This window comes from Heteronotia binoei, chromosome 9 (assembly GCF_032191835.1).
Source record: "Heteronotia binoei isolate CCM8104 ecotype False Entrance Well chromosome 9, APGP_CSIRO_Hbin_v1, whole genome shotgun sequence".
NCBI classification, from domain to species: Eukaryota; Metazoa; Chordata; class Lepidosauria; order Squamata; family Gekkonidae; genus Heteronotia; species Heteronotia binoei.
This window is the reverse complement of record NC_083231.1, coordinates 27,405,793-27,549,971: the sequence shown is the minus strand read 5'-3', so window position 1 is coordinate 27,549,971 and position 144,179 is coordinate 27,405,793. Positions and strand designations below refer to the sequence as shown.

General features: G+C 44.4%; 1 protein-coding gene, 1 long non-coding RNA gene and 2 other non-coding genes across 4 annotated transcripts; 1 reads left to right on the top strand and 3 right to left on the bottom strand.

Annotated features, from left to right (window-relative positions):
- Positions 1-14,049: 14,049 nt before the first annotated feature.
- LOC132576991 (uncharacterized) lies at positions 14,050-20,348 on the bottom strand. The gene is made up of 3 exons (XR_009555786.1): positions 20,329-20,348; positions 19,106-19,234; positions 14,050-15,575 (listed from the first exon to the last, which is right to left on the bottom strand). It is a non-coding gene; the product is annotated as an uncharacterized LOC132576991 (long non-coding RNA).
- On the bottom strand, positions 17,568-17,687 carry LOC132577697 (small nucleolar RNA SNORA26). Its single transcript, XR_009555851.1, has one exon. It is a non-coding gene; the product is annotated as a small nucleolar RNA SNORA26 (small nucleolar RNA).
- LOC132577698 (small nucleolar RNA SNORA26) lies at positions 19,981-20,103 on the bottom strand. The gene has a single exon (XR_009555852.1). It is a non-coding gene; the product is annotated as a small nucleolar RNA SNORA26 (small nucleolar RNA).
- Positions 20,349-42,106: 21,758 nt separating the features above from the next.
- USP46 (ubiquitin specific peptidase 46) lies at positions 42,107-79,836 on the top strand. The gene is made up of 9 exons (XM_060246350.1): positions 42,107-42,245; positions 63,466-63,546; positions 65,902-66,115; positions 67,118-67,347; positions 70,214-70,290; positions 72,998-73,081; positions 74,412-74,609; positions 75,857-75,935; positions 78,952-79,836. Exons 1-9 carry the CDS (start codon positions 42,210-42,212, stop codon positions 79,051-79,053), a joined length of 1,101 nt encoding a protein of 366 aa, XP_060102333.1. The 5' UTR covers positions 42,107-42,209; the 3' UTR covers positions 79,054-79,836.
- Positions 79,837-144,179: the final 64,343 nt, after the last annotated feature.

Below are 144,179 nucleotides of genomic sequence, written 5' to 3'. Positions count from 1 at the left end.
GAGGATGGGGGCAACCAAAAAAGGGCCTTTGAAGATGAGTGTGCGTAGGCTCATATGGGACAGGGCAGTCCTTAAGGTTTGTTAGTCTTGGGCCATACAGAGCTACAAAGGTCAATATCAGTACCTTGAACTCAGCCCAGAAGCCAGGGAAGATGGAACAAGACTGGAGTGATTTGCTTCCTAAGACCTGGCTGCAATGTTCTATACCAACTATAGCTTCTGGACAGTCTTCAAGGGCAGTTCCATGTAGACTGCTTTACATGCATGCATGGGAGTTATCTTTTGAAGGAACAGGGAAATTTACCTGCTTAAGAACACCATCCATACATGAGGGTTTGAACTCGGAGCAAGGCAAGGATTCCAAAGCATTTTGTATGATGAAATTTGTACATTTTTAACGATGTTTGGGACAGCCTTGACTATGCACACACAATGCCTGTCTGCAATTTGTATTATATAACAGGTTTCCCACCATACATACTAGCACACTTTCCACAGTGCCTGTACCCAGTGGCACATTTAAATTGGTACGCTAGTAAACAAGAAAGTGGCAGCAAATGTTTTGTCTGTATGCTCACTGGCAAGGTGGATAGTACTGTGTTTACTATAGAAAGTGCACATCTGCAACCACACATCTGGAGCTACCTAAGTATTAATAATGATCCACAGTTGCTGATTTTATAGCCATGAAGCTGGCCTGGAAAACCCCCATGTGACATATTACCCCCAAACAATATAAGGATTTTTGTCATTCCTCAAATATCCCCTTTTAATTTCTTCTGCAGTTTAAATGAACAGTGACTCAGTGCCAATTTTCTCAGACCATCTGTTGAATTTTTTTTTTGTTTCTTTCTAATGAGAAATTTGACACAGCATAATAAATACTTCTGTACTTCTCTGAACATCCTGGAATTGCTGTGTTCAGTTCTCCTAGAAAACGCTGGCCTATATAAATTGAGCAATACTTGGTAGTTTTGGAGTGTAACAGCACATAACGTACTGTTTTATATGGTGGCATTTAAATTAGGCCATCTGCTAAGCATGGGGTTATAGCTGAATTCACATCTGGAATGTCTATCCAGGGGCTTGGCATGAATCTCACAGCCTACTCTTAAATCCTGTGATAAGACCCTATGGCTGCAAAGTTCTTGAAATGTGGCATGCTTTGCTGGTTTTTACCACAGCTTCACTGAAATGCCAAGCCTTGTGCAGGGACAGAAAACTTAATATGCTTTCTTAAAAAGCGACATGAGTCTGGCTGACAAAATATACCAAAAGAGAAGAAAAACTTGTTCTTCCAGTTAAATTTCCCCAACTAAGATCAAGTGAACAGAAAGTCAACAAAACAAGGAAAGCATGCCTCTCTCATGTAAGCCCTCTCAGATCCTATAAGGATGCCAGCCTCCAGGTGGGACCTGGGGATCTCATGGAATTACAGTTCATTCCCAGACTGATAATTCTCCTGGAGAAAATGGATGCTTTGGAGCAGGGGTGGCCAAACTTGCTTAATGTAAGAGCCACGTAGATGTTTGAGAGCCACAAGACAGGCAAACAGGCACCAAATAGATGGGGGGAGAGGTGGAAAGAAAGCAACTTTAACTTTAAATGCATTCTCCAAGCTGCCAGCTGGCTTAGCTTGAAGAAGTAATTTAAAGAGACAAATGCCTTCTCCAAGCCATTTGATGGGGCGGTGGGGGCTTCAAGAGCCACACAATATGTATGGAAGAGCCACATGTGGCTCCCGAGCCACAGTTTGGCCACCCCTGCTTTGGAAGGTGGATTGTATGGCATTGTACCGCACTGAAGTCCCCATCTCCCCCAGTGTTAAATACCGGGTTTGATGCATAGATGTTCAAACAGGAACATGCTTTATTGATAATTCTGGAACAAGACAACATGTCAGGGTCGCGGTCCCGCTTATACGCATGCACAGAAACACCCTCCCCCCTAGACCCCCATATTGAATCACAACAGTTGAGCTTCATGCTAAACCTGCTGATTGGCCCTCGAAGAGTCCAGGTCTAATTTGTATTGAGAATCTCTGTGCCCTGCTTAGCTGGGCGTGCACGAACGTTCTGTTAAACATGAAGTCCAATACACGACACCCAGGCTCCACCCCCAGATCTCCCAGAGTTTCCCAACATGCATCTGGCTTCCCCCATCCCCTACAAGGGGGATTGGCAACTGTACAGGAAGACATTGGATTTATATTCCGCCCTCCACCCCGAAACTCAGAGTCTCAGAGCGGCTCACAGCAGACTCCCCCACAGCAGACACCCCGTGAGGTATGGAGAACCACAGCATTATGACATCATAATACATGGTATTATTCTAAGGGTGAACTGAGAATTTGCCACAAAACCAAGGTTTCTGTTTCCTTTTCTCCCAACCCATGGTGCTCAGAATCAGCAACAGAAGGAAATAAACAAATAAAATGAGAAGTGTCTTTGGCGATACCACGCGTTAGCCTCCAAACTGAGATTAGATGCTGTCAAAGGGTGAACGACTTCTGAAATGACTTGGGCATCAAGGGTTTAACGTTACAAAAAATTGGAAAAGAACAGCCTAATGTTTAAAGGACCTGGCCTAACGAAAACAATTCTGGTCATATAATCATCTGCGAAGATACAGGAAAGATAAATGTAGTAACCGAAGTAGACTTTCCAGGCTTTCTGACTTGGGGGAAGGGAGCGAACTGGATGTGACAGCAGCAGACCAAATGGGGTGGGGGCTCCCATTGCCACTTGCTCCCTCCTAAACCCTTTGGAAGCCTGTTCTTTCCCAACTATCCATGTAGCTGGACAGCTTTGTAGGGAGTTGGGATGCCGTGGGTTGCATCCTGCCACCATCACATCACATCATAGCACTCTGGTATCGTTCCCCCTCCCCTCTCATCATAGCCGCTCTCTGGTTTAATTCATGATGGAATGCATAAATGTGTCAACAGTTCAGTCATCTTCCTTGTTTCTCAGTGATGCTGAGTTATGTCAGACATTGGCCAGAGCACCGCAGGTGACAAAAAACCAAGCCGCAGGGTCTGAGTGTTATGCACCACAAGTTTTCAGAACCAAGACGGTCTTGGGGTTTGGTGTTGCTACAGTTGAAAGAACTGGACATGCATGGTTCCTGTATACCAGAGGTGACCAAACTTGCTTAACGTAAAAGCCACAACAGAATAAATGTTGGATGTTTGAGAGCCACAAGACATGAACATCAGATGTTTGAGAGTCGCAAGGCTTGATTGTCAGATGTTTGAGAGCTGCAGGACAGGAAGGAAGGAAGGAAAATAGATGAGGAGAGAGAGATGAAAAAAAGCAACTTTAACTTTAAATGCCTTCTCCAAGCAACCATCTGGCTTGGCATGGAGAAGTGATTTAAAGAAGGAAATGCCCTTTTCAAACCAGCCGATGGGGTAGTGGGGGCATCAAGAGCCACACAATATGTGTGAAAGAGCCACATGTGGCTCTCGAGCTACAGTTTGGCCACCCCTGCTATACACGGAAAGAGTTTTACTTGGAGTTCCTCCCACGCATTCTGAGGGAGTCCAAATCAGCTCTTTTAAATCTCATTTATTGCATTTATTTATTTTAAGTAGACTGTTTCTCAAAGCTGTTTACCAAAAAATGATACAATTAATCCCTCCTCCCAAAAACAGCTTTTAAAAACAGCACAAAGACCTCTGAATAATCTCTGATCTTGACAACAAAATAGTTAATAAAAATAGTTAATAAAAAATAGTTAATAAAAATTTGGCACCTGGGTAAATATTTAAGTGTATCAATGTCTGGTCATTTAAGACTCAGCCAAGTAACTTAACAACTGCCATGTGGCTTTTGGTGCAGCAGACAGTTTGGTGAAGCGGTTAAGTGTACGGACTCTTATCTGGGAGAACCGGGTTTTATTCCCCACTCCTCCACTTGCAGTTGCTGGAATGGCCTTGGGTCAGCCATAGCTGCCCTTGTCTGAAGTCATGAAGGATGAAGCCTTTACCTAGGGAATCCATCTTGACCATGTGTCAAGGGACTATGGGAGAAGTCCCAGCTCTAAAAACCAAGGTCATGGAACTTTTTTAAGGTCTTGTACCTCCAAGGAAAAAGTGCCTCTCCTTAGTAGCAACAAGTTTAGAACAGGGTTAGAAAGACTGTGTTTACTGTTTATTCACCTTTTCTTTTAATCTTTGCTCTGCCCTGCTGCAGAGAGAAATTGTGTACAGAATTCTATGGAATGATAAAAGTGTGTGAGATGACATACCTTCCAAACCTGCATTGCTTACAGATGTGGAATAGGGCTAATGTTGAAGGCAGGGCTTTTTTTTGTAGCAGGAACTCCTTTGCATATTAGGCCACACATCCCTGATGTGGCTAATCCTCCAAGAGCTGACAGGGCTCTTCTTACAGGGCCTACTGTAACCTCCAGGAGGATTGGCTATATTGGGGTGTGTGGCCTAATATGCAAAGGAGTTCCTGCTGCAAGAAAAAAAAGCCCTGCTCAGCCCCATCTACCTCACAGGGTGTCTGTTGTGGGAAGAGGAAGGGAAGGAGATTGTAAGCCACTCTGAGAGCCTGAGTGTTTGAGAAGAATAAGTCCACTGAGCACTTGGAATTATTTTACAGTTCTGGAGATCCTGCAGAAGAGAGCTGCAGGTAACTCCACTCCTGGTGGTTTCCTATTTTGAAGAAGATATTGGATTTATATCCCGCCCTATACTCTGAATCTCAGAGCAGTCACAATCTCCTTTACTTCACCCCCCCGCCCCACAACAGACACCCTGTGAGTTAGGTGGGGCTAAGAGAGCTCTTACAACAGCTGTCCTTTCAATAGGGGGGAACCTCCCCCTATGTCGCCAACATGATGATGTCACCCGGAACTGACATCATCGCATTGGTAATGGCATTCAGCGACTGCTCTAGGCATTTCCGGAAAAACTCTATGGTTTTCCTGGATGCTCTGACCATTTGGGAGGGAAAACTCTATGATACAATGGAAACGCCTAGAGCAGCTATGCACAGCATCGCCAGTGCAATGACATCACTTCTGGGTGATGTCATTGTGTTGCCCGCTCGGGGCTAAGGGGACTTGGCAACCCTACCTTTCAAGGACAACTCCTATGAAAGCTATGGCTGACCCAAGGCCATTCCAGCACGTGCAAGTGGAAGAGTGGGGAATCGAACCGGTTCTCCCAGATAAGAGTCCATGCACTTAACCACTACACCAAACTGAAATAAATGGATTCAGGAGGGACATCTGTCATTCTTGTAGTTAGCAGCAGAGCACCAGACTAACATTTTTCAGACTTCTTGAAGGAGATGGCAGCACAAAACACTCTTCTAAAACCTTATTTCAATATCTAAAACTATTTGAGAAACTGTGCAGAAGGTGTTTGCCATAGAGAATTTGAAAGCAGGTTTATGAGAAATCAAGCATAGCATTAAGGGATGGTTTCCTCAAGATTTTGAAAACATTTCATAATTAAATCTCATTCTTGTCTGACAAGTACTTTCGCTGTTCCCCTCTTCTAGACAATGGGGCAGACATTCTGCGGCTTATTTTGTTTTCCAGCAAGAATGCAGTAACTACATTCCTCCATACCCAATTATATGCAACAATTTTTCTGGCAACCCAAGTGGTAAATCTAATCTCAAGATAATAAAAGCATGGATAACTAATTTCAGGGTCTGGCAGAGACCCAGAGGAAGGTAGCTCTCTCACTGCAGCTGTAGGTCCTCAAAAAATGCTCAAATTATAAATGACAAAAGTCCTCGCCAACATTCAGGTTGCTTGAATAGTGAATCACCTAAATAATAACATTCGGTTAACAGAAGAAAATGGTAGAATTGAATAAGTAAGATAGGATAAGCATTCTGTAGGATAGCTTCAGGGTATTATAATTGTTGTAAGTCTAAATTTGTCACAGCTGGGAAACTGATTAGATCAAGGGAGTCATCCAGTCACATACTGCAGTATACAAATGTGACATTGTTCACAACCTTGAAAAGCATCAGAATTTCCTCTTTGATTTTAAACAAACACTTTTTTTGCGCATTAAGTGATGATATAACCAAAGGCAGTGCAAAAACAGAAGCTCCAAGTAAAATGTGACATCCTGTTATTACTGAAAAAGTACCAGCAAGTGCTCAAGGCCACTGCTTTAAATGCAGTTGGGTGGAGCCTAGTGAAAACAAATATAGTTTGTTTTTATAGAAATGTTTATAGCCTGCACCTCTCTCCAACGATGATCCAAAACAACTTACAACACCATTCTTCCTCCTGCATTTTATCCGCCCAACAACAACTCCATGAGGTAGGTTAGGCAGAGAGTGACTAGCCCAAGGTCATCCAATAAACCTACATGTCAGAGTTGGGATTCAAACCTGGGTGTCTCAGATCCTGGCCTGACACTCTAAATCCTATAGCGCTCTGGGTTGCTAGAGAAGAATACCCAGAAAAACCGAATCCAAGCTTGATGGTGAATGCAGAAATCCAACTTTATTAAAATTTTTGTGAGATTATACCATGTAATTTCAAGTAACTTTCAAGTACCTCAACATTCAGTCAAAAAGACATTTTTCCCATGGGACTACATTGCACTGTTTCTATACTATTACACAATGGCCCTTCTTCACTGTCTCTAGGATGTCTTACCACCTGCCTCTGGGACTCGGTGTGGAGAATAATATCGTGGACTTTTCTCCAAGCCTCTCTTGTCCCAAGTTTCTTGAACGTCACACATCCACCTGCCTCAGTAGAGATGAATACAGCAGTTGGCTTTGGCTGGCAGAGTGATTAGAGTATTAAACTAGGACTGGAAGAACAGGATTCAAATACCTGCTTGCCTTGAAACTTACTGGGAGAGACTGGGCCAGTTACTCAACAGCCTACTTGAAAGGGTCATTGTGAGAATAAATTGGAAGAGAGAACAGTATGTGCTGCTCTGACTTCCTTGGATGAAGGATGGGATAAAAATGCACCCCATCGATCCACTGTGAGTCTCATTGAGAAAGCCAGATGACAAATTATTTAAAGGAAATAAACACAAATAAATCGTTCTAAAGTTTTGAAGCTCAAAACCCTCAGCTTGGTAGAAAACCTATTTTCTCTTCCTCCCCCTGTGGCCACAGGGGCTTTTTTTAACAGGAATGCACAGGAACACAGTTCCGGCTTGCTTGGCACCAGGGGGTCTGATTTAGTATAAGGCAGTTTCATATGTTCATATGTTCAGGGGTATGGCCTAATATGCAAATGAGTTACTGCTGGACTTTTTCTACAAAAAGCCCTATGTAAAACCATGGTGGTGTCAGGGGGTGTGGCTTAATATGCAAATGAGTTCCTGCTGGACTTTTTCTGCCCAAAAAACCCTGGGTGGCTGTGTTAACCTGTCTGTAGCAGTAGAAAAGAACAAGAGTTCAGTAGCACCTTAAATTCTAACAAAATTTGTTTCCAGCAAGACTGTCACAAATTTTATTTTATTTATATATATTCTATTTTAGACTGCTCAGGGTGGTGTACAACATAAAAATACAATATAATCATAATACAATTAAAACCATAAAAATCAGTAACTGCTAAAAGATGGCAATAAAAAGCCCAGGAAAGCAAACTGCTCCGGGGGGGGGGGGGCGCAAAGGAAATGGGACTACCAGAGGAGACAGCTTTAGTCTTTCAGGTGTTAATGAACTCCTGCTCTTTAACCTTGTCCAGCTGCTGGAAACATACTGAGCTCTTCCTTCTATGGGTGACTTTCTTCTTTCAAAATTAATTTTATTTACTTCATTTATATCCTGCAGTGGGAACCCAATGCATTTTATTCTATGCTTTTTTATCCTCATAATAGGCTAGGCCAAAAGTCTGACTGGTCCAAACTCACTCAGTAAGTTTCCATGGCAGAGGGGAGATCTGAACCCAGATTCTAGTCTGACACTCCAACCATTACAGCACACTGGCTTATTTGCATGACAAATTACATTAATTCAACATGTGACACAGGGTAATTTATAATAAGAATCATCAAACAACAGTGTGTGGTATAGGCAGATCCAGCGATTGTCTGGCAGCCTTAAATTCTAGCTCTTTTAGCATTATGCGCCACCAGGTGGCGAGATAGATTCCATGACACAGGGTATAGGTACTTCTCTATATATTTTCACTTCCTTGGTTGGGGGGGGGGCACATATTTTGTGTTTGTGCGGATACATTCCTGGAAGACATGGTTGACATCTTGCGACCCGTACTGGGGCTTGGATGTTTCAGAGAGGTGGTTCTATTGCCTGCCTCTACATCCCAGCCCTGGTATTCCTTGGAGATCTCCCATCCAAGTACTTGCCAGCGCCAGCCCTGCTTAGCTTCCAAGATCTGACAAGGCTCAGGGCCTTTCACTTCCTCTTTGTGGCACACCAAGGCCAATATTGTATAGGTTGTTGTGAGAGAGATGTTGCAGCCTTTGTCACACGCACCAATACTTCTGATGACTACCGTTTGCTAGCAAAAAGGAGTCATTCAAGCCTGTATAACTTTTCAATGCCTCCTTCTTGTCAAGTTGAATAGATGAATCATGTTGAAAGAGCCAACCGATGTTATTAAATGAGTTCAAATCTCAAGCCTCTCTTCAGAGTAACTGTGAATGTATGTGCAGTTTTCTTTACCCTGTTCTCCTGCATAAGAATTTCTGATGCCATCAAGCTTCACTAGTACACGTGCACTCTTTTTAAAAAGTAGACAGATGTCATTCGCACCATAGATTACAATAGAGAAAACAGCCTTGCATTTGCACCTTCTCTGCCATACATTTCTGATTTATTCATAAAGCTGTAAGCAATTGCTTTCTTGTATGCAACAGAAGATGCCCTTGAGAAGGGACTCAAAATAACTTCTGGTCTTTCTATCTATGAAGCATTCATACCAATATAATTGGTTAATATCTCTTTAACTTAAACCTGCTCCAGAACCTAACAAACAAAAAAATGGCAATAGCTTATCCCCAAATAGCACTGACACTTAAAAAAACAAACAAAAGGACACCTCAGTTACCTGGATCATTTCCTTTCCATGTATTCTATCCTTCCTCCAACAAGCTGAATGACCCCGCTAATGCCTGGTACTAAAATCTGCACAATGGAGCAGCTGTGTTGTGCACTGTTTAAGTGGGAACAATGCTGTCAACAGGTGTTGCTGCTGGGCAGCATATCACACAAGCTCAGTTCAGTTCATTTGTTGTAATTAGCCATTGGCTGTTACAAGTCTGCAAGAATCTCAAGGAAAAGGAAAGTAAACTAGAAGTTAATGAATGTATAAGTTTATCATGTACACCAAAAGGGTATAACAACAAATGCAATACAAAAGCAATGACAATAGGGGAGCAATTTGGGGAGGGACGGTGGCTCAGTGGTAGAGCATCTGCTTGGGAAGCAGAAGGTCCCAGGTTCAATCCCTGGCATCTCCAAGAAAGGGTCCAGGCAAATAGGTGTGAAAAACCTCAGCTTGAGACCCTGGAGAGCCGCTGCCAGTCTGAGTAGACAATACTGACTTTGATTGGCCAAGGGTCTGATGCAGTATAAGGCAGCTTCATATGTCCAATAGAGGCATACACATAAATCTACAAATCATTCCTTCGCATTGCCATCTTGGCACATATTTTCTTTGCTGCAAGAGCAAAGACTGAAACGTTCTGGGAGATGTAAGCATCAGCGTCAGAGAAAAGAAATACTATTTTTTCCTCATCTGAATGAGCACTTAGGCCTGACAGAGTTCCAGATCACACAAGCACACTCATTAAAATCATGGGCCAGTGTCCATGCTCATTCAGTGGCCTCCAGGAAATGGTGCTCATCAGCCTTGTCAGCCATAGCATAGGGGGAGGGGCACTGCCTGTCATGGTTCCAAACTGGATGCAGCCCACACTTCCCTGGGAATGAAGGGCTGGATGGATCCTCCCCCAATTCCCACTGCAGCCCACTGGTCTCCAAAAAATGCTTTTCCTGGGGGACAGCAGATCCTGAATAGCATGAAGGGAATCTGCAAGCAGGAAGAAGTGACTAGTAGAAATTTGATTTCGTTTGGATCCAACCCTTAAGTTCTGAAAATGGAGCTCCCAGTCTTCATCTGCTTGACAAGACGGGTGGGCAGCTGGAGGCCTCAAAGGTTTTGCAATTTTTGAATTGGGCCTGTGTGTCACATGAACCCTCCTCCCAGTTACATCAATATATGTGATATAATAAAAATGATTCCTCTTCCCACCTTTGTTCCATGTTACTTGCCGTCTTGAGAGTTCACATCACAGTGATGGGAAACTGAGTTTCTTCGTCAGTGGGGTGGCAAGCCCAGCGTCACATCAAGTTCTACACCAAGATATCTGAAATGACTCATATCTCAAATATAGTGTATGGCTTTTCTATGGCCAACCAACTCTAAATTTTTTACCTGCCTTGACCTAGATGGCCCAGACTAGCCCAATCTTGTCAAATCTTTGAAGCTAAACAGGATTGGACCTGATTATTAAGTACTTGGATGAGAGACTACCAAGGAAGTCCAGAGTCACATTGCAGTTAGGCGATGGCAAATCACCTTTATTCATCTCGTGCCCTTAAAACCCTATGGAGTCACCGTAAGTCAACTGTCTTGAGGGCACTTTGTACTGCTAGCACTCCACCATGTACTCTTTGATGACCACAAAATAGCTAGATCTGTCTCACTCAGTCCTTTTTCAGTCTCTTTTAGGACTGAACTGCTTTGGTCATGCTGCTTGATGACATGCAAGGGAAGATACAGGAAGTGCAGCAGTGTTAATGCCCCTGCATCTGTCAGTAGCTTCCAGTACAACAGACTGTGGCATATTTCTAGGTCACCTGTTCAGGTTGGATACTGCAGGCTCCATGCTGGTCCTAATCCGGCATCAAAAGTACTTATGATGCTACTGATGATGACCACCACACAATGCTTCTGAGCTGTTGCTGCCTCCCAAGCTGCTCAATATCTACTTAGAACCACTGGGTACTTGCTCAGATTGCATTCTTTTCTGGTTGCTTTAATTATTAAAAATCCTCAGAGATTCATCTACTACCATACCAAAAAAAACCTATTACAATTTGTTATTCTTTGCAGCTAAACACAGCTGCCCATTATTTAACATCTCTACTCACACCTTTTTATGTGTTAGAAATGTATTAGAACCCTCGAAGAGCTTTCTTGGTAGGCTGTAAGCATCTTTAAGGACTCCTTATGGTCATCTATTTCTAGTTAGACTTTCTAGCTTGGAGGGAATGTCAGATCCAGTTAGTAGTATAGTTTAATACAGTCAAAGACCAATTATAGAAACAGAGTTGGAATGGACCTCCAGGATCATCTAGTCCAACCCACTGCACAATGCAAGAAATTCACAAATTTTTGTTGTTTAGTCGCACAGTCAAGTCTGACTCTTTGCATCCCCATGGACAAAGTCATGCCATGGACAAATTCACAAATACTTCCCCCTAAATTCATAGGAGCAGCATTGCCGTCAGGTAGCCATCTAGCCTCTGTTCAAAAATCTCCAAAGGAGGAGAGCCCATCACCTCCTGAGGAAGTTTGTTTCACTGAGGAACTACTCTAATTGTCAGGAAGTTCTTCCTTATATTGAGCCGGAAACTCTTTCTGATTTTATTTCAACTTCTTGGTTCTGGCCCTACCTTCTGGGGCAACAGAAATCAATTCCACACCATCCTCTATATGACAGCCCTTCAAGTACTTGAAGATGGTGATATCATCTCTCAGCTGCCTCCTTTCCAGGCTAACCTTGCCCAGCTCCTTCAATCTTTCTTCAACGGACTTGGGTCTCCAGACCCCTCATCATCTTCATTGCTCTCCTCTGGACCCATTTCAGCTTGTCCATATCCTTAAAATGTGGTGCTCAAAACAACACAGGACTCCAGGTGAGGTCGTACCAGAACAGAGTAAAGCGATACCATCACTTCATGTAATCTGGACACTATACTTCTGTTTAAATACAGTCCAAAATTGCATTTGCCTTTTTAGCCACATCACACTGTTGACTCATGTTCAGCACATGGTCCACTAAGACCCCTAGATCCTTTTTGCACAGAATACACATTCTAGATTAAAAATATATTCAGAACAGAACATCTAAGAGATCCAGTTAGCTCCCCGCCCCCACAATTCAATCTCACCTAAATCCCCTCCTCATTACAGTCCCTATCCAATATTGCTTTTGGTTCCAATACAGACATTTCCTGAAACATAAAAACTCTCTCTGAAAAATAAGTTTAGCTTTTTAGTCAACTGAATCCAAAATAATAAACAGGAAAGAATGCTCCCTCCTCAAAGTTTCTGCTGCCTTTATACTTGTGCAATCGTTCCTAGAAATCAGGAAAAAAAAATATTCAATATGTCATCATCTGATTCAATTTGGCATGGGATTATAACTAAAGGCTCAGACCTCTCTACACACCAAGGAAATAACTCCTGGCATTTGACTCAGCATCAGTTAAGCATGGAACTGGGAACACTTTCTGGAAGTACAGTGGAGAATGAGGGCCCTATTAGGAGGAATAGGTACATAATGAATACAGCACAGTGCTTCTCGAATACATTAACAGCTTTGCAGTCAAAAAATATCAACCAATTAAAAAGTTTGTTTATTGTGCCCAAAATAGCTGCTCAGTAGTGAGACCAGAAATTACCATCTTAAGAACTCATTACCACGCTGTCAAGAGTATGTCCATTGTACTTTAAGAGTTATTTTCGTAAATACTGAAGTCAAAAGTAGTTATCTGGGGAGAGGAGCTAGTCAGGACACCAGCGGCATCTTGCCATTTGTCCAGGGCCTGCCCCTGCAACAAGGGTAGGAATCCATCAATTAACTGGAAAAGAGCACATGTGCCACAAGCCCAAGCGGCTGCTACAGAAAAAGCCCTCTTCCTTGTACACTCAGCTACTCAGAAATTAAAAAAAAGAGGTAAAGGTAGTCCCCTGTGCAAGCACTAGTCGTTTTAGACTCTGGGGTGATGTTGCTTTCACAGCCTTTTTGCAGGGTGGTTTGCCATTGCATTGTAAGAGCCCCGCGGCAGTGTTAAAGCTGTAGTACTGCAGTCCTAAGTTCTGCTCACAACCTGAGTTCGATCCCTGGTGGAAGCTGGGTTTTCAGGTAGCCAGCTCAAGGTTGACTCAGACTTCCATCCTTCTGAGGTTGGTAAAATGAGTACCCAGCTTGCTGTGTGTGTGTGGGGGGGGGAATGTAGATGACTGGGGAAGGCAATGACAAACCACCCTGTAAAAAGTCTTCCGTGAAAACGTGAAAGCAATATCACCCCAGAAACAACAGGGGACCTTTCCTTTCCTTCCCCAGTCATCTACATTTCCCCCCCAGCAAACTGGGTACTTATTTTATCGACCTCGGAAGGATGGAAGGTTGAGTCAACCCGGAGCTGGCTATCTGAACCAGCTTCTGCTGGGATTGAACCCCAAAAGTTAGGTAGTTTCTCTCAAAGAAAATTGGTCAAATAGAATGCATCTGTATAAGGCAATTCATCAAGCCAGGTAAGGAATTCTGAGGCAGGAAGCTGCCCGACAGGGAGAATAGCACTCATCTGACCTGGATCATACCGTATCTTCTTCAAGCACTGGGCACAGTATGGAGCTAACCCAGGAGGAGCTTTTACCTAGTTGTCCTGCACCCCCACCCCCCCAGCACTGGCTGCTGTACCATCTGCAGATGTTAAAGGTAGTCCTCTGTGCAAGCACCAGTCATTTCTGACTCTGGGGTGATGTTGCTTTCATGTTTTCACAGCAGACTTTTTACAGGGTGGTTTGCCATTGCCTTCCCCAGTCATCTACACTTCCCCGCCCCCCCCCAAGCAAGCTGGGTACTTATTTTACCGACTTCAGAAGGATGGAAGACTGACTCCACATGGAGCTGGCTACCTGAACCAGCTTCCGCTGGGATTGAACTCAGGTCGTGAGCAGAGGGCTCTGACTGCAGTACTGCAGCTTTACCACTCTGCGCCACGGGGCTTTTAGACGATGTGAAACAGTAGATATAACCACTTTCAATAAAATGCAAAGTCGTTGTAACCATTATTTTATTCATCTGCATAACAAACCTATGAGGTAGGTATTCATATTATTTTACAGAGGAAAGACTAGCAGAGTAACTGATACAAAGTGGCCTGCCTTCCTTCTATTCCAACACTGTTGCTTCTAGTGGCTGCTACAGTAAAAGCCCTCTTCCTTGTACACTCAGCTACCCAGAAATGCTATGTTCCCCAAATGTTAGGTAGTTTCTCTCACAGAAAATTGGTCAAATAGAATGCAACTGTATAAGGCATTCACAGCTAAAATTCCAGATTGGAAACAAGACCCCCCTCATATTTCTAGGTATTTTCAACCCTGTTTATTAGCAGCCATTAACATGGTAGACTGCACTGTGTAGAAAGTTATTTTGTCATTCAACATCCCAGCCAATTCCCAAGAACCACATTTTAAAAGGTGGTTTCCATAGAAACACTGTAGTCAGGTGGATTCTAAATCTCTGCTTTGCTCGCGTAAGTTGAGTCTGCAAACAAAACTCACTCCCCGCTCCCTATATGTAGGACTGCTAATTCCATTCCATACTACTGTCTGATGAAGTGTGCTTTTAGCACACGAAAACTCACATTTTGAATAAAACTTTGCTCTTAAAGGTGCCACTGGGCTGTGTTCTACTGAGGCGTCACACATTCTTTTCATTAGCACTCCTCTCAATTCCTTCTAAAACTTTGTCAGCTTCTTTCACTCTTATAATATTTTGACAGTTGACTCTTTTGCCACTATGTCCTCTTAGTATTATCAATCTCTTCTTAAAAAACTTTTAATGCCTTTCACAGCACTAAATGGGTTTCTAACCAGAAGAGTGCGGTTTCAAGCTCTATGGACTGTTTGACCATAGCAGACACTCAAAACTGCTGCCACTCTGCTGAGTTAACCACTGACTGACTTCTCTCCTCCCACAACCTTCAGTCACCAGCCAATCACTTCACTCATTTATCCCCCTTTCATCCCCTTTCTCTGCTGCAACTTACCAACAATTAAAGCAGGGATGGCCAAACTGTGACTCAGGAGTCACACGTGGCTCTTTCATACATATTGTGTGGCTCTTGAAGCCCCCACTGCCTGGCTTGGAGAAGGCATCTGTCTCTTTAAATCACTTCTCCAAGCCTAGCCAACTGGCAGCACTTAAAGGTGCATGCATTTAAAGTTGGTTTCTTACTATCTCCCCCATCTATTTCCTTCCTTCTTTCCTGCAGTTCTCAAGCATCTGATGTTTATGTCTTGCGGCTCTCAAACATGTTTATGTCTTGTGGCTCTTATGTTAATCAAGGTTGGCCACCCCTGAATTAAAGGAACACACATATATAGGTTTAACTCATTACAGCCCTGCTCCGTCAGAGCTAAAAATGTGTGCAATGGTGCAGTTTAGTGGGAACACTGCTTCCACTAAACCCCTTCACTGCATAACATAGGTGAAAAAGCTTCAGTGTTTTCTTCCAGATTCGTCTGTTACATCAACATAGTTCCTGATGAACCTGCAACAAGCCAATTTCTGTTGTTGCCTGTGTGGGAGAGAACAGAAATTTGATTCAGTTGTTTCTCAATGAAAACACATTTTCTAGTACAAATTGCAATGATCAAAATTAGTCAAGGGGTTTCTTCCACAGATCAGGCTATGATCTACTGTGGCAGTCTGCTGTATGAACATCTTATCTCAGTCACTGGAGTTATGTTAATAAACAAAAGGCCTGCTCTATGTCAACACCATCAAATGCTAAAACTAGACATTTCAATACATACACGGTCACTGCCAAAAGCAGCAGCTCTACTTTTTCCCCCTTGCAATGTTTGGGGATTCATTCATAATACATGAGAGGACATCATCACACTAACATTCTCCACTAGCAATAGCAGCTAAGAAAAATCTCACTGTGAGGTGTGTTTAGCCATTACATCAGGAGTCCCCAGCATGGTGTCTGTGGGTACCACAGCGCCCGCCAAGTGTTTTGAGAAAGTAGGTGGTGTTTCTGCCCAGCAAGGCTTCTATTTGGCCACTGGAGATTTGACTGGCTTACATTTTTTTTTAAAAAAAAAATGTTGCTTTGGATGTAACTGCCACCACAGCACATGGATCTTCGCTGCCATCTTTTGGCAGCCATTTTGTGGCTATGCCCACCATGCTGTGTCAGAATTCCAAAGGTAGCCACACACTCAAAAAGGTTGGGGACCCTGTATTACATATTCCAAGGAGTTCACGATGGCATATAATGTTCTCCCTATTTTATTTTATCCTGACAGCTAACCTCTGAAGCAGGTTTGACCCATAGAGAATGACTGGCCCAAGGCCACCCTGTGAACTTCACAGCTAAGCAGGCATTTGAACCCAGGTCCACCCAGTCCTAACTCAACAGTCTAACCACTAGCCCTCATGTTGTTTCATGGAGGAAACAAAGAGACATGGGATAAGTCCAAGTGGCACAGTGAACACAGAAGGGGCTGGGCGGGAGCATGAATTCTTGGCTCTGAGGCATTCAGAGGAGCTCCAAATGCCTCTGAGGCGAGCAGGCTGGCACAAGTGGGGAAAGGGAGGGGGCACCTGCCCCCCAGCCCGCAACCAGGTGGCACCCTAGGCAGCCACCTACCTGACATACTCCTATGTGCCAGCCTTGGATATGGGCTGCCAAGTCGTGCATGTTGTAACATCTTGTTTAGCCAATAGTTTGCATGTACTTTGATACAGAAACTGTCGCCCATTTTCAGAATGGGAACTCGCTGTAGCTGAGCTTCCATTATAAATTTCTGCATACACCAAAATCATCTGGTGTAGAATCTTCCATTTTACTAAAACGCTCATTGTGAATTTTTTCCCTGGTTGACTGATTTGCAGGCAGGTTTTTGAGCAGGCTAATGTTAAAAATGTCACCAGTGACATTTCCTGAGATCTTTTCCTGCAATTTTTGTAGGCTTTCAATACCCTCACTCCCACTTGTTCCAGCTGAAATAGATGTTCATACCACCTTCATTGCCTAAAATAAGTTGTGACTGAAGCCAATTATGCAATAAATGGCTTTGAAACTATTTTCCTATGAACCTTTTAGAACTTACTAGCAAAACCTTCCCCCCATTTCCTATGGAATCCATAAGTTACTGGAGACAACTAGCTTGGCTTTGAGCAGCAAATTACTATATTCAATTCATCACCAAGTAAGGAAAAGCAGGGGTCAGAAAGGTCAGGAGGGTGACCAAATTTCTTTTCCGTCTTAACATCTGCTGCATGCAGAACTATCCATCGTCTATTCACTTGCTATTTATAGAACTTCTGCAGTTGCTTGGTTTGTGGAAAATAGGCTGCCACGTGCGCTTCTAAAAGCTCCTGATTAAAATCCAGGCATCCATCTTATCTGGTACCAATAAAACCTCAATTCCTGGGAACTACAAAACGTCGTTGACAGGAATTTTTAAAGCAATAAAATTGCATGATATGCTATTACACAATGCATTTAACATACCACTGGCAACAGCAATCGGACCATCATAGCTTGAAGTTAGACAAGACATGTTTCTCCCAACAAGCTCCAGGGAAGGATCTTCATCCTCCCCTTGGTGTTTAAGAGAATACTGCTCTACCCTTCAGTGTTGGCCCCTTAAAGCACCACCCAGCCTTAAGAGGGCAAAGCTAAGAAGGGGAAAGGTTGCCAGATGCCATTCCATCCATATTCCATCCCATCTCCCATTCATGTGGCTATTTGTTTACGTGCCATCTTTTAATATATTCAGGAGTGGAATTCTAGCAGGAGCTCCTTTGCATATTAGGCCACACGCCCCTGATGTGGCCAATCCTCCAAGAGCTTACAAAAATAGCCTTTGTAAGCTCTTGGAGGATTGGCTACATCAGGGTGTGTGGCCTAATATGCAAAGGAGCTCCTGCTAGAATTCCACCCCTGAATATATTTATATGCATTTTAAAATCTTGCATTAGTGTTTATTGTTCGCTGCCTTGGGGACCCTAAGTTGGGTGGAAAGTTGGCTTAAGGTTTTACATAAAACATTCAAAGAGTCTTGATACTGGACAACTGGGCCATGGTTCAATGGTAGAGCATCTGCTTGCCATGCAGAAGATCCCAGGTTCTCAGTCCCTGGCATCTCCAATAAAAGGACCAGGCAGTAAGTCATGCAAAAGCTGAGACCTTGGAGAGCTGTCAGGGTGAGTGAACAATATAGATCCATGAAGGACCAAGGGTCTGATTCAGGATAAGGCAACTTCATGTATTCATGTGAGTTGGTTCATATACTCATGTCTATCATTTTGGTGACCACATCTGTTGACATCTTATGTGCATGAATCTAAGATCTACCTTCACAGAGGCTATACTCTTACCTATTGTTCTACCACCTCACCTCTTATTTTCCTGGAAATAAGAATCTGCAAGACTCTGAGTTTGGCAAAAGGGAATGATGTCAACACAATGGAACTTTAAGGGACATGACAGTGAGGCTCAAATGCAACAGTGACGGAGAAGTTTTATTTACAAAATTTGTACCTTGTCTTTCAGCCCTCATCAGGGCCACCAAGGCAACTAACAAATTTAAAATATACATCATAAAGATACATCTCAAAAACCATTAAAACAGCTTTAAAACTGAAAGGATAAAGGGGGGTTGTGCTTAAAGTAAGCAGGGATGAAAGTACAGCTGAGCTGACTGCTGCTGTAATACCAAGCAGCAGATTTTGGCTGTGGAATTCTGAGAACCTCAGATGAACAAAAACCAGACAGAAGATGGTTACGAGGAAATATCAGTGCTCTGAACTGATATGTATTACATTGTGGGTCTGGGAAAGAGGAAAGAAAGGCTTTTCATATCACTGTAAACAAGTGTTCCCTCTAAGCTGAGTTAGTGTGAGCAAACTTAACAGTTTTTTAGCCTCCGGTTTACATTTTGTCTTAGCCCAGGAAGGATGGCCCAAGAGTAAACTAATTTATGCAGTAGCTCACGAAGTAGAATTTTATGCAGTAGCTCACAAAGTAGAATTTTTGCTCACAAGACTCCACAGCTTAGAGGGAATATTGCTGTAAAGTGCATTAATTCTTACCTTTTCACAAGAAAAATAACTACTCAGCTGCTATTTTATTCATGCAATCACCTACAGCATCTTTTTTTCAGAAGGCCACACCTATAAGCTGGCAAACAATTGTTCATGATTCGGCCAGTCCTTCCTAAACTGGAAAAAAAGAGCAAAATTAACACTTCACCAGCTAACTTTGCTATGACTGCTCATATAAACCAGCTCCAGAACCAAAGAAATTCAGCCTGCGTGAGTTAAACAAATGGCAATCATTTGCCCAATATGTATCAAAGACAGAGAAGAAAAAAACACACTTTGTAACATTGAGTTTAATAGTTGCAATCCACAGCCTTAGTGTACTAATTTCCTCTGCCACTCTACACATGGCTTCTTCCACTCAGTGCTACTGGGAAGCTTTTTCTCCCCTTTCCCCACAGCTTTTGTGAACATGCTGCATTTTGGATGCAGCAAGGACAGCTACCATTTGAGAGGTCCAGATGTTCATGGGCTCACACACTGCCTGCATTTCCCCTGACCCAGTTCTCATGGTAACTAAACACCCCCTGCCACGGGGGTGTGTATGTGCGATTTTTTAAAAAAATACCCATTGGCATGCTGCTACACTGGTCTATTAATTAGCCATTTAGAAACCTCAGGAAGACCCCCATGGCACAAGGGGGGGGGCGAGAAACACGTGGGGGAAAGGGTCACCGCTGTGCAAGACCGGCAGCCACAGCAACACCCGAGAAACCCTGAAATCCACTGCCACGTGGAGCAGCAGACCCTCACCGGGAGGGCCAGGGCGTCTTGCAAGACGCCTGGGGGCAAGAGAAAGTAGTCCGCCTGGCCAAAGCGCGACCAGCAACGGAGCGTCCCTATAAGGCCTAAGAGAGCAGCAACCAACGTGTCTCCCACGACAGGATCCGAAAGCAGAGAGCAACGACCCTGCCCCAGGTTTCAGTGAGAGGAATGCTCTTCCCTCCTGTGTTGCCACCCGAAAGCACGGATTCGCTTGGGATGGGCACAGTTGGAAGGGATCGCGAGGAAATCCGGGTTGAAGAAACAGGGCGACGGGGGAGAGGAGGCTTCGACCTCTTTTCCTGCCTCCTGACCGCTGTCGCCCCCGCCACAACCCTCCAGGGTCGCAAACCACGTGGAGATCCGCTCCTCCGGCCCCCTCCCTTGAGACCTCCCTGCTGCCCACAGCCTCGCCTTAAAGCTCCCAGAACTTCTTGAACAGCCTCACTCACCACTAAGCAGATCACGAAAGGACGAACTAGCCCCGGTCGTGCATTTATATAGAAGGGGGGGGAGCACGATCCCGCGAGACTGGGTAGACTGGCGCATGCGTATAATCCTTCAGGCAGCCCCCCCCCCTCCCCGTGCAGGAGCTAGGAAGAGGGGAGGTTTGTAGCATGCGCTTAGTCCGGATGCGCAGCTTTTTGGTGTGCAGAAAGAAAGCGAGGGTAGGAGGAAGCGAGCGGTCATTTGGTATTTTGTTTTTTAGCTGCGTCCGGAATCTGTGCTTCCTGCCCCTTTGAATGCAGAAATTCTTGGTATTTCAAACTGCAGGCGTTTGGTACATATAAATTGCATGCCTAAATTTGCATAAATTAAATTTACATAAGTAGATATAAATTACATGCCTACCAACTTCTTTTCAGTTTGACCCCGAGAGAACTCCAGTTTTCTGGGTTACACCTCTGAGAATGCCCGTTACAGTTGCTGGTGAAACGTCAGGTCTCACAATGCCAAGACCATGGCCACACAGCCCGGAAAAGCTACAACAGCCAATTCATAAAAAATGTTCTGCCAAGGTAATAAAAGGATCTTCCCAGCCCCCTGCACTGAAGTTCAGGGTGGGAATTCTGATGTGGGAAGACTGTCGAAATGTGTAGGGAAGATACTCAAACAGGGATACTGGTTGTTTATCCCATTACATATATTGAACCCATCTCCCGCTATATTTTAATGCATTTTCTCCTAATGACAAACTATATGTATGTTGCATGTTAAAAGGTAAATTAGTTGGATGGAAAAACTTCTGAGATAGAAATTCCCTTCTTTTGGCCCAGGTTTGTAACAATAGTGTCATTAACAGACACTCACATTTTGACATACTACTGTTTTGTTGCTTTCGCATGCTCATGTACTCAGATCAATGGTTTGCTCAATTTGTTAATTTTACTATTCTGTCATTGGATCTTATATTTGTACCCTTTTTCATTCTAAACCAGGGGTGGTCGATGGTAGCTCTCCAGATGTTTTTTACCTACAACTCCCATCAGTCCCAGCCATTGGCCATGCTGGCTGGGGCTGATGGGAGTTGAAGGCAAAAAAACATCTGGAGAGCTACCATTGGCCACCCCTGTTCTAAACCACTGCCTACCAGATAATTTTATTATTCTGTCATTGGATCTTAAATCTGTACCATTTTACATTCTGAGCTATTGCCTACCAGCTATGTGTGGCTCTGCTCACGAAAGCTTACGTTCTGAATAAAACTAAATTGGTCTTAAAGGTGCTATTGACTCCTATTGTGTAGGGAAGAGGAAGGGGAGCTGAAGCCCAAAAAAAGATGGCATTTTTTTTTTTGTGATTACCTTGGACGTTAAATCCTCTTGACTAACCTCATACCTGCCCAGTGTAGTGTTGGACTAGAAACTTGGAGGCCCAGGTTTCGATTTATCTCCACTTTGCCATGGTAGCCTGCTGGGTAACCTTAGGCAAGCCACCCACTCGTTCAGCTTTGCCTACCTCACCTGAGGAGAAAATGGAGGAGTGGAGAACAAGGACACAATGGCTTGAAAAGATGCTTTAATAAAGGGAACGGCAGTGTGGAACAGTATACTACTGTGTATTGCCTGGACCTGGCTGACCCAGGCTAGCCTGATCACATCACATCTCTGAAGCTAAACTGGGTCAGCCCTGCTTAGGATATGCGACCATCAAGGAAGCTGCTACACGGAGGCGGGCAATGGCAAACCATCTCTGAGTGTCTCTTGCCCTGAAAACACAAAGTCAGCTGTGAATGGATGGCAAAAAATAAAATAATAGTATGTATTATCAGTTGCTACCTGCATTATCTTGTTCTCACTGCACTGTATTTCTACTAATGGAATACCATTTTCTGCACCGTTTGACATGTCCTGTTTAAAACTTGTGCTTGTTTCAGATTCCTGCTTTGTACTGATGGCACTGACTTCCCTTGTATAATCTGCCTTGAGTCCCAGGGAGAAAGGCAAACTATAAAGAATGTGAATAAAATTAGAGATCAGGAAGGAGAAGTGACTGACTGGTTTCCAACAACCGTATCAAGTTCAGGGCTTTTTTTTTTGTAGCAGGAGCTCCTTTGCATATGAGGCCACACACCCCTGATGTAGCCAATCCTCCAAGAGCTTGCAGCGTTCTTAGTACAGGGCCTACTGTAAGCTCCAGGAAGATTGGCTACATCAGGGGTGTGTGGCTAATGTGCAAAGGAGTTCCTGCTACAAAAAAAGCCCTGAGTGTAGTGGAAAATACCATCAGGCTGCAGCTGACTTAGGGTGACCCCGTAGTGCTTTCAACGCAAGAGATTTTCAGAGGTGCTTTGCCATTGCTTGCCTCTGTGTCATGACCCTGGGATTCCCTGGAGGTCTCCCATCCAAATACTATCTTCTGAGCTTCTAAGATCTGATGAGACCATGTTAGCTTGGGCCATCCAGATCAGGGCCCTATCAAGTAGTATGTTCTTAAATTATATACTTATAATATATGAGGATATGGTTTGTGTTAAGGTTTTTGTATTATGATTTCCCCATTTCTCAGAGAAGTGAGAGAATTCACCTATTGCTCACTTGGATGCAGTTGTGCTCCAGCCCATTGCATGCCTCTTGTCATTCTTTTCAGTAACCAGTGGAGATATCCAGACTAAAAGCAGTGGGGGGGGGGGGGTGTGAGTATTATCTGTCACGTTGATAAGAAATCAGGTCCACAGTTATTGTTGCTGATCAGTGGTGTGCAAAGCAGGAGTGTAGCAGATTCTCAATGTCATTACGAAGTTCCCATTTCATTTATTATCCACAGCAGAGGCTCTGTACTTTTGCTAATGCTTGGCAGGCAAGAAATCAAGAAGTGCATGTTTTATTCTTGCATGGTGATGAAGTGATTGGAAAGCTGCTGCTGTGAATTTTGCCTGTTGAGCTACCCTGTTAAAGACAGAGCTTCTCTCATGGAAGAAAAAGCCACAACATTACCACATAACATGCAGTAAAGGAAGGTTTTATATGTTTGACCAGATAAAGCTAGTTTGACCAGATAAAGCTAATTAAAATACTTGGAAGAGGCCAGCGCTTCTTCCCTAATTGCTTTTCTGAGTATTTTGTAAGAACTTTTAGATGTTTAAAGCTGGCATGCTTTGTACTTTGATTATCTGAGGACAGAATGTATCCGCTATCCAGCTAATGCTGGACAGCTCCATTGATGACATGAAAATGGCCACTGACAGTGAAGTACAAGACGCAAGGGTGGCCAAACTTGCTTAACATAAGAGCCACACAGAATAAACATCAGATGTTTGAGAGCCGCAAGACAGGAAGGGAGGGAGGGAGGGAGGAAGAAAATAGATGGGGAGGGGAGAGAGGTGGAAAGAAAGCAACTTTAAATGCATTTTTGAAGCTGTTGGCTGGCTTGGAAAATGATTTAAAGGGACAAACGCCTTCTCCAAGCTGGCCAACCGGGTGGTGGGGGCTTTGAGAGCCACACAATATGTGTGAAAGAGCCACATGTGGCTCCTGAGCTGCAGTTTGGCCACCCCTGTACAAGAATGTTCTCTAAGTCTTTTCTGGAATGAAGCTGACTTTGAGTTCAGTTTGAACCCTGGACTTCGACTGTCTTGTGGTTTAGGTTTATGAAGATCAGAGGTTTGGACTTATACAGGGCAGGACATAGCTCAGATCTCAGCGCGATCTGATCAGATCTCAGAAGCTGTGCAGGATCGACTGTGGCAAGTACTTGACCTCCTTGGAATACCAGGAATCAGGAGGTGGGGGCAAGCTTTATTCAGCTACTTCCTTGAATATTCTCCAGGCCCTCAGTAGGGGTCAGTTACCAGAAGTCATCATGGCTTCCAGGTGCATACACCCATACATGCGTGTGCACACACACACATGCACAAAATAAAAATACAAAAATACCCTCCCCTCCAAAAAAAGAAAGAAAAGGCCACGAGAACAGCTGCTAGAAATGAAAGATAAGCCTTATAGTAAGGAATAGTGAGTAAAATCATGGACTATCACATAGTTTCTGTTCAGTTTAGTCAGGGCTTTTTTTTTGTAGCAGGAACTCCTTTGCATATTAGGCTCTACCCCCCTGATGTAATCCTCCAAGAACTTACAGTAGGTCCTGTAATAAGAACCCTGTAAGCTCTTGAAAGATTGGTTACATCAGGGGGTGGAGCCTAATATGCAAGGGAGTTCCTGCTACAAAAAAAGCCTTGAGTTTATCATATACGTTTAGTTGTAAAAATTAAAATGTAGTAAATAAATATGTCATTTATACCCCACCTTTCTCTGCAATGGAGACTCAAAGCAGTTTATAGTGTTTTCCTTTCCTCCATTTTATTCTCTTTCCCAGGAACCCTGTGAGGTAGGTTAGGCTGACTGAGTGGGGATTTGGATGTCCCAGATCCTAATCCATCACTCTATCCACTACTCTACACTGGCATGATGAGAGAGAGAGAGAGAGAGAGAGAGAGAGTTAGGAAGAGAGAGTGCATTGTTGTAAAAGGTTAACCATTGCTAGCATTGATTCCAGCAGTACAATTGCTGTAAATAGATATATATTTGCTCAGTGGTGATTCCTCCCCCCCCTCCCCCATTTTGTAATGACGAACTAGCAGCACCAGCATTGATGGACTTAGAAGGGCATTCGTCTGCTTAGGATGCCACTGAAAGTAAAAGATTTCCAATCTATATGGATGTGTGGTCTTTTCAAAACCCAGGGTTCACCTCTGGTGGTCTGCCCCAACAATGCAGATGAAAGCAGGAATAAATAACAAACAAACTTGATTCTTTAGACTTTTCTTAATATTCATCTTAAATGGGGGGGGGGGGGTGAGAGGCAAAGCTTGAAGAGGAAAAAAACTAACAATTCTTCAAGAGATGGTTTATATTGCATTTGTGCCTGTTCTTCTGTCGTGTTGGGAAAAAATAAAACTTCCCTCAGGTCTGGTATCTATAACACCTTGCCCAGGTTGCTGTTTTTCTTACCTGGATAAAAAGAGGCATGCCTATACAACCAGTTTTACCGCAGTGATATTTGGGAATAATCATTTAAACTTTTGGTCAAGTACTGGAATTTCTCAGAAACCCAGCTCCTAGATAGGCTATACTTCTGGATTCAATTTTATTTTGTATTTGTTATATTTTTAAAAAAATGCAGTGTAAAAACGCACCGCTCCCATTAGAATCATAGAATTGGAAGGGATCTCCAGGGTCATGAAGCTGAACCCCCAGCACAATGCCACCCGCAGCCTTTAAACACACATCAGATAAACAAGACAGAGTCATTCACCAAGGGACCAAAATGCAGTGCCAGAAGAAAGGCTGAAACTTGAACTGCAGCAAGCCAAAATATTACTAAATAACAGCTTGCACATGTCTAGCTGCTGTTACAGTTAAAAGCTAGTCAGTCGCGCTTGACTCCCTCTTATGCCTCCATGTCTCTGGCTTAAACAATGGACAAATTTACATTCTCGCTGTTAATAAAAGCACATCACAGTGTGATAAAGGAGAGAGATTTGTGGTCTTGTCACTGCCATCTGTGCTCTCATAAAAAAGTAGTTTAAGACTGACAGTTCAAGTGGCCTGTAGACATCCCCAAGTATATATTCAACTATGATGAGACTGCTGACAAAGTTTCTAAAGGCATAGATGCAGGGCTGGCCCTTGACTGTCTGACACCCTAGGCAAGACTAACTTCTGGTGCCCCCCCCCCCACTGCACTGATATCATCAAGTCATGTAGGGAGCGCCCAATCTGGCACCCCCAGAAGGCTGGCACCCTAGGCAATTGCCTAGTTTGCCTAGAGGCTGGGCCAGCCCTGCATTGATGCAATTAGAATGCAAGTTTTTAGGAAACAGTTTTATTCCTGTTGGTCGTAATAGTGTAAAAATCTGCCTCAATTCCACTATATGGACAGACTGTATGCGTTCTCAGCGAAGCCTGTAGCATGGTCATATGCATACTTAATCAGAACTACATCCCACTGAGTTGGGGGGTGAGTCTTCTTCCTAAGTAAGGGTGTCTAGAATTGCGGCTTTGAAATTTGGTGGGTTAGAAGGGCTTTGCTCTGCTTAGCACGGCGCTGGTAGAGTGGTATACATTCAGGTACTGCCCTGCTTAAGACCTGCTTAGTTTGGTGTTCGCATGAGGTCATGAGCCCTGATGAGGAGGAACTGGAAGGGTTAACAGACCTGGAAGAGTTGCCAGCCAGTTCCTCTGCTGAACAAAGCAGCTGGCCCATCAATCACTCTCCAGGCACCAGTGTCAGCTGTTGACGATCAATCTCCTCCAAGCTCTCCTCCCATCTCAAGAGTTCGAAGCAGGCTCTGGAAAGAACTTTCAGAGCGAAGACATGAGGCACGCCGATGCTTCAGGTCTCTCAGCCCTGAGTTCTAGCAGAGTGACTGCCACCCAGTGAGCAGGCTGATTGAGACTCCCATATAGCTCCCACGCAGTACCTGGTAACCTTGTGGAAGCAACAAGTCTATCCACGCTCCTTCCTGATCCTGACCTGCTTGATTTCCTTGGCACCCTGACTTTGTAGCTTTTGGACATTGACTTCTGATTCCTGTTTGTGATTCTGCATTGGTGACTTGGCTCCTGCTTGACTTCCTGGACTTTGACCTTGGAATGCCTTTGGACTCCTGCCTGCCTGCCTGCACCCTGCACCAATCTGGCACTGTCTGTTTGAAAGCAATCAGAGCCAGAATGATGAGTAAGCAGAGGACTGGACAAGGAACACCAATGTGCTAAGTTGGATTTGGACATGCGGCTTGCTGGGTGGTGCTGGCCAAGTCTCTCTCCACCTCTCTCCCCTATCTGATACATGGACACAGTAGGGTTGCCAATCCCCAGGTGGGGGCAGGGGATCCCCTGGTTTGGAGGCCCTCCCCCCGCTTCAGAGTCATCAGAAAGTGGGGGGAGGGAAGGGGAATGTCTGCTGGGAAATCTATTCTTCCATATGGAGGCTTATTCCCATAGGAAATAATGGAGAATTGATCCGTGGGTATCTGGGGCTTGGGGGGGGCTGTTTTTTGAAGTAGAGGCACCAAATTTTCGGTATAGCATCCAGTGCCTCTCCCCAAAATACTCCCCAAGTTTCAAAATGATTGGACCAGGGGGTCCAATTCTTTGAACCCCCAAAGAAGGTGCCCCTATCCATTATTTTCTATGGAAGGAAGGTATTTTAAAAGGTGTGTAGTCCCCTTAAATGTGATGGCCAGAACTCCCTTTCAGTTCAATTATGCTTGTCACACCCTTGCTCCTGACGCCACCCTCAATGACTCCTGGCTCCATCCCCAAAGTCTCCTGGCTCCACCCCCAAAGTCCCCAGATATAGGGGTGAGGGGGTCTGCCTTACAATGGCTCTCCTCCTTCCTCGAAGATCGGGGACAAAGGGTGGCAATTGGTGGCGAGCGGTCCCGGAGGCGCACACTGGATTGTGGAGTGCCTCAAGGGACAGTTCTCTCACCAATGTTATTTAATATCTATATGCGCCCTCTTGCCCAGATTGCCAGGAGATATGGACTTGGGTGCCATCAATATGCAGATGACACCCAACTCTACCTGCTGATGGACGGCCAGCTTGACTGCGTCCCTGAAAATTTAGACCGGGCCTTGCAGGATATGGCAATGTGGTTGAAGGGGAGCGGGCTGAAACTGAATCCAGCGAAGACAGAAGTCCTTTGTCTGGGTCGGGGCGCCCGGAAAGGGGAAATACCTCTCCCGGTCTTCGACGGGGCGCCGCTGAAAGCGGCGCACCGGGTTAGGAGTCTGGGAGTTTTACTGGAGCCTTCATTATCAATGGAGGCCCAGATTGCAGCCACTGCCAAGTCAGCCTTTTTCCATCTGAGGCGGGCAAAGCAGTTGGCTCCTTTCCTAGAGCGCCAAGATCTGGCAATGGTACTTCACGCAACGGTCACCTCGAGACTGGATTACTGTAATGCCCTCTACATGGGGCTGCCTCTGTACCGAACCCGGAAGCTGCAGCTGGTGCAGAACGCAGCGGCCAGACTGTTGCTGGGGCTCCCTAAATGGGAGCACATACAGCCTGGACTGCACGAGCTGCACTGGCTGCCAGTTATATACCGGGTTCGTTACAAAGTGCTGGTCATTACCTTTAAAGCCCTATATGGTCAAGGACCTGTCTACCTTAGGGACCGTCTCTCCCCATATGAACCCCAGAGAGCACTGAGGTCAGCTGGAAAAAACTTGTTGACCACCCCCGGACCAAGAGAGGTGAAGCTGCAATGCACCCGGAATCGGGCCTTCTCCTCTGTAGCCCCGAACCTATGGAACCAACTTCCAGAGGAAATGCGGGCCCTGCGGGACCTTGAACAATTCTGCAGGGCCTGCAAGACCTTCCTCTTCCGACTGGCTTTCGCTGACGAAGAAAGAAATTGCTAATGATTACCGCCATCATAAAGAACAAATAGCATTAGCACTTTTATTAATTTAATTAATTAATTTTAAACTTATCAGAATTTTAATGTTAATGTTTAATGTTAAATGTAACTTTGTCTTTTGTATAATGGAAATTTGAATGATGTTGTTAGCCGCCCTGAGCCTGCTCCGGCGGGGAGGGCGGGATATAAATAAAATTATCTATCTATTATCTATCTATCTATATTTCTTGAATTCTACTTGGCAACTCTAGGATACAGTGGAAAAACAAAGTTTGAATCCAGTGGCACCTTTAAGACCAACAAAGTTTAATTCTGGGCAGCGGTCGTTTTGTAGGGGGGAAAGGTGCAGGAGCTCAGTAGCATATCTGATTTGCATATGCCCTGGAATCTGTGTGCAGCGGGGAGAGAACTCCCCACTAGAGGCAGACCCTGGCTGGAGGTTCAGGGTATAAGCTTTCTGGGTATAAGGTATAAGCCCTGGTTCTGGGTATAAGCTTTCATGTGGATGCATTCCTGTGCGCTCCTGCTTTAAAGAAAAGCCCTGCTCCAGTCTAAGCCCATTGAAATGAATGGTAACTGTGCATAGGCTTGTACTGGAAATGTTCTCAAACACCTGGACATATATGCTTTTAGTATATAACCCACAAACAACAGCCAACAGAACTACAATTTAGATCTGGTTGTTGCTAATGCCTGGATTTATTAGGAACCATATAAATACAGGCTTTACAAGATTTACACCGAAAATAAACCCTTGTTCAGCTGGAAGCCCACCTGCTATCACAGTAACCCACTGTTTGGCTTTTTACGGTGCCTGAGCCCTGCAATTATCACTTCAAGACTACCATATACAAATCCTGGAGGAGAAAAGAGCACACAGATGCAATGTGTATTTTACAAAGACAGAAGCGCCATTCAAAGCTTCCACGATATGTTATTTTTGTTTCAGACTTTCCCCACCCTGCAGAGCAGCTCCATTGAAGCTAATTGGATTATGAACATGACCATAAAATGAACCCGCAAATCCCGTTTCCTGTTTCCAGAAGCTGCTGGTCAGTTCTCCGCTGTACAGCATGAAGGCAGTGGAATGAACATCTTTGCCTCCAACCCCTGGGTCCGGAGGTACATACTTTCTGAACATGGGAGATCTGTTCACGATCTCTTCACTGAATGAGATACCCAGATGATAGGGTCACAGCTGTATTCTAGAAATATCCTCTATGAATTTGTCTGTAATCCCACCCCCGCCCAGATAATTTTGTTTCTGGAACACAGCATTTGAGAACAGCGTTCTTTTTGTTTAATTGTATTTTAGCAACATTTGTTCGAGGTGTGGGAAAAGATGCTCGCATACTAGTAGACTAGTATTTTACCAGCACAAGCCTAACAACACTGTCCTAAAAGCACTGTGGTAAGACCAGCTGAACAGACCTTAGTGGAATTCTGAGTAGACCTGTTTGAGAGTTGCACTGTTGTATTTCTCTGTTTAGGTGACTCTTAGACTAGTATAATTTGCAGCTTCTTCACTGAAGATGCCCAAATGATAAGGTCACAGCTGCAACCTTATATCCTACAGAAGGCAGGGGACATATTAAAGTGACACCTACGGTAAAGATATGTACACAAAGCTGGACTGCATATGGAAGACGTTTCATTGCTGCTGTCTCTATAAAGGTGATAATTTGCCTAGGGAATGCAGCTTTATGGAAAATAATTAGCAAGGTAGGAGAGGGAATGGCTGTATCATCAGATAATCACACTCTGGGGGTATTTATGGAGAATGGAACATATTGCAAAAGCTATTATGAATAATCTAGGTATGGATGGAAGTCCATAATGTACTGCCAGCAAAAAAAAAAAGTTAACCCAGTTTATGTATTCAGTGTGGCTTATTCTGTTTAATGAATCTGGACTGCAAGGCTGTCAACTGTCACATTCCTGGAGAAAAATCCCACAGCAGCGGCTCTTTCCCTGCGTAAAACCCACCCCCCACTAGTTTTAACCCTTCACTGTCATCTCCTTATGATTGAGAAGTGCACCGCGGATGTTCCAGATAACCTGAAGTAGCACGATTGTTATTTATCTGATTGTTTTAATATTGTTTTTGTTTACTGTCTATTTTATGCTGTTAGCCGCCTTGAGTCTGTATGAATTCGGTGGGATATAAATATAACATAAATTTTAAAAAAAAAACCTCTGGGGAAAGTGAGTGGATATAGGCAGGCAGGGCATTTTTTGGTAGAAAAAGCCCAGCAGGAACTCATTTGCATATTAGGCCACACACCCCTGACCCCAAGCCAGCCAGAACTGCATTCCTGCTCAAAAAAAGCCCTGTGGTCAGGCATTCCACTATGTGAGTGATGCATCTAATTTTTCCCCCTTTAATTATGTTTTCAGAATGCTGTCAAATGAGATGAAGACAATGCTGACTTTCTGGGGTGGGGTGAGCCCCAGAGCTTTTCTGGAGAACTTTGGAGGCAACAATACCCTGGGCAAGGGGGGACAAGCCTGTGGGCTTGGGCATAATTTGTGTTTAGTTTTGTTATTAATGTATAGCTTTATGTCTTGTTTTATATTGTTTTTGCATTGTTGTTTCCTTTCTGGAGTCCTGAAATGCCCAGGAAAAAGGTGAGAATAAAAATATTTTGAATAAGTAAATATTAAGGCTGTACAGGAGTATTGCCAGCATAACTACTATTGTCTGACCAGTGAAACTATGTATTTTTTAAAAAAAAAATCAGATGACCACACAAGCGTCTGAAATAGGCTGGCCAGGTCCTCTGTTATACTGGGAGACTTCCTTCCCCTGGACTCCCAGCTTACATTGCTGCTCAGTGGAACAGCAGGAACCAAATAAAGAAGAAAGTGGCATTGCAGCGGCACTGGTGGTTCTGTGCCCAAAAGTGATGTCACGGCAACACTCTAGGAATTTAGAACATTGCCATGACACTGTGTTGTCACTTCAGCTGACAACCCTAGTCTGAAAAGCCAGTCAAATCCATACTCGGCCAAGTTTTGCCCACCATTCTGTCACTCCCCACCCATCATTCAGTAGCCTCCACCCCAACCCAACAGCTTCTACTCCCGATAGGACCTGGAAATCCCCTGGAATTACAGTTCATCTTCAGTCTACAGAGATCAGTTTCCCTGGAGAAAATGAATGTGTTGGAGGGTGGACTCTATGGCATTGTATCTGACTGAGGTCCCTGTCCTACCCAGGCTCCATCCCCAAATCTCCAGGAGTTTCTCATCCTGGATCTGACAACTCTATCTTCTGCATCCTCTAATGGTGGCCAGAGGGTACCAGGCAACCTTAGCTCCAGAACTATTTCCTTCCTTATTCTCCAGGAAGATTAGATTCTTTGAGCCTACCTGGCTCTTCCCACTACATTTGAAACCAAAAGATGGTAATTCTGCCTATCATGAAATCTTAATTCTCTGTGAGTGGGGACAGGCTTCAGGGTCTGCCTAGAAAGTACATAGGTTCAAAGCACTGTTTAGCATATCCATCCACCCAGAAATGTTTAGCATGTCCATCCATACAGCCAAGTGGAAATTTTCTGGTAACGTGTGTTGGTAGTACTTGCAGCTAAACACCCAGCGAGCTTCTAAAAGGAAATGCAGGGGGTTCTTTGTAACCTTTGAACAAAATTATATAAGCACAGTTGTGTTATAAATAATTCTTCCCTCTCCCCCTTTGTCTCACCACAGAAAGAAAACACAGGGCTTCTTGTTTGTTACCAGGGGACACAATGGAAACAATTGTTCACGCCACATATCCTTCTGATACTGGTTTGAAAACTAGCATTTTATGTTTTGCTTCCCCAGCTTCTTTAGCTGTTAAAAAACAGGGTACATCTAAATTATTCATACTTCACCAATCTTGATTTTGCTCTTACCGTTTTCACTGAGGGGGTAAGGCTAGTCGACGGCAGCAACATAAACAAGGAGTCTTATGGCACCTTGAAGAACTGTGGATTTATTATGGAGTAAGTTTTTGTAAGCTGGAGTCCACGTTTGATCCAAAAATCTTTTTTAAAAATATAACTTGGCACCAGTAAAATCAATGAAAATCTTGGAGTTTGTTTTGTCTGGCGTCAAAGAAGCTATTTTTCTTGCCCCCAACAGCTGGACTGGGCAGAATAAAGCCAATAACATTTATAATACTTTCTAAACAGTAAAGGGGAAAATCTAGGAAACATTGGGTGTAGAAGTATGAGAAGAGGGTGGTTTCATATGTACCTGCTCCTCACTGGACAGTAAGATGTTGGTGGGCCTTCGCTGGCTGTGGATTGGGATGAGTTGCAACCTGCGTAGAACAGCAAAGCAAGCACAAAAGCAAAAGAACAGCAAACACAAAAACATGGAGGGGGAGGTCCTGTGGGAACTGTTCTGCTTCCTAAGGCTGAGTCTGGGTGCAGGATTATGGCCTTTTATTGGATGTCCTTTTCCACACATTTTTATACCATTGAGTGATATAGCTGCAGTACTGCAGTCCAAGCTCTGCTCACGACCTGAGTTCAATCCCGGCAGAAGCTGGGTTCAGATAGCTGGCTCAAGGTTGACTCAGCCTTCCATCCTTCCGAGGTTGGTAAAATGAGTACCCAGCTTGCTGGGGGGGAAAGTGTAGCTGACTGGGGAAGGCAATGGCAAACCACCCCATAAAAAGTCTTCCATAAAAACGTTGTGATGCGATGTCACCCAGAGTCAGAAACGGCTGGTGCTTGCACAGGGGACTACCTTTACCTTTTACCTTTTTTGGGAGGAAAACAGAGTTGCTTTTAACTGTAACTGTTGTTCATCGACATCTTCTGGGGAGCCAGTTTGGTGTAGTGGTTAAGTGAGCGGACTCTTATCTGGGAGAACCGGGTTTGATTCCCCACTCCTCCACTTGCACCTGCTGGAATGGCCTTGGGTCAGCCATAGCTCTGGCAGAGGTTGTCCTTGAAAGGGCAGCTGCTGTGAGAGCCCTCTCCAGCCCCACCCACCTCACAGGGTGTCTGTTGTGGGGGAGGAAGGTAAAGGAGATTGTGAGCTGCTCTGAGACTCTTCGGAGTGGAGGGCAGGATATAAATCCAATATCTTCTTCTTCTTCTTCTGTACAGACAGCACCTTTAAGACCATCAAAGTTTTATTCAGGGGGTGAGCTTTCAGGTGCACCCACACTTCCTCAGGCAAAATGGAATACAAACAGAAATGACAATCTTACATAGAGAAGGTAGGCAGTAAATTAGCATGCAGAATAATGAAAATGTTTTTGACAGATTAAAATAATAATAAGCTTAGTTATATGGCTATCAACTGGGGGAGCGGTACATCACAAGGACATAAACATGCCAGAATTGAAGATTGATCTGTCCTTGGTAGTGAGAGTCTGTCATTATGTTTCTTAATTGTAAAGAGTAAAGCAGGAAGACTGCTAATTTGCTCATTCTCCTGCCCAAGGTAACTGCTACCAGGAAAGCCACTTTTCTGGAGACTAAGGTCAGGAGATGCAAAGCCAAAGCTTCAAGGGTGCCTTCATTAACTGAGCCAGCACAAGAGAGTGGGAGACCACTGCAGAGCAATGTAAGGAATAAGGTTGCCAGGTCCAATTCAGAAAATACTTGGGGACTTTGGAGGTGGAGCCAAGGGACTTTCCCATTCCCTAAAAGAAATAAAAGTACAGCAGTACAGTTCCCCTGAATACAGTCTTCATTTCCTTTTCCCCCAGCAGCTGGCTACATTTTCACTAAATGAAAGTGAACACACACACACACTCACAAAGCAGCCAAAATAAACACAGTTTGCAAGCACACTTTTGTGATCTTATTGGCACAATTTACTCATGAGTTGCTGAATGTAAGTATCTGCTGTATTTCCACCAACTTCTGCAGATAACACAGGAAAATGAAAGATTCTAGTTTACCCTTTACTATGCAAATAACTTTTGAAAGGAATGTAAAACAAAGGGAGGGGCTGGGCTGGGCTGGGCTGGCTTCCTTTCCTTTCTCACAGCTTCACAGACTCTGGGAAAAGCCATGTGGCTCACACCATCCCCATTCAGCCTTGCTTCTACTGAAATTTAAGGGCACACACACATAAGCTTTCAGATTCCCAAGCTTATTCTAAGCCTTCCGAGGTGGAAAGACATCTAGTGGCTGTTGGGGCTGGGCTTCATCCTAGGGTTGCCAGGTCCTACCTTGGTCCTGGCAGGGGATGTTCCTCGTGTGTGCAGTACAGTGACGTCACCCAGAAGTGCTGTTACCTCGCCAGGCATGTTGCCGGGGGGGGGGGGGGATGCTCTATCACTTGGGGGAAAACTCTATGGTTATCATAGAGTTTTTCCCCAAGTGATAGAGCATCCCCCTGGCAACATGCCTGGCATGATAATGTCACTTCCGGGTGATGCAATCGTGCCAGGCATGGCACGGCACGCTGGCACTCTTCTGGGGTAGGGCACCCCCACCAGCCAGTTGCATGGCAGTGGGTTAGGGGCCCCCAAGTTGAAGGAAATCGTGCCTGAAGCAGGAGGCTGGGAACCGTACTTCCCCTGCCTGCCAGATGGCTAGCGACAGTGAGGAGCCTGCAAAACTGGGGGATTCCCGCACTGGGACCTGGGGACTCGCAAGCCTAGAAAAGAGTGGGGGGAAACACATTGAGAAAGTGATGGAATAGCTTATGGGCGAATAAAGACGAACCCCCTATGCCCTTGTGATATGCCAAAATGGATGGACCTTTACCTTTACAGTCAATCCTTTATGAGGCAGGGAAAGCAGGCATTCCAAGACTAAAGACAAGGGTCAAGTAAAGGGTGCCAACCCCCTGGACAGGGCTCAGGACTCAAACCAGAGCCTGCTTTTGTGGGGAGGGCACAATATAAATAAAATAAATAAATGTATTTATTTCCTGGCATATGAATATCTGTGGAGGACTTTCTAGCCTGGACTAAGATATCATGCTCCTCAGATGAGAACTGCAACTCTGCAACCATAAGGTGTAAGCAGGATACACTGTGGTGCAGAATAGGCCCCCTTATCAGTAAATCCAGGGCGGTGGGGGAGAGTGATGTGCTGTGGCCCCACAAGACATCTCGCATGTGTCAAAGAGATCTTAGGGGCAGTAGTGAGGTCGAATGGGAGCCCCAAGTATTGAAAGCTGTTGTGTATGTGGACTCTTTGGTTCATGTGTTCTATTAGTTCCTGCCTGGCTCATTGGAGCCTTTAGGATTGAATTTGGGGACTAGGAAACAATGGGAAGCAGAATCTGGGTTCAGATATGGGAAGCAGAATCCAAATCCCTGCTTCCCCTGGCCAATCATCAGCCCCCTGCTGGTTCAAATGACTCAGTGGCATCTCAGCGCAGGAACTTGACTGTGTATATATTTGGCCCCGTTGGCCCAGTTCAGCGGTCGAGTCAGCCATTACCATGCTGTTATCTCTGATAAAAGTGCTTTGATCACAACAACCTCGCCTCTCCATGCATTGAACCCACTATTTAATGAAAATGTTTTGAGCCTTGCCTGAAGTGAAGGTACTTTCTGTGTGAGGGATGAACTGCAATGTGAAAAGATTTAGAAGATCTAGAATGACAAACCAGGAGTTGGGAGTGAGAAACTCAATTACAGCAGGTGAAAGAAACTATTCTGAGCTTAGAAACCTTCAGAAACTTGTTTAATTTTCTCAAGTTAAGAATTGGCCCATGGCCATCTTTTTTATCTACAAGAAGGAACCTGTAAGTGTAAAACCCCTGAGTGCAGGCCCATGGGAACCCTCTCAACTGCGCCTTTCTGTAAAAGCTCATTCAGTTGAAGTAAGAATTCAGAATATGGGTTAACCATTGATGGGGGGAGACATGGGAGAAGTGAGGGGAACTCAAGGAAGCAACCATTATGGACAACACAGAACCCAACCATCAGAACAAATAGAACACTATGCACCATAAAAATGGGCTCATCTATCCCTGAAAATAGGACTATCTGAGGACAACTGAAGGGGTAGTCAGGATTTTGGCAACTGCTGACTCTGCTCCCTATGAAAAGGTTGCTGGCTTGCAGACCTAGGTCTCAGAGCACTCTTTCTCCTTTGGAAGGAGGATGCCTGATACTGATGCTGAGGATACTGGCAGGGTGCCTGTTGTTGACTAAAACATCCTAGATCAGGGGTGGGGAACCTCCATCCCGAGGGCCGTAAATCACTTGGTCCGGCCCTCAGGGTTTTCTGAGCTAAACCAAGCCACGTGGCGGCCTCCCTGGGGCCCGCCTGGCCGGCGAGGATCTTGGGCCCAGCTGCTGTATGCAGCAGCCTCCCGAGGCCCCAGCTGGTCAGCAGGGATCACGGGGACCAGACATGCTGGTCGGCGGCCTCCCTGGGGCCTGGCTGGCCAGCCATGATTGCTGTGGCGCCTGGAAAAGTCACTGTCACAATTCAGATAAGTTTCCCCCTCATTTCTTTATTTCCCTTTCTTTCTATTTCTTCCATTTCTTTGTTTCCCTTAATTCCCCTTTCTTCCCCCATTTCTTTATTTCCCTTTCTTTATTTTCCTTCATGACCCTTCCCCCCCCCCCATTTCTTTATTTCCCTCTTTCCATTTCTTCCCCACATTTCATTATTTCACCCCCATTTCTTTATTTCCCTTTCTTTCCATTTCTTCCACCATTTCTCTCTCTCTCTCTCCCTGGGAGCTGTAGTTTTCGCATGAAGTGAGGGAGGGAGGGGTGGGGGGTGGGAGCTAGCTACCACCAGTTCAATTTGCGCTTGATTATCCCAGATGATGTGGCCTAATATGCTAATGAGTGTGTGACCTAATATGCTAATATTACAGAATGTGGTCTAATATGTTAATGAGTTCCTGCTGGGCTTTTTCTACAAAAAGAAGCCCTGGACCTAGGCATTTGCCTAGGGCGGGGGGGGGTCAGGTGGAGGTGCATGCCAAATTAGGCTCTCCCCACATGACTTCAAATAGAAAAACAATTATTTACATTAATTTTGCCAGCCTGAATTGTTCTCTCTTGGAAGAGCACTGTTTTTTAAGCTGATAATTTTGTATGGCCCGCAAATGATATTATAAATATCCAAATGGCCCTTGGCAGAAAAAAGGTTCCCCACCCCAGTCCTAGATGCTGGACTGTGGATAATTATTTGCTCCATTGGGAGCCAGCATGTGCACTAAATGCTTGCACATGCTGTCTTCCAGCTGCTTTTCCCACACAGGATTCCTGATGTGAATCAAGCCCTGCTGCACATTCGCTCACAAGTTCCACCAGGAACTAGCAGCTATAACATAGCTGCAAGTCCCCATGTTGAAACCATGCAGTTTATAATATCTAGTTAGGCTACACCAGAGGTGGCCAAACTGTGGCACAGGAGCCACATGTGGCTCTTTTACACATATTGTGCAGCTCTTGAAGCCCCCAATGCCCCATTGGCTGGTTTGGAGAAGAAATCTGTGTCTTTAAGTGCATTCTCCAAGCAAAGTCAGCAGGTGGCTCGGAGAATGTATTTAAAGTTAAAGGTGCTTTCTTTCCACCCCTCCCTCCCTTCCAGCTCTCAAACATCTGCCATTCATGTCTTGCGGTTCTCAAATATCTGATGTTTATTCTAGGTGGTTCTTATGCTAAGCAAGTTTGGCCATCCCTGGGCTACACTATGGCTTCTTCCCAGGGATGATTCCTTGATTTTTTTTGATTAGCAAGGGCTTTGCAAACTTGTGGATGAATGAACGAACTTTGCTGCAGCGCTGGCCAAAGGCAAACTCATAATGTCGTCAACGGCTTTCACAGTCGAACATCAATTTGTTATTGTGGCACGATGGACTCTGTGCCTCAGTTTACACCCCTCTCTGCTGCTAACTCAGCAAAATAAGTAAGAAATATTTTAGAGCTAATAATGTAACATCTGTTCAGTACACTGAATAATACATTCTGAGCAAGGAACAGGGTGTTCCTCTAGATTTCAGCTGCAATATATTCAAGGCCGTAGCCAGGATTTTAAGTTTGATGGAGTATACAGCCAGAGTTTTTTCTTTGGAAGGGCCCGGAGGCCACCTGGCTTGATGGTCCTGACCAGGCTCTTGGCACTGGAAGGCAGGTGGTGAGAGAAAAGGGTTTCATTCAAAGAAGAATCAGAATTGGGGGCTTTGTTTAGACGCCGCCCTTTATGCCTGCCTTCTCTTCAGAGCTCATAGCCACTGAGGGGACAATGCGGTCAGGGGTGGAATTCTAGCAGGAGCTCCTTTGCATATTAGGCCACACACCTCTGATGTAGCCAATCCTCCAAGAGCTTACAAGGCTCTTTTTTGTAAGCTCTTGGAGGATTGACTACATCAGGGAGGTGTGGCCTAATATATAAAGGAGCTCCTGCTAGAATTCCACCCCTGAATGAAGTGCTGGTGATGAGGACTTGGGGTGGTATGTGGCAGGGCCAGGACCCTGGGCCCCCCACCATAGCTACGGGCCTGAAAATATTCCTTTCTTGTTTCTATGCCATCCTTCATGGGATGTTAAACCCTCAAAGATGAGTAGCCATGAAGATGGTGAGCGTGAATGAGAATGGATAACGGGATGAAATGTCCCTTCCTTCAGTGGAGAAAAGAGCAGCAATTTCATCCGCTCCCACACCACCCCCATGTCACCATGCGGGTGAGAAGTAATCTTTCCAGGGCTCCAGGAACAGCAAGGACAGTGGCAGAACTCTGTATTCCATGCACAAGTGGATTCAGGTTATGACTTCACAAATGCAAAAGGTATTGCTAACAAAAGATACTGCTAACTGGGCCTGGCTGGAGTCAGAAAAATGGGACTGCCAGACCAAGATCAAAAGTTCCTGCATACGTCCCACCCCTACCCCCGCTACTTATATCACTGCTTAAATATTTTGGACACTTCACTGCCCAAGGAAATGGCTTTCAATGAAAGACATCATGGCATGCTTTTAAATTATACTGACAAAATGAGGTCAGTTCCTAGCCCTTGCAAATCAACTCCACCTCTGCCCAGCTCTGACTTTTTCCACATTTCAGAACAAAATATGGTAGGAGAGAAAACTAGATGCTGCCAGTCAGATCCTATGTAGCCTCACCGTGTTTAATGGAACTTATCCACACACATGAATTTGAGAATTAGCTCTGTTAAACTCAGTGGGGCATACATCAGAGTAAACATCTAAAGAAAGTACTTCTTCACCCAAAGGGTAATTAACACATGGAATTCACTGCCACAGGATGTGGTGGTGGCTGCAAGCATAGCCAGCTTCAAGATGGGATTGGATAAGCATATGGAGCAGAGGTCCATCAGTGGCTATTAGCCACAGTGTATTGTTGGAACTCTCTGTCTGAATCAGTGATGCTCTGCATTCTTGGTGCTTGGGGGGGCAACAGTGGGAGGGCTTCTAGTGTCCTGGTCCCACTGATGGACCTCCTGATGGCACCTGGATTTTTTTGCCACTGTGTGACACAGAGTGTTGGACTGGATGGGCCATTGGCCTGATCCAACATGGCTTCTCTTATGTTCTTATGTTAGAACTGAGTTGCTCAGAACTTTCCCTAGTAATTTCTGTTCTTCATACCAGTGATTGCAGGATTGCCACTTCAGGATTCCTCAAATGTGTCTGCTGTGGTTTAAAAACAGTTTCTAACACACACATACACTGTCCACTGACGGCCCCCTCCGCTTCTGTTTACAAAATCCACCCTGTGCCCCCTATGAACTTTATGAGCTTCTACAAACAGAACTGACTGTTCTTGATAGCCTAAAGCAGCTTCATGATGCCACCTGGCAGTCTAGGAGAGGCACAACCCACAGGGGTGGCCAACAGTAGCTCTCCAGAGGTTTTTTGCCTACAACTCCCATCAGCCCCAGCCATTGGCCATGCTGGCTGGGGCTGATGGGATTTGTAGGCAAAAAACATCTGGAGAGCTACTGTTGGCCACCCCTGCAAAAGGAGATCCCGGAGGGAGCTAGAGTCCAAGACCAGCCCTGCTACTAGGCAAACTAGGTGATTGCCTAGGCGCCAGCCTTTTGAGGGTGCTGAATTGGCACCCCCTCCCCGGTGACTCAGTGGCGTTATCAGTGCAGGGGGGCACCAGAAGTTTGCCTTGCCAGACAGCCCCACCCCACTTATGCCTTTAAAATTCAGTGCCACAGAATATTTTTTTTGATAAATATTTTTTTTTACTGACAATGTAAACAACTTACAATAAATAGTGAAACATTAAAATGATATGGTAGGAAATACATACAATCCACACATATACAATAATACATGCAAAAGTACAGTTCAAACAAATTATGATAAAGAAAAATAGTCAACAAAGTCAGTCTTTAGCTGCTGTTAATAATACCATTATTAGCTCTCTATCCAGTTTTTGGATAAATTTAGATTCCCAAAGATTAACACGAATCAGAGTTGGAGAAAGTGGGATCAAAACCCTTGTGATTTTAAAAAATTCTCTAACAACCTGTTTCCATAAAATGGCAATCACTGCTAACCACTAAGTGTGAAAAAATCTGCCTTAGCTCCACCAGTGGCACAGATTAAGCCCTGGTTGTGTCTACTGGCACAAAACAGGGCAAACCAACTTAGGGCAAAGCCTGGTACTGCCAGATGACCAAGCATCCAATCAGGACTGTTGCATCCGTGGTGGTTCATTCACACGTGCACGTCACTTAGACGCTGCAGCCACCACGCAAGGAATATCCACGCCTGTGACAGGCTGCACTTCAGAGTGCCCAAGCGAAAAGCACTTCGGATCCAGGCACTTGCGTGAAGGAAAAAGGCCCAGCCGGCCGCCACCTGCAAGAGCAACTCAGTCCGGGACTTGGGTGCTGCTTAGATCCTTGAGGGCGGTCCCAAGGAGGCGGGTCCGCCTCTCCCCTTCCGCGCGTCGCCATTGGGCGCGCCGCGAGCCCCCGCCCCGGGTTGCGCTCCGGCGGTTGGTTGGCGGCCGTGCCACTCCTCGCAAGTGACCTTCCCTTTTCCCAGTCGCTGTCAAAGTTGATCACCGGGCGCTGCACTGCAATGGAGAGCAGGGAAGAGCAGCAGGAGCAGCAGCAGCGCCCGCCGCGGGGGAAGGAGGAGGAGGAGGAAGAGGAGGAAGGCGAGGAGGAGGGAGAAGAAGGGGGAGATTGAGATCAGTCCCGGCCTCTGGGAAAACAGACTGGCGCCGCTGTGATCCGTCCCCATCTCTTCGCCTGCGGAAACCCCAGCCGAGCAGTTGCAATGCTGCCGCGCTGCTGAGCGCATTGCCAGCCGGATCCCCCCTGGACGGGGACCGTAGATCCGCCGCCCCCCTTGCCTTCTGATCTTGCACAGCTTGGGGGCCGAAGAGCCGGCCTTGCGCCTGCCTGCCTTCCTCGGACCCCGAGCGCCTCCCCCTCTCCCCCCCCACCCCCAGTCCGCCTGGCCCTCCCCCAAGCCTCCAGCCATGACCGTTCCGGTTTTCACCTTATAAAGATGGCGGTGTGGGATCACTGCAACCTTTAGACTCATGACTGTCAGAAACATCGCCTCCATTTGTAATATGGTGAGTACTTGGCCTGTGCCTGACCTGCCTGCCTGCCTGGGGTTTGCAAGCGGAGGGGGAGGGGTGTGTGGGTTGGAGAGCGGGGCTTGCCCCACCCCCACAATGTGCGGGGTGGATCAGAAGAGAGGGGTCACCCTAGGGCGCGGCGGGGGTCGCCAAAGCTCCTTCCCGGGAGTCAGATGGAGCGGAAGCGGCCTTCAGCGACCAGACTTGTCGCCTGCAACGCTTGCTTGGAAGCTCTTGCTTCTGAGTAAACGGGAACCGGATCGGGCAGCACGTTTAGGGGAAGAAAGCTGCTAAAGTACGGGGGTATAGGAGGAGACCTCTTTTTCTTCAGTGGGCGGAGCCGCTGGGGGGGGGTAGCGCTGATAATCGGAAGGGTCATGGGGAGTTTACACGGTGTTGATTTACGCTGGAGTGCACTACTGTGGCTGAGCGAGGAGTGCGAGAAGCAGTTCTTGTTCAGTCTCCAGAGAGATAAACAGATGTAACCCGGTTCCTCGAGGAAGCAGATCACCTAGTCCAAATTATAGTTGTGATTAAAAGGTTGACAGCGAGAGAGGGAATATTCAGCCTTCGACCTGCCTTTCCTGTTTGCCAGCCAGGCAGTTATTTGGAACTTAAAGCTGGGCTTTGATCAAAGCTTGTTCGTCTTTGGGCCCCCTGAGAAGTTCTGAATTTTTTAGTTTCAAGACTCCTGTCCTGCTGTGTCAAGATTTGCCAGGATCTTTTTTTGCCTAAGAATTAGGCTCACAACAGCTGGGTGACAAAAAGCTTGTTAAAGGTTGGTAACAGTGGCTTGGAGGATGGGGGAAAGTTATTATATTGAAGTGCAAACTTCTACTGAGATGGGGTGGGGAGAAAATCCTGTAGTGGACTAATGAACACGGACAGGTCATGAGATACACGGCAGATTTGGTCACTCTTTGGGCCTATGGTGTAATTTTTGTCAATGTTCAGGGGTCATTTTGTAGGGAAAAAAGGTGGTGGAGCTCATTCAGGGATTGTTATGCAGCTGCACCTACTATTCAATGGACCGGGTGGGAAGGAGGAGGTGGAACTGTCAGAAAGGTTCAGGAGCTGTGCTCCTGTGAGCTCCCACTGAATCCAAGGCCTGTCAGTGTACATTGTAATTTGCTAACCCCAGATTTAGTATGGGACGTGACAGTGGCTCTGAGAACGCAATGTCATAAAACCTGGTGTGTCAGCACCCTTGCAAGTGGTGTCACAGATGTTTTGACACCACTCCCCATCACCTGGAGTGTGAAACTGCAATCCTTGAAGCTGTTTGCTCCACTGTAGGCCCATTGACATTGCAAGGGAATACCATAGTGTAAAAATAGTGAATTAGTGTAAGTCACCACCAATAGACCCAAGTTGATTTGTGTAGACAAACCTGGCCATGCCTTTAAGCGCTTAACAACAGTGTTTAGGTTTAAGTGACCCACTTCTGAAAATGGGAGCTTGAAATGCTATTTTGTTCCTACTTGGTCTAGAGCAGGGGCGTCAAACTCATTTGTTATGAGGGCCGGATATGACATAAATGAGACCTTGTCGGACCAGGCCATGTGTGTCAGAAAAGGTAATGCCAGGTAGAGGACATATAAACTGTATAAAGGGGGCGCAGACAAACACATATTTTTTTACTTAAAACATTAGCACTCTTGCAATATTTTGTTTTATAGTCTGATAAATGTCATCTCTTGCTATGAATTATTGCATCAAAAACTGCAGGCAATGTCTGTGCTGTACCAGTCTTGAATATGCTGTTTAAGTGTTGTTCAAGTGTGCACATCTGTAAGATGCAAACCTACTTTTGATTTATAGACATTCATTATAAAGATCTCATAGTCAATGCTTTGAGCCTCAGACCCAGAGGAAAACATGAAGCAGCTGGGCATTGTGAGCTTTTGTACATAGGTAGCTTCATGTGCTGGTCAAGATTATGTGAAGGCACCATGGCACAGACTGAGGGCTATGTGCTTGTCTACAATATAGTCTTCCCCCCCCCAAAAAAATAACTACAACTCCTATGTGGCAGTGCAAGAACAGAAGAAGAATTGCAGATTTATACCTCGCCCTGCTCTCTGAATCAGAAACTCAGAGCGGCTTACAGTCTCCTTTATCTTCTCCCCCCCGCAACAGACACCCTGTGAAGAGGTTGGGGCTGAGAGGGCTCTCGCAGCAGCTGCCCTTTCAAGGACAACTTCTGCCAGAGCTATGCTGACCCAAGGCCATTCCAGCAGGTGCAAGTGGAGGAGTGGGGAATCAAACCTGGTTCTCCCAGATAAGAGTCCGCACACTTAACCACTACACCAGAGAGACAGCCATGTACAGTGGTCAGTATCAGCATACTATCTGGGAAGTCTAAGTTCAAGATCACCAATCAAAGGAAAATGTGAAAGAAAAATCAAGGGAAATTTGTTAAGTAAACCTGGGCTGGACACACTCAGCCTAACCCTGGCTTTTGTTATTGCTCTTTTAAACAGTTCACATGCTTTCCTATTGATAAAGACTGGAGGGCATGAATATAGGAAAAAGAGGAGGGGAAACCAGTTGTACCCATAATAAGTCCTCTCTCAAACCAAACTCTCTCTCTCAGTAGCAAGGCAAAAAACTCATACCCTCAATGAAACATTGCTGGTCTTAAAAGTGCTTTCTTTGTATTTCTCCCGATGCTCTACAGGTAACAGTCCTCGATGGTGGGGACTGGGCAAAGGAAGCTCTAGCTCTTTCCTTCCTTCCTCCAGGGCACGAGAGGGAGGAGCCTCAGCCAGGAAGGAAGAGAGACTTGGCTCAGTAGCTCTGCAGGGTGATTAATTGAGTCTGGCAAACTTAATCACTCAGCAGAGCTATAGAACCAGGCTCTTTCATTGGCTAAGGCTCCTCCTCTCTCCTCTTCCCTTTGGAAAAAGGGAGGGGGAGAGAGAAGGAGCCAAGAAAGGCAGCTTTGCTGGCTGACTGATTGCTGGGAAGAAACACAAAATGGTGACCGAATACAGCAGGCAAGGTAAAATGAAGCAGACAACAGCCAGTTGCTGGAGGGCCTGATTGGAGCCCTCTGCAGGGTGCATCTGGCCCAGGGGCCGCATGTTTGACACCCCTTGTCTAGAGTCTTGGCTTTTGCAGCTGAGATTGCATACTGCCACACAGTAGCACTGACTTGTGGCCTCATTTCTGAGTTTTGTATATATATATATACACACACACATATATTGGCCACTGTGTGACACAGAGTGTTGGACTGGATGGGCCATTGGCCTGATCCAACATGGCTTCTCTTATGTTCTTACAGCTTAAAACTGTATTGGTCCAAAGTAAAACCCAAAATCAAGAAGAAGAAGCCACATAACATACACCAGAACTGGAGAATGCAGCCTTCCTATAGGATCAATAGCACAGGTACCGGTGTATTAAGCACAATATATCCTTCAAAACCTCACCGGCTGAATTATCACTCTCACACAAAAGGAGTGTAAACAAACATTTAGTGCACAGTTTATAATAAGTCCATACAGCAAAATAATAGAACGAACACCCACACTATGCTCCCCCAGACTGTTTTCTAAAGTCATGTCTCAGAGGCACTGCCTTCAGCAGCTTCTTGCTGTTCAGAATCTGTGTGGAGACAAGGGCATCGTTCTGCACAGCTTTTTACAAAGAGTTCAAAAGACCACATTTCCTATGGTTCCATTGGTTTCACCCTTTGTCGGTCTTCTCTCAGTGCTGTTTTAACTGAAGCCACAGTACAAAGAATTCAATCACGGATCAATGTGTACATGGCTCAAGTCTCTGCTACCGGCTCTCCTCAAGTCTCTGTTACCGGCTCTCCTCCAAGAGCTTACAAGGCTCTTTTTTGTAAGCTCCGGGGGGGGGGGGCCTAAAATGCAAAGGGGCTCCTGCTAGAATTCCACCCCTGCCCATGACACTCAGGAAGAACTCAACTGTGCCTTCTTAAACTGAAGGAAGGAACATTTTTGCCATCAAGTCACAGCTGATTTATGACAACTCCATGGGATTTTCAAGGCAAGAGACATTTAGAGGTGGTTTGCCATTGCGACCCTGGTATTCTTTGGTGGTCTCCCATCCAAATACTAACCAGGGCCAACCCTTCTTAGCTTCCAAATCTGACAAGCTCAGGCTAGCCTGGGCTATCCAACCAAAATGACACAAAGCAGTGTGCAAGTTTTTGAGTGCTCCAGAAGTCTTCACCAGGTTGGAGAACTCAAAAAGTGTATCATTTAGAGAAATCAAGATATTTAATAAAAGGCGAAACACTCAGTTTAATAATTCCTTGGCTCATTTTGTTGTTTTAGTTTATGCCCCAAGCCCCACCAATTGTCAGGTTCCGGAAGAGCAGTTACATGGAATTGCCATCTTCCCTCCAGGGGGCGACCCAGCATGCCTGTTGCTGGTGAAGTCACATCTACCATTCACCAGCACTGGAGAATGGGGCCTTCTTATAGGATCAGGCAGTGGTTCACATTACTCTACTGAGGTTACCAGCACTCTCCCCTTCGGGAACATTCGCCATTATTCCACTGGATTGGGTTTTCATTGCCCTACCAAGACATATGGCAAGATCCTCCCATGACACCCATGAAGACCTCAACTGTGCCTTCTTAAACTGAGTTACACCCATCTAAGCCCGATGACTTCAGCTGCTTAGGACTGAATAAGTCACATGAATGAGAAAGCTTGAGAATCTCTGCAATAAATCTTGGATCTGAAGCAGAATTTCTGCAGGTTCAAGAATTTCTACTCAGGAAGTGCTATTTTCTGCCTCTCTCTTCCCATAGCAGCCTAAAATGCCCTCCAAATACTGCTTGGGGAGCATTTCAAGCTACTGTGGAAAGGTCGAAGAGGTAAAGTTGAGTTCTGTGGACAGAAATCCTTGCACCTACAGAAATGCTGCTCTGGATCCAAGCTACTATCTGTGCTCCTTCCCCTATATTGTCTTTGTAGGGATGCCAGTCTCCAGGTGGGACCTGGAGACCACCAGAATTACAATTCATCGCTAGACTACAAGGATTATTTCCCTTGGAGAAAATGGATGTTTTGGAGGGTGGATTCTGTGGCATTCCACCCCACTGAAGTCCTCCCCAGGTTCCATCCCCAAATCTCCAGGAAGTTTCCAACCTGGAGCTGGCAACCCTATGTTCTTGATGCTTCTTGGTTTCCTAAAATTTCGTACTTCTTATTTTTATTTCTGGATTAGGAAGAAAGACACTTTTCCTTCAGTCCTTAAGAAACTGTATTGTAGCTGGGATAAAAAGTGGGCTGAACATTTTACAGGCAGATCTCCTGGTGAGCGGCGGCTGTGATCACCTGCGGAACACATGCTCAGACATTGCATGGAGACAAGCCAGAGTTGATTAGACCATCTGCATTAAAACAGGATTTAAAAAGGATTGGTGTATTCACACTACACTAAGTAATGCGTTTTACATCTGGATTTTTACTGTGTAAGAATAGCAAAAATCCAGATGTAAAATGCATTATTTAGTGCAGTGTGAACGTACCAAATGATGACCGCATATAACAAGAGCTCCTTTCATATCTCTCCATCTTTCTTTAATGACACTCATATGCCCATGTCTACATATCATGCTTCTTCCAACAGGAGCAGAGAAGAGGAGCTACTGAGAAACTTGCAAGGGACTAACTCTCCCACAGAACAATTATGTCTCATCAGGGCTTTTTTTTTTTTAGCAGGAACTCCTTTGCATATCAGTCTACAGCTTCCTGATGTAGCCAATCCTCCAAGAGCTTGCAGGGCTCTTATAACAGGGCCTACTGTAAGCTCTTGAAGGATTGGCTACATCAGGGGGGTGTAGCCTAATATGCAAAGGAGTTCCTGCTACAAAAAAAGCCCTGTGTCTCATTGTACCCCCTACGGTAAACCAACTTTCTCTTGAATCTGCACATTGTAGTAATGTGTTTGCTGAGCACAGGCCTCAGATTCAGTGGGAGCTCACAAAAACACAGCTCCTGAGCCTTCCTGAGAGTTCCACCTCCTTGTCCATTGCGTAGTATGTGCAGCTGCATAACAATCCCTGGATGAGCTCCACCACCTATTTTTCTTAAAAATGACCCCTGGTTGAGCATGACTAGTCCATGCTCCCTAGCAGAGGAATACGGGTGAAGAGAGATCTGCTGGGGAAGAGCCCTTGCTGTGTCCTTCAAAAATGTTACTTCTTCTGCCCCAGGGTTGGATGCGGAAAGAACTGGTTCAGTGAGGTTATTGCAGAAGCCTGCTGCGAACCAGCTTGCCCTTCCCACCCCAAAGCGGGAGCAGTCCTGAGAATCTTTTCAAATAGGTTTCAGTTTGCAAGAGCACAGTGAAGGCTGAATGTATCAATGGAGAGAGAAGCATGCAGGGGATGTTTCTGAAAAGGACAGGAAAAAATGCAGTTGGCATGCTGAAGCGTGGCGGGGGGTGGCGGGAGCTTGAGGGCTGAGCCGGCTTTGGACTTGACAAGATGTCTGTCTTCCATGCCAGCTGGAAATCTGGGAGGAAGCCAAGTTCATGTCACAAGTGCAGAACATGCTATGGACATGCACATCCTTCAGTAATGTTGCCAGCCTTTCTCCTAAGGCACTGGGAAGAATTCAAATGACCATAGCTTCTGCATGAACAGCTCTTCCATATGTAATAACCTGCAGCCAGCAAGTCAATCATGCACATGTGTAGTGAAATGTAGTACTAATAGGAAAATGTGGCTTATCAAATGCCCAGCATGTATGTGGAGCTGAGTTCATATTTTTCTTGGGGGGGGGGGGAGGGGGGACAATCTTGATTAGAAAAACAGGCTACAGTAAAGAATAAACTGGGGACCAAAAGAGCCTCAGGTCAGATCTTACTGCAGAAATTTATCTAATTCATCTGTCCCACCTTTCTCCCAGTGAAGACCAATGCTCCCTCTAAGCTGTGGAGTCTTGTGAGCAAAAAATTCTACTTCATGAGCTACTGGCATTAAAGTTGTGAGCTGCTGCATAAATTAGCTTGCTCTGGGGCCATCCTTCCTGAGCTAAGACAAAAATGGGTGAGCCGAAAAAAACTGTGAGCTAGCTCACACTAACTCAGCTTAGAGGGAACACTGGTGAAGACCCAAAGGGGCCTCCATTGTCCTCTCCTCCATTTTGTCCTCGCAACAGCCCTATGAGGTAAGTTAGGCTGAGGAAGTGTGTCTGGCCCAAGATCCCCCAGCAACAGGGGTGGAATTCTAGCAAGAACTCCTTTGATATTAGGCCGTACCCCCCTGATGTAGCCAATCCTCCAAGAGCTTACAAAAAAGAACCTTGTAAGCTCTTGGAGGATTGCCTACTTCAGAGGTGTGTGGCCTAATATGCAAAGGAGCTCCTGCTAGAATTCTACCCCTGCCCAGCAAGCTTCCATGGCACAAGCGTGGATCCAAACCTGGGTCTGTCCGATACTAGTCCGAAACTCGTAACCTCTGTACCGCACAAATATACTTGCCGATCGGCCTTAAGCAAGCAGCCACCTTTCTTAGCTTTTCTGTTCCTTTCTCCTCTTCACTGCCTGTAATATGGTAATGACAGAATGGCCTACCATGCAGAATTGTTGTACAGATGACCGAGAGACAGTGCTTTGAGTCCTGACAGAATGTGCTGTATAAATAAGAAGTGCTGTTCCTGTAAGCAGAGTTACACTTAGGATGGCATTCTTGGACAGCAATCTGAAGCAAGTTTATTTGAATGTAAGACCGATTTCCCACTATCCTTATGCCGCTCTCACGCTCCTCTTCTCTGTAGGGCTTCTGTCGGATTTCACACTATCTGCCCCAGGGCTGCAACTAGCTTTGCCTTTTTCACGCAGCAAACAGACACTGGGTTGTAGAGGTTTCTGTTTGCTGCGCGAAATAGGTGAAGCTAGTTGCAGCCCCGTGGCAGATAGTGTGAAATCTGACAGAAGCCCCGCAGAGAAGTGGAGCATGAGAGCAGCATAAGGCTACTGGGAAATTGGACTAAGTTCCATTTTATTCACTGGAGCTCGCTTCCAGGAAAGTGTTCTTAGGATGGCACCCTGACTGTCATATGCAATACTTAGCACCAGCTGCATGCTATTGCAGATAAGGATATGCTTTCCCAGGTAGGATTTTTCTGTCTCTGAAAAAGCTTGGAGAATCCAGTTGACTGGCTATATTGAGGAAGAAGAGAAATGATTTTTAAAACATGAGGGTGGAAGAGTGCAAGAAGCTCAAAAAGCTGTTGATACTGCTTGGAATATCTTCTTAGCAGACATTTAATTCAGTAGGGTGTGTAGAATCTTTCGGGCTCAAATGCCGTGTTCTACTGGAGAAAGTTTTTCTTCCAGACGTTTCATTCTCGGCTGCGAAGAACATCCTCAGTGGCGTTGCTGCAACGCCACTGAGGATGTTCTCTGCAGCCGAGAACAAAACGTCTGGAAGAAAAACTTTCTCCAGTAGAACACGGCACTTGAGCCCGAAAGATTCTACAAACCCTAATGATGTTACCAGCCGTGAAAACCTGAAATATTTAATTCAGTAATTGAAAGATGCTGCTGTTTTGATAGTCTCGGGCTAAATCTGGCACATGTACTCTAAATTAAATGCATAGTTTATTTTATTTTTTTGTCTGTTGAGAGAACTTTTTCATCAAGTTATTTTTGTTACTTATTGTAGTTTTACATTTTGGAGGAAAAGATCTATTTGCTTTGATGATTTTTTAAAAATGGATGTAATAATGTCTGTATACCAGCATAGGAAACCAGACGTCTTGGCATTCTCATGGACTTCTGTGGATTTTTTACTTTGCTTTGTTTGGAAACTTCTGTGTTGTGGTGTCTATTTGAACCAAGTATTGTAAACTGAGAATAAACAGTGTGAAATTAGCTGGATCTAATCAGGTTAGTCAGAGGAATAGGGATGCTATTTGCTTTGGTGTAATCAGCTGCCAGTGGGTGTAGTTTTTCCAGTCATGTATCCTGACTGAGGTGAGGATTTGGAACGTTCTTGAGGTCGTCGTGTCCAACTCAAGAAATATCTAGAGACTTTGGGGGTGGAGCCAGGAGCAAGGGTGTGACAAGCACGATTGAACTCCAAAGGGAGTCTGGCTATCACATTGAAAGGGACCGCACATCTTTTAAATGCCTCCTCTTCATTGGAAATAATGGAGGATAGGGGCATCTTCTTTGGGGGCTCATAGAATTGGACCCCCTGGTCCAATCTTTTTTAAACTGGGGGGGGGGTGAGGGAGGGCTTGAGGAGAGGCACTAGATGCTACACTGAATGTTTGTTGCATCTTCTGCAAAACAGCCCCCCCCCCACCCGGAATCCTAGATGTCCATGGATCAATTCTCCATCATACCTCGGGGACCAGTCTCCTTAGGTTATGATGGAGTGATCAGTGGGCATGTTCCCCTCCCCCACTTTCTGATAACCCTGAAGTGGTGGGAGGGCTTCCAAACCAGGGGATCCCCTGCCCCCAACTGGGGATTATAAGCAACTAAAAAAGTCCCACCGAGTAATGGAGTTAAGGAAAAAAACCCAAAAGGTTTCGTGTATAAATCAGCCTTCAAATAGCTTTCAACAATAAAGTCCACTTGAACTGTATGAACAAACAAACTCCAATTTATTTAAGAAAGCCATAAGCTTTAGAAAAGTGTGGATTGTACCGAATCTGCATGTAACTTTTCCACAGACAAAATTTCTTTTTTTTCTTCCTCTTCATCCATATGCATTTATTATTTACAGCAGATTAATCATACATGCAACAGGATTAATCGATTTAATTTTCCTGTTTCGTTTCCATGCTTTATCCCAGCCAAAGCTTATTTCATTTCAAAAGCAATCCTTATTCATTCTCTATTGCTTTACTCAGTGGACCCCTGAGGAGAGGAGAGTTTGGGGAGGGACTTCAGTGGGGTACATTCCACCTTCTAAAGCAGCCATTTTCTCCAAGAGAACTGATCTCTCTAGAGATCACGCGTAATTATGGGAGATCTTCAGCTACCACCTGGAGGTACTTTGCCAGCTCTTGCCACTGTGAATATTTTCATTTACACACACACACGCAACACTTTATAGTAATAATGTGAGAAAAGACAGTAGACTGGGTAAGTGTCACTATTGCTTTGGCAATCCCCATCGGAAAGGCTGATGTGTAATTATATTTACCAGTTCACAGTCTGATCCTAAGCGGAGGGAGACCCTTCAATAGACTTCTATTTATTTATTTAGAAAATGTATAGGCTGCTTCTCGCGGACACCTGCGATGGGAGAACATGAAACTCTGCAGGGGCCTGTAAGACAGAGATATTCTGCCAGGCTTTTGGTTGAGGACAGCGACGGTTTCCATCCTGTCTGGCACCCACCACTGTTCCTCATGTCTGCTTCCCCTTCCCCCACTGCCTGCAGAGTGGCTGGCAGTCTGTGATTTAGATACTTTAATAAGGAATTGTACTCACCATCTGTTTTTATAATGTCTATTGTTTTATCTGGTAAATGTTTTTAGCCTTATGGACATCGCTCCAAGCCCTGCAGTAGTAGCAGGGATTGGGTGATTCACAAACGTAATAATAATAATAATAATTATTATTAATAAATATAATTATTATTATTATCATCAACTTCTTCGCTTCTTCCTTCTATTACAATCCCCTTTTTGCTGCTGTTCTTCACTGACTTGATTCAAATATTGGGTCAAACTGAATCAGGCGTGTAATTCCCCCCCCCCCCCCCCCAGTGCTGTTTCAGCATGGGAAAACAGCTTTGAGGGACAGGAACCCCATGAAGGCATTCCAAGTCCAAACAAGCTCTCTTTTGATTTTTAAAAGCCCTTTCCCATAGCTGCTATGTGGCTCTGGGGAACCCGAGTTAGGTTTGAGGAATATGGACCGAACACTTTAAAAAAAACCAAACCTTTAGCTTGGCCAATAATATTATGTTATCAAGTGAGCCTTACTCCTTAGAACTTGCAGCCATAGTGAGTCACAGGCTCAAAGTAGAGGTGCATCTCTTGTGTGGCCTGAGTCTGCCTGGCCATCTCTTTTTCTAGACTGTGACCCTGTGGACATCTCCCCCATATGCTCTTCCAGCCATCTTTTCAGGGCTTTTTTTGTAGAAAAAGCCCAGCAGAAACTCATCTGCATATTAGGCCACACCCCCTGGTGCCAAGCCAGCCAGAACTGCCTTCCTGTGCTTTTCTGCTCAAAACAAACAAACAAACCCTACATCTTTCATGTTTGCCATGTCGTTGTTACCTTTTCAAGCCCAGTCTCGAGGTTGCCGTGGACTGCATGCATCACCTTCAAGGTTCTTGGGGGAAAACTCCCATTTGCACAACAGGTGGGCTAGCTTCACAGTTTCAAAACATTAGCTGCGGCCAGATGGGCAGAGAGATTTCCTATGTACTATCTAATCCCCTATTATATTAATTTTAAAATAAATGTACCCACAAAGGTGTATTGTGCTGAGTTAGGACACCTCCTATCAAAGTCAGTATTGTCTAATCTGACCCATAAGGTTCCCACAGCTAGGAATCCACTGAAAGGAACTTGGAGGAGGGACAGATGTACTGGCATTATGTTGGTGCGCGATGCCACTTCTGGTGCAAAACTGGAAGTGACGTCATTGTGTCTGAGCAACATTCTAGGATTTGCTGCAAACCCTATGGTTTAATATAGAATGCCGCTCCAACACAACATTGTTTCTGGTTTAGAGTCAGAAGCAACACCATGTGCTTGTGCAACAGTGATGGGCCCCTCTATTTTCCCCCTCCACTGCCCTGTGAAGTGCTAAATCAGGAGATGTGCCCCCCCCCCTCGGTTTGATTGGCAGTGGTCCTCCAGGGTCGCAAGCAGTATTTCAGATTTACCTCCCTCCCTCCCCAGACTTGGCCCCCTGAAAGCTCCCAGGGGTTGCCAGCCCAAGGCCTACATTTTGTTTCCAGAGTATATCTGAGAGAAAGGCAAATAGGCAAAGTGTGTACAACGTGATCCAACAGATACGCTGCCGTTTCCTGATTGCTACTGAAATTCTCTGCAGTGCAATTCTCTTTGTCTTTCATAATCTTCCAGCTCAGCTTCAGAGTTTTTGAGTTAAGTACTTGCTGCAGTTCAGGGTGGGGGAATCGTATTGCTGCCACTGATAATCTTCTCATTTTGTTGAAATCTGTTTTATGTTCCCTCCCTTCCCCCTCCCCGGGCCTCTGAATACTCAAATAATCTGAATTCATTGCCGTATTTTGCCATGCCATAATAGGGTCTGTTGGTGTCACACTCATCATGTAGTTATAGAGACTGCTGACTTGTTACTGTGCTTCTCATTCCTTGCAGTGAGAATCTCTAGTAAATCCTGACATGAATTTCATTTCTTGACTTAAACCAGAGGCTGCTTTCTGTATTGTTTTGTTTTTTTAAACAGTGGATCTTTGCTAAAGGCTGTATGATTGGTTTTATCTTGTGGAACACCTCCATACTTTTTCAGATTTCACCCAGCGTGGGTGGAGCGACAATTTTTGGGCCTCTGCTTTTGGATGTGTTTAACATCCAACTAGGGAAGTAAAAACAGCAGAATGTAGAAAAGGCCATGCATGTTAAGAAAAATTGTTGTGATTATCTACTGAAGGCTTTTTATTCCGCCCTTCCTCCAGGACAGGGGTGGGGAACTTTTTTTCTGCCAAGGGCCATATGGATATTTATAACATCATTTGCGGGCCATAAAAAATCATCAACTTAAAAAACAGTGCTCCGCCAAGGGAGAATGATTTAGGCTAGCAGAATTACTGCAAATAATTGTTTTTTGTATTTGAAGTCATGTGGGGAGAGCCTAATCTGGCACACACACAGCCCACCGCCCTAGGCACATGCATAGGAACTCAGTAGCATATTAGACCACATCCCCTAATATTAGCATATTAGGTCACACACTCATTAGCATATTAGGCCACACCATCTGGGATAATCAAGTGCAAACTGAACCGTGACAGTAACTTTTCCAGGCCCTTCAGCAATTCAGACCAGCCAGGCAGGCCCCAGAGAGGCTGCCGCACAGTACATCTAGGCCCTGTGATCCCTGCCTGGCCCTGGGGAGGCTGCTGCACAGCGCAGCTGGGCCCCACGATCCTCGCTGGCCAGCCAGGCCCCAGAGAGGCTGACACATGGCTCGGTTTGGCCCAGCAATCCCCGAGGGCCACACCAAGTGACCTCGAGGGCCGCATACGGCCCTCAAGACATAGGTTCCCCACCCCTGCTCCAGGACCTCAGGGCAGCTATGTAGGTCTCTCTTCCCTGTTTTATCCTTATAACCATACTGTGGAGAAGGTTAGGCTGAGGGCCAGCACTCACACTTCACAAAGTTCTTGTGTCCCCTGCATGGCCACCGCAGGACATTGGATCAAATATGCACTGATAGCTTGAAACTTAAACCCAAACTTAAATCTTTAAGTCCAGTGAGTGCTAACACTTTTTAAAAAATATATTTGTATTTGTGTTCTTTATAACATTTATATCTCTGCTACCTAATCTTAACTAGGTACACACATCGCCTGGCCTGACACGGCTCTGTCCAACCCAGCATGACCTGGCCCAACAAGGTCTCATTTATGTCAGATCTGGCCCTCATAACAAATGAGTTCGACACCCCTGGATTAGAGTAAAGCAACAAGAGATTTCCTCAAGATTCATGACACAAAAGGCCAGAGAGAGAATTCTGAGGTTAAAGTAAGAAACTGCTGAGAAAACAAAACTGGAAAACAAAACATTTGGATGGCTAGTATACACAGACTATATTCATTACCAAGGCTGTCAGCTCCAGATTGGGAAATTCCTGGAAATTTTGAGGATGGAATCTTTGGAGGGAAGGATATGGAGAGGACGGGTATAATGCCATAGACTCCACCCTCTGGAGCTTCCATTTTCTGCAGGAGAACTGATCTCTGTTATCTGGAAGTCAGTTGTAATACTGTGGGAACTGCAGGCCCTACCTGGCTGTCGGCAGCTGTACATATTCCAGAGAAAGAAAGAGGGGGAGGTTCTTACCTCAGAGAAAATGGGAACTTAGAACACAAATAGAGGCGGAACAGAAGCCAAATGACAATAGAGATAGCTGTAGGGAGAGCCAGACCTGCAGCTGCTTGGAATTTCAAGTGCAGCAGCAGGTTGGAAGGAAAGGAGGCTGACCTACATCTTTAAGCAAGTTAGTTCATGCCAGTGTGACATCAATGAAAGGCAGCGGGCATGTGATTGTGTGCTGGAATCTCAAGGCTCAGCTCTCAGGGCAGTGGTCCACTTGCTCCTTAATGCTGCCACCTGTACGTGTCCCAGGCCAGAGAAGGCTGGTTTAACTGTAGTGAGGAAGCAGAGAATGAGGCACTCCTTGGTCATTTGTTCCTGTCAGACAACATTAGATAAATGACCTGACTATTCAGTGGTGAGATCTGTCACCCCCATGTTGGTTAGTTGACACAGAGGGGAGAGTGATGTGAAGACAAAGAATACTGCAGATTTATACCCCGCCCTTCTCTCTGAATCAGAGACTCTGAGAGGCTTACAATCTCCTATATCTTCTCCCCCCCACAGCAAACACCCTGTGAGGTGGGTGGGGCTGAGAGGGCTCTCACAGCAGCTGCCCTTTCAAGGACAACTAGGGTTGCCAATCCCCAGGTGGGGGCAGGGCATCCCCCAGTTTGGAGGCCCTCCCCCCACTTCAGGGTCATCAGAAAGCAGGGGCGGGGAGGGAAATGTCTGCTGGGAACTCTATTATTCCCTATGGAGACTTGTTCCCATAGGAAATAGTGGAGAATTGATCCGTGGGTATCTGGGGCTCTGGGTGGGAGCTGTTTTTTGAGGTAGAAGCACCAGATTTTCAGAATAGCATCTGATGCCTCTCCCCAAAATACCTTCCAAGTTTCAAAAGGATTGGACCAGGGGGTCCAACTCTATGAGCCCCCTATCCTTCATTATTTCCTATGGAAGGAAGGCATTTAAAAGGTGTGTGGTCCCTTTCAATGTGATGGCCAGAAATCCCTTTGGAATTCAATTATGCTTGTCACACCCTTGCTCCTGGCTCCACCCCCAATGTCTCCTGGCTCCACCCCCAAAGTCCCCAGATATTTCTTGAATTGGACTTGGCATCCCTAAGGACAACTCCTGTGATAGCTGTGGCTAACCCAAGACCACTCCAGCAGCTGCAAGTGGAGGAGTGGGGAATCAAACCCGGTTCTCCCAGATAAGAGTCCGCACACTTAACCACTACACCAAACTGGCTCTCTGCTCTAAGTCTAGCCTCAGTTCAGATACAACAAAACAAGATTTTCCACTATGTTAGTGAACCTAGACGTGCTCACATGAGCTGCCTTACACTGAGTCAGACCCTATCGAGGCAGTACTGTCTGCTCTGACAAGCAGCAGGATTTCATGTTTTTCCTATCAACTTGTACCTGATCCTTTTGACTGAAGGCGCTGGCGATTAAATGGGGCCTTCTACGTGCAGAGCAGATGCTGTCTCACAGGCCTTCCTCAATGAATGCTGGCTTGACGGAAGGGCAGGATAAAAGACAAGAGGGTTTTGTTTTGTCAGGGATGTCAAGTGAAAAGACAGGAAAGGGGGCTACTCGAAAATTCCATTGGTAGGCCAAGCTGGTGGTGTGTTTTTGATGAACACTACAACAAAAACAGCTGTCCTGTAGGTGAGCAAATTTGGACAGGCTGGTGTCTTGTTGCTGGAGCTGGACCAGTTCATGCATGTGCTGTGGCTACCTCAGTCTTGACAAAGATTGGTGTTCTGTAAGCATCACATCATGTGCTTTTACATCATGTGGGTGGAAAACATTTCTCTCTGGTGCCAGCTGCATGGAACTCCTCATAAGGGAGGGGCGCGGTAGAACATGAAGCCTCTGCTCTAGGTCTAGCCTCAGTTCAGATACAACAAAATAAGATTTTCTGCTATGTTAGTGAAGAAATATCTGGGGACTTTGGGGGGTGGAACCAGGATACTTTGGGGGTGGAGCCAAGGACAAGGTTGTGACAAGCACGATTGAACTCCAAAGGGAGTTTTGGCCATCACATTTAAAGGGATCGCACACCTTTTAAATGTCTTCCCTTCATTAGAAATAATGAAGGATAGGGGTACCTTCTTTGGGGGCTCATAGAATTGGACCCCCTGGTCCAACCCTTTTGAAACTTGGAGGGTGTTTTGAGGAGAGGCATCGAATATGCTGCAAATTTGATGCCTCTACCTCAAAATATAGCCCCTCGAGCCTCTACCTGCTGATCAATTCTCCATTGTACCATAAGGGAATCTGTCTCCATAGGGAATAATGGAGTGCCCAGCAGATATTCTCCCCCACACACACACTTTCTGATGACCCTGAAGCAGGGGGAGGGCCTCCAAGCTGGGGGGTTCCCTTCCCCCACCAGGGGATTGGCAACCCTACCCTCCTGCCCCGCATGTGGCCAGCTAGTGAATGATTTCCATTTACTATGTCTGGATTGGCAATCTGAGGGTTTTTTTCCATGTGGATGTTTTGCTTTACTTTGGCCTTCTTACAGCTGCACTCTTTTGGGGAGCACCCACATGTGACTTCATCCTGCTTCTGTGTTTGGCTGCAGTTGTTACCAAGCCTGCACAGATACAATGTTTTGGGGAAGATCATAGTCAAAGCACATTTGGACACAGTTTGCATGGGAAGGTGTGCGTTTTTGCAGATCCTGCCCACATTGGCACTATTAGCTGTGTGTTAGCCCATCCCCTTACTGTTTGCCATCTACCATTAAGAGTTTTTCCTTTTTAAAAAAGATACTTGATAGATCACTGCAGTATAATATTATAATGATCTATTGTTACAGTATACTAGTTTCTCACTTTCACTCTCTCTTTCAATAGCCCTTTTTGGTGCCAAGTTATAAGGGGAAATGTGCTGACTGTTTCTTCCTCTTATAACTCTTGGTGCACTGTGGCAAGGAAAATGGTGTCACTGTGGATGGGACCCTTTAAAAATGAATCTACATTGTGTGCAAAGGCACTGTGACCTGAGATATTTACAAACCAGGTTTTGGAAAGATAGCATCTAAGATGGGGAGAACCTGAAGAGTGAGTGTTTAGGGCAGGAGTGGGGAACCTTTTTTCTGCCAAGGGCCACATGGATATCTATAACATCATTCACGAGCCATAAAAAATTATCAACTTAAAAAAACAGTGCTTCGCCAAGGGAGAACGATTCAGGCCAGCAAAATTAATACAAATAATTAGCTCCACCTACCTCACAGGATGTCTGTTGTGGGGAAGTGAAGTCATGTGGGGAAAGCCTAATCTGACACACACACACACACACACACACCTGGCTCGCTGCCCTAAGCAAATGCATAAGTCCAGGGGGTTTTTTGTAGAAAAAGCCTAGCAGGAACTCAGTAGCATATTAGACCACATCCCTAATATTAGCATATTAGGTCACACACTCATTAGCATATTAGGCCACACCATTTGGGATAATCATATGCAAACTGAACTGTGGCAGTAACATTTCCAGGCCCTACAGCAATTCTGGCCGGCCAGCCAGGCCCCAGGGAGGCTGCTGCACAGTACATCTGGGCCCTGTGATCCCTGCCTGGCCCTAGGGAGGCTGCTGCACAATGCGGCTGGGCCCCACGATCCTCACTGGTTAGCCATGCCCCAGAGAGGCTGCCACATGGTTCAGTTTGGCCCAGCAATCCTCGAGGGCCACACCAAGTGACCTTGAGGGCCATATACGGCCCTGGGGACAGAGGTTCCCCACCCCTGGTTTAGGGGACAACTCTGTGTGATTGTTCAAAAACTCCTCTTCCGGATTAGACATCAAACCAGATTAAAACTGTCTTCTGGAATCAATTTGTACGCTTATTTCTGTACAGAGGTATTGAAATACTTAATAAATAATATTGTCATTAAATTACTTAGAATACAGTCATGCAATAAATGTGACTAGCACTGAGATGTAATTAAATTATTAATGTGATTTATATTAAAAACACATCAGTAAGACTAGCAAAGCAAATAGAGATATTTGTTACAATGGCAGAAAATTCCATAAACTATGATTCATAGATGAAAACCCTTTTCTCCGTTTATCACCATTTTAAACTTGTGTTTTTAAGGAAAACTCCTCCTTATACGTTTGATCCTGTGCAGCATGAAAAGCATGCACAACAAAAAAATGTTTAATCATTCTTTCTAAATTTTGAAAAAGTGTTTCTCTAAAGAGCTTCTTGAGACAGAGAGTGTTGGGGCCATCACCAAAAAGTCCTTTTCATGCTTTCTTATATTGTAAGGTTCCTGCTGTATTCATGTAGCCTGCTGGAGGCTGAAGCTTCTATTTTAGAGCTACTCCTGTGCATGTGCTCAGTTTGGCCACTTTGTGTCACAGATGTGGCCTAGAAACATGAGGGCCAAACTAGACATGATGCTGGGAGTTCCATGAACCAAAGTCTTAGCTAATGTGAGTGCCCAATTCCATTTGTGACACTGGTGCAAGGAAAGGGAGGGAAGGAAAGCATAGTTTTCCTGACCTGAAGCAGCCCAGTGGTCTATTTGCCCCATTGGGAAAACATATACAGGCCAATAGCTATTCCCTGGCCCTGCCTTAGGTTGGAAATTATGGGAGGAGGAGCCTTAAAACACCACTCCCTTTAAGGGAGAGCCAGCATGGTGTAGTGGTGAAGTGCATGGACTCTTATCTGGGAGAACCCGTTTGATTCCCCAATTCTGGGTTTGGTTCCCCAGTTCTCCACAGGCACCTGCTGGAGTGATCTTGGGTCAGTCATAGCTATCTGAGAGCTGTTCTGCTCAAGAGCAGCTTCTGTCAGAGCTCTCTCACCCCCACCTACCTCACAGGGTGTCTGTTGTGGGGAAGTGAAGAGAAAGGAGATTGTAAGCTGCTCTGAGACTCCTTTGGATAGTGAACAGGGGGGTATAAATCCAGTCTCCTCCTTCTCCGTCTTCTTCTTTTTCTTCCTCTTCTTCCTCCTCCTCCTCCTCCTCTTCTTCTTGTTTCAATCAGGAACTGAGTCCCCAAATGACTAAAAACTGGATTAAAAAAAAAAAAAGACTGGATGCTCCCCAGTGTCACATCTGGTTTGGCCCTCAAAGCCTGAGATTTGATCCTTCTTCTGGTATAACAGAACTTCCCAGGAATGGCAAGTTAGCCACTGAGACTCTGCCAGGATTGGCAGGGCCTGAAATGTGTATTGGAGGTGGAAAAAACCTTCCCCACACATGGTCCTCTCACGGAAGTGAAGGATATAATTTGGAGTAGAGTTTCCTTGGAACAGAGTTTGTGGGGAACAAGAGGCAGCCACAAAAGATCATTGTTGCTGTGTGTGCTTCCCCCTTTGCCCTCTGTGTTCCGATAGGGCTCGGGTGGACTGGAGAGTGGAGACACTCTTGTTTTCTTCAGGACATTCAATACAGCCCTTTGTTTCCAAGGAGCTAATGTGGAGGCTGCTGGGATAGTAAATGTAAAACTTTTTGCAGCCTGAGTTTCAATAACAGGGAATGTGTTCTGACAGCAAACTGGTGCAGAGATGTATTGTAACTACTTGTAGCTCCGAACTACAAGCAAGGTGTTTTACTTTGCAATCCTGCAGGCTCACTGCAAGAGTCTTTCCCAGTCTGTATTCAGTTGTTCCAGTTGTTGAAAACTTTTACATCCTGAGAGAAAAAAGCTATTACTCTACAATTCTAGATTAGAAAAATATGTGCAGTGCGAGTCCTGACGGGAACACCGCCGATTGTGCATATTTGACCTGTACTGCACCAGCTGCACTGGCTTTCAGCAGAGAACTGAGTCAAGTTCAAGGTTTTGCTTTTGACTTTCAAGGCCTTGAGTGGTCTGGGACTAATGTATCTGTGGGAGCGCATCCTCTGGTATACCCCTGGGAGAGTGCTACACTCCTTAGATAACGACTTGCTGGTGATCCCCAGCCCCAGAGATATCTGGCTATCCTTGGCCAGGGCCTTTTCAGTCCTGGCCCCAACCTGGTGGAACTCTCTGCCAAATAACTTCAGGGCCCTGCAGGATCTTTTGCAATTCCATAGGTCCTGTAAGGCAGAGATGTTCCACCAGGCATTTGGTTGAAGGCAGTGACAGTTTACATCACGGATGGCACCTTTCCCTCGTCCCTTTGACTGATCCAGTTCCTCTCCCCCACATCCATGAGGCGCCCACAGGCTGGAAATGGGAGGGAATTGCAGATTTTGCCACTTAATTTTAAAGCAATGTACTATATGTTTTGATCCTAATTTTATGGTTTTATTGTTTTTATAGCACCGTACATCTCCTAGAGCCGCACAACTGTGGAGATTAGGTGACTTATAAATGTAATAAAATAAATAAAATAATAGTCCACCAAAGTGTTGCAAAAAAGATAAATAAGAGAAACAAGATGGAAATTTTCAATTAGATACTGGTTGGAGGGCCAGGCTAGGATCTGAGAGAGCCAGGTTCATACCCCTACTTTGCTACGGAAGCTCACAAAGTGACCTTGGGCTAGTGATTCTCTCTTAGCCTTGCCTACCTCACAGGATTGTTGTGAAGATAAAATAGAGGAGGGGAGACTGACATATGCCACCGTGAGCTGCTAGGAGGAAGGGTGGGATAAAAATGTCCTAAATAAAAGAAACAACACAGGGTAGCATCAGAAAGGCTCTGTTGACTCTATTTTGAAAACAGATTATGACATATCAATAGAAGATGTGGGATGGGGGGGGGAGAGAGAGAGATCAGTGGGAATTGTGTGTTTGTGTTCTAGTACCAGTTGGATGGCAGCCCTGCCCTAGTTTAGGTTAGATAACCCAGGTTTGGGAAAAGTGTCTCTCACAGCCTGGTGTCTCCAAGTGGATGGGAGTGGGGGGGGGGGGCGCTGTAAGGCCAAAACCAGATGTGAATAATATATCTGAGAGAAGCTGAAATGCGATTGCTATAAAGTCTTCCCAATCTATTTATACCAGAACCTGACCACTAAAGTGCCTTTAAAGCTGCCTTGCTGTTTTTAACATATGCACCTTCAAAGCTGCCAACAGGAGAGCAGTTAAAAAAGCACATTAAGTGTCTTGTATGAAGCATTGTTTGGAGAGGCCAAAAGTGCTGCAGGCTTGGCTTCACCTTGTGGGGAGACAGCGGTGGATGGCAAGAAGATTTGTCAGCTCCTCCTGTGTCATATTTTAGCATGAAAGAGAATAACTGGCTGTCTCTCTTTCTTTAGGGCACCAATGCCTCTGCTCTGGAAAAAGACATTGGGCCAGAGCAATTCCCGATCAATGAGCACTACTTTGGACTGGTCAATGTAAGTATTATTGCTGCGCTGCAGAAAATATGCTAGACATTTTGTCAAGCTATGCAAGGACATTTTAGGGGTTCCGCAGAGGGATGCCAACTCTGGATTTGGGAAATTGGTGGTGATTTGGAGATAGAGCCTGGGAGTGACAGTATTCGGGGAAGGGAAGAATCACAGCAGGGTATAATGCGATAAAGTCCACCCTTCAAAGCAGCCATTTTTTCCAGGGAAATTATCTCTGTTGTCTGGAGGATCAGTTTTAATTCTGGGGTATTGCCAAGTCCCACCGGGGGGCTGGCAGCCCTATTCCCGGTCACAGCCCTGAACACCTGTAATGAAGGAAGCAGCAACTGTTATTGTCCACCCGGATCCCCCTCCCCTTCTGTGGCCGATCCTTCAGTTCTGCATGCTGGATTTCCCCTATGCTAGGGGGACCGGAAGGGGAGGGATTATGCGTGAGGACACTTCCTCCACGTGTAAGTTCCGTTCTTGCAAACTGGCAATTGTGTGGAGACAGGGGCAGTGTGCGCGTTCACTAAAGAAGTTGCGTGTCAAGAAAGAGGCAGCAGAAAGCTGCAGTTGGTGCATAGCCAAGTCCATAAACAAGAGCCACATAACACCTTGTATTAGGACTAACTGGAACGACAGCGAACAGCGTGAAAGCTTCTAGTTCTGCAGCATTTTTCATCAAGCTCTTTAAAGGAAAAAGCCAGGGGGAAATGAACTGAAGGCCTTGCCTTGACGGCATGCCTGTGTGAAATGCCACGTGGGTGTGCAGATTTCTCTCCTCATATATCCCTCCCCAGGGCTTTTTTTGTAGCAGAAACTCCTTTGCATATTAAGCCACACACCCCTGATGTAGCCAGTCCTCCTGGAGCTTACAGTAGACCCTGTCGGAAAAGCCCTGTAAGCTCTTGGAAGATTCGCTATATCAGGGGGGTGTAGCCTAATATACAAAGAAGTTCCTGCTACAAAAAAAGCCCTGACCCCCCAGAGAACCTTACGTTGAGTATCATCTCCTGGTTGTTCCTGGCCCAAAAGATATCCACTTAGCCTCAACTAGGGCCAGGGTCTTTCCTGTCCTGGCCCCTGCCTGGTGGAACAAGCTCCCATTGGAGATCCAGGCCCTGTGGAGCCTGTTGCAATTCTGCAGGGCTTGTAAAACAGAGCTGTTCCACCAGGCCTTTAGTTGAAATGGTGGATGTCACTGAACATCAATATGGCCTCCCTGCTGCATGCTGGCCCAATCTGGAGTAGTGCATCTATTTATTGTTCAGCCAGGGACCAGGTTTCTGAAATGGACACCATCTGAAATTATAACTATTGAATTTTTAATTAGTAAATGAGTTGTCTGGTTTATTCTTTATCTAGTTGCTTAGAGCTAATGTGACTGTTTTACTCTTGATGTGGCCAACCCTGAGCCCATTTGGGAAGGGTGGGATAGAAATGTGAAGTAATAAACAATAAATAAAGTAAATAATTTCTAATGGGACAGATGTCTAGTTTGTACCCTTGCCTCCTGCCTGATGAAGAGTTCTGGAGAATACGCAGTCTTTCTGTACTGACGGTTACATTCAGGGCCCTTTATGTAGAAAAAGCCCAGCAGGAATTCATTTGCATACCAGGCCACACCCCCTGATGTCACCATTGGCTTCACAAAGGGCTTTTTGTGCCCTGTCCACCGGTGGTGCGTTTTACTTATCGTTTTTTACTGTTAATTTTAATTTGGTGTTTTAACTTTGATAGTAGGTTTTTATTGTTATTTTATATGTTGTGATCCGCCTTGAGTCCATGTACGGGAAAAGGCGGAATATAAGCCTACTAAATAAATAAATAAATAAAAAAAATTTTTGCAAAAAACACCCAGCAAAAACTTGTTTGCATATTAGGCCACACCCCCTGAAACCAAGCCAGCTGGAACTGCGTTCCTATGCATTCCTGCTAAAAAAAAGCCCTGGTTACATTGCAACTGAAAAAGACCCCGTTCCAAACTAAAGAACTGTATTCTGAACTGAATACTGCTGCATTCAAAGCATACTTGCTCACAAGGAGCTCTTTAAATCTCAGGTGAAGGACACTCATGGTCATGAGTCTCCTTAATACAAACCTGCAGAAGCGCTGGAATGAAGGCCCTGTTTATGAAAACATGGGACGTTGGATGACAAAGCAGCTGGTGAAGCCTGTGGAACATTATGTAATTGTTATTCTTTAGCTCAAGAGGCTTGTGTCAAGGTTCTGCAACCACTTACGCCTTGTGCTGGCAACTGAACAAGGAGGAGAAGTCCCAGAGGCGAAGTGATGGAGAGCTTGCTGGGGTGTTGCGTAAGGTAGAGATTAATTGGTTTCCCCTCTTTATTTATGCAGTTCGGGAACACTTGCTACTGTAACTCCGTCCTGCAGGCTCTGTACTTCTGCCGGCCATTTCGGGAGAATGTGTTGGCGTACAAGGCTCAGCAGAAAAAGAAGGAAAACCTCCTGACTTGCTTGGCAGACCTTTTCCATAGTATTGCTACACAGAAGAAGAAAGTTGGTGTGATTCCACCCAAAAAGTTCATCTCGAGGTTACGGAAGGAGAACGGTAAGGATGGACTCCAACATCCATCTAGGCAATGGCCTGAAACTTGAGGATGTGTTATTCCTAAGGAGCATCTAGTGGAGCCTTTGAGTTCTTTCAGTTTTTGCTAATCTCTGTAGTAATGGGGGTACTAATGCTGCATGAGCTCCTGAGTTTCTGTTTGGCACTTGAGCAACTGGGTTTTTGTCAGCCACTGTACCGCTTTTTAAAAATCATATGCTGCTTTGAGCCAAGATCGAAGTGGGATAGAATTTTTTAAAACAACTAAATATTTGCATTTGTATTAAAAACGGTAATAAACACTATAATATTCTGTAGCTGAGATGCTAACACCCAGGGTTGTCAACTTCCATGTGGTGGTTGGAGATTTGGGATTACAATTGATCTCCAGGCAACAGAGATCAGTTCACATAGAATCATAGAGTTGGAAGAGACCTCCGGGGTCATCTAGTCCAACCCCCTGCACAATGCTGGAAACTCACAAATACCTCCCCCTAAATTCACAGGATCTTCATTGCTGTCAGATAGCCATCTAGCCTCTGTTTAAAATGGATAAAATGGCTGCTTTGGAAGGTGGATTCTGTGATATTATACTCCATTGACATCCCACCCCTCTCCTCAAACCCTGTCCTTCTCAGGCACGCCCCCCCCCTCAAGGTATTTCCTAACCTTGGCAACCCTAAAACCCCCTGTTCCTACACAAAGTCCTTTCTAGGTGCTATTGCCAGTGGAGCCCATTTGTGGAGTTCCCCATGGCATCTGGCTGGCCACTGTTGGAAACAGGATGCTTGGCTAGACAGACCTCTGGTTTGATCCAACATGACTGCTCACTCATTCCAATTATATTCCCGCTACAATAAGGATCAAGCTTTTGTAAAGGAGAACACAACAAGTCTTCACTTGACTTCCCTGAAGGTCAAAGTTAAGTTTGGGAGTAGGCTACTTTCTCAGCTGGGATTTTAGCAAAACAAAACTCCTTCATGTAAGGCTTTCTTCCTTTCACAGATCTCTTTGACAATTACATGCAGCAGGACGCCCATGAATTTTTGAACTACTTATTGAACACTGTAGCTGATATTCTTCAGGAGGAGAAGAAGCAGGAGAAGCAAAATGGGAAGTTGAAAAATGGCAACATGAATGAGATGGAAGAGAACAATAAGCAAGACCTCACCTGGGTGCATGAGATTTTTCAGGGGACGCTGACTAATGAAACACGATGTCTGAACTGTGAAACTGTAAGTTTGGGACTGGTTGAATTATGTGTTTGTTTTGTACCTGCATGAGTAGACCCACGAATGAGAATTTCCAGAGTCACCTGAGAAATGTGGATGAGTCTGTGTAACAAAATAGGCATTATCTTGGACTAAAGAAGGATAGTTGTTGTTGTTTTCTTTCATTAGTTTGGTAAGCAATAATGGCCTAGATCAGGGGTGTCAAACATATGGCCTGCGGGCCAAATTAGGCCCCTGGAAGGCTCCTATCAGGCCCGCAAGCAACTCACTGTTGTCTGCTTCCTTCTCCCTCTCTTGCTTCCCTCTGCATCACAACTTGCTTTGCCAGGCTTGCTCAGTTGCACAGGAGCAACAGAGCAAAGTTCATCTCTTGGGGAGAAAGTGGGGGAAGGAGAGCTAGCTTTGCCAGACTCTCTCAATTGCGCAGCAGAGCTACTAAGCCAAGCCTCTCTTTCTTCTGTTGGCTGTGGCTCAGCAAGCCAGTGAGGTGGATTAGGCTGAGTGTGTGTGTTTGTCTGTGTCCTTTACAAAGTTTATATCTCCCTGGCCTGGCATTACATTTTATGTTGCATGTGGCCCGGCCCGACAAGGTCAAGATCCGGCCCTCATAGCAAATGAGTTTGACACCCCTGGCCTAGATCCTACTGCACTGCTCAAGACCTCCTTCAGTCCAAGGCTCCTTCTTCAAGTAGCTCTTCAAAAGAATCCTCCTTAGGTGGGAGAAAGGCTTCTAACTTGGCTGCGTGGAATAGTGAAGTATAGGCCAACTTGTTTCACTTTCTCCTTCCCTTGTAGCCATCCTAGAAAAATAGAGAGAATTGCCCAAATTTATGGTTTCCAATCTCCTGTTAGTGACTGGAAATCTCCTGGGATTACAACTGATCTCCAGGCAACAGAGATCAGTTCACCTGGAGAAAATGGCCACCTAGGAAGGTGAACTCTATGGCATTATTCCCCACTGAGGTCCCTCCCCTTCCCAAACCCCGCCTTCTTCAGGCTCCACCCCCAAAGTCTCCTAGTATTTCCCAAACTGGAGCTGGCGATCCTACTCAAGATGCACCCTTTTACCCATATTTACTCAAAAGGAAGGCAACTCTGAATGTAAGATGACCCTCTAAAAATATTATACATTAAAAAACCCTGGACATAACTGTAAGTGATCCTCTCTTTTTTATAACATAGCTGGAATAAACTACTATTGCATGGGACTAAATACTGTATAAATGACGGTATAATAAATTATTACAGATATGTAAATAGTTTTCACATGTTGGTCTGTATGTCTGAAATAAAAACAGATTGCTTGTGGCAAAATCAGATAAGCCTTTCTCAGTCTTCTGATAACAGAGTATACTTCTATTCTGAGTCAAGATTGGGGGCACACTTCAGTTCAATACCCATAAGAGAAGACTGACTCATCCTCTGAAGAAGTTACCTCCATGTGTGTCACTGTTCTGTTTGTTTCCTGACTGGAAGGCAAATGTATGACCAGTGAGTTATACAGACACAACAGGCAGCCTCCTTTGTTGCATCTTGGATGTAGAGCAGAATTTTCTGCCCCAGTGAGGACTAATTGGATGGAGGCTGGCCTACAGTAGTGAGTCATGCAAAGGCACAGTGAGTAGGTACTTTGGGAGAATACTGTGGACTTAAAAACACCTTCAGTTATGTAGGTAATGTACGTCTCATAGCTTATTAGCAGTTGTGTGGCACACAGTTCAATAGTTACATCATTAGTATAATGCACTGCTGTCTTGGCCTTTATCATTTTAAAGAGGGCATATAGTGATCATTTATGCCATAGTATTACAAGGCAAAGTTCTTTGCAGTCTTATCATATTGCCTGTTACAACACTCTGTGAGATATTCACTGTTAGTTCTTGAGTGCTCTTTGCTCTGGGCTTATCCAGAGGTGTGATCTAGTTAAAGATCCCTTGGGTAGAGTCCCATGGCAGTAGGTAAATTGGTGTGAGCTGCCATGGGAGGGCAAAAGGCAAGCCTAGCCACATTCAGTTTCACGGCGGCATCTGTGGATGGGGAGGTTCATTCCTATTCTGGGACACGTGTTACATACAACTAGAGGTCATATCATGGGGCGAAACCTGCTTATTGCCTTTCAACTGGAAAGGCTAGAGTGGAGGGGAAACTACTCTTTTCATGTGGATATAGTGCTTAAGCATGGTTAGAGCAATCCCATTTCAAGCCAAGGTTTTATGTCCTGGTTTGTAGCCAAAGAATTTAAGTTGTAATGCTTAATCAGGGTTATTGAAAATAAGCTTTGGTTAAGTGTTACGTCTATTTCAGGACATAATGTTGGCAGACTCCAGAAGCCATTTTTACTACTTTTTTTTTTTAAGGCAGCCCATAAGACTGTATCCATGGCCATCCTGATTTTTAATAACTTGCCTTTGCTTGCAGCACTGGTTTAATGTTTGTGCAACATTTGGCAGATTCTGATGGTGCATCCCACAGCAATGGTCATCTTGAGCATGTGTTTGCTGGTGCAGAGAGCCAGGGCTTTAAAAAATGTATTTATTTATTTTATTTACATTATATTTATATCCCGCCTATTCTATGCAGACTCAAGGTGGCTAACAACATAAAATACACAAAACAATAAGCAATATTAAAACAATAATACAATAAAACAATCTAAGCAGGAATGCACAGGAATGCAATTCCGGCTGGCTGGACATCAGGGGTTGTGGCCTGATATGCAAATGAGTTCCTGCTGGGCTTTTTCGACAAGAAGCCTTGTGTGAAACAGTGGTGACATCAAGGGATGCAAATGAGTTCCTGCTGGGCTTTTGCTACAAAAAAAGCCCTGCAGAGCAGTGTAATTTAAAAAAACAACCTTTTGTTCTTGCAGGTTAGTAGTAAAGATGAAGATTTTCTTGATCTCTCTGTTGATGTGGAACAGAACACATCCATCACCCACTGCTTAAGGTAAATGTCTCGCTGCTGCAGAAATGCATGTTGAAGAAACCAAGAGCAGGGCTTGCTCTCTGATCGCTTTAGATCAGTGGAACTGGAAAAGAAAATATGATGTTTCCAGTATGATGTGGTGTAATCCAAATCAAGGAATATAAATGGAGTTTTCATGAGTGGGAGGCAAGTGGGAGTATAAATCAATCATGGTGCAAATGGAATATTATGTTAGAAATTGCAGGCTTTGAAATTGCTTACTTCAGCAGAGTCCCACTGTAGTTAGCAGTATTACTCTGGAACAAGTAAGAGTATGTGCATATATGCATAATAGATACCTGTTGTGAAAATAATTCATCATCTGTCTTTCAGAGAGCTTCCTGATAAAGTGCTTTGGCTACCAATTGCTGGAGGCTTTAGCTGCAATGAAATGTATGGGAAATCCTTAAAGTGTCTTGGATGCTAATTTTTATACATACAGAGTTTCTAGACTTTTTAGGGATGCCAGCCTCCACGTGGACCTGGAAATCCCCTGGAATTACAGCTCATCTCCAGACTAGGGTTGCCAAATCCAATTCAAGAAATATCTGGGGACTTTGGGGGTGGAGCCAGGAGACTTTGGGGGTGGGGCCAGGAGATGTTGGGGGCGGAGCCAGGAACAAGGGTGTGACAAGCATAATTGAACTCCAAGGGAGTTCTGGCCATCACATTTAAAGGAACAGCACACCTTTTTAAATGTCTTCCTTCCATAGGAAATAATGGATAGGGGCACCTTCTTTAGGGGCTCATAGAATTGGACCCCCTGGTCCAATCGTTTTGAAACTTGGGGGGTTCCTTGGGGAGAGGCACTAGATACCATACTGAAAATTTGGTGCCTCTACCTCAAAAAACAGCTCCCCCAGAGCCCCCGAAACCTCCAGATCAGTTCCACATTATACCCTATGAGAATCGATCCCCACATAGGGAATAATGAAGTGCTCAGCAGACGTTTCCCTCCTCCCCCCCCACCCACCCTCCCCATTTCTGGCGACTCTGAAGTGATGGATTGGCGTCTCTACTCACGAGTTGCTGCTTCAAAGTAACACAGACACACCATCCCAAGAGGAAGCCTTTCAATCGGAGACTGAAGCCTCCAAAGGCACATGGTCCTCTGGGGGTGGGGCTTTCCCCCGCCAGCCAGCTGACTGGGGGCGGGAAGGAGTCTGGGAAAGCGGAAGAACCCCCGCTGGGACCTGGGGATTGGCAAGCCTGCACCAGACTGCAGAGATCAGTTCCTCTGGAGAAAATGGCTGCTTTGGAGGGTGCACTCTGTAGCATTGTACCCCACTGGGGTCCTGGCCTCCCCAGGCACCATCCCCAAATCTCCAGGAGTTTCCCAACCTGGACCTGGCAACTCTACTCCCCCCCGCTCCCCGCCATGCCCCAGGAGTATCCAGGTGGGACCTGAGCACCCTGTTTCTGATACCACAGCTCTGTTGACGTTATATCCAACCTCCTTTCCTGCTAGATGTCTTTGGATGAAAAGGCCTTGTGTGTTTAAGCCTCCAACAAAGCTCTTTTCCTCTGAGTATCAGTGCTGGCATTAAAAGTAAAAAAAGCAGAATTCATAATAATAGCACAACAAATTATGTATTATTTTTATGTCCACGAGGAATCACAAGGGCCAGTGAATTCAGTCATTTTTACCCTTGCTCTCAATTGCAGTCTTTATTCGTTTTATTTTGTTGCTTTATTTAAAATGTTCCTGCTTTTAAAAACAAAAACAAAAAAACTCTTTCTCTTGTGAAAAAAACGACACCCCCAGCATATTTCTTGTCAGCACGAACAGCTTTTATTTGAGCTGGTCGAGAGAAGTGTGAGAATGTCTTATTTTGCTTTTGGTTTAAAAATGTAGCACCTCATCATCTATTGAAGGTTTTGCCATTAAGGAATATGTTGGCATTCTGCGAAAACTACACAAATGAAATGCAGAGAACTGGACCCAGGGCTACGATAGGGGTCAGCTACTGACAGGCCAAATTGGTTCGTTTCTTTGAAATATTTATTAGCCACCTCTATTAAAAAACGCCTCTTGTAACATTCAGTAATAACAAAACTGCTATTCCACAAGAACTCCCATTGCTTGTGTGCATAAGCCAGGGCATCCAAATTCCATCCAGACATTTTGGATATTCCCCTACCCAGTCCAACATTATTGATGTCTTGAGTTAATGGTACAGTAAAGTTGCCTGTATTGCAATCGATAGCAATGTTCCCTCTAAGCTGCAGAGTCTTGTGAATAAAAATTCTACTTTATGAGCTACTGGCATTAAAGTTGAACAAGCAGGAGTCAAGTGGCACCTTTAAGACCAACCAATTTTATTGGTTTTTGTCTTTGTTTTGTTTTTGCTTTGTTTGTTTGTTTTGTTTTGTTGTCCTGAGGCAGGTCAGAAATTGGTTTTTATTGGTCTTAAAGGTGCAACTCGACTCCTGCTTTGTTCAACTGCTTCAGACCAACACAGCTGCCCTCTTGGATCTATCTACATGGCATTAAAGTTGTGAGCCGCTGCATGAATTATTGTGCTCTGGAGTCGTCCTTCCTGAGCTTAGACCAAAATGTATAAGCTGGAGGCTAAAAATTTGTGAGCTAGCTCACACTCACTCATCTTAGAGGGAACACTGATTGACAGCTCATTCTATTCGAAGACTTATGGAGACGTTAAGAGTTGGGAACTCTGTTGATTTTCAGAGATTTCAGCAACACGGAAACCTTGTGCAGCGAACAGAAGTACTACTGTGAGATGTGCTGCAGCAAACAGGAGGCACAGAAACGGTAAGGAAAGAGCGCTGTGGTTTGCTCCCTGCTTACTTTCCCTGGAAGTGGTACCACTAACACAGTTCCCCCCCTTCCCACACACACTTTCTCTCACTGTATTGGCATGAAGTTGAGCCCAGGCTGCCTGGCTGGTTAGTGGTTCAAGCTGACCTGGGGGCGGGGGGGGGGAGTGTTTGGCCTTGTTCACCTAGGGTATGGAAAGCCCTTGGACTCACTCTGCCCACATACCTGCTGGGACCACCTCTCTGGCTACGCCCTTTCACTTATTCCGAAGGAGGCAACCTACAGTTCCTCAATCAGTTCCGCGGGGCTTGTAAAACTGTCCTCTTCCAACTGGCTTTTAAGGTGGAATCCTGGTAATGACATCTAGCCATCTTGATATATATGTATTGTACTGCAGCACCTTCAATCTATATTGGTTTTAACTTATTTATCTAACTGTAATTTAATTGTATTTTAACGGTATTTTATTGTACTAATTGTATTTTATTTTAATCATGGTATGCGCCATGTCCTGTGAGCCGCCCTGAGCCTGCCCCGGCGGGGAGGATGGGATATAAATAAAAATTGATTATTATTATTATTACATATGGGTAAAATGGGCAGCTGTCTGTTCCTGTGCATTCTCAACTGGTGGCACCCACTTTACAGAATGGTCTGCCTGAGGCAGGACAGAAAGCTCCCACACTCCTATTCGTCTGCATAATGGGCTAAATAGAGGTATTCAGGAGGGCTTTTTTATGAAGCAATTTGAACTGTAGCAGAAAGGACACCTTAATAATGGAACCTCATTGTTGTCTATTGAAATGATTTGGTACAGGGCTTTTTTTGTACCAGGAACTCCTTTGCATATTAGGCCACACACCCCTTTTGTACAGTCCTCCAAGAGTTTACAGTAGGCCCTGTCCTAAGAGCCTTGTAAGCTCTTGGAGGATTGGCTATATCAGGGAGGTGTGGCCTAATATGCAAAGGAGTTCCTGCTACAAAAAAAGCCCTGATTAGGTATATCATTCTAGTTTTACTGCACTGTTCTTTGTCTTTGTAATTTCAGGCACTATATTGTTTACAGTATACCTTGCCTTAGGCAAATTTGTTGCTCACAGTGTCTTTTAATTCTGTACTATAGCATTGTTCATTGGATGCCTTATGTTGTAGCAGGACATGAACTATTTTTTTACATTATTACTTTGACTTTACAGACTGGATTCATCTGGTAGAGGAGGACTGTATTACATGAAATAGTTTTTTAAAAAAAAGAAAGAAAAGCCTTGGCTTTTTTCTCCCCTGGAATTGATTCTTATTTTGCATGATTTTGATGTTACTACAGGATGAGGGTCAAAAAACTCCCCATGATCCTCGCATTACACCTGAAGAGGTTTAAATATATGGAGCAATTGCACCGCTACACAAAACTCTCTTACCGGGTAGTGTTTCCTCTGGAGCTGCGCTTGTTCAACACGTCGGGAGATGCTATAAACTTGGACCGCATGTATGATTTGGTGGCTGTCGTTGTTCACTGTGGCAGGTAAACCACATCCTGGTGCATTTGGGGAAATCATTTCTGTACAGAGACTGTAGCTCAGAACACTAGAGGCTTAGGGTGGACAACAGGATAAAGCCACTGTCTTTTTGTCCTACTCATGAGATTCCAGAGGCATCTAACTGACTGCAGTTTGAAGTGCTTGATCAGATCCAACAGACCCGTTCGAGTAATGGTGAAGCTTTCTTTCAGCGCAAAGACTCTTCCCCTGACTTACTGGAACTGATTCATAGGATCCAATCCCCAGTGCTGGACCAGATGGACCTTAGGGTCTAACTACATGTTACACAGTCCTTGTGACACTTCTGTGTCCATCATGAGTACTGTCTAGCTGACAGGTGCTGTAAGTTCCTTGTTGAATTCCCAAGTGTGTAAACGCCTGATTCAGATTGGGACCACAGTGCATGAGGAGAGGGGGCTTAAGCCTTCCCCCTCCACCGTTCTTCCAACTTGAAATGTCCCCAGCTGGACACTGCTTGCCCTGCCGGAGGAACCTACATGTACCGTATCAAGGTACATGAGGGCAAATAGCATCCCTGTTTCAGGCCAGGTAAACAGCACGGGGGAGAAGACTAAAGTTCCCTCTCTGCCTGTGGCGCACTCCCAATTTATCCGTGCCTGAGAACTGAGTTTTAGAGCAGTATACACAATTTGCAAGTGCCTTCTCTAAATTTATGTGGGCACCAGAACCTGCTGGAGTGTGTCTGAGGTAAGACAGGAAGGAGAGAAGCAATTTGTAGTGCAGTCCTGCAGAGAGTTACTACACTCTCAGGCCATTGAAATTAATGGAAACCCAATAAGCTGCCTTGTACTGCTTCAGACCATTTAGTCTACCTAGGCCAGTATTGTCTGTTTTGACTGGCAGCAGCTTTCCAGGGTCTCAAAAAGCCTTTCACATCATCCCAGTACCTGATCACTCACTAGCTGATCCTTTTAACTGGAAATGCCAGGGATTTCTGCATGCAAAGCAGTTTACTGCCGCTCCCCATCTTAGACAGACTTAGAGTAACTTTGCATAAGATTGTGCCGTTAGACTACCAAATGAATTGAGAAGGATGCGAACACCCATGCATTCCGATATTCCAGAAGTTACCTGTGTAAATATGTATCTATCTTTGTGTTTGTGCATGAACTCAAACTGTAATGTTTCTAAATCTAATGTGATTTTTATATATTTGTCAAGACAGACCCAGTTCTCTAATTCTGCCGTTCTTTTTCTCTTACCTTTGTAGTGGGCCCAATCGTGGACATTATATTACCATTGTGAAAAGTCACGGATTCTGGCTTTTGTTCGACGATGATATCGTAGAGGTCAGTGTACTGATAATATCTGAGTAGAATTTTAGGGTGACAAGTTGGCTTCTCGATACAATGAGGCTTGCTGCTTACAAGTGTTTTTTTTTTAGTAAATCATATGGACATATGAAGCTGCCTTATACTGAATCAGACCCTTGGTCCATCAAATTCAGTATTGTCTACTCAGACTGGCAGCAGCTCTCCAGGGTCTCAAGCTGAGGTTTTTCACACCTATTTGCCTGGACCCTTTTTTTGGAGATGCCAGGGATTGAACCTGGGACCTTCTGCTTACCAAGCAGATGCTCTACCACTGAGCCACCATCCCTCCCCAATCAGCAAACTGTAGCCATTTAGAAGATGAGAAGCAAAGAGGAGCTAAATTTCAGTCATCCTCAGTAAATGGTTATTGGAGCAAAATTGACACATAAATTGTTTAAATAAAATAGATAGCCTAATGCATGTACAACATTGACCAAGAGTAGAAGAAGAAGAAGATATTGGATTTATATCTCGCCCTCCACTCCAAAGAGTCTCAGAGCAGCTCACAATCTCCTTTACCTTCCTCCCCCACAACAGACACCCTGTGAGGTGGGTGGGGCTGGAGAGGGCTCTCACAGCAGCTGCCCTTTCAAGGACAACTTCTGCCAGAGCTATGGCTGACCCAAGGCCATGCCAGCAGGTGCAAGTGGAGGAGTGGGGAATCAGACCCGATTCTCGCAGGGCGTTTTCGCACTCACCTTAATCAGCAGCGACCCCCTCTTCACCGTGCAGGATCTGCGCGGATTTCGCACTAATTGCCGCGGAGCACCCGGAAGAGCTGGAAAGTCCCAGAGCTTTTGCAGCGCAAACGGAAACCGCAAAAAAAACAGTTTCCGTTTGCGCCGCAAAAGCGCCGGGACTTTCCGGCTCTTCCGGGTGCTCCGCGGCAATTAGTGTGAAATCCGTCAGATCCTGCGCGGTGAAGAGGGGCGTCGCTGCTGATTAAGGTGAGTGCGAAAACGCCCCCAGAGTCCGCACACTTAACCACTACACCAAACTGGCTCTCCTATACCAAACTGGCTCAAGTAGAATGGATTGTGCCACATCTAGCAGGTCACTTGCTTCCTAACTTTAAAATCTCCTCAAAACTGTTTTACTAACAAAACAGTTAGCAAAATACTTTTTTCCCCCTTGATATGTTAGTTTTCTATTTGCAGGATCTTTACTAAATTCCAGGTGGTGACAGGAAGTCTGGCAAAAATATTTGTTGTGAACATTAATGTGCATTGCATGGTGTAGAGCCAGTTTGGTGTAGTGGTTAAGTGTGCGGACTCTTATCTGGGAGAACCGGGTTTGATTCCTCACTCCTCCACTTGCACCTGCTGGAATGACCTTGGGTCAGCCATAGCTCTGGCAGAGGTTGTCCTTGAAAGGGCAGCTGGTGTGAGAGCCCTCTCCAGCCCCACCCACCTCACACGGTGTCTGTTGTGGGGGAGGAAGGTAAAGGAGATTGTGAGCCGCTCTGAGACTCTTCAGAGTAGAGGGCGGGATATAAATCTAATATCTTCTTCTTCTTCTTCTAAAGGATTTTAAAAAGAAAAAAATTCTCATGGCAGTGTGTTTCCTCTTCTCCCTTCTCTCAGAGGCCTTAAATCATGACTAGCTTCCTAAAGGAAGTTGTAGTTGCCATGGCTTTTAAAGGAGAACCATAGATGCACAGATGGCTAGAGAGTCTCCATTGTTTCAGACAGCTTGGAATTAGAATTGTACCACCAGCCAATACCAAAAGCCTAATTCCTTGCAAGTATAATGCAAATGGCATAATTGCCACAGTCCAAAAAGATTAAATGGAATCATCATGGAATGGTCGAGGTGGATTCCATAGGTGGCAAGCTGCCACCTCAACATGCCAACTGCACATACCATTATTACAAGAAATAAATGAAAACAAGTAGTCCCATGATGATTGTATTGGGTCTAGCCTAGATGTGAGTGTCGATCTACCTGGCAAATACTTCACAGTCTTAGCACACAGATTGAAGTGCAAGACACGATTCTTGAAGGAAAAGGGGTACCATTTTGGACAAGAGTTTATGCATCTTCTAGTTCAGTTAAGACTCTTGAACTCTATGATTGACTGTTTGCATGACTAGCGGATTGGCCCAGATCATTCCAGTTGACCCAACTTGGGCAATGAAGTCAAGTCCTTGGGGAAGAAGAACAGAATTGCCCTGAAATAGGGCTATACAACTTCTGACCCACTAAGTTGAATGAAGCCCATTAGACATGCAAGTGCTTGGCACCAGGGCCTTTTTTGTAGCAGGAACTCCTTTGCATACTAGGCCACACCTCCTGATGTAGCCAATCCTCCTGGGGCTTACAGAGCTCTTAGTACAGGGTCTACTGTAAGCACCAGGAGGATTGACTACATCAGGGGTGTGTGGCCTAATATCAGGGGTGGAATTCTAGCTTGAGCTCCTTTGCATATTAGGCCACACTCTCTGATGTAGCCAATCCTCCAAGAGCTTACAGGGCTCTTAGTACAGGCTCTACTGTTATCTCCAGGAGGATTGGCTACATCAGGGGAATGTGGCCTAATATGCAAAGGAGTTCCTGCTACAAAGAAAGCCCTGTTTGGCACTCTTCCAAAGAATTATCTCAGGCTCCTACTGAACTCCCTTATGTGGCTGGTGAGACACATTTGGTCTGGCTGGCAGTTCTGTCCTCAAACAATCATTGCCCTGTTGCCTTAATCCATTACATTATTTTCTTTAAAATATGGATCAGTTTATTCTCTTAACTAATACATCAGGGGAAGACAGAAGCAATAAGTTCTTTTTATTGTTTTGCACAATTTTTACAGAAAATCACAATTAATACAGACATACATTTATCCTTGGAAAGAGATTAAGTATTTCGCTCCAGTGATTCTGAGTGTAAAAGCAAACAGAACAGGATTTAGGATAGCTTACACCTTTAGCTGCACACCCTAAGTTTTGTCTGCCTTTTCTTAATATATTAATAGTTATTTTTATTTATTTATTTATTGCAGAAAATTGATGCACAGGCTATTGAAGAATTCTATGGTTTGACTTCTGATATATCAAAAAATTCAGAATCTGGATATATCTTATTTTATCAGTCAAGAGAGTAACTGCAAACTCTGACCTTTTCCCTCCCAAGATGAGAAATTTACCAGTACTGTTAACTGGCCTCTATGTAGACCCATCCACTATGACCTAACAATGATAAGCTCATCTTTAAACTGTTGACTGAAACACTCCAACTTGGACTGGAAGATCTCTTTTCTTTAGTTTGACTCTCTCATTAACAAGAATATATTTATATGGACTCACATGCCCATCTGCTGAATCCTGCTGAATTGAGGTATAACATTGCCTAGATGTAATTACCATTAAGGACTATTTGTTTACTCTTTCGAAAGAACCATTCCTTTGGACCAGTGGTTTTCAAACTGTATTCTGGGGGATGCTGGGCATTACTGGAAGGTTCTCAGGGGGCCCCCCAGATAAGAAAACTGGTAATAATGGACAACTGAAAGTCCTGTGAATTCACATAGGGCAATGATGAGCCCAAACACATTCAAGGCTAAGCTGTAAAATGACTATACACTCTAGAAACATATCCCAGAATCCCCTGCAAAGTACAGAGGGTTCCGTGACAGACACACAGGAGCTCCTCAGCCAATGAGCTCATGGGAAAAGGGTTCACAGAAGAAAGAAAGTTTGAAAACCACTGTTTTATATACACAAGCAGCTCATTCTTGTGGTAAGTGGAAAGCAAAGAAATGTATTTCCTAAGTGTTGGCACTGGAGTACTTTCACAGATTATGTCACATGATGTTCTTCAGCTGGAAGGCTATTTATTTTCTCCTGATCCTTTTAAGCTTTGAGTTATTAAAACGTGAAATTGGCAATCTCAAGTCATGAATTCTCTCAAAGGGATTTCAGTCCCACGGGGAACAAATCATATCACATATCCAGTCTTCCTTCTTAGGGGGACAACATACACGAGCCAAAAAGATCCTCTGGATTCCCACACTGTATAAAAAAGCTTTAGGGGGACTTTGCAGTGAAGAACAGAATAAGCTGTTCCTCCATATTAATTTGCACTGTGTAACTAGTGATAGTGTCTTTTTAAGCCCAAAGGTTTTACCTGACCTTCCACAAGACACGCAGGCAAGCAAAAGTGTGGACATGAGTTGCATAAGCATCAACACCTCTCATGTCAAACTCCACAGGGCCCAAACACACTCAGAGCACAGTGTGAGCAGGGGCATGCACACACAGTCACTGGATTTGGGTGGATACCTGTCTGTCACCCGCTTGATTCTGCGAAGGACTGGCCTATGCAGGCTTGCTGGGCCCAGGGACCTTGCAACAGGGGGTGGGTAGCAACTTCACAGTGGGGCAGTGGTCCCTTACCAATGTGGCTGGATGGCACAATGCAGAATTCAAGCTTTTCATTAGTGTGCATTGGGGCAGAATTCTAGCAGGAGCTCCTTTGCATATTAGGCCACACACCCCTGATGTAGCCAATCCTCCAAGAGCTTACAAGGCTCTTTTTTTGTAAGCTCTTGGAGGATTGGCTACATCATGGGATGTGGCCAAATATGCAAAGGAGCTTCTGCTAGAATTCAACCTATGCAACCCCTGGTGTGCATTATCTGTATACAAGCAGCCTTCCCTTGCACCCCCAGTCAGCTGGCAAGGAGTTTCTTTCACTCTGTTCCCCTCTTTCCTTCAGGTTTGGTGGGGGATTCCTTCACTGCCACCCTTGCCTTCCTTTGCTCACCCCAGGCTTTGCCTTGATTTCTCCTTTAAGGCCCTTCCTAACATCCAGACTCACCCATGTGTTTAGAGGCCACCTCCTGTCTGGTGAACTGGTGTAGCCCTAAACGGATTCTAGCTCTCCCAATAGCAACTGCTATAGCCAGACTAGCATGAGTTTATCTGTTAAGGCCCACCCAATGTTAGCTATGATAACTGCACACTGGTTAGTAAGTGGCTACCCAAGTAATATGACATAAATTGAGTGTAAATGGAAATCTCAGAAGAATTTCTGCCATGCCAAATGAATGACTTTCTGATTGCAGCATTAAACTGTCTTGAAGTGTAGCTATTTAGTGGTACAGTGCATGAGCACCTAATCCTTAATTTTGATCTAGGCAAAATAAAAAGCAAAGGTCACATTATGCTGTGTAAGCCCCATTGAAGTGAACATAAGCTGTGCAAGAATACTTGTTCTTCCTCCTGCATTTTGCCCCAAACCTCGAAGAATCCAACGATGGCTCCACCTGAAGAAATTCCAGAAGGGATCATAGGGATGGATCCAGCCAGCTTTTCCTTTCAATCTCTGTGAATTCCCCTCCTCATTGCAGTCTCCATCCCATGGGCTTTATCCATGGAGGTAACATGATATCCAGGGGTGGAATTCTAGCAGGAGCTCCTTTGCATATTAGGCCACACACCCCTGATGGAGCCAAATCTCAAAGAGCTTACAAAAAAGAGCCTTGTATTGGCTCCATCAGGGGTGTGTGGCCTAATATGCAAGAAGCTCCTGCTAGAATTCCACCCCTGATATTCATAGCATTTGAGAGAGAGAGGGAGGGAGAGGTCAAATGGAACCCCCCTGCTTTTCACCAGCGGAAAAGTTGGTTGGATCCAACCTGCCTGGGGGAGGAGCTGTTGGTCAGTGGTAGAGTATCTGCTTTGCACGCAGATAGGGTTGGCAAGTCCAATTCAAGAAATATCTGGGGACTTTGGGGGTGGAGCCAGGAGACATTGGGGCAGAGCCAGGAACAAGGGTGTTCTGGCCATCACATTTAAAGGGACAGCACACCTTTTTAAATGTCTTCCTTCCATAAGAAATAATGAAGGATAAGGGCACCTTCTTTTGGGGCTCATAGAATTGGACCCCCTGGTCCAATCGTTTTAAAACGTGGGGGGTACTTTGGGGAGAGGCACTAGATACTATACTGAAAATTTGGTGCCTCTACCTCAAAAAACAGCTCCCTCAGAGCCCCCGAAACCTCCAGATCAATTCCCCATTATACCCTATGAGAATTGATCTCCACATAGGGAATAATGAAGTGTTCAGCAGACGTTCCCTTCCCCCCCCCCCCCCAGTTGCTGGCAACTCTGAAGTAAGGGATTGGCCTCTCTACTCACGAGTTGCAGCCAACTTCTTCCAAGTAACACAGACACCCCATCCCAAGAAGAAGCCTTTCCATCCGGAGACTGGAGCCTCCGGAGGGGGATAGTCACATGGTGGCTTTGGGGGCGGGGATTTCCCCCACTGGCCAGCTGACTGGGGGTGGGAAGGAGCCTGGGAAAGAGGAAGAACCCCCACTGGGACCTGGGGATTGGCAAACCTACAAGCAGAGGATCCCAGATTCAATCCCTGGTATCTCCATTTAAGATCAGGTAGTAGTTGATATGACAGACCTCTAGCTGATAACCTGTAGAGCTGTTACGAGTCAGAGTAGACAATACTGACTTTGATAGATCAAGGGTCTGATGCAATACAAGGCAGTTTCATTTGTGTTCATTATCTTGCAATATTTCCTTCTTTTTTTACAAAATTCATGCATGTGTTTGTTAGGAAAGAATCCTTTTTAGTACTTTCTGGATAGAGATTTAATGACTGGCTTTGACAGATGAGCACCTTATTTCATTGTTCTTTTAAACCTTGCCTCTTGGTTTTCTGGCTGACAGTGAAAGCCATCCTTGTGAGCAGGGCTTTTTTTGTAGCTGGAACTCCTTTGCATATTAGGCCACACACTCCTGATGTAGCCAATCCTACTGAAGCTTACAGTAGGCCCTGTGAAAAGAGCCCTGTAAGCTCTTGGAGGATTGGCTACATCGGGGGGGGGGGGTGGCCTAATATGCAAAGGAGTTCCTGCTATTAAAAAAGCCCTGCTTGTGCATATGTAATCGTTTCCTGTTTTCGTCATTTGAGTATTTGGAATAGTATGAGGCTACTCTGTTGCCCATGAATAGCACTTTAGTTAGCTGAGGTGCATAACTGGATTTAAAAAAAAAACACCTATAAAATTTCAGAAATGATTCATCACTGTGGTCAGAACAGAAAAGAAAACCTTGCATGCCTCCTACAGGATTATGAATATTCTGTATACACAAATATGTCTGAATATTCTAGTAGTGCGTACATTTCTTCGTCTTCAGGATGTGAATTTTTGAGAGATAAAGCTCCCTCTGTCAAACAGGGGATCTTTGACACTTGAAAGCTCATACTTTGAAACTCTTGTACTAATTTCTCACTAGCACTGCTTTGCCCCCCCCCCCAGGCTTCTGTTTCCCCCGCCTCCTGGCACAAGCAGTCAGTTTCCCACCAGTTGTTCTATGGGCACATTTTGACACACAGCTCCCTCCAGTTCCTGTTGCAGTTTGTTGATCCTTAAAAGACAGCATCTCAAAGCCGCAAGAGGAACTGGAGGGAGCCATGCAGCAAAATGCGCCCACAGAGTAGGAAATAGTAGGAAATCAATCACTTGCACCAGGAAAAACAGAAGCCTGGGGGCAGAGCAAGGCTAGTGAGAAATCGGTCCTGGTCTCTAAGGTGCTACTGGACTCAAATCCACTCCATGAACAGAAGGACTAGGAATGTGTTTCTGTTGGAAAAAATGAAAGGATGAAATTCTAAAGAAGCTAACTTCTCAAAAAGATACCAAATCCCGCACATGCACAATATGGTCGGAGTTATACAAGAATACACACAATCGAGAAAAAGATAAAAAGATCAGATAGCTTCATGTGTGTTCATGCATTCATTTCTGCAGGTTTGGCCCTGTGTCTGTGTCTGTTTCTTTTTTGTTACTGACTTGTGACTTCAGTGCAAATTTATTAGAATGGAACAGCAGATGCTGTCTGCCACCCAGCGTAACAGTTGCCCCTGTTTCCTATGCCTCAAGTTTGTAGCCCTGTCCCAGGACTGGATCTACATGTTTTTGAGGGGGGCCCATAGAATAGAATGGACTCCATACCCAATTTGGCCCCCCTCCCAGCGGCACCCAGGTCAAGCTGCCCTTGTGCTCCCCCCTAGATCTGGCCCTGCCCTGTCCACCTGAATGCCAGGGAGTACAAGCAGAATGTTTGACCACCCACAGAGGCAGCACTGCTTTTTGTCAAGAAGGAGCAAATATATGTTTGCTGCAGAGCTTTGTTTGAGCAGGAACGCACAGGAACACAGTCCCGGCTGGCTTGGCAGCAGGGGGTGTGGCCTAATATTCAAATGAGTTCCTGCTAGTGAAACAATGGTGCCATCTGGGTGTAGCCTAATATGCAAATGAGTTCCTGCTGGTGGAACAATGGTGCCATCGGGGGTGTGGCCTAATATGCAAATGCTGGGCCTTTTCTGCAAAAAGTCCTGTGTGAAACAATGGTGTCATCATGGGGTGTGGCCTAATATGCAAATGAGCTCCTGCTGGGCCTTTTCTACAAAAAAAGCCCTGGTTTGCTGTATCTTCCCCGGCCTGCTTTATTACCTGCTGATATGCCAGTGTATACGAGCAAAATGTTTGTGTCTGAACTTGACAAGCACAGCACCAAAAGGAACAGAACAGTAAACAAACAGGAGCCAGAGATTATAGAGAATCAAATCAAAATTCTCCTGGAGTTAGTGTGCCAGCAGTGTGGTTGGTATAAACAACACACTGGAAAAAGAGAACTAGGCAAGCAGTTTTCTTTGGTGGCACAATCTGCGTGCAGCTCAGCGGACTGGTAAATGTCCCTGCCAGCTATATATCTGTTGTCTTTCCCTCCCACTGAACTTCTTGTACTCAAAGTGGGCAGCAAGGAACCAGAGAAATGGCCAGAACCAAAGATTTCGTGAATATTATTGATTTATTTTCTAGTTCAGAGTATGTATAATTATATTAATTAATGGGACATTCAAAATATGCATACCTAAACAGCCCTTTCTTCTCCCCCCACCCCCAAGTAGGTGGTATTTAGCCTTAAACAGCCTTCTGAACTAAAAGATATTATCATGGCTAATATATTAACAGACCAATCAACCAATAATTTGCCAAATCATTTTTATAAATAACCTTATGAGTGACTGCCTCTTAATGCTTTCTTCAAGAATTCAATGGATATCCTTTTGGTTTATGTACTCATTTATCCTCATCAATGGACAGAAAAGCTATTGACAGTAGTGGTATTCTATATCAATAGTACTTAATCATAAGAGGCATCTACTGAAGAGAATGCAATAAGTGATCATGAAAATATCCTTATAGAATTTTATTGCCATGATTGTACAATGTGTAACAGCCATTCTGAATCAACTGGACACAAATAACACAGACTGAGTATGAATGTGCTCGATTTCTACCATATTTTCTAGTCAGTCTTCCTTGATTCCATTCCTAACTGCAGTTCTTGTTCCATGCGACTGTCATCCATGGGGGTTTCATGATCTTTGACATAGTTTTCTTGGTGGTTAGAAGAGGATCCTCATTCTTCTTTCGCCAGCGGTAAACTGGTAGGATCCACTACTGTTTGGGAGCAGAGCCGGCCCTGCCAGTAGGCAAACTAGGTGATAGCCTAGGGCACTGGTCTTCTGGGGACGCCGAATTGGGTGCTCCCCATGTGACTCAATGACATTATCAGTGCAGGGGGAGGGGGACCAGAAGTTAACCTTGCCTAGGGTGCCAGACAGTCTAGGGCCGGCCCTGCTTGGGAGCTCATACCATCCAGATAGCTTCAGTATTGCAGGAAGGCAAGGCCCCCACCTCAGTGTTCAGTGCAAGAATGCTATGATGAGTCATGTCTCACATGCACAACCAAGGTCTCCTCTATGGAGAATGACTGGTGTTAGGTGGGTGGAGAAAATAACACTGGAGCAATACAGTGTTATAGATTATAATATATATTAGTCTACAGCTTCCTGATGAAGCTACTTGCCCAAGCAAAGGGTGGAGAATTGGGTGTCTCTAAAAAAGTCTCTTCAGAAAGATACATGGTCTTTTGTATCTTTCATTCATTCCAGTAGGTCTTGCAGAGGGGTTCTTCTCAGATTGTCCCTGTAGTCTTTAAGTCATATTATTGAACATGCATTCCATGATTACTCCAGACTTGACGACTGACAGCTGAACGTGTGAAATCGACTTGGTTAAAGAACCTCTGCTCTATGATGGCTCATTCACCTATGCAAGTCATTGCTAAGGCTGCAGTTAACAAGGGAACATACAAATATGTGTGAGAGCCCTTTCACAGAGAGTGTATTGATGCACTCAAGAGGACAGAAGCATGAAGCTGTTTCTTACTTTGGGGTTGGAATGATGCTAGCTTTCTCTACTGACAACTGGAATCAATGGTGATGTGTTCTCTCCACCGAAGGCCACTCAAGTCTACAGACACTGTATAACTGACTCCTATGGGGTTTGGATGTGGTCTTTTGGGGATAAGGTCCTTGACTTCTTGCTTTTGTAACTTGCACAGCATTTTCCTGAGAGACGGCCCATCACTGTTCTGGCAGGCTAACCTACTCTGGTTGTGCTCAAGAAATGCACTTTCTAGTTCAGTATTAATCAGTGTAATGCAGATGTTTTGTATGTTGCAAAAGTTGCTGCCAAAACATTTTTAGGATTGATGTTAAACCTTATTTTTTTATTTTAAGAAAGGATAGCATTAATGTATAACTTGAAGGTTTGGAACTGATGTTTGTATGAACAGAAAGTTTGTGTTACAAAGTTCATTTTTTAAAAAGAAAGGACACAAAAAATTAGAGATTAGGGTATATTTGGGTTTTACTTTAACTCTGAAGTTCATTTTCTGTTAAGTAATGAAGCCAGAAGATTGAAATAATACTTCAAGATTAAAATATAAGCTTCAACACATTTTTTCCTTGCTGTATCTCTTTACATTGAGTTGGATAATAAATGCTGATAATTGTAAAGATTCTTTTGGACATTGAAATTATTATTCCAGGCTTCCCAACCCCCACCTTCTGTTTTCTTATAGATAAACATCACAGTTCATCCAAAGAGAAGGACCCTAAGCAATGCTCCCTCTAACGTGCAGAGCCTTCTGAGCAAAAAAATTACTTTGTGAGCTACTAGTATTAAAGTTGTGAGCTACAGCATAAATTTAAATTTTTGTGCTCTGGGATCAATTTTCCTGAGCTAAGACAAAAATGCGTGAGCTGGAGGCTAAAAATCTGTGTGCTAACTCAGCTTAGAGGGAACACTGACCCCAAGTTCAAACATAAAAGTGTGCCATCAGCTGTTTGGTCTCTCTTCCAGACATCGAATGATCCTTTTTCCAAGATGACAGAACAAAGTTTGAGTCCAGTGGCACCTTTAAGACCAAAAATTTTTAATTCTAGGTATAAGTTTCTATGTGCATGCACTATGGGGCTTAAATTTTGTTCTTTTGCTTCAGACCAGGGGTGGCCAAACTTGCTTAATGTAAGAGCCACATAAATGCCAGATGTTTGAGAGCCACAAGACATGAACATTAGATATAAGGAAGGAAGGAAGGAAGGAAGGAAGGAAGGAAGGAAGGAAGGAAGGAAGGAAGGAAGGAAGGAAGGAAGGAAGGAAGGAAGGAAGGAAGGAAAATAGATGAAGAAGGGGTGGAAAGAAAGCAACTTTAAATGCATTTTCCAAGCCACCAACTGGCTTGGCTTGGTGAAGTGATTTAAAGAGACAAATGTCTTCTCCAAACCAGCCAATGGCATGGTGGGGGCTTCGAGAGCCACACAATATGTGTGAAAGAGCCACAGTTTGGCCACCCCTGCTTCAGATCAACATGGCTGCCCACCTGAATCCATCCAAGATGATGTATATGCTCAGTGGACAGCAGTGCTATTACAGCCATCCTTTGGAGTAGAAGTCTAGGATCCCAGATTTAGTAGAAGAGGTCTTCAAAAGAGGCTGTAGCTAGCAAGCCCTTTTGAGCAGGGTGGGAACTTACCACCGGAAAAACACACATTGCATCAGTTTATACTGTCTGTGCTTATTGGTGGAGATGATGAGATGGCATGTGATAAGCTTGCTAAGTTTGGTCTGGTGCTTCCCCCTGGAAGTAAGACTACTGAGTCCGGAGTCTAATTATCTGTCAGTGGAAGAGGCTGTGGAATCTCACGCACAGCATTCATTTGCTACTGTGATTTCCCATCCGGTTAGGGTTATACATGCAGAAACCCATTTGTGCTGCATTAAGGCCAAGCGCTTCAACCCCTGTGGATTTTTACTGCAGTCAAATCATTAACATGTTTGGTAAGAATTAAGTGTGACTGAGCTCAAGGGAATTAAGGGCACACAGAGATCTACGTTTTTATGTAGGCAGGATTGTTTTTTCCTCATCCCATCATGATTCCCCCTCCTCCTTCTGTCCACTTTCCTCATCCACAGCGGTTTGAATGCTGGAGCACTGGCGCGTCTCTCTTTGCAAAAAGGCAGATCATACATGTCCAGAGTGAGTTTTATTTAAAAAGAAAAGAAAGATGGAGAGGGGAGGATTCATACTAGGTAGTAGAAGAGGAAAACAATTCAAGGGGGGACAAACAACAGCAGTGAATTCTTGCCCCAACTGAGTTGCAATATGAGGATACTCTTTGCCTTCTTGTAGGGTGTCTTAAATATTCCGGAGGGATAGCTACAGAACAGTCCTATGCATGTTTAGTCAGAATAAGTCCCACATTTTATAAGATTATTACCTTCAACTGCTGTAAGCAACAAAAAAGAGTAACAAGGACCATAAAAACTTTAAAAAAAATTCATTGTGCCCCGTGCTTTCATAGCCTACTTTAACACTGGAAGCTGAATAAAGATATTCTGTCTATCTATCTATCTATCTATCTATCTATCTATCTATCTATCTATCTATCTATCTATCTATCTATCTATCTATCTATCTATCTATCTATCTATCTATCTATCTATCAATCAATCATCTATCTATCATCTATCTATCGTCGTCTGTCTGTCTCTATTTTTAGCCCGCCCTTCCCGTAGAACAGGCTCAGGGCGGGTTACATCATAAAAATAGTCAACAGTAAAAATAGTAAAAGGCCAATTTAAAATATATAAAATCTAAAATTATGACTAAGATGGCAGATTCTGCCTCACAGATGTGACTTATTGTCCAGATCCAGCAGATCTTGTAGCATTGGGATGGAATGGTGGAAGGGGAGCCGGGTAACAAGTGACGTCCACTGCCTCAGCTGAAAGCCTAGCGAAAGAGCTCTGTTTTGCAAGCCCTGCAGAACTGAAGCAGATCCCGCAGGGCCCGGATCTCCAGGGGGAGCTCATTCCACCAGGCAGGGGCCAGCGCTGAAAAGGCCCTGGCCCTCATCGATGCCAGATGGACATTTCTGGGGTCAAGTATTACCAAAAGTTGTTGGTTTGCTGATCGTAAGGACCTACGGGGCTCATACAGGGAGAAGCAGTCCCGAAGGTATGCTGGCCCCTGGCCATATAGGGCTTTAAAGGTAAATACCAATATTCAGGTTGCCAGGTCCAATTCAATAAATATCTAGAGACTTTGGGGTGGATCCAGGAGACGTAAGGGGTGGAGCCATGAGTAAGGGTGAGACAAGCACAATTAAACTCCTAAGGGAGTTCTGGCCATCATGTTTAAAGGGACCATGGTCCTTTTAAATGCTTTCCCTCCATTTGTAAATAATGAAGAATAGGGGCACCTTCTTTGGGGGTTCATAAAACTGGACCCCCTTGTCCAATCTTTTTGAAACTTTGGGGGGGGGGTTGTTTTGAGGAGAGGGACCAGGTGCTATGCTGAAAATTTGGTGCATCTACCTCAAAAAACAGCCTTCCCCCAGAGCCCCCCAGATCAATTCTCCATCATACCCCATGGGAATTGGTCTCCATAGGGAATAATGGAGTGCCCAGCAAACATTTCCCTTCCCCCACCCCTGCTTTGATGACCCTGAAACTGGGGGATGGCCTCCAATCCAGGGGATCCCCTGCCCCCAACTGAGGATTGGCAGCCCTAAATGGTAGTAGAAAAAGTCTGGAGTTCTTAATTTAAATAAGAATTTTTAAAGATGAAAAGATGGCTTCATTTCCAGAGGGGCATAACTGGCATAACTCTAGAAATTGAGTAGAAGGGTGAACTTCTCATTGAGAACAAGTGACAATAACTGAGTCAGCCTGGTAAAATCTACATCTTGCATGATAAAACAGAATTGTACATAGGGAACATCTCCGCCACATTCCTTAAGGCTCAAGGTTTACTGGATGAGACAGCAGAACAGTAATCCAGATGAGTAAGCAGGTTTTTTGATACAGCTCAACTTTATATCCTACAGCCTACCATAGGGGTCCTCAATTAGGGTGCCAGGTCCCCTCTCCCTTCTGGCGGGGCAGGGGGGAAGGATTTTGGGGGCATGCTGGGGAGGGGCATCGCACGACACCCCCAACATAAGGACATCACCCAGAAGTCATGTCAAGGATATTTGGTGGAGGGCAGACATTCTGTTTTTTGGGCAAACTCAATGGTTGTTGGGCTTAAACCATAGAGACTGCCCAAAAACAAGAGAGTCTCCTGCGCAACATCTCTGTTTAAGGGAGGGCTTTTCTTCTCAACCAGCTGGTCTGTGGCAGATGGCGCGCCTGAAACCAGTAGATCCCCCGCTAGCAACCTTATCCTCAAACTTTTTGAGCCTGTGGGGAACTTTGGACTTCTGACACACACTGCTAGGCGCCGTCACAAAATGGCTGCCATAAGACAGATGCCACTGGAGGTAGAGTGAGCCACAAAATGTTTTCTGCAGCTTAACTTCAGTCATACAGTGAAAATCTTTGTGCTATGGTGCCAACTGCTGCCACAGCAACATTTTCAGGAGTCCGCATAGCCAATCAAATCTCTAGTAGGCAATCAGAAGACTTTCTAGGCCAAAGCAACCACCTGGCCCCACTTACTTTATAAAAACTCTTGTCGGGCACCAGGGAAAGGACCACTGGGTGCTATGGTGCCCACAATCACCATGTTGGGGACCACTGGCCTACAGTCAACAATATGCACTGAAGATGGCTCGGCACTGTGTGTGTGTGTGTGCGCGCTATCTCAGCATTCTAAACAATCCAGCAGCAATTAGCCTTGTGAGAGGTTTCCACTCATACCCTATTACTATGATCAAAATGTAAATACAGCAACACACATGAGAATAAAGGGTGATGTCACAGTGGGCTAGATCCTGTAGATCCATTCCACTAGCAGAAGTGCTTTCCTCTGTTGGAGGAAAGTCCCTCCATTAGCAGAATAAATCCGTGGGATCCAACCCATTGTCTGTCATCCTGAGCCATTTGAAGAGATGGTGGGGTGTGAAAGTGATAATACACGCAGGCGTCTAGTGCTCACCCTGTCCTCTGGATTGTTGCCTGTGTGAGTAACAGTGCATAACTCATTATTATGGAGAGGGAACTTGAGATAGTCAATGAGACCGATTTCCCACGAGCCTTATGACACTCTCACGCTCCTCTTCTCCGCGGGGCTTCCATCGGATTTCACACTATCTGCCCCGGGACTGCAATTTGCTTTACCTCTTCCATAAGGCAAACAGAAGGTTTTTAGAGGATCTTGTTTGCTGCACGAAAGAGGCAGAGTGAGTTGCAGCCCCGGGGGCAGCTTGTGCAAAATCCAATGGAAGCCTTGTGGAGAAGAGGAGAGTGAGAGCGGCATAAGGCTAGTGAGAAATCAGTCAGAATAACTGCAGTCACAGACCTCTGAGTGGGTTTTTGTGAACTGCGCCTGAGACTTTGTGTGGTGGCTTGCAATCTGGATCGATTTAGCCTGAATTGGGGGTGTTGTGGGGGAGAAATTGCTTGTTAAACCATCTGAGAGAAAGCAGAGACCTTTAACAGTTTTATAAGGGGAGCGGGGGGGGGGAGAATGCGGATGCTGTTTAACAAGAAAATAGCTGAGGAGAAATATTAACAAGTACTGACACAATAATTTACATCCTGGCTGGTGCATAAGCTGTTCCAACATTTGAAACTGTTCTGACTTTTACTATTGATAGCACAGAGTCAAAATCTTTGCACGAGAAGTTATGATAAAAAAAAAAAAAACAGCTCTGCACCCTGGGCCCTGATGCTTCATACAAAGCTTTTCCTGTTCAAAGATAAGTGCATTATTCCATGAGAAGCATGTGACAACTGTTCTGCTTTGCCTTCTTGTGAGGGGAAACAGAGATCAGAGCCCTTAACTCTCCCATTGAAATCAACTAAGTTTGACATGTTTTGCTTTTGATGGAACATGCCCTAAAGGTAATAACCAGCACCTTGTAGTGAATCCGGTATGCCACAGGCAGCTAGTGCAGCGCCTGCAGCCCATCAGACAGTACACAGAATTCTCTCACATCCCCACAAACACAAGGGGATCAGTTCTCAAAGCCCACCATCAAGTGGTGAGTAAATTGATTGCCCAATGGTTACTCAAGCTACTCTTAGTAGCATTTTCGTCCTGGCCAAACTTCCCTTGTTTCCAACACAGGCCAACTGAACAACACTCAGTAGGCAGTCCATACAGCTTTTTTGCTTTACCTATAGGCCAAAGTAGACTTTCAGTGAAGAAGACCAGGCCTTAATGCGCCAAATGTATTTTAAAAGAGAAAGAAATTGGCTTCCTTTGACCCACAGAAAGTTGGTGTTGGGAATTTGGGTTACCAGTTTCCAGGTGGAGCCTGGAACTCTCCTGTAAGGAGACCAGTTCCCCTAGAGAAAATGGCTGCTAATGTCTGCTATGGAGGGAGGACTCTATGGCGCTATACCCCTGTGAGATCCCTCATTGCTCCAAACGTACCCTCTGCAGGCTCCATCCCCAAATCTACAGGCGTTCTCAACCCTAGCCTGAGATTCATGGGATACAGGATGGAGCTGTAGAGAGGAGGTGGATTTGACAAGATCACTTTTCCTTATTCTGGATCTGGTGGAAAAGCTGGTAGAATCCAACCCAGTGATGTGGTGGGGGAGGCAGAAACTGGAGGGACATCAAATCTTTCTCCTTCTTGCAGCTGCTTCTTTGCATTCTCTTCTGCCAAGCATCTGGGATTTCCAGGCACACTTTTGTTATGGCTCAGAATGATTGTCATAGGCCCTGCTTTGTCTCCCCTGCCTTTCAAAGTAAAGTGAGATGGCCATGCAGTAGTGTTGCCAGCCTCCAGGTGGGGTCCGGAGATCTCCTGGAATTACAACTGCTGTCCACACTACAGAGATCAGTTCCCCTGGAGAAAATGGATGCTTTGGAAGGTGGGCTCTATGGCAGTATATCCAGTGAAATTCTTCCCTCCCTCAAGCCCCATCTTCCCCAGGCTTCACCCCCAAACCTCCCAGAATTTTCCTATCTGGAGTTTGCACCACTACCATGATGGACAGGGTCTTTTCAGTTGTGGTGCCTCATCTGTGAATATGCTTCCCTTTGATCCTTCACTTGTGCCAAATTTGTCAACTTGTCAGCATCAGACCAAAAGTTTTTTTAAAAAAATTAACGTATCTACCGGACCATCTGTCCTGATCTGCTCTACTCAGCTGATAAATTATTATTATTATTATTATTATTTAAAAATCCTAAAGGTCAGCTAGACATAGAGTTTTTCCTGTGGCGTTCCCTACCTGATGAAGTAGTGTCTCTGAGACAGGCTGGATGGGCTACGCAAGAGGCTTAGTCCTGAGGATTTATAAGACTTCCAGTCCTGGTCTGATTTTGGTATCTGAGTGATTGTGTTTTATTCTCTTTGCTGTTGTTCTTTTTATTGTATTTTAATATAATACTGTAACCACCTTGAGTCTTTTGCTAGAGAAAGGCGGGAATAATAATAATATGTATAATAATAATAATAATATGTATATAGAAATGTTCTGATTTTATCAGAATTCCACTTCTATTTGTTGTTTTAATGCAGTTTTTATGCTGAGGTTGTTTTTTTTTAAGGTAGTTTATTGGAAATGTTGCTTGTAGTGATCTCTGCTGTTGGATTGTTAGATTTTACTGTGCTGTGATTTTGTTTATTTTGAAATTACCTCACACATGAACATCTCAAGAGAATTTTTCAGAGGGCTGCAATACATAAAATAATAATAATAATAATAATAATAATAATAATAATAATAATAATAATAATAATAATAATACAAAATAAATACATGTGGGGGGAGAAACTTAAATGAATCCTCACTTTATCTTCACTCTCCTTTTAGATTCCTCACCGTTCACTGCAGACATTCATGTTTTCCATATATGAAAATGTACCCCCATTTTTAAAATATAACAGTACCATTTACCTTTACTAAAAGAGCCTAACTTCTCTTTTGACATATGTGTCAGATTCACAGACCAGAGTTTTAAAAATATTCTTCCCAGATTTGTCAACAGCCTATGCCACAGCTCATGTGTCTTCTGGATCAGAATATTTCCAGCAGTATCCTAGGTGACTGTTGCTATAGCATTTGCCAGAATTTTATTTCTGTTCATTCTTCAAAAGCAATAGTTTGGACATCTCTGTGGGGGGCCTGGAGTTTTACTAACATCAAATTTTATTGGCTTCATTGCTTTGCTCCTACCAGGGAATAATCTGTTATTGCTCTCTCTGCCCCCTGGAGCTAAACAGAGATATTTCTAGGAAAAATCTTTCATTCCTGCCACAATTTCTAACTTGTCTAGGTTTAGTGATATGCATTCTCCCTGTTCTTTCTATTTCGGATCCTCCTAATCTTTTTTTAAAAACCACTTCATTTTTGTATTCATTTGCTTGCCTCTTCTGATTGGTATGGTCACATGAAACCTCATCTCCAACCTGAAGAAAATTTCTGTAGACCATTTCATGTATTGTGTGATATCAAACTGAGGCAAATCTCTGAAAATACAACAGGGAGCAGCAGCAAATCTAGGCTCACTGACAGGTGCATATTTCTGGTGCACATGGGTTTCTAGTGAAGATGGGTTTCTAGTGTTGCCAACCTCCAGGGGAGTTCTCCCAGAATTACAATTGATCTCCAGACAACAGCAGTTAGTTTCCCTGGAGAATATGGCTGCTGTGGAGGGTGGACATACCCCACTGAGGTCTCTTCCCTCCCTGACCTGCCTTCCCCAGGCTCCATTCCAAAAATCTCCAGGACTTTCCCAACCCAGAGCTAGCAAGCCTAGTTTTCACAATTAAGGTTGCCAGCCTCCAGGTGGGGCCTGGAGATCTCCTGCTTTTACAACTGATCTCCAGCTGGCAGAGATCAGCTCCCCTGGAGCAAAATGGCCACTTTGAAGGGTGGGGCTTATGGCAGTGTCCCCTGCTGAGGCCCCTCTCTCCCCAAACCACACCCTCTCCTGGATCCACCCCCAAAGTATCCAGGTTTTTTCCTACACAGACCTGGTAACCTTAATACTTAACAATTGTAGGTGTACGCCTGCGACATCTAATCAAAGTGAATTTCGAATCTATCAGCTGTGCATTCAGATTATGGATCGGATCCTGTCAGCTTCTAATTAAAAATTTGTTTCCTGAAATCAACAGGAACTGGATCCTAAGGCTTCGTCTAGATGATACAGGCATCACAGGGAGATTTCTGTTTTCACATGACCACTGTCACTTAGAAAGGTACGGTATTTTGCTTGCCACCTTGGCAATCCAGCTGAAGAATTCCACGATAATTCCATGTGATCTCTTTATCCTGTGGTAATTAGAACATTGGGAGGGAATGCAGCATGGTATAGGCCAGAGGTTTTTTGTAGAAAAAGTCCAGCAGGAACTTATTTGCATATTAGGCCACACTCTCTGATATCACCATTGTTTCACACCAGGTGTTTTTGTAGAAAAAGACCAGCAGGTGCTCATTTGCATACTAGGCCACACCCCCTGACATCACCATTATGCCACACAGGGCTTTTTGTAGAAAAAGCCTGGCAGGAACTAATTTGCATATTAGGCCACACTCCCTGATGCCAAGCCAGCCAGAACTGTGTTCCCAGGCGTTCCTGCTCAAAAAAAGCCCTGGATAGCCCAATTTCATCAAATCTCAAAAGACAAGCCAGGCTGGTACCTGGACAGAAAATCCCCATGGAAAACTGTGCAGTGGAATACAATGGCAAACTATCTCTGCTTCTCACTTGCTTTGAAAGCCCAGGGCTTTTTTTTTAAGCAGGAACGCACAGGAACGTAGTTCCGGCTGGCTTGGTGTCAGGGGGTGGCCTAATATGCAAATGAGTTCCTGCTGGGCTTTTTTCTACCAAAAAAAGTCCTGGCCATAAGAAATTATTTTTACCCACTCCGATACAAATAATTCTTAGGGGTTTTTTTAAAGTATTAAAAACAAACCAACATACAAAGAAGTCACCTGGGTAAGAAGAAGATAGAAGATATTGGATTTATATCCCGCCCTCCACTCCGAAGAGTCTCAGAGCGGCTCACAATCTCCTTTACCTTCCTCCCCCACAACAGACACCCTGTGAGGTGGGTGGGGCTGGAGAGGGCTCTCACTGCAGCTGTCCTTTCAAGGACAACCTCTGCCAGAGCTATGGCTGACCCAAGGCCATGCTAGCAGGTGCAAGTGGAGGAGTGGGGAATCAAACCCGCTTCTCCCAGATAAGAGTCCACACACTTAACCACTACACCAAACTGGCTTTGCCAAGTTGTTATCTTTTCCCAAACCCTGTTCATCTAGTCCAACATCCTGTTTCACACAGTGGCTGACCAGTTGCCACAGAGGGATAACAAAGAGGGCACAAAGGCCAAGGCCTTCCCCTGATGCTGCCTCCCAGCCTTCCAGCCCTGGTATTCAGGGGTCTGTTGCCTCTGTATATGGATCTTCAATACACAGTAAGAAATATGCTTGGCAATTTTTGTTCCAGCTCTACATTAATAATCTTTTTCTGAGTCATGTACTGTGTGATCATATGCATGATTACTTGGAAGTATGCCCACGCTGAATTCACTGGTGCATACTTTCATAGAAGTATACAGAAGGATTGCAACCTCATCTTATTTCAAAATTCAGATCTGAGAATTAATGAGAGCAATTAAATATAAAAATTAATAATTGCAGTACTATTTGTCCCTGACCAAATATCCCTTGCACATTACCAATTTGCGTAGGGATTATAAAAGACAGATTCTGCCCTTGGTCTTCTAAATCCTAATGGGAAAGTTACTTAAAGACCTCTTATTTGTATTCTTAGCCTTTATCCGACCTTTAAGGCTTCCCAGTTCCACATCATTAACAATCCAGGCAAGTTGACTGCTTGTTTCAGAGAATGCCTCTCCAGGACTATCAAAACTCACTCTGGATCCCTAAAAAAGGAGTCTCTGGCTGCTTACAGATGGGCAGTTTGGGGTGCATGGGAAGTGTCCCAAATTGGGCAGGCTCAAAAAGAAGTGTCTCAAACCATCCACATGCTCCAGCACAAGGCACCCCTAATCCCACTCGTGGGGCGCCTTGGAGCAGTCAGGTGGCTGTAGTGCACCATTCCCTTGGCACAGTTTGGTTTTCTTTTTTTCCATACATTTTTAGTGGTCATGCACATACCGGTGAGAGCCTAGAGCAAATTGGCGGGTTCACACCACCAATCCACCTCGCTTCTGCACTTCCACGTCCAGACGCCAAAGAGGCGACTGGCATGCGGCTCAGAAATTTGCTACCTCTTCGAAAGTGGTAGCTTTTTGAGCTGCTCAGGGGACACCTTAGAATAGAGTGAGTACAGGATGGGGTTGGGCAGCAGATGTGCACATTTGGACAGGTTTTTCTAGTCCAACAGTGGCCCAACTGTGGTTCAGGAGCCACATGTGGCTTTTTCACACATATTGTGCAGCTCTTGAAGCCTCCACCGCCCCATTGGCCAGCTTGGAGAAGTCATTTCTCTCTTTAAATCACTTCTCCAAGCCAATCCAATAATTTAGATTTGGATAATGCATTTAAAGTTAAAGCCACTTTCTTTCCATCTCTCTCTCCCTCCCTCCTCCCACCCCATCTATCTCCCTCCCTCCCTCTCTTACAGCTCTCAAACATCTGATGTTTATTCTATGTGGCTCTTAACTTAAGCAAGTTTGGCCACCCTTGGTCTAGTCAATTTCTAAGGCATCTCTGAGTTGCCTTAAACTGCCCGTCTGTAAGCAGACTCTAAGTCCCTTCATACCACGCAGTCTCTAGCCTTGCTAACTGGAAAATTCCTGGAAATGTGGGGGGTGAAGCCTAGGGAGGGGAAGGACCTCAGTGGAATATAATGCCATAGAATCTACCCTATAAAGTAGCCATGTTCTCTAAGGCAACTGATTTCTGTAGCCTGGAGATCAGTTGTAATTCCAGGAGATCTCCAGGCCCGACCTGGAGGTTGACAACCCTATCAGCCAAAGCCAAACATCCTATGAAAGCAAAGCACATGACATAGCCTTGGAACTTTGGCTCCCTCATCTCCACCTCTCTTCAGTCTTGTTTTTCCCCTTAGTGCGGCAGCTTCATCTCCACCTCTCTTCAGTCTTGTTTTTCCCCTTAGTGTGGCAGCTTCTAAACCAAAGGTTTCATGATTTGGGTGATGGCCTTCCACAATTGTGTGAAAGGCTCTATGATAGCCACTTTGCTGGCTTTTAACTGCAGTATTCAGGGGATATATAATTATACGGAGGTCACAAAACAAGATTGTTAGTTTATTTAAGAAGTATATGAATCTCAAGTTTCCAAAAATATTTGAATCTCCTGACTTTATTACCGGAATAAAAATAAAACCCATTTTATGACTCTTGCCAAATTTTTTAATATTCATTCACCTCCTCCCACAAAAAAAATTCAGCACAGGAGATGTTTTTAATGAGTTTCTAGGAGCGACACCATCGTTGCCATAACAAAGCAATTCTTTTGAGCAGTTCTGTCTGTGGCCGCCTTCTACCACCCAGTGTTTAACTTCATATAGACAAAAATAGAATCCCTTTCTGAAGCGGCCCATCCTCTTTTGTATCCCTACCGCATGACAAACTCCCATCATTCAATAGGAAACTCTAAACTTTCTAGAGAAACTACAGCCAAGATTTATAAACAACTTGTAGTAGATTTATTTTAAGACTAATTATATAAGATGTGTACTTTGTAAATGCCCAATAAAATTTAACAAAATATTTTAAGAAGGCATTAAGTGGTCATGAAATTAAAGGGCCTACATAAAGCACAAGAGACAGACTGGGCATAGGAAGGCGCCAAGAAGACTCCTGCATAGGGTTGCCAAGTCCAATTCAAGAAATATCTGGGGACTTTGGGGGTGGAGCCAGGAGACTTTGGGGGTGGGGCCAGGAGACATTAGGGGTGGAGCGAAGATCAAGGCTGTGACAAGCAAAATTGAACTCCAAAGGGAGTTCTGGCCATCACATTTAAAGGGACGGCGCACCTTTTCAATGCCTTCCTTCCATAGGAAATAATGAAGGATAGGGGCACCTTCTTTGGGGGCTCATAGAATTGGACCCCCTGGTCCAATCGTTTTGAAATTTGTGGGGTATTTTGGGGAGAGGCACTAGATGCTATACTGGAAATCTGGTGCCTCTACCTCAAAAAACAGCCCCCCCCAGAGCCCCAGATACCCATGGATCAATTCTCCATTATTTTCTATGGGAATAAATCTCCATAGGGAATAATAGAGTTCCCAGCAGACATTCCCCTCCCCCCCCCACCCCCGCTTTCTGACAACCATAAAGTGAGGGGGGGCCTCCAAACTTGAGGATCCCCTGCCCCCACCTGGTGATTGGCAACCCTACTCCTGCACAGACCTCTATGCCAAGCCTTAAACACAGCTTCCTGAAGGCCAAACTTCATGTTGTGCAGAATCCAGTGGAACTTCCTCCTGCTTGTTTTTCAGACACAAGAGGCAATTTCTTGAGTCAAGAGCAGCGTTGCCAGGTCAGTATTGGAAAATACCTGGGGACTTTGGGGGTGGATCCAGGAGAGGGTGAGGGTTGGGGAAGGAAGGAGCCTCAGTGGGGTACAATCCCATAGAGTCCATCCTTCCAAGCAGCCATTTTCTCCAGGGGGTGATCAAAACAACTGGAACTGGTGTAATCAATAGAAATAATAGAAAAACCACCAGAGGCAATGAAATTTACACAGAAACATGTATAAATACATTTTAGTGCAAGCTTAAATGAAACCTAAACAAAACAAAACTAAGGAACACTGCGCTTTCAACATATGAATTTTCCCACAGAGTCTTTCAGTAGCCCTGTAAATCGGCTTCCTTTGAGCACACTCAGTTGTGGGTGAACACTTTTTTCCTCAGTGCCTGACTCCTAACGATGCGGTGAGAGTAAGGAAGGAATCGCTTATGAAAGGACTCCTCACGGTTTCGATCACTTTGTCAGCCTCCTTCTCCCGATGTTACATGGAGCCTCATCTCAATTTTTTCAACATGGGTCTACACATGCTCTCATCAGTTGCATGACATGTTCTGAACCTTGTTGGTCTTCTGTGAATGTATTGTAAAGATTGGGTTCCAGTGATAAATAAGCCTCCAAACTGAAGAAAGATGGATGAAACATCTTGATATCTAGAACAGACATCTTTGGAAGGGTTTCTTTTAGCTCCATGAACTAAATACTGGACTATTGTCACTTCTTTGTGATTGGAAAGACTGCTTTTGAATTGTCTTGTTTATGTTTTTTTGCTACATGATTTCTATTTGAAGTTCTATGTGCAAGTTTTGTTAGTACACCACTGGCCTCTACATTACACTGTCTTGTTTAAAATTCTCCCACCTGGGGATTGGCAACCCTAGAGAGTCAGACCTCTGCTGAAGTTGCCTCCTAAGACGCCGATATCCAGAGGTTTTCTGCCTCTACATACTGAAGTTCCCTCTTATCACTGCAGCTAGTAGGCATTGATAGGCCTCTCCTCCCTGGGACTTTTTATCTTGGTTTGTGTGGAAATAAGTCACTGAGTAGAGCAAATGTTCCCGCCCTTTCCACTTTTACTTAATTAAAAATATGGACCTTCTTCAAATGGAGATTCTTATTTAGTTTGGTTTTTTTGTGATGTCCTATTCAAAATGATTCCTGAATACCCATTCTTGAAAAGAGGTTATTATTGTTACCAGGATAAACATGATTAACTATGGCACTGGAAACACAGAGCGATTTCAATGACCACTGGAACGCACAACTATTTCCTCGGTGGATCACAAAAACAAGAATATGCTGGATATTTTGCATAACACAAAACCACATGCCTGTTTCTTTGAATTTTGCTAAAACAGGAGGGATTGATTATAAATGGCTGGGGGCAAACTATGACATGTCCTTCTTCCCTGGCTGTCCCCAGAAAGTCTGATGTTTTGTTTTGTTGCTAATAGGAGCTCACCTAAAAGAACAATGAACGAAAAATAAGTGTGCTGAATTTTCATACCTTTCTTGTTTTCCAGGCAGAGGTTTTTATTTACTGAAGTGCCACAAGCAGATAATTGTACTTGGAGGGGTGGGGAGGTGGGGAAGGAAGCCTATTTCAGCCTTTTCTGTTTCTTATAACTGTTTGGTCAACTTTACTTTGCAAAGATGATGATACATTTTTCAGCTCAGGTTCACAAAGCAGGTTCTGGGAATTTTAAAAACATCAATACTGTCAAGAGCGCCTCTTGCCGTGTTGTTTTGCATTTGCTTCCAAGTTCCTGCTATGCTAGCATGCTATCTCTTTTGTAACCAATTAAGCATACTTCTGCCTGGTCTCAGAGACAGCCAAGGTCACAGACTGTCTCCTGTTGATTATGTGCACACCTGAGAGGGGCCTTGGAACGGAACTTTGGGGGGAGGGAAGGCTTGCTTGATGCCATACGGGTTGGGGTTCTTGAAAGTGTAGAGTGAAACTTTGTATGAGGGTAGAAGATAAATAGTAATGAATGAGCAAGCTACGGCTTAGATAAAGCGTACAGTGAAACAGGGAAATAGACCAGTTTTGCCTGTCAGCTCTGTGTTTTTGTGGATGCTGTGTGGTGTTCTAGGTTTTTCACCCACAGTTACCCGCTATGTATGGATGCCATAGTGAATGGAAATTCCGCACATATTTGCTGATGCAAGTTACATGGATTGAATAAATGGAGACATTTTTCTAAAGAAACATTTATTGAGCGACACATTTTTAAGTGTTTTTTTTTTTTGCTTCAGAAGTCTGCACATGGTGCTTTTGCTTGTTCCCCAGTCCCACCTGCGGATTGGCAACCCTAGATCCAGGCTTTGGGGGGACCCAGGCTTGTCTGCTTCATGCCAATATTTGAATGGTCCCTTCAAGGCAGGTGGAAGCTGGTAAAGAAGGGTCTTCTGCTGGTGGTACTGGGTCCAGACACAGGAGAGGAGGGATGCAACATTTACTTTGCAAAGCAACATTAGAATTTTTCATTTCCTCTCGCCCCGTCAGGGTTGCCAGGTCAGAGTTTGGAAATAACTGGAGATCTTGGGGCTAGCCTTCTTCTGAGGGAAAAGCTGTGTGAGCTTCCTGTAAAATCCATCTGAAAGAGTACTAACCTGCTCTCATTTGCAACTGAGAACAGCTCTGCCCCTCGGGAGCTCTTCAGTAGGGCTATCCCGGGGTCTTAGTGCCCTCATAGAAGACAGCAGCACTTACCACCAGGGGAGGAATTCTAGCAGGAGCTGCTTTGCAAATTAGGCCACACAGCCCTGATGTAGCCAATCCTCCAAGAGCTTACAAGAAAGAGCCTTGCAAGCTCTTGGAGGATTGGCTACATCAGGGGTGTATGGCCTAATATGCAGAGTTCCTGCTAGAATTCCACCCCTGCTTACTACCACACAATATACAGTGCCAACCTCCAGGTGGGGCTTACAACTGATCTGCAGATAATAGAGACCAGCTCCCCTGGAAAAAAATGGCTGCTTTGGAGGGTGGACTCTATGGCATTGTACCCTGCTGAGGCCCCTCTCCTCCCCAAACCCCGCCATTTCCAGTCTCAACCCCCAAAATCTCCAGGTATTTCCGAACCCAGAGCTGGCAACCCTTCAGGCCAGGGGCCATATGACTCTGCTCCTGGAACTGAAAACCAGTCCTACCTCTTTGCCAGTATTGCTTTGTCTTCATGGGCTTTACATTTTGTTCCTTTTCCATAATCAGGACTTTTTTCCTAGAAAAAGCCCAGCAGGAACTCATTTGCATATTAGGCCACACCCCTTGATGCCAAGCCAGCCGGAACTGTGTTTCTGTGCGTTCCTGCTAAAAAAAAAAAAAAAAGCCCTGTTCATAATGTATTTATTGATTACGATTTGTAAAACGTAAGACACTCTCAGTACTGCCTTTCCTGTGCACCAGTCGTTTCCAACTCTGGGGTAACGTTGCTTTCACAATATTTTCACGGCAGACTTTTTACGGGGTGGTTTGCCATTGCCTTCCCCAGTCATATACACTTTCCCCCCAGCAAGCTGGGTACTCGTTTTACCGACCTCAGAAGGATGGAAGGCTGAGTTAACCTCGAGCTGGCTACCTGAAAACCCAGCTTCCACCAGGGATCGAACTCAGGTCATGAGCAGAGCTTACGACTGCAGTACTGCAGCTTTGATACTCTGTTTAATACTCTAATTTGGAAATGTTTAAAAGCCCTGGATAAGTCACACTCTCTCAGTCTTGTACAGAGCTTGTACTGCAGGAACTCATTTACATATTAGGCCATACCCCCTAACATCACCAGAAGTGATGTCACCCATTCAGTAGGTTACTTTCTGCAGTGGAGTGGGCAGTGGCAGGTGCAGTTTCTCCCAGGAGGGGGCACTCTTGGGCGGCTGGGTGACACTCACTCTCTTTGCAAGCCCATTGGAGGCTGGAGGCGGCAGAGAGGATGGAGCGCGTGGTCTGGGAATGTGTGGTTGCCTTGTGCCTTCCCTCTGCCAGAGACCTTTTTTTGAGCTGGGGCCCTTGTCAAGCCAGCTGGAACTGCGTTCCTGTGTGTTCCTGTTCAAAAAAAGCCCTGGTCTTGCAGATTTTTTGTTCTAAGCAGGCCTCGGATTCAGTGGGAGCTCACAGGAGCACAGCTCCTGAAACTTTCTGAGAGTTCCTCCTCCTCCTTCCGAGAGTTCCACCTCCTTGTGCATTGAGTAGTAGGTGCAACTGCATAACAATCCCTGGATGAGCTCCACCACCTATTTTTCTACAAAATGACCCCTGGTTCTAAGGATAGATTGGAGGAGAGGATGTTGTAAGCCACTCTGAATTGTCCTTGGGGAGAAAAGCAGGGCATAAAATAAAGAGAGAATATATTCAAATGTATTCCCAAGTCTCCATAGATATTGTATGCCCCACGCCATGCAGGCATTTAATTATACATTCCGTTGCTTATTTTTCATGCATGAAGTTTATTAATAACCCGAATGCTCATATGATAAGATATGTGCATATATACATTGCATATACATATATAAAATAGAAATTGAGGAAACACTATGCTGTAACGTAAACCAAAAGTTTTCTGCCCATTTCTTTAGCATGCTCAAACAAAGAGGGCAATATATTTGTGTAACATTACATAATTAGTCCTGCCTGATCTTGTAAACACCTGCGGATAATACCCTCAATGTGTGTTTGTGTGTGTTTGTGGTAGCTCTCTGAGGCCCAGTGCTGCCATTACATCAGGCAGGTGGCTAATTGCAAAAGCACAGAGTTCCTCTGTGGACCCCTCAATCCTGTTCCTTTCCCGAGAGCTCTCTCCTTTCCAGAGTCCTTTAAAAGCACACATCATGACAGTATTGGAATATTATGCAAATGCATGCACTTCAAAAAATATACTGTGAGGACTACTACCAAGACAGAGTTGCCAAGTCCAATTCAAGAACTATCTGGGGACTTTGGGGGTGGAGCCAGGAGCAAGGTTGTGACAAGCATGATTGAACTCCAAAGGGAGTTGTGGCCATCACATTTCAAGGGACCACACTCCTTTTAAATGCCTTCCTTCCATTGGAAATAATGAAGAATAGGGGCACCTTCTTTGGGAGCTCATAGAATTGGATCCCCTGGTCCAATCTTTTTGAAATTTGCGGGGTGTTCTGAAGAGAGGCACTGGATACCATGCTGGAATTTTGGTGCCTCCACCTCAGGAAACAGCCCGCAGAGCCCCAGATATCTGCAGATCAATTTTCCATTATTCCCTATGGGAATCTGTCTCCATAAGGTATAATGGAGTGCCCAGCAGACAGTTCTCCCCCCCCCTGCTTTCTGATGACCCTGAAGCAAGGGGAGGGCCTACAAACCAGGGGATCCCCCGCCCCCATCTCGGGATTAGTAATAACAAGAACAAACCACTGCGAAATTATAAATTGCAAACAATTGCTAAACAAATCTCTTTTATATTCTATTTCAAAAGTGAATATACTTTCTCCACATACCAAAATTCTTGTAAATGTCCATCAAAATATAAATGCTTCTTTATTAGTGTTGCAAGATGGTACTAAAGTCCACTGTCCTATAATTCCTTGTGTTGGGAGACATAGACAGTACCCACATTTTTACCACTTCTCATGTGGGTGGTCTATATTCACATTTGAAATAGAATATAAAAGAGATTTGTTTAGCAATTGTTTGCAACTTATAATTTCGCAGTGGTTTGTTCTTGTTATTACAAATCAGTACACTGCAGTTTCCGGTTTGTCTGTCCGACCTGGGGATTGGCAACCCCCAAGATGACACAGCAGAGGCATGAACTGGGGTCATCTGAAGCTTGGTGGGACATCTTTAAAGTCTCAGCTATAGCATTGTTTGCTTTGTAGTTTAGTTATAGTTACAGGTATTCCAGCTACTGACTTTTTTATTTTTAATTACGCGTTCCTGTAAAGCAAGAAGGTGTGAATGTCAAGGATAGCAAGATCAGGGGCTGTGCATTTCATAAGGGGTCAGTGAGGACCTAACAACATATGTCTTCAGGTCAAAGACTTGAGACACAAGCGCCCCACTGAGAAGCCAGTTCCTAGGAGCACAGGATTTGTAAGGATCAACCAAGTAGACTCTCTCTCATGCAAATAAAAATAGAGTTTTTACCCCACTCCAAATTAGAGTTGATTTGTGTCAATACAGGAGTCAAACCACCATGTCACAAAGGGGAAATAGGTTTAAATGAGCTAAAGCTGCTTTCTTTTCACCTCTCCCTCCTCCCATCTTCCTTCCTTCCTTCCCTCCCTCCCTCAAACATCTGATGTTCATGTCTTGTGGCTCTCAAACATCTGATGTTTATTCTAGGTGGCTCTTATGTTAAGCTAGTTTGGCCATCCCTGGTTTAAACCCTTTTTCCCCATGCCATTTTCCTAACCTTAAACAGTCCCAGAGAGGTGTTGTTTGTCCCATCGAGGGCTCCATTTGAGACCCAGTTTGGTGCCATCCTTAAAAGCAGCAGACTGTAATCTGGAGAACTGGGTTTGCTTCCCTACGCCTCCACATGCAGCTGCTGGGTGACCTTGGGTCAGTCAGAGTTCTCTTTGAGCTGTTCTCTCAAGAGTAGCTCTCTCAGCTACCTCACAGGGTATCCGTTTCAGGGAGAGGAAGAGAGATTGTAAACTGCTCTGAGACTCCCTCCGAGTGAAGGGCAGGGTTTAAATCCAATCTTGTGAGCAGCAGAAAAAAATGTTGGGCAAATCCCTGTATTGGTATGAACTGCTACAAATCCATTTCAAAGTTAAGAGACAGCTACGTGTTGATTCAGTAGCAATAGTTTTCTGGCACCTTTAGATGCTTTGATCCCATCCTTAGACTTTAATAAGAAGTGTAGTGTGATACAGCGATATGACAGGTATCAAAGTATACAACAGGAAGAAGAGAATGACCCGTCACCTTGAATGTGCCTGACATTATTATATTTTTTCCTTTAACAAAGTCCAGTTTCTTTGGCATATGGAAGATGAATGATGCTTTGATGAACTCCATTCAAACTCTTTTTTAACCTTCAAAGGGCAGAATGTACAGCCGAAATGTGACAGGACTGTGAAAAACTCCACAGACTCTTAAGCTTTTGCCAGTTCGTGAGCTTTTATTACAAACCTTTTAATATGAAGGATTTCCTTTCAAAACTCTTGTGGGGAAAGCAGTGTTGTGATTTAAATGCTCATCTTAATTAAGAAAAGCACAATGCCTTTAAGACATAACGAAGTAAGTAGCCCCAATATATAAAAACTGCATAGGCTTTATATTTGTAAAATTTTATTTTGCATTTTTAATGGATGACATAGGATGCAAGCATGTGTCCTTGAACCAATGTTGACATTCAAGTCTTTTGAAAAGTCTGACAAGAAGCATTGTAATCAGAGATGTTGACCCTTTCCTTTACACTAAATCCTTGATACATGGAATATTGATTATAGGTCCATGAAGAAGGTTAACCATGCAGTCCTACACTGAGTTACTGTCACTAAAGACCATTGTAATTAATGGGCTTAAAGTGGAGTAACTCTGCATTAGATTACATGGCATGCATGTCTTATTGGAACATATGAACATAAGAGAAGCCATGCTGGATCAGGCCAATGGCCCATCCAGTCTAACACTCTGTGTCACACAGTGGCCAAAATAACCAGATGCCATCAGGAGGTCCATCAGTGGAGCCAGGATACTAGAAACCCTCCCACTGTGCCCCCCTCAAGCACCAAGAATACAGAGCATCACTGCCCCAGACAGAGAGTTCCAACAATATGCTGTGGCTAATAGCCACTGGTGGACCCGGAAAGGATGAATATATTCCGAAACCATTGAAAGAAACAATCAGTTGGATAATGTTGCTGTATCTGTTGCTAGAACTGCTTTTTTAAACATTTATTCCTTTATTGTTGTTAGTAGATAATTAAGCAGGGCTTTTTTTGTAGCAGGAACTCCTTTGCATATTAGGCCATGCACCCCTGATGTAGCCAATCCTCCTGGAGCTTTCAGTAGGCCCTGTACTAAGAGCCCTCTAAGCTCTTGTAGGATTGGCTACATCAGGCGTGTGTGGCCTAATATGCAAAGGAGTTCCTGCTACAAAAAAAGCCCTGACATCAATGTATAAAAGCAAGCATACATATGGCCCAACTGTCTTCAAGTACAAGAGCTCAAAAATATATCAGGTCTTTATAAACAGCATTGGTTGGTATTATATCATGCTCTATTAAGTATGAAATTACTGGATACCACTGTTTCACTATTTTCTTTTCATATAAAGAAGATGAGGCATTAAATGTTGATTATGCGAGTTTGGTGAGAGCTAGAACTGCTTTGATGAAAGAAAATGCTTTCTTTCTCTGCGGGGCAGATCATGGAGCATTTTAACTGGGTTTTAGCCTGAAATGCGATTGAGAGAATATACCTTATTTTTTTGTGTCACAGTGGCCAATCTCTAATAAAAAGCAAACGATTCAGTTCATAGATACACATACATAGATGTAGTTGAAGTGTGGCTTGAAGCATGAAGGCAGAATTAATATTGGATATATGAATCTGTGTTATCAAAGCTTTAACAGCTGTTCCTGTGAGTGAAAAGCTCGTTCAGGAGGGGAGATTTGTACTGTGGGGGGTGGGGGAGACTGCAGCGGAAAAGCAGTCGATGGGGAAAGAATTCCGCTCCCTCTCCTGCTGCAAAAGGCCCCCTTTCAGGGTATTATTTCTCTCACTAAAGTGGCCAGCCAGCCTTTGTTGCATGTTTTTCCATCTAACATTAAGTTACGCAGTACCTAACTAAAAGGAAGAATGGAAAGGATGAGTATATTTAGAAACCATTATTTTCTTATAAAAGAGGCTAATAACTGAATGGTAAGACAAGCAAGCACACTGAGGGTAGATTCATAGCTGCACCGACTATGAAAAAAAGTTTTTGGTTTTTCCTTTGTGATAAAGTGACCTGACTATTCATAAAAATGCAAGGGGTTATTTCTGTTTTTCACAAATAAACAGCTCAGGTCTGAGGTCGCCAAGCTGAGAGCCAATTTGGTGTAGTGGTTAAGTGTGCAGACTCTTATCTGGGAGAACCGGGTTTGATTCCCCACTCCTCCACTTGCACCTGCTGGAATGGCCTTGGGTCAGCCATAGCTCTGGCAGAGGTTGTCCTTGAAAGGGCAGCTGCTGTGAGCGCCCTTTCAGCCCCACCCACCCAGGGCTGGTGTGTGGGAGTAGGCAAAGTAGGCAGTCACCTAGGGCACCACCTGGCCTCCCAGACGCATGACTCTGGCTCCTGACCACTGTTACCTTGTCTTCTCCCATCACCAAGCTGCCCTCAACAAAGCCAAACCACCCCCCTCTCCCCAGTGTGTGACTTGGTCTCCCTCCTCATCCTATCCCGCCACCCTCTTTCCTGGTGTGGCCAGCAAGCACTTATTCTCACATTTTTTAAATAACATATTACATTTTTTAAAAAAAAATTAAATTAAAAATCAGTAAATTAAAAATGTGAAAAGTTTTAAGTATGGCGCTCTTCATTTTCCCTATATTTTAATAAGGGGGGGGGTGTTAGTGGGTGGTTCGCCTAGGGCGCCAGAAAGCCTAGCACCAACCCTGCACCCACCTCACAGGGTGTCTGTTGTGGGGGGAGAAGATATAGGAAATTGCAAGCCGCTCTGAGTCTCTGATTCAGAGAGAAGGGCATGGTATAAATCTGCAGTCTTCTTCAGTTTGGTGAACTTGGTGAACTTCTTCAGAGAGCCAGTTTGGTGTAGTAGTTAAGTGTGCGGACTCTTATCTGGAAGAACCGGGTTTGATTTCCCACTCCTCCACTTGCACCTGCTGGAATGGCCTTGTGTCAGCCATAGCTCTGGCAGAGGTTGTCCTTGAAAGGGCAGCTGCTATGTGAGCCCTTTCAGCCCCACCCACCTCACAGGGTGTCTGTTGTGGGGAGGAAGATAAAGGAGATTGTGAGCCGCTCTGAGACTCTGAGATTCAGAGTGGAGAGTGGGATATAAATCCAATATCATCATCATCATCTTCTTCTTCTTCCAGTCAGACATGAGTTGTGGGTCCTCCTCAGCTCCCACACACATGTTGCATGACCAGGACCACCATTTTGGGTGGAGAATAGGTTTCAGGCTTCCTCACACCATCCCCCTGCCCACACACACACACCTGAAACAATTGCCAGGAATAATACTAGGGAGACCCACATGTCCTTATAGTTACACCCAGGGCTTTTTTGGTAGAAAAAGCCCAGCAGTGATTCATTTGCATACTAGGCCACACCCCTGATGTCACCATTGTTTCACACAGGGCTTTTTTGTAGAAAAAGCCCAACGGGAACTTATTTGCATATTAGGCCACAGCTGCTGACACCAAGTCAGCCAGAACTGCGTTCCTGTGCATTCCCACTAAAAAAAGCCCTGGTTGCACCTATGTGCAAAATGTTCCCACCAGCCTAGAAATTATCCCACCAAACTGACAGATATAGTACATTACTGCATAGTGAAGGAAAACCACCCTGCACCTCTACAGAGCATTTCAGGGAGAGAGATTATTGTTGGTTCAAACTGGTTTAAATCCTCCCCATGAATTTGCTTTTATAAAGTGAGAGGTAGTGGGGTGGGCCTTAACACTGCCAAGATATTTTGTCCCCTCAGCTCTCTGCCTGATAGATCAAGACAGGTAGCCTTCATAGCCTCAAAGCCACAGGTTGTCTAAATCAGGGATGTCAAACTCATTTGTTACAAGGGCCGGATCTGACATAAATGGGGCAGGGCCACACGTGTCATAAAATGTAATGCCAGGTAGTAGAGATAAAAACTTTATAAAAGACACAGACAAACACAATTAAATATTTGCTAAAAGAAACCCTTAAAATAAAGCATGCTTAAAACATTAGCACTCTTGAATTACTTTGTTTAAGTCGCTGATAACTGACGACTCTTGTTCTGAGGAGCCTCTATCAACAGAAGGGAGAGAGGCTTGGCTCAGTAGTTCTGCTGTGTGATTGAGAGAGCCTGACAAAGCAAACTCTCCCTCCCCAAGACAGAAGCCTTGTCGGAGCGGGAGTAGCAGAGTGAGGGAGATGACTTGCCCGACACAGGGCTTCAGGAAAGAAAATCAGGCAGACACGTGCAACTAGTGCCAAAAGGTGTATTAACATATATACACAACAAGTGCTCTCTTGTGCAGTCTATACAATATCACCTCCACGGACAAAGTGCTTCGCCTAACCACCATCTCACAGGGAGAGACCTGTGTGATGCACACACAGATCATATATAGTCCAAGCAGCCAATCCTGGCCGTGCTGACTCAGCAGATTGCATCACTTGGCTTCTGCCGGCTCAAGCCGGTCTGCTGATCAGGTCACTGTGACCTAGCCTGGCAGCTAGATCACCAGCTGTCATACTGTAGCTGTCAGACTGGGTTTATGTAGATTCTTGCTCCAACACACCTCCTAATCTATTTAAACCCAGTATACCCAAAACACTTTACACAGTTTACATACATGTCCACCAGCAACATTACAGTTCATATTTACGTAGCTCGGAACCCTTTCCGGAATTCGTTCAGGAACTCATCATGATTGTAAAACACATCATCGTGTTCCTGTTCAGCCAGCTCTTTCAGACGCTTGGCTTCAGCCTCCTTCTCCCTTGCCTCGCACTCTGCCACCCAGGCTTTCCATTTCTTAGCCTTTTCTTTTAACATTTCCTCAAATCCGGGTGGGTCTGGATTGACAGTCAGAGTGACATAGGGACACTTGTACCTAGCGGGACGTTGGCCTTTGGTGGACCTGGCAGACACCCGTGGCCCTGTGCTTGGACCAGCTTTGTCTTCTTCGGGTTGCTCTGTTCCCACCTCCTGGGCTGGTTGCTCTGCCCCTGTAATTGGGTGTTGAACCTCCTGACTCTCACACTTTACCTCCAGTTCCTGCATTTGAGGCTCTGCCTCCTGACTCTGCTCGTCGGGCTCTGTGCCAGCATTCGGCTCACCTTCTCCAGCCCCACTGGGTGCCACCTCCTGGGCTGGAGTTCTGGGCTGCGCTCCAACATCGTTATCGCTACTTGGCAGCAGGACAAATTGTTTCTGCAAGGAGTGCAACCTTGGCCAGCAGCTTTCTTCATTGAACTGGGCACTCTTACTAAGTGTTATCTTGCTTTTGCTATTGCAGAAACGATAACACCTGGCCCTTGGCTTGTAGCCCAGAAAAATTAGGCTCTCTGCCCGGACATCCCCCTCCCCGCTACTCGTGGAGTGGGTGCCAACCCGAGCCCGTGACCCAAAGACTTTTAAAGAACTCAAATCTGGGGTCTTGTTCAACAGTAACCTGTAAGGCACATTTTTCACAGTATTACACCAAACCCTATTTTGCAAAAAAACAGCTGCATGTATGGTTTCTGCCCAATAGGTCATTGGCAGTTGTGCATCCTCTAACATGCAATACATCACATTCTGCAATACAGCCCCATGCCCATTTTCTCGGGGCGTTGCCGGGTTCGTCAGACGGTGGGCGATGCCCTTGTTCTCCAGCCAACGTTTCATCTGGTTAGATAAGAATTCCCCCCCTCTGTCGGTTTGTACAGCCAGGAGATTAACCCCTAATTGTCTCTCCACTGCTTTGACCCACTTGGTGAATGTCTTATACACCTCAGACTTATGCACCATGGTGAAAACCCACGCGTACCTCGTGTGGTCGTCGGTGGCCACCAAGCAGTATCTCCTCCCCGACAGACTCTTTGGCAATGGGCCAATAACGTCTAAATGGACTAGTTCCAGGGCTCGTGTGCTTTCCCTTGAGCTTTCTTTAGCAACGGCACACGCCTTGCTTTTGGTCTTCTTGCAGACCTGGCAATCCAAGTAACATTTGCAAGGATTTACTTTCAAACTAGGCACAAGCTCCAGGGTTTTCTTTAACGCCCTAAATCCGCAGTGCCCAAGTCTCCTATGGAGCAAATGTATACAATTATTGTGCACAGGCTCATTCGACACCTGAGCCACCTGGGCACAATCACTCTGGACCACATACAGTTTACCTTCCCTCTTTCCTGTCACAAGCAACTTTCCCCCACCTCCCAGGATTTTGCAGCAGGTTTTCTCAAATCTCACCTGGTATCCCTGGTCAAACAGTGTGCTAACACTCAACAGGTTAGACTGCAGTGAGGGTACATACAACACATTTTGCAACATACATTTCAGTGCAGGAAATTCCACATTGCCTGAGCAAACAGAATTGGCAGTGGTCCCATCAGCCAATCTCACATACTTATGCTCAGGACTGTCAATGTTTTTCAACAACTCCTTCTCGCAGCAGAGATGGCTCGTTGCCCCGGAGTCTAAAATCCAAGCAGACCCTGTGCTCTCTACTGCAGACGTGACCAGCCGGGTTGCTTCCTCACACGGGCTGGCGGTCCTCCGCTCTCGCCGCACACGCCCCCGCCTCTTCTCCCTCTCAGGGCAAGCTCGGAGCAGGTGCTGCGACGACCCGCATCCATAGCAGCGACGGACTGCAAACGCAGTCGGCTCCACTTCCTCCACCTTCGGACGCCTGCCAGCAGCAAAAGCTGGCTCATTCTTGGCTGTCTTCCCGGACACACCGATAACAGCACGCTGCCCGGCCGACACCCCCGGACAGCTCACGGCCGCAATTCTCTCTTGGAAGTCAAGCAGGTGGGCACAGACGTATTCCATGGTCAGGGTCGCTACGTCCACCGTCTCCAGAGAAGTTATCAGGGGAGTGTACTCAGGTGGCAACGACGACAGCAAAATGTACACTCTGTCGTCTGGAGCTACAGTCTTGCCTCTTGCCTCCAGCTCAACGAAACAGTCCGTTAGCCGTTTGATGTGATCTTTCACACACCCTCCAGCCGGCATAACGGTGCGGAACATCCTCCTTGTCAAGGCCATGAGGGAACCAGCAGTGGTGCTAACATGCACCGCACTCAACGCGTCCCAGGCAGCCTTGGGAGTGTCCTTCCCTCGCACATAAACCAGCTGGTCATCTCCTATAGACAGCACTATGTTGGCCAGTGCCTTATCCGATAACACAGTCTCGGCAGGAGATAAGTCAGCAGGGGGGTTACTCACGAACAGCCATTGCCCTTCACGCTTGAGGTAGTGTTGCATTCTCAGGCTCCACACCGCGTAGTTGGCTGAGGTGAGCTTCTCAACGGCTACTCCAAGCTGTTGCTGAGCCATCGTGCCGACTCCTCCTCACAGCTGGCTGCCGACGTCCCTCTGGCTCTCAAACAGAGAACGGTGGTGCTTCTGTGTCCTTCACCGGCGTTCCTCGCCTCCGGCTCTTTCCAAACTCACAGTCCGCTCAACTCTCAACTCTCTCCTCCGCGCAGCGGAACCGCCCTGGGCCCATAACCCTGTCGGAGCGGGAGTAGCAGAGTGAGGGAGATGACTTGCCCGACACAGGGCTTCAGGAAAGAAAATCAGGCAGACACGTGCAACTAGTGCCAAAAGGTGTATTAACATATATACACAACAAGTGCTCTCTTGTGCAGTCTATACAATATCACCTCCACGGACAAAGTGCTTCGCCTAACCACCATCTCACAGGGAGAGACCTGTGTGATGCACACACAGATCATATATAGTCCAAGCAGCCAATCCTGGCCGTGCTGACTCAGCAGATTGCATCACTTGGCTTCTGCCGGCTCAAGCCGGTCTGCTGATCAGGTCACTGTGACCTAGCCTGGCAGCTAGATCACCAGCTGTCATACTGTAGCTGTCAGACTGGGTTTATGTAGATTCTTGCTCCAACAAGCCTGAGAAAATAGAGGCTTTGCTCTGTAGCTCCTGTGTGATTGAGCAACCCTGGCAAAGGAAGTTGTGATGCAGAAGAAAGCAAGAGAGAGGGAGAAGGAAGCAGATGACAGGCAGTTGTTTATGGGCCTAATATGCTTCCTCCGAGGGCCTGATCCAGCCCTCAGGCCACATTTTTGACACCCCTGGTCTAAGTGTTCTAAAGGCCCATATAATGGAAAGCAAATTTAAACCATTCAGTATAGTTAGTCACACAATCACCATGGGAAACAGTTAAGACTAGCTTTTTATAGCCATGATGTCAACAGATGTAAACTTACTTGTGGTATTATAATGACCAACCATCACACAACGTGTCCTTTAGAACAAGCTACAGTCAAATAAATTGTGGTACACACATTTTAACATAAAAAGTTAACATTAAATGTGCTGAGTAAGCAGGTGTGATTTTTTTTGGTTATTTATGCTTAATAGGATGGGGCATCTGATCAACTGTGCAATAGGGTTTGGATTGCAGAAATAAGAGAGTTGAAACAAAGAATAAGCATTTAAACATGGCATATTAAAATGATGCACACATTATGTAGTAGGAGTGTACTTGGGGTCATAGTGGATAGCTCAGTGAAGGGGCCAACCCAATGTGCTGCAGACAGTGATGAAAAAGGCAAACTCTTTACTAGGATTATTAGGAAAGGGATTGGGAATAAAATGGCCGATACTGTAATGTATAGATGTATTTTGCTGTAATGTGGCACAGAGTGGTAAAGCTGCAATACTGCAGTCCTAAGCTCTGCTCACGACCAATGTCCCCTCTAAGCTGCATAGTCTTAGTGAGCAAAAATTCTATGTTGTGAGCTACTGGCATTAAAGTTGTGAGCTGCTGCATAAATTAGGGTGTCCTGGGGTCATCCTTCCTGAGCTAAGACAAAAATGTGTAAGCTGGAGGCTAAAAATCTGTGAACCAGCTCATGCTAACTCAACTTAGAGGGAACACTGCTCATGACCTGAGTTCGATCCTGGCGGAAGCTGGGTTCAGGTAGCTGGCTCAAGGTTGACTCAGCCTTCCATCCTTCCGAAGGCGGTAAAATGAATACCCAGCTTACTGGGGGAAAAGTGTAGATGACTAGGGAAAGCAATGGCAAACCACCCCATAAAAAGTCTGCTGTGAAAACATTGTGATGCAATGTCACCCCAGAGTCCAAAACGATTGGTGCTTGCACAGGGGACTACCTTTACCTTTTTAGTATGTACTGTATATATAGATCTATTTTACTGCAATGTATAGATCCAGGGCTTTTTTTTTGTTGCAGGAACAACAAAAGAGTTTACAGTAGGTCCTGTAAAAAGAGCCCTGTAAGCTCTTAGAGGATTGGCTACATCAGGGGTGTGTGGCCTAATATGCAAAAGAGTTCCTGCTACAAAAAAAGCCCTGTTATATTTTATGGCCTTGTTTGGAATACTGTGTACAGGTTGCAGAGCTGGAAAAAGTACAGTGGAGGGCAGCCAAGATGATGAGGGGGTTGGAGCACCCTCCCTATGAGGAAAGGCTGAAGAGTCTGAGACTTTTCAGTTTGGAGAAGAGATGACTAAGGGAGGGAATAGGATACAGGTTTATAAAATTATGCATGGAGTAGAGAGAGCTGACAGAGAAATTTCTCTCTCTCCCCCAAAATACTAGAACTTGAGGGAATTCAATGAAACTGATGGGCAGTGGGTTCAAGATGAACAAAAGGAAATCCTACTTTACTCGGACAGTGATTAAAATGTGAAATTTACTGCCAGAGGATATAGAAATGGCCGCGGGAATAAACAGCTTTAAAAGGGGGTTAGATAGACTCATGGAGGGTAAGTCCGTCAGTGACTGCTAGCCATGGTGACTGAGGGGAACCTTCACCTTCAGAGGCAATGGACCTCTGAATCTCAGAGCCAGGCAGCAACATCAAGGAAAGGCCTTAACCTCTATGCCCTATTTTTGGCCATTCAGAGGAATTGGTTGGCATTCATGTGAGATAGGATGCCAGACTAGGTGTACATGAAGAAAGTTCTACTCTACGAAGAGGATGCACAATATACTAGGCTTTTCTTCTCCTTGCCCTATAAGACAGCCAGCACCCATTCACAACATGTTATTTTATCAGCAAAACCTTTGAAAGAAGTCACTACTAACCGTCTGTTCCTGAGACAGCGAAGGTTCATACTCATACATCAGCAGATATTGAGATGCTTCCCAAGATATTTTTTTAAAGAAATCCAACAGAGTATCCTGATAGTACATTGGAAAATATTTTATGTTGCACACTTGAGAGTTGTCATGCTCCAGGTAGGCCCTGGAGATGTTCCAGAACTGCAACTGATCTCCAGGCTACAGACATCACTTCCCCTAGAGCAGAGGTGGCCAAAGTTGCTTAACATAAGAGCCACATAGAATAAATGTCAGATGTTTGAGAGCCACATGGAAGGAAGGAAGGAAGGAAGGAAGGAAGGAAGGAAGGAAGGAAGGAAGGAAGGAAGGAAGGAAGGGAGGGAGGAAGGAAGGAAGGGAGGGAGGGAGGGAGGGAGGGAGGGAGGGAGGGAGGGAGGAAGGAAGGAAGGGAGGGAGGGAGGGAGGGAGGGAGGGAAGGAAGGAAGGAAGGAAGAAGGAAGGAAGGAAGGAAGGAAGGAAGGAAGGAAGGAAGGAAGGAAGGAAGGAAGGAAGGAAGGAAGGAAGGAAGGAAGGAAGGAAGGAAGGAAGGAAGGAAGGGTGGAAAGAATGCAGCTTTAACTTTAAATGCATTCTCCAAGCTTCTAGCTGGCTTGGTTTGGAGAAGTGATTTAAAGAGACAATTGTCTTCTCCAAGCCAGCTGAGAGCTACACAATGCGTGTGAAAGAGCCACATGTGGCTCCCGAGCCACAGTTTGGCCATCCCTGCCCTAGAGCAAATGGCTGCTTTGAAGGGACAACTCTATGATATTATATCCTGTTGAGGTCTTTCCCCTTCCCAAACCCCATCCCCTCCAGGCTCCAGCCCGAATTCCCAGGAATTTCCTAACCCAGCATCAGCAACCCTAATTTCAGTCTTCAACAGACTGAGAATGATCCAGTCAAGGTTAAGAAACTCTGAACTGATTTAAATAGAAGATTACTGAGAACTCACCTATTGACTTCGCCTATTGAAACAAGCAGGATGATTAATCTTGGCTGGATTATACCCACTATTCCCTGTTTTGAGTAAATTCAGGGCTTTTTTTGTAGCAGGAACTCCTTTACATATTAGGCCACACACCCGTGATGTAGCCAATCCTCCTGGAGCTTACAGCAGGCCCTGTACTCAGAGCTCTGTAAGCTCTAGGAGAATTGGCTACATCAGGGGCATGTGACCTAATATGCAAAGAAGTTCCTGCTGCAAAAAAAGCGCTGAGTAAATTCATGTATACATGCAAGCTTCTGAGAAATCTGCAATATAAAACACATTCTAAGAAATGCGTTAAGAGCTGCTGGCCTCACTTTTATCTTAAAATGCTTTTCTGTCTGCATGCAACCACTGAAATTACATTTCCAGAATGCATTTATTAGTCAAACATTGTGTTCTAAAGGAGGCTGGTTATTCTTAGGAGGAAAACAACCCCAGATTCAAAAATCTCCATAAACAGATTGTTGGAGGGGAACTGAAGTCTGCAGATGGTTACTGATGAGGAATAGATGGAGAATCCTGTCTTATTTTCCACAATGAGGTCCCTAAAGTCTGTAAACGGTTTATCAAAATATCCTGATTTTAACCAAGAAGGTTTTACTATTTATCAATTTTGCAAAGTTCAATGATCTTTTATCTACATTCTAGTTTTACAAACTTTGCATTTTCGTGTATCATTATTTGGTGGCTGTATATCTGTGTTTCTGATTTTAACTATGCTTGTGATCTCTGGTCATAGAAGCTGAATAAATTGATGATGTCAAGCACTGGGTGAGGATTTACTTAACTGACTGAAATAGAGCTTCAGTGTCTTTTATGTGGGCTTCAGCGCAATTAGATCAGCCACCTTATAGACTGATTCAGTTGTAGGACTTATGTAAAATGTCTCTTCTAGAATGAGTCAGCTGTAGGTGTAAAACGCATCTTCTTAGGAAAATGCAGAAATATATTGCCATTCCTCTCCCCCCCCCCCACCACCCCCAACACCAATTGCTTGAGAGGTTTGGGAAGACATTTGTAGTAGCAGTGCCCTCTGCTGGTTCTTCACTCTCTTTTCCTGACTTCATTGTGAATACTTAAAAACAAACCTGAAACTATTATCTTTGCTGACATTTTATATGTGCTCTATGAAGACACGTGTTTCCACAACTAAATTTTTGTATTTTGTACACCAAAGAACATGCATGCGTTTCTATATTATTATTTTTCTCTACCGTTGTTAGTTGCTCTATAAAACAAATTTATTTGAAAATGATGTTGAAATTAGCCCCCAGAATATGAATGGTTTTGGATAGTTAAATGTTTCTTTGTAAGCCCTATTAATGATCAACTGAAATGTCCTCTCCTCAACATTTCAATTTATACTGAACCTTCTTGTGTCCCAGAAACACTGAGAGCCCAGGAATCCTCCTCCCAGTTCTACAGAGATATAACTTGTGTCTTTTTTGCTTTCTTTGAGTTGCATATTTTTAGGGTACACATCATCCAGATAGGAAGCCTTTGACCCTATATGGCTTAAAAGTCTGTTTCTCCCTCTACAAGAGTACCTCCATCCTTTGAGGTATTTGGTTGTGCATACAGACCTTGCCACATCTAGGGTTGCCAAGTCCAATTTAAGAAATATCTGGGGACTTTGGGGGTGGAGCCAGGAGACTTTGGGGTAGAGCCAGGAGACATTAGGGGTGGATTCAAGATCAAGGCTGTGGCACGCATAATTGAACTCCAAAGGGAGTTCTGGCCATCTCATTTAAAGGGACCGCACACCTTTTCAATGCCTTCCTTTCATAGGAAATAATGAAGGATAGGGGCACCTTCTTTTGGGGCTCATAGAATTGGACCTCCTGGTCCAATCGTTTTGAAACTTGGAGGATATTTTGGGGAGAGGCACTAGATGCTGTGCTGAAAATTTGGTGCCTCTACCTTAAAAAACAGCTCCCCCCCAGAGCCCCAGATACCCGCGGATCAATTCTCCATTATTTTCTATGGGAATAAATATCCATAGGGAATAATAGAGTTCCCAGCAGACATCTCCCTCCCCTCCCCCGCTTTCTGACGACCCTGAAGCGGGGAGAGGGCCTCCAAACTGGGGGATCCCCTGCCCCCACCTGGGGATTGGCAACCCTAGCCACATCTCAGAAGCTAAACTGGGTGAGCCTGGGTTAGTACTTAGATGGCAGACCACCAAGGAAGTCCAGGGCTGCTGCACAGAGGCTAGCAATGACAAACCACCTCTGTTCCTCTCTTGTCTTGAAAACCATACAGGACCCCAATAAATTGGCATTCTCCACCGCAACTTTTCTCCCTCTTTCTCCTTCCACCCCCATTAAATTGTTACATGCGTTTGGTTTCCCTTTCTCTTCTCACAACTGCAGGGCTTCTTTTAAGCAGGAACGTAAGGAATGCAGTTCCAGCTGGCTTGGTGTCAGAGGGTGTGGCCTAATATGCAAAATGAGTTCCTGCTGGGCTTTTTCTTTCCTTTTTTACACTGACATTTTTATTGAATTGAATTCTACAGCAAACATTAACACTAATTATTAACCACCCTTTCCCATCAATCTACTACAACATTCATCCGCATTTTACAATAGAAAACATTCTTCAATTAATCCACATACACTTGAGACACCTATACTAACCAAGACTCATTTTCTGTTCTGAATCTTATTATCTTATATCACCCGTTAATTACCATTCAATTCCCCCTATTTCATTTTATCCTAATCACCTTAATAACAATATTAACCTAATTACCTCCATATCATTCTAAATTAAACTTTCTTCCACTAACTATATGTTTTCATATTTCCCCCCTTCTGTTTGCCTTCCAGGAAGTCTACAAAAAAAAAACCCTGCACAAGTGTAAGGTATGTAAGAATACCTTGTCAAAGTTTCCAAAACCCTTGAGATTAATGCCCACCCTATTGGAAAATCAATTTTGTACCCATAACAATCAAAGCTGCTTGACAGCAAAGGATTTTATTCAGATACAAACAATATGTTCAACAAAAGACATTTATGCATGTGACTTTATATCCTTAATCACAGATGCATAGTAAAGCATGGGAAAAGTTCAAATATGACTGTAATTCTGTGTTCCTGCACAGCAATCCATAACTTTGGAAATTGCATTCATTTAGCATGGCGTTTCGGTTCTCACAAATGACACCCAAACTGTGGTACAGTCAGTGGCTGATATAAAGAACTTTAAGTGGCATGTGTGAACTTAGCCAAAGTGGTACATGCAACTAGCTGTCTCCTGAGGCAGCAGATGAATAAGCCCATTCTTGTCTGTATTGGATGATAGACAGTAACGGTCATCTCTGTCCAAGCCATGCATTGTGGAGGGTGATCACCTAGCCTACTCCTTGCAAATCATGATGCAGATCAGGGGACATTTTGTAGAAAAATAGGTGGTGGAGCTCATTAGCATAACTAATTACCATATGCCACCACCACCACCCCCCAACCAGCCAAAAGCAACCCAATGCAAGAAAGGAGAGCCCTGGGCGAGCAAGGCGTGCTTGGGCTGGCTAGAGATCCAGCCAACCCAAGCAGGCCTTGCTCACCTGGGGCTCTTTTGGGCTACCCCCTCCCAGTCAAAAAGCCAGCAAGCCACCCACCACCCAAAATCACATAAGAAGTGGAGAAAGGGTGGTGTGGGCTTCTCCAGGGATTAATGAGGGCTTCTGGGGACATGGCAAAGCTCCTGGTGGCTGGGTGGGTGCCCACTCTCCTAATCCAGGGATTATTATGCAACTGCACCTACTATTCAATGGACAAGGTAGGTGCGGAGGAGGAGGGGGAACCATCAGAAAGGTTCAGGAGCTGTACTCCTGTGAGCTCCTGCTGAATTCAAGGCCTGATGCAGTTGCATCTGTCCACGCAGTCTGTACTGAAGACCTTATCCAGCAATCTATGAATGGAAGCCAGTTTCCATGCGGCAGTTTTCCTTGCTTGACTGGGGTAAAAGTATATAACTGATAAATGGGCTTGAATAAAACTGCAGCCATTTATTTCAGCCACCAAAGATCTTATTAGTGCCAGAATCCATCAAGTGTTCTTTGTATGTATAAAATAACTTAAACAACTTCAGAGTTGGACAGCCTTGAGTTGAAATGTGCTGATGCTGACTTCCATTTGGCTTCTCTTTGATCTTGTTTTATTTGGCCCCTTTACATCTTCTTGACATAACAGGTTAGCCTGCAAGTAGGTGGTAATGGAGCAGACAAGAACGTCATCTGTTTTGTATCTGCATGGATAATATCTTCAAAATTTACTGAAAGCCCTGTTCCGATTCCAAACAAAGTGTTCTTCTTCAAAGAAGTTTAAACAGGCATGCCTAAGCTTCACAGAAGAAGTTCTACTACTGCTTTTCTGGGGTTTTAACTTACACCCTGGTAATATTCCAGGCTACTGAGCATCTAGGAGAAGGATTATGCAACTTTATTTCAGTTGGAAAACTGGTAAGGAACTTTGCTTTGTATATTAGAATACACAGAATATATTAATTGGAGTTACTGTTAGATCAGCAGTCCCCGACCCTTTTGGCATCAGGGACCAGTTTTGTGGAAGACAATTTTTCCATGGACCAGGGGTGGGGTGGGAGTTGATGGCTTATTTTGGTGTGGCGGTTGTATGCGGACTCTTATCTAGGAGAACCAGGTTTGATCTCCCACTCCTCCACTTGCAGCTGCTGGAATGGCCTTGGGTCAGCCATCGCTCTTGCAGTTATCCTTGAAAGGGCAGCTTCTGGGAAGAGCTCAATCAGCCCCACCCACGTCACAGGGCGTCTGTTGTGGGAAAGGAAGATAAAGGAGATTGTGAGCCGCTTTGAGACTCTGAGATTCAAAGTGGAGGGTAGGATATAAATCCAATGTCGTCTTATTATTATTATTACATTGTAATATATGATGAAATAATTATATAACTCACGGCCCGGTTGCTAACAGACAATGGACTGGTACTGGCCCACAAATCGGGAGTTGGGGACCCCGTGTTAGATTGTCTCAGTGTCGGTACCTTTAAATGGAATACTTAGGGATGAAAACAGAGAAGTGGAAGAAAAAGAAGAATGGGGCAGTGCAGATGGAATTACCCTCCAAAATATCTCACAAACTGACTTATGATGAAAAAACATTTAGAAACAATGGCTGCAGATCTATTCTCCATTATACCCTATGGGAATCTGTCTCCATAGGGAACAACGGAGTGTCCAGCAGACATTTCCCTCCCCCCTCCACTTTCTGATGACCCTGAAGCAGGGGGAGGGCCTCCAAATTGCGGGATCCCCTGCCCCCACCTGGGATTGGCAACCCTAATTGACAGTGATTCTGGGGCCTACATCCTGGATTTTTGCCCAGGGCCACATAATCATTACAACCATCCCTTTTGAGCTTCTAGAGCAAAGTGAGAAGCCCCAGACTTCCGGGAGAGTCCCATTCTACATCTCTTTCCTATTCCGATATTAGATCAGTTTTTAAAGGCTGATGCTAGTGTAGAAAGGAGTCACAATATGGTTTCTTCTTCCTGCATGCTGAGGGCCTTTTCAAGTTACCCTGTGAGGACTTTGTCTGGATTGTCCTGGATAGACATTCAGTTCCCAGACCCACTAGATCCATCCCACTGATGTGAACTGGCCATTTTCCAGAGGGCTGTTTTGTCTTTCCTGGTTCTTTTAAAGTCCAAATAAAGTTATTCACCTAGTCTTTTCCCCTCTAGCCAACATGCAAACCTTGCTAGGGTTGCCAAGTCCAATTCAAGAAATATCCGGGGACTTTGGGGGTGGAGCCAGGAGACATTGGGGGTGGAGCCAGGAGCAAGGGGTGACAAGCACAATAGAACTCCAAAGGAAGTTCTAGCAATCACATTTAAAGGGACAGCACACCTTTTTAAATGCCTTCCTTCCATAGGAAATAATGAAGGATAGGGGCATTTTCTTTTGGGACTCATAGAATTGGACCCTCTGATCCAATCTTTTTGAAACTTGGGCTGGGGTATTTTAGGGAAAGGCACTAGATGCTATACTGAAAATTTGGTGCCTCTACCTCAAACAACAGCCCCCCCCAGAGCCCCCCATACCTCCAGATCAATTTCCCATTATACCTATGAGAATCGATCTCCACATAGGGAATAATGACGTGCCCAGCAGACATTTCCCTCCCCCACCCCCGTTTCTGGAGACTCTGAAGCAAGGGATTGGCCTCTCTACTCATGAGTTGCTGCCAACTTCTTCGAAGTAACACAGACACACCATCCCAAGAGGAAGCCTTTCAATCAGAGACTGAAGCTTCCGGAGGTGGAAAGTCACATGGTAGCTGTGGGGGCGGGGCTTCCCCCCACTGGCCAGCTGACTGGGGGTGGGAAGGAGCCTGGGAAAGCGGGAGAACCCCCACTGGGACCTGGGGATTGGCAAGCCTAAACCTTGCTGATGACGCACTACCCCAAATTCATGAAAGTAGAGGCCTTTTCAAGAACTGTTCATTAAAACGTCAATGGCTTAGTTTTGATAAAGTGAACAAAGCAGAGCTGTGAGAGCGCCGCTCTGGTTTGATTGTCTAAACCAGTCACATGTTTAATAAACAGGTGCTCAAAGCAACCTTAAGAGAGAAGTGCTCGGAGACAGGAGAAAACCAATTTAAAGAACAGGATTATACCGAGGCAAGGAAATGTAAAATTAACGTCAAGCTTTTTTTCAAACAAAATGTCATGAATGTAGAAAGCTCTACCACTATTTTAATTTAAATATGTATAACCCACTATTTCTACAAGGCCCCAACAAAACTGATTTTACAAAGAGAGAGAATTAAAACCACCCAGAACATAAAGAACTAACTGATGGGGGGGTGGGGGGGGGGAGAGAGAGAAATCCATGGGTGGAATTCTAGCGGGAGCTCCTTTGCATATTAGGCCACACGCCCCTGATGTAGCCAATCCTCCAAGAGCTTACAAAAAAGAGCCTTGTAAGCTCTTGGAGGATTGGCTACATCAAGGGTGTATGGCCAGATATGCAATGGAGCTCCTGCTAGAATTCCACCCATGGAAATAACCAATTAGATAAAGCAAATACCTAGGCCAAAACCAGCTCTCTGATGCTACGTATCAGTTCCTGAGCTTTCCAGAAAGCTAGTAGAACCTGATTATTTCTGAGCAACTTCAGCTGATGACCACTAGACTAAAAAACTTGTCAATCTGAGATACTGTCAATCATTAGGTTGATAACTATTTAATTTGTTACTGCCAGATATTAAAGAGACTGAATGTCTTTTACTGGTTTATGATTAAATGAATTTTAGGGGTTTTTTTAATGCATATGTTGTCTTGGAAGCCGTCTTGAGCTTATCAGAAGGACAAGGAATAGTGTTGTGGGCTTATCCTCTGATCACTGTGACAAAGGGAGTTCTGGCCATCACATTTAAAGGGACCACACACCTTTTAAATGCCTTCCCTCCATTGGAAATAAAGAAGGATAGGGGCACCTTCATTGGGGGCTCATAGAATTTGACCACCTGGTCCAATCTTTTTGAAACTTGGAGGGTGTTTTGAGGAGAGGCTTCAGATGCTATGCTGCAAATTTGGCACCTCAAACTCAAAATATAGCCCCTTGGATCAATTCTCTGTTATACCCTATGGTAAATGTCTCCATAGGGCATAATGGAGTCCCCAGCAGACATTTCCATCCCTGCTCCCCCCACATTCTGATGACTCTGCAGCAGGGGGAGGGCCTCCAAACCAGGGGATCTCCTGCCCCCGCCTGGGGATTGGCAGCCCTAAACAGGACACTCACATAAACTATTATACTTAGGGGACAATCTATATGTATTGGCTCTCCAGGTCCATCTCTATGCCTTCCACTCATTCAGTTCTAATTGAGAATATCTTCTTTATTTCATAACAGATAGCTAGAGAAAGGGAGGAAAAGGGATAGGAAGGAAGGAACACGCATTATAGAATAGATAGGAAAGCTCTAGTATAAATTCACATACTTGAATACCAAATCTATCTGTCTCCTACTTTTCCTCCAAGGAATGCAGGGTAGAATATCTCCCTCCCCCTTTTCCAATTTTATCCCTCACTATAATCTTTTGAGGTGGACCATGCTGAGAAAGTGGGATGCCAGACTTGTTGAGCCTGTGTGGACACTTTTGGAATTTTTAGAAAGGGTAGTGGATGTAGGTTTGCCAGTCTCCAGCTTGGTTCTCTCCTGTCCAAAGCAGAAGCCAGGAAGAAGCAGCTGGGCAAAAGCTAGCTAGGATGTGATGGGAACAGCCCCAGAGAACACGTTGAAGCACTATGTGAAACAGAGAGAATAGCGCAACTCTGTCATGTACTGATGCCTTGCTGCATTACATCATTCTATTCATCTGTTCACCAAAAAAGATTGGAGCATTGTACTTTATTTGAATATCGACCTTTTTCACCACAGCCCAGATCTTCAGTTCAAGAAATTTCATGTTTAAAGACTTAAGTACTATGGATACGGGCGTGGTCAGTGTTCTGTCACTTTAAAATGTGATTTATTTCACTTTTGACATGTTTATCTTTGTTATAAGGATTTTTGTAAATTACACTTACATTTCTTTACTGTTGAGGCTGCTTCTTGTGGAGGTTTTTGTTCCTTTACCCTGCTCCAATCCCCAGATGGAGGCAGGGGACACCCCAGTTTGGAGGCCCTCCCCCCGCTTCAGGGTCATCAGAAAGCAGCGGGGGGGATATCTTCTGGGCACTCCATTATTCCCTATGCAGACCGACTCCCATAGGGTATAATGAAGAATTGATCTTTGGATATCTGGGGCTCTGGGGGGACTGTTTTTTGAGGTAGAAGCACCTCATTTTCAGCATATCATCCAATGCCTCTCCTCAACCCCCCCTCCCACTTTTCAAAAGGATTGGACCAGGGGGTCCAATTCTATGAGCCCCAAAAGAAAGTGCCCCTATCATTCGTTATTTCCAAAGGAGGGAAGGCATTTAAAAGATATGCAGTCCCCTTAAATGCGATGGCCAGAACTCCCTTTGAAGATCAATTATGCTTGTCACAACCTTGCTCCTGGCTCCACCCCAATGTCTCCTGGCTCCATCCCCTAAAGTCTCCTGGCTCCACGCCCAAAGTCCCCAGATATTTCTTGAATTGGACTTGGCAACCCTAAGTGGGCACTACCATAAAATGGCTGCAATGGGAAAGGATAATCACAAAATGTTGGAAAGGTTCCAAACCACATGTGCTCCTTTGATGAATGGGGTCATCTATTTCTGAATGGGTGACATCTGGGCTTTTTTTCTAGCAGGAACTCTTTCGCATATTAGGCCACACACCCCTGATATAGCCAACCCTCCAAGACCTTATAGGGCTCTTAGTACAGGGCCAGGAGGATTGGCTAAGTCAGAGAGTGTGTGGCCTAATATGCAAAGGAGTTCCTGCTACAGAGCTCTAGATGACATCTGGGGAAAAGGGGCCCGATGACAATATCACTTTCCCTCTCCAGTCATACATAACTATCATACACTATTTCTGGTGGCCTCAGATAGGAAAACATCTCCGTTTTTATCAAGAGATGTATCTGGCTAATTCAGTGGAGCCCATAGAAGCACCCTGACATTCTGCATCTATGCCAACTATAATCAGGAAAAGACTTTCTGCATGTGAATATATATACTTCCTTTGCTTGGACCGCATGTCTTTATTTTCCTTCCCCTTGTTAGCAATTACCTTCAGATAAACTTCAAAACGTCGTACATTTGTAGGGAGCTTTGTTTCATTTAAAAAGAAACCCGCCCTGTACATTTTCCAGCATTACCCGCAAAGTAACTTGAGACATAACCCTCAGACCTAATTAATCCAAATGCACAGTAGCATATAGTATCAAAGCTCCCATTGATGGAGTTTGAACTTCAAGGCTTATCTACGCATCCCCTGAGAGAAGTCTGAGTAGCATGCGGTATATACATGGCAATGATCTGCTGTGTGGTGTGGTTGCTTAAAAGTGAAAGCCTTTAAAAATTTGTTAACATAAAAGAAGTGAGGACATGAAGTCATTATATGAAATAGCTGGGATAAATATTGAGATGAGGGAAACCAACCAAATGGAAATGCCTTAAAGCCATGATCCCAATAGTTTAAGCAGGAGGAACTGAATGTTGGCTTGTGGCCCATAGATTTTAGAACCGGTTTGTTAGGAGTTCTTGTTGCTCAGCTGGTCTTTAGAACTGGTGTCAAGCCTATTACAGTAGACAGGGGTCATTTTGTAGAAAAAGAGGTTCTGGAGCTCAATAGCACAACATATTTGCGTAACTCATTTGCATATGCCACACACCCCTGACATCACCAGAAGGTATATTAAATTATGTCAGCTCAGCATCTACCTTGATGATGATGATGATATTGGATTTATATCCCGCCCTCCACTCTGAATCTCAGAGCAGCTCACGATCATCTTTACCTCCCCCCCCACACACAACAGACACCCTGTGAGGTAGGTGGGGCTGAGAGAGCTCTCACAGCAGCTGCCCTTTCAAGGACAACCTCTGCGAGAGCTATGGCTAACCCAAGGCCATTCCGGCAGCTGCAAATGGAGGAGTGGGGAATCAAATCCGGTTCTCCCAGATAAGAGTCCGCACACTTAACCACTACACCAAACTGGCACCAAACCTTAAAATGCTTTTTGAATTATAATTGTCATAATAAAACCTTACTTCCATCATTATTCTAAAATTACTTTCTCCTATGTGGCTGCAATAGCATGATGGAAAATTTCCATCTGTCTGCTTTATATCATTTGGTTATTTTCTCATTTTTTGTGTTGAAAAATATTAGAAAGTTTGTCAAATCTTAGAGTTCAGCAAAATTCTCACAGGGAGGTGAGAACAATGAAGCCCAGAAGCAAGTATTTTTTGAGGGGAGGGTAATAAAGAAAGAGCACAATAAAATTTAGAGGTTCCGCAGCTCCACTCCTGTGAGCTCCTGACCAAAATGAGGCCTGGTAATAGCCCAGCCAATGACAGGTACGTTATAGACAAACACGTCCTCACAAAAGGATTATTTATTATATCCCAGTCTTTCTTGTGGATACAGAGCAGCTTACCGAAATTCTGTCAGAATCTTCCTCTGTGCTCAAAAGCCTCACTATCTAAAAACACAACAAAAATTACATTTTGCATCTTATCTTTGGGACCAAAAATCAGAACTCTTTTCCATCCTCAAATTAATGCTGAGTGGTTACATTTCCATTAAAATTAGCTATGCTTGTTTTCAGACTATATGACAACAGCATACTTCTGCTGCATTACCAATAGCCAAAATAGCCAATATAGACTCTGTTCAGTGAAATGTATTAGTATGTATTCCAGGATGGGATGGGGAAGCTGAGAAGTGGTGACCACAGTCCATTAAACCACACAGAAATGGCTTCATCGCAAAAGAAATCACCATTATAAATCACCCAGCTGTCGACACTGTTTGCAGTCTCAGAAGAGAGGTCAACAAATTAATAGCGCATGGTGATACTTTCACACTTGAAACTTGGTCCAGTGGCTATAAAGGGAGGAAGATTTTATGCAGATTGACTCTCTCAATTCACACACTTCTAATAATAGAGCACAGTAACTTGGTTGTGCTTGGACTGAGAATTTCCATAGCTTGGTTGTGCGTGGACAGAGAATTTCCTCTTACTGTCTTCCTTATCTGCTTCAGTACTGAAATGTTCTCACCAGTTTATGGGGAAAAGCCGCAGTAGTGCACACCAACACTTCCCAGGTGGAGTCCCTGTCTAATACTTCACTTCCAGACAGATTGCAATAAAGCGAGTTTCCAAATGAGGGCACCAACCAAATAACATCTGAGACAAAACAGAAGGGAACTGTTTGCTACTTTGCTCCCAGGCCATTAAATATCTCAAGTACTGAGTGGATAGGCTAGAGGAGGAGTCCCTGATCTCATCGATCCTGAGGTAATCTTCTGTAATTTGGGGAGGGAGTGGGCAGCGCCACAAAATCTGATGTTTTAACTTGATTGTAATCTGCCATGAGCCCATTCTTCTGAATTATGACCAATGTTACCTCTAAGCTGCAGAGTCTTGTGAGCAAAAATTCTACTTTGTGAACTACTGGCATTAAAGTTGTGAGCTACTGCAGAAATTATTATGCTCTGGGGCCATCATTCCTGAGCTGTCAAAAATAAATGTGTGAGCTGGAGGCTAAGAATCTGTGAGCTAGCTCATGCTAACTCAGCTTAGAGGGAACACTGATTATGACATGTAGTCACATCTGATTCTATGATTGTTTAGTGCTACACAGTTCATTATTCTGTTTCAACTAGGCTTAATGAGACATTTCATAGTGTGAAAATCCTACACACATAAAGACATATTTGTACATATTTATAACTTGTATGCAAATACAAGACAGCCACCTCTTTTTTTGAAGGGGGGGAGTCTTCCTTTTAGCTAAATGCAGTAGTTAAAATTGCTGGGTAGCATCTAACACAGAACTAAGCTTAACTTAAACACTGATTTTGATGAGTCTGTGTGTGCTTTGCTCTTGGCTGGCTCACGGCTCCTGAGTTTTCATTATCCCAAATCACAATATAGGTGTTCTTGATCCCCTTTGTTGTCTCTTGCTGCCCCCTGCTGCCTCAAATGCTCTATATGTAGTCCAGCCATAAATTCGATGGCTTCTGCGTTCTAAATGAGCTTCAACCATCACAAGTGGTTTGAGAGACGGCTCATACATTACCTGATGCAGACTGACCCCTGTGAGCAAGTCCCATAATGATGTATTTTATGTGTAAGGGATTATACCTGCAAAAAGAAAGGGGAAAAAAGCTCTTTTGGGTCCAAGCAAGAGTCCATCTAGTTCAGCATCCTACTAGAGGCGAGTCAGATGCTTCCAGGCAGGGCTTTTTTGTAGCAGGAACTCCTTTGCATATTAGGCCACACCCCCTGATGTAGCCAATCCTCCAAGAGCTTACAGGGCTCTTAGTACAGGATCTACTTTAAGCTCCAGGAGGATTGGCTACATCAGGGGTATGTGACCTAATATGCAAAGGCGTTCTTGCTACCAAAAAAGTGCTGCTTCCAGGAAGCACACAAACATAGCATGAAGGCAGCATCCTCTAAGCTTTCCTCCCATCTTGAACAGCTAAGCTACTCTTTCCTCTATGAAGGTTGATGTGATTGGCTTTGGGGTGAGCTATAAATTGCAACTCCAGTTCCATAAACTGCAGCTGAATTAGGGAGTGTGTTTCTTGCATTAGTCACTCACACAGTTTAATCCTATGTGCTGACTCACGGCATCATATCTGAACAGTGCAGAAGGAGACTAATATTAGGATCTAACTATTCCATCTAGACTTCATAATTTATTGGCCAAGTTAGAGTTCCATAGTTGCCTTTGGTTTTAACTACATTGTTCATGCAGATGTATCTAAGTTCAGTAGTCTCTTTTCAGAAAAATGCACTTTCCAGGGGGATATCTGGATTGAAGAAGCACTTGGGAGACAACATTTTCAACATAAAAAGGTAAAACTTTGAGAGCTGCTGGGGAAAATACAGAAATTAAAGCCCCCCTAAGTTGCTATGTCTTATGCACGATCTGCATGGAGAGTCATTTCTGTTTCAGCAACTCTAGTCAAGGAAGTGGTAACTTACTCAAACATGAGCTGCTACTTCTCCTCCTCGATTCCTACACATGTGGTGCCCAATTAGGAAAAGAATCATGGTGCATATGCAGAATGGTGCACCATTTCTCAAGCCTGAAACAGTCCTGGGGGTGTGCTATTGGACTTGTTACAGAAACTCACATGTATCCCAGGCAACATGCAGGGCTTTTTATGTAACAGGAACTCCTTTGCATATTAGGCCACAGACCCCTGGTGCAGCCAATCCTCCTGGAGCTCATAGCAGGGCCTGTACTAAGACCCCTGTAAGCTCTTGAAGGATTGGCTACATCAGGGGTATGTGCCCTAATATGCAAAGGAGTTCCTGCTACAAAAAAATGCAGTGTGTATCCCCAAATAGAACCCCTTGGAACTATTCTCAGTCCAATTCCTCACTAGGCTTGTTCCTGCGCCAGAGCTCTTTTTCCTCTGACACTTCCGTCCAATTTTGTACAAGCTGCCGCAGGGCTGCAACTTGCCCTGCCTCTTTCCCATGGCAAGCAAGATCCTCTGAAAATCAGTTTCTGCTTGCCACAGGAAAGAGGCAGGGCAAGTCACAGCCCCATGGCAGCTTGTGTGAAATCCGACGGAAGCATCAGGGGGAAAAAGCTCCAATGCCAGAATAAGCCTAGTGGGGAATGGGTCTCAGGATGGAAAAAATATGCAGGAGGGGGAGGCTGAAGCTTCAGAAGAGAGCTAAAAAAGGCCATTGCAGTGAGTTAAAAGGCAACTTTAACAGCCAAGAGATGCTATGCTGCTTCCGTCATATCTCATTTATTTCATTTCATGAGGCATGTTCCCAAGTCTGTTCATTACACATTTCCCTTTTAAAAACACAAATACACTTTATCTTCACCATCTTTCCACATCTTTTTAACTGCTTTCTTTAGGGTAGAAAGAAGCTGCTGTGCAAGTGATGTTTGTTTTGCGGAAAGAAAGAATCCCAATGAAGACAACATATATATATATTTAAAGCCCTATTTCAAACAAAGATCGAGAGTAACAGAAGGTTTTTTTGTCTTGTGGATTATAAACAGACAAGACCGGGACTTAGAAAACTGAGACAATTATACAAATAGAGTTTCCTGTTTTCTTCTTCTATAGCAGCCTCATGGGACAGGAACCTGAAAAGACTCTTTCTGGCCCAAACAGCAGAACTTTTCACCCTGCAGATCAGCTTTTGTGAGTTTTTTGTTTGGGCCTTTCTTCCATTATTGTTCCCTCATTATAATTCGTTCCTATCAAACTTCAAATTCACTACAAATCTGTGGACCGTAAATGCTGTTGATCCCAATGGAATTGATTCTCCTAGGCTGACATTCTGCAGGCATTTTAGCAAGCAGTCCTACTTAGCTAAAGTACTGTTGGAGTGAGTGACTCAGCATGCCTGGACATTAGGGGGCACTACATCACTCTTAAGTGTATATAGGTCAGGTATGTCCAACAGGTAGATCACGAGGGGTCAGAGGTAGATCACCAGCCCCATTTGGTCTCAAGGTTTGCTGGACAGGTGTTTGGGGGTTTTTTGATGATTGTTTGGTGTGGTGGTATTTGATTATTGGTGCCAGTATGATGAATTCTTATTTTTACTTTTAGAACTGCATGTGTAGTTTTGGCATCATCCAGAGGTCTTAAGTTCCTGTTGATCTTTAATACTTTGGGACAGTGACCGTTTTGGACCAGATTCAGGCAGTGTTAACTTAGCACCCCAGCCACCCCAGTATAACGAAGATGAGTGTTCCAAAGGAGCTAAACCTACCACTTTCATGATGAATGGGAAATGGACTACTTCTTCATCATGGTGAAAGACAAGTGTTGTTGTTTATTTTGTAACGCCGCTGTATCCTTGCCCCAAAAGGGTAATCTGAAGCGTCATTATAAGGCTCTGCATAGCAATAAGTTTGATGCTGATTTTCCACCCAAAAGTGAAATTCGTAAATTGAAGCTCAAAGAGCTTAAATCTAAATTGGCTGCACAGCAACAGTTGATGGCCAAGCCAAGGTCACATTCAGTCAATGCAACCATGGCATCCTTCAAGGTCAGCAACCTGATCGCAAAGAAATGCAAACCTTTCAATGAAGGAGAATTTGTAAAAGATTGTTTTCTTGAAGCAGCAGACAATCTTTTTGAAGGATCTAAGAATAAGAAAGAGATCATAGCTGCTGTTCAAGATGTACAATTGTCAAGAAACACTGTCGTGCGGCAAATAGAAAAGATGTGAGCAGACACAACTGAACAATTGTTGGAGGATGTTTCAGTTTGTGTTGCTTTCTCACTCCAACTGGATGAATCTACAGACATAAGAGACATAGCCCAGTTACTAGTCTTTATCCGGATGGTTTTTGAAGACTTCAGTGTTAAAGAAGAACTACTTGGAATGATTTCTTTAAAAGGGAGAACTACCGGTCAGGAAATATTCAGCTCTTTCCATTCTTTTGTGACAAAGTGTAATCTTCCATTGCATAAACTTGTTTCCATCACTACTGATGGAGCAAGAGCAATGACAGGTGAGATTAACAGTTTCATAGGCCTCTGTAGACAGCATGACGACTTTCCAGATTTCCTTTTTTACCACTGCATCATTCACCAGTAAGTTTTGGCAAGCAAGAGACTCAATACAAAGACTGTCATGGACATCACTTTCAAAATTGTAAATTCAGTTTGTGGAAGATCACTTTAAAGACGGCTTTTCAATCTTACTCTTGATGAAGGGGCAGCGGAAATCATTTTGCACACAGATATAAGGTGGCTAAGTAGGCACAAATTTCTGCAAAGATTTTGTGATTTGCTGAATAAAATAAGAAGGTTTTTGAAGGAGAGGGAAGATGACAAAGCAAAATTGGAAGATGAGGAGTGGTTATGTGATCTGGCATTTCTCGCTGACTTTACAGGTGAATTAAGTGATATGAACATTGAACTACAAGGAAAAAACAAATGCATTGGCAAGATGATGAGTACAGTTTCATCCAACAAGAGCAAATTTGAGCTAATGATGACTGACCTTGCAAACAACACTTTTGATGTTTTTCAGAACGAGAAGTATGTGACAGAAATCTGCTCTGTTATCCAGGAATTCGAAAAAAGATTCTGTGACTTCCAAAGAATTTAAAAAGTTGTGGAGTACTTGTCATACCTATTCAAAGCAGATATGGACATTAAGGAAACTGCAGCTGCTATCAGTAAAAATTACTCATTGAACAAGGCATGTTTTGAAAACAAAATAGTAACCCTTAAAAATAACATTTTTCTCAAGACCCGTGCTGAGCAAGAATCATTTTGGAAGCTAGTGCCTAGAGACAAATTTCCCAACTTGAGAAGATGCAGTGAAGCTGTACACTCCTGTTTCGGTTTAACTTATTTGTGTGAATCTGCGTTTTCCCATCTGAAAATGACAAAGAGTACACGGCATTCCAACATGACAGATGAACATCTCCAGGATTGCCTGAGACTGGCACTCACGCAATATTCACCCAACTTCAAAAAGCTGGTGGATGAAATGCAGGCTCAGACATCTCACTAATTAGCAAGGACAAAGTTTTAAAGATTGCGCAAGAGAAGCCTGGATCAATACGTGACCTACATTTAACACAAATTACTCAATAAAAGTTAAAGAAAGTTATTAAGAGAGTTAAAGAAAGTTATAACAATAAAAATTTAAGAAAAACTGTTCGCAGTTCTTTCTGGCTCTGCGTCTCTCTGTTTTGTTTTTGCTTATTTTGCTTACCAGAAAATGACAGAAGGTGCATTGAAAATGGGGGGGGGGGGTGAAACCCAACTTTGGTGGGTTAAAATCTAATTTGAAACTAATTTGAAATTTAATTTTCATGGTGGTAGATCACCAGCACTTTCATCCAGAAAAAATAGATCATGACCTGTTCGAAGTTGGACATGCCTGGTATAGGTGGTATCACCATGAATGGAATGTCTGTCTCTTTGGGTGTAATCTCACAAAAGATTGGCGCGACCTAGCCACGCCTCGAATCCAGATGTAACATGCACAATCACATGCATGCATCTGCCACCCTTACCTCATTTTAGGATGGACTGGGATCAGATTAAATAGCTACTAGGTGTCTCCCAGTAGCATATCTCTAAAGCGTATGTCGGGCGTGTTTCCCAGCTGGCTGAATGGCCCAACCCACATGTGCATAAAGAGCTGCCCTCTTACTCCTCTCTTCCTCTGCTTTTTGTTCTATCCTGGGGGTTTTTTTAAAGATACGAACTGCATTTGTTGGATTTTATTAATGTAAATGTCATCTTGTTTGGCTCTTGAAGCCCCCCACCACCACCCTTGGCCATCTTGGAGAAAGCATTTTTCTCTTTAAATCACTTCTACATTCTCACAAACAGGTGGCTTGCAGAATGTATTTAAAGTTAAAGTTGCTTTCTTTCCACCTCTCCCTCTCTCCTCCCATCTATTTGCCTTCCTTCCTGCCTGCCTTCCTTCAAACATCTGATGTTTATTCTATCTGGCTCTTATGTTAAGCAAGTTTGGCCACCCCTGGTATAAATGTAATAGACCTCTGGAAAATATAAGATTTCAGATTAGAACAGTTATATTATGATATTAGCAATCAAAACCACCCTGTCCTGTTTAAAACTGTACCATATGGATCAGCTAAGATGTTCCTTAATATAAGACAGTCCCCCTAAGAACAGATCAGGGCTTTTTTTGAGCAGGAACGCATAGAAACGCAGTTCCGGCTGGCATGGCATCAGAGGGTGTGGCCTAAGATGCAAATGAACTCCTGCTGGGCTTTTTCTAACAGTGGTGACATCATGGGGTGTGGCCTAAGATGTAAATATGTTCCTGCTGGGCTTTTACTACCAAAAAAGCCCTGGAACAGATTATACAGAAAGGGTTTTAAAATAAAAGCCTGTAATTTGTAAGTGAATTTATGGTTACCCTCCAATGGCACATAAGAGGAAAAAATCCCCAGTTTTCCTTTCAGGTGTATAGGGTAAGCTGCCAGAATTCTTATCACTTCATGACATACTAATGGACAGATTTTGCCAACAAGCAAGTAAAGTTAATTATGGCCTAGATTAATCTTCAGTGGGAATGCTTCAGAATCTATGACTGTACAAAACAACAGAGTTCTCAGATCCACATTCCTATTCCAAAACTATTTTTAAAACATGCAGTTTCTCTTCTGTGGTCCTTATTCCCTACATCAGCTTCTAAACCCATTGCCACATCAGCACATCTTGTGTGATACAGGCAGCTCCTTCTAGCCGCTTCTCCCACCAGCTGTTTGCATGATCCTCCCAGAGGGTCATTGAAACACTGAGGGAGAAAAATAGGCAGCTTTTTCTTTTATTCATAGCTTGCTGGCTGAAGCCTGGGCCAAGCAGATGTTATAATAAACTCTTGTCAAAAAGTGCAACCACACATTTCACTTCCCCCTCTGCAACCTTGTTTAGAATATATGTCTTGTCAAAATGACATACTCTTCCTCTACATTTCTCTACCTCCACTTTGCAACGTTGTCTGTCACTGGTATGGAGAACCAAAAAAATCAAATATGTCATCAAGTTAATTCTAAATGTGACAGTAGGAGAGCTAAACTTGTAATTTTTGCTTTTGGTCTTTGCAGTATGGAGGTAATAATTGGGGCCTAAAAGGTTCATCTGAGGTTCTGATCCTGGCATTCGGCTCTGATACACTAACTGTGGGGATTGTGAACAGTATGTCACACAGTTTGTGGAAGCTTTCACATTTATCTCTTGTGGTTTGGGTCTTATTAGCAAGATGCTGTGTGTATATTACTAGGGTTGCCAGTGGGAGACTTATCAGCATAGGGAGAATCTCTCAGGCGACAAGGTTACATCACTGATAATGTGTTGGTCACTTCTGGCATGACCTGGAAGTGGTATCACCACTTGGGTGACACTTTAGCATCTGCCTGAAACTCTATAGTTTCCTAGCATTGCCCATACATGGTGACATCATTTCCAGGTTACACCAGAAGTGATGTCACTGCCCTGGCAATGGCAATTCCCTCCTCCCCCCATTTCTCCTGTTAGACTTCTAAGCACAACTGGGAAAGAAGACTGCCAGATTTAGATCAATTTTAGATCAATCTGGGAAGACTGACAGCCCTACATATTACAGGACCTGTCTACCTGTCTACCTGAAGGACCATCTTTCCCCGCACGTTCCCCAGAGAGTACTGAGGTCAGGAACACAAAACCTCCTTACTATCCCTGGGCCGAAGGAAGCCCGTTTGAAATCCACCAGAGAAAGGGCTTTCTCTGTTATGGCCCCTACATGGTGGAATCAGCTGCCGGAAGAGGTGAGGGCCCTGCGGGACCTTGTACAGTTCCGCAGGGCCTGTAAGACGACCCTCTTCCGGCTAGCCTATACCTAGCTTGAGAATTTCAATGTAACTTGCCGGATTTCTTTTATATACAGTTGAAATATTTATTAATATTTATTAATATTTATTGATAACCATGGTTTTATCTGTTTTTATCTGTTTTTATCTGTTTTAAATGCTGATCCCTTTATATGTTTAAATACTGTAATTTTGTTGGATCTATCACTGGAAGCCGCCCTGAGCCACTTGTGGGAAGGGCGGGATATAAATCCCAAATAAATAAATAAATAAAATAAACATACATGTTTGTAGGGTTCTAGATTTACATGTCCATTCCCTCAGATGCTCTCTCACCTTCATCCTTCCATCCCTCATCCATCATGCCCCTATCAGCCCCATTTGGGGACTCACAGAGCCTCTGAACTAGAAAGCAGGAGGCATTTGCTGCACCTGGCTCCTCCTTCTCTCCAGTCTGGACAGAGAGAAAGGGCCCAGCCACCTCCTCACTGTCCTGCTCCTAAGCCTATTATGAGGCTGCACATGCAATCAGCTCCCCAAAGCAGGCTTGTGAGACATTAAAGGAATCTTAGGCTGCACTTGCAGTATTGTTTCCTCATCCCATTGCTGTGGCCAGGCTAAACTGCTGACAGCTGTTGACAGCAGCTGTATCAGTGCTCTAAAGGGTGCCAATCATGTTGCTGCTGTTGCAACAAACTCCTTGTTACTGTTGTCATGGTGGGCTTCACTGCTGCCCTCCCAGTGGGTTTCTGAACAACCATCCTGTGGCTCTCATGTAAGACTGGTAGCCCTGGCAAGGAGAGTGTGCCATTCCTAGACAATGCTACCTTGCTATTTTCCTGGGCATCAGCATGTTGCCAGGGCCCACTGCCACTGACCTTACCCACACACCTGCTCTGCTACCAGTCTGCATACCTTCTCTTGCCCACTTGTTCACAAGCTGTCAACAGGGTTGGCCCTGCCACTAAGCAAATTAGGCATTTGTCTAGGGCTCCAGCCTTCTGGGGGTGCCGAATTGGGTGCCCTCTACATGACTTGGTGAGGCAGCTGTCCAGGGCTGCCCCTTGAAGTTCCCCATGCTCTCATGGAGTTCCCAAGAGGCTCCAGAGGATCTCCACTCCGTGGAATCTCCCAAGAGGCACAGTCAGTGGGGGCTTTCATCCTTCTTTTGTACCCCTGGGGTTTAAATTGCGTTCAGAGGAAGATTTCACAATGGAAACATGCACTAGAACCTAGGGCACATGTTGCTGCAATTTCCTGCCTATGAAGCTGTATACTGCTGGTAGAGAAGAACGGTGGTTATCTCTGGTTTCATCACCTGCATCTTTCAAAAGAAAGTCAGTGTGGCTGCTATCAATGATCAGGAGTAAGCGGGTTGGTGACTGGAGTGATGCTTTTTTGCATAAAGGATTTAAGGACTATATCTTTAAGAAAAATGAACGATCACACCGATAGAGGACTTGGATTTGTGCACTGAAGTTTATTGAGTATACAATGTGATGTGATTGATTGTCAATTTATTCAGCCAATGACCAGTACAAATCAAAAGCAAAAGCTATTCAATAAAACATTTAAGAATAAAATTGATCTAAACAGGAATATCTCTGAGATTTAAAATTTAAAATTGATCTAAATATAACAAGAATATCTCTAAAATTTAACATTTAAAATCTGGATCTATTATATAGCTCTAAAATTTAGAATCTATACCTAAAATTTCACGCCGAATTCTACAAGCTGCTGAGAAAAATTTAACACAGCTAATAGTGACCTGTGGATTCGCACCCATCAAAAGCTCCCTTAAAATATCTGCATCAGAACAATATAGGTAATTATTAAGCAGAGGGGAACTTACATTAGATCAAACTTCCTAATAAAAACAACAACAAAACAGTACATGTTCTATAGATTCCACCTCATCAGTGCCACATGGACAGGTTCTCTCCTTCATGGGAGTTTTTTTAAATCTCCCATCTACAACTGCAGATGGTAGGGCTCGCCATTTTGCCAAGGTGAAAGCCCTCCATTGACTAGGTACCTCCAAAATGGAGAGGTAGGGTGCTGGAGCAACCACATGTTTTAGCTTCTCTGGAGACAGGAAATTTGGGGTAGTATTGCTATCCCTTTGGTGCTCTATATCAAGCAATCTTTGTTTGATCATTGATCTTGCTTGATCATAACCCCTTTGTAAAACAAATTCTAACGAGAAGTTATATTCTGTAGTTTAGAGTAGATGGCCGTCTCCCAAGAGGATTGAAAATTATCTTGCAGGACTAAAGCTGTCAAACCCCTTTGAGTTGTGTACTAATTTTAACCAAAAGTTAATAGAGGCTAGACTTACCCTAGCTTCCACTTTAACCAACCCTGACTCAAGATGTAGATTGTCATTAGACACACATCTTGGAACCTGGAATAAAGCTCTCAAGAATCTTGACTGGACTTTTTCTAGAGAAGCAAAATGGGAAGAGAAAGGTCCAAGTTTTGTCCCATACATTAATTGGGGCAATGTTTTTGCCAAAAATAACCATAAAGCTGCTGGTATATACATGCCTCCTTTGTTACGAGCAAATTTTAGAATGCCCTGTGCAGTTTTCTGGCCAGTTGATGTGGCATAATTACGATGGGCAGTTCTACTCCCAAAGGAATGAATCATCACCCCTAAATATTTAAAATAGGATTTGTTCTAGCCTATGGCCATTGATATACCAAAATCTTTTTTCCTGTTTTTGCTGAATTATAGAATTTTAGTTTTATTATAATTAATCTCTAGTCGAGTTTCTTCACAGTAGGAGCTGAATGCCTTGAGTGCTCTTTTCAGACCCACTGGGGTTCTGGATAAAAGAACCGTATCATCGGCAAATAGCAAAGCTGATATTTTCCTGTTTGCTAAAATAGGGGGGTGAGTGTTGACAGAACTTATGCTGCTAATCAGATTATTAATATATAAATTAAACAACACTGGTGCTAGAACACATCCTTGTTTTACTTCTCTAGCTGTGGCTACCACATTAGAAAGTTGTCCAGCTCTGTCACATCTAACTCTAAGGGATGTGTTGGAGTAAAGGGTGCATATAAGATATAATAGCCTCTGGTCTATATTCATAGCTTTCAGTTTTTCCCACAACAAGCCCCTTGATATAAGGTCAAAAGCTGACCTTAAATCAAGAAAGGCGGCGTACAATGAGGCTGACTTACTGGACGCAAATTTCTCTATTAGATGTTGCATCAATATATAATGTCCCAATGTAGTTCCTCCCTCCCTAAAACCCGCCTGTTCCAAAACAAAGATATCTTCTTGTTCAGTCCAGCATTTTAGTTTGTCCAGTAAATGGCTAGTATATAGTTTGCCTATAATGCTAAGCAAACTGATAGGTCTGTAATTCGTTGGACCATCTCTCCCTTTCTTGTAGAATGGTATGATGATTGCCAGTCTCCAGTCCTCTGGAATACATCCTGATGAATCAATATAGGTGAAAAGTGTGGCTAAAGGTGGAGCCCACCATTCAATGTTATTCATTAGAAATTCAGATGGAATATTATCAATACCAGGGGCTTTTCCTTTCTTTAATTGTTTTATAAGAGCTGTGACTTCTTTAACAGAAACTGGAGGCCAATCTGGCAAATCCAATATTGTTTGTTGATCAGTCCCCTGGGGACATTTTTCATACATCTTTTGGAAATAGGATTCCCAAACATTGGCTATAATAACAAAATCTAATGGAGAAGATTCCATAAAGGAATGTTTAGAAGTCAATTTCATTTTATCTGCTTTTCTTTTTTTAGCCACAATTGCTTTGTAGGATGTCTTTGCGTTCAAATACGATTGGAAGAGGGCTAGACTTTCTGCATCAGAGGCAATTTTATAGTCATGGAGTGCGATATAGATTATTTGTTGTAGAATGTGTTGAAGTAAGTGGTTTTGTGCAATACAAACACAATTCTTGAATGCAAGTGAGCAATTTAACTTAGTATCACACTGTGTTCATTGTTCTTTTCAGCCTCCGCACTGTGGTTTCCCTGGTTTGTAACATGATATTTGGTATTTGAGCACATCTGGAGAGGCAGCATCCTAAATACACGTCACAGTTAAATAGTCTCATACTTGAAACCAAATCATCAGAAGACTCAAAGAACACCAATAGCGTTTGGATTTTGAAGGGAAAGTGGGGTTTTTTTTCATTCAAAATTCACATTTTGAATTCTGGATTTGAAGTTTCACATTTGAAATGTGAAGGGTAGCATTTGAATTGTTCAAGATTTCATTTCAGATCCATCAGAAATCTTAGCAGATACAATGTAAAATCTTTGTTCATAAATTGGTTGTGCTACAGGAATACATTTCTTATCTTCACAGCTCTTTTACAGATCGTACCCTGCTTTTCATTCCAGTATGTCTCTTTCCTCACTTTTTAATTTTACCTCTTTGCAGAACATGTTTGCTTTCATTTCTGGCTTCCAGCAATGATCATCAGTGTCATAGGAAACACAATCATTGTGCACAGGGAAATACACTTGTGACTAAAAATCATCAGCAACTAGATTGAGAACAAGAGGCAAAATCGGAGAAAACTGTATTAATATTGATACATTTGAAGGTCTCCTTTACAATATAATTGAACTGAGAACCAAAAGGTTAAAGAAGTCAGAATGTGAGGGTCCAATAGTTCTGTATATAAACTCAAAACATAAATATTACCAAATATACAAAAAAAAGTAGATGTATTTATTACAAAATTAGATAAAAACAAATGTAGGGTGTTTTTACATTCAGTTTGATCCAGAGTTTTAGAGTCTTCAAATCGCCTGCCACCGTTCCGCTTTAATTATTTTCCTTTTACATTGGTGGATTTGCTCTGCTCATTTTGCATAGCTAAACTTCTATATTTCCTGCTGAAAGTGTTTCAATTTTTTTTGGGGGGGGGGGTCTCTGATCAGAGGGCAGATGGAATACCAGTGCTTAGTTAAATGTATACGATTGCTTGGAAATTGTGTCAACACTGCAAAAACAATACAAATTTAAATTACAAGATGAGGCAAGCAATGATATGTAAAAATTTCAAGTGCTGTCAGTTCTCACGCAAATTACTGTACCTTGTGGCTTTTGGAGGCGTCATAAGAACATAAGAGAAGTCATGTTGGATCAGGCCAATGGCCCATCCAGTCCAACACTCTGTGTCACACGGCCAAAAACCCCAGGTTCCATCAGGAGATCCACCAGTGGGCCACTAGAAAAGCCCTCCCACTGCTGCCCCCTCCAGTCTTTTAAAACGCATGAAAACTTCTACAATACAAGTTTGAAACACCTGTAGAGAAATGACCGGATCAAAACTAGTTTTGAGAAAAACGTTGGACCAGCAATGCCGGAACTCATCTCACTGAAACAAATGTTGATGCTTCAGGCAGCAACGATGCAAAACTGTTGTGAGAATGTTAGGTAATGTAAAAGGTGAGTTTCCAATGCAGTGGTCAGAGTCACAAACTGTCAGTGTAAAAACACCCATAGCCTCAGATCATAATAAAATCATACAGTTATCTCAAACGTACACCATTTGTGATCCTGACCAAATACATTTTGGCCAATCAGCCTTATTCAGTGGTGAAATGTCGACTACTTTGAAATTGTCTTAGAATCAATATATGCGGCCTAAAGCAGAGATATAATTCAGAGGCCTCATTTTAAATAACCTGAGGTCAGGTACACAAGGTATACCCTTTCTTGGTCCAAAAAATTTTTAGATGCAATCTGGAGTCAACCCGGAGCTGGCAGATTTTGTTATTTTTTAATGACTACAGGAGAATTTGCTTACTTACTTAATTTATACTCTGTCTTTCTCACAGAAACTCAAGGCTGACCAAGAGCCAACTATCAGTACAATAAAATCATTTAGAAACTTTGAACAAATATAAAAACAGCAGTATCCCCTTCACAGAAATGTTCTGTAGGATGTGCAAAGTTGAAGCTGTTTAAGAGGACAGATTATTCTATCAGGCGGGGTCCAGTGTTGCCTCTAAACTGAGTTAGTGTGAGCTAGCACACAGATTTTTAGCCTCCAGCTCAGGAAGGATGACCCCAGAGCACACTAATTTATGCAGTAGCTCACAACTTTAATGTCAGTAGCTCACAAAGTGGAATTTTTGCTCACAAGACTCTGCAGCTTAGAGGGAACGTTGGTGGGGTCACAGTAGAAAATACTCGGGTATGGCAGCTGCTGATCTTACCTGTTGGCAGAGAGGTACCTTCCAAAGACTTTGCTCAGATGAGTGAAGCTTTGCAGCAGAATGTCTCTGGAGATGTGATCTTGCAGGTAAAGAGGTTCTCCTAGGCTATAACAGACTTTAAGTGTACCATAGAAAGGATTTGCAGGCACTAAATGACCCAACAGGATGCTAGGGAATTCCTGCAAGAGAGAACTGTGGTACTTCAGTACACAGGACTATATGACCCATTAGTTGGCATACCTGTTTCACCTCCAGCATTTCTGTGATAGGAAATCAAGTG

What these genes read in the sequence shown, in the direction of transcription:
- USP46 (XM_060246350.1), top strand. Translation starts at nt 42,210, where the DNA reads ATGACTGTCAGAAACATCGCCTCCATTTGTAATATG. An exon ending in TCGCCTCCATTTGTAATATG is followed by an intron (nt 42,246 to 63,465) that starts GTGAGTACTTGG and finishes CTCTTTCTTTAG; the next exon opens with GGCACCAATGCCTCTGCTCT. An exon ending in TCCATCACCCACTGCTTAAG is followed by an intron (nt 70,291 to 72,997) that starts GTAAATGTCTCG and finishes GTTGATTTTCAG; the next exon opens with AGATTTCAGCAACACGGAAA.